Raw genomic sequence first — 119,043 nt, 5'->3', positions numbered from 1 at the left:
ACAAGGCCGACTCAATGTCGGTGTGTTTCAAGTTGCCATTTAGATCTAGAAATATTTGGATTTGTCACTCTATGCAGAGCCACCGGAACTCTACTGCCACCCGCTGTCTCAGTGCTGTCATTGCTGTCAACCATATTTCCAAAGTTAAAAATACATGATACATTAATAAATACAATAAAAATGCACGTTAAGGGGGAAAAAATGCATGCCTCAAATGGACTAGATTTTTAATATAAAACTTGATGGCAAATAAGAGGCAACTTGGTACCTTGTCAGAAGCCACTGCAGACCATTCCAACACAGTAGAAGTTTGAACTTTGGACTAAACACAATTTACAGATTGATATCACAATCAGAAAAACTTCATTAATTCCAAGGGAAATTGTGTTCGTAACATGCTTTGTACACAACATATCACAATAAATTAAAAAACTATTGAAGTGCAAAAAAAATGACACAAAACAGCTTAGAAAATAATGTGCGAGAAATGTAGTTCATGAACAGAAAGGAAAACTGCTGTATCAAAGTGTTGTGTTCAAGACGCGCAGCCGGACCCAACTGCAGTAATGGAAGACTCACAGGAGGCACACAGCGGCTCAAGTACAATAGTTTAATAAAAACATAAACATAAACATACATAAAACATAAAGTGTCACGGAACCGGGAGAAATAAACTAAAGTTTGAAATCCAAAATGTCACCAAACCAGGATGAGTCCACAACGAAATAAAAAAGCATCACCAAACTGGGAGAACGAATCAGAGCAGAGTCAGTAAATACAGAGAACAAACACATTGAACAATAATACACAAACTAACTACAGTGGTCGTCAAAATGAATGCATGAGGAGGGAAAAGCAACAATAAAGAAAAAAGCAGGAAGCAACACGGAGCAAATAGACAAAGGGAGGCAAAATACAAAACTTAGAAAGGGTTTTAGAAAGAGTGAACAAGAGATAAGTCAACGAACGGATAATTGAACGACAGAACAAGAGCGAGCGAGGAGAGCCAATTTAACAGGGATACAAATGAAGTCGATCTGGCACATGTTGCTGGAGTCCAGGAGCTTAAGAGATCTTGGCGCTGATGAGATTGACTCCAGCCACGAGCCCCAAAACAGCAAGCAAGGAAGGGAACACAAAACTTGAATGACAGAAACCAGAGCAAATCATGACAGTTGTTGCATTAAAACACTAAACTGAACTAAACTATTTATACAAGAAACAGAATCCAACGCCTTTCGATGGAAGGATGGAATGGAGGGAGATGGAGGGATTCATGTCAAAGTCACATTCCATTGCTAGTGAACTATAATTAAAAATACATGGGTTGTTCTCAAACACTTCATATTTCTACCTTCAACTCTAACATAGATTTAAAAACACATTTACATTAGAAAAAAAAACCCAAACCAATTAAAATGTGAGAAACCATTATGTAAAATGTTGCTAAATTTGGGGGTTGGGGGTTCTGCTTGACTATACAGGAGCTATTTACTGGATGGGTTTATGTTAAGTTACATTTGTTAGTTTTGCTCTGTTGGCTACTTCCAGTTTTATTTTGATAGGGCTTGTGGTTTTGTCCTGTGTGCACCTTGTCTCGTCTCCCCCAAATCCCTTCACCTGTGCTCTTGCTTCAAGTCTCCTCTTGTGTCGTCTGTGAGTGTGTACCATCTTGTCCGATCCACATGTCTTCAAGTCCGAGTCATATAGTTAAGGCAACGTAGGGTCTGTGAATTTTCCAGTTTGATTCCTTCCAAGTGAAATGCATTGTGTTTCAGTATTTTGTATCGCTCTCTTTTGGTCCCTGAGCTCTCGCCCGGTCTCCTGGTCCGCCTCCATGAATGAGTGGCACAGGACGTTCATCTTCATGACAGCATCCGTAGAAGTGCTGAGCTAATCTCGCGTACATTCCTCCTTAAACAAATCCCTTACAGCTGTGAGTAGAAACAGTGCGCCAGCAAATAGTGTTGCAGATAATGGATCAAATAACAAGTCTTGAATCCAATTCCCATGATAATGCTGTACGCCGCCCTCTGACACACACATACACACACACGCGCCAGGGAAGAGCAAGGCAGTAATTCATTATTGTATTTCTATAGAGATCAGAGAAATTGAATTGATAGAGAAAGAGCGTCTACAATAGGTGCGATCCATCTTCCTACTCCTCGTGGGAATAGAGGAGCATGCAGGAGCAGAGGTGAGGTGAAGTGTCACCTTCTGCAATATAAATGCTTTGGCCTGTAATTCCCTCAGCCATTGATCCCTCTTTGTAGGCATAAACGTTAAATTGGGTCTGACAGGGTAAAGAGACCAGGACGCAGGGATTACGATGGTTCCTGCTGTTTGAAAGCAGCTCCTTGGTTCTCACGTTTGAACGGTGTTCACTCCGTTGCAGTCAGATTTATCTCACCGGTCTGTGCTAAATTATACTGCAAATTGTTCTTTATGTCGTGGGACAATATTGTATGTCAGGCAAAAACGGTGCACTGAGGGCTTTAATGTAAATAAAATGTCTGTGTTTTCATTGGTCTGATATCTTGCCAGCAAGAAGCATGTTTGCATTTTAGCCAGGGGAAAAAAAGTGGCTGCTTTTAGTCTGGAAATCAGTGAAATTCTGGGATGGAACCCCCGGAGTAATGGAAGAATCACTGTGTTTACTGAGGAGTGCTTTGGCTGAAATCACCTTTTCCAGGTCAGCAGGAAGCAGATTCAGCCTTTTTACAACTGCACTTCCAGACAACCTCAATGTTAACCAATATAGTGCGTAAATGAAGCTGACAGCAGACATGTTCTTGCTTAATAGCTTCATTTAGAGGAAAAAACAACTGTGTTTTTCACCACGTGTTTTGTCCTTGAGCGCATTTAACCTGTCAGACAGCAAAACAAACTTTCCTCCCTTAAAATGTTTCACTGATTTCTCTTTCAGTTCCTCCCGGACGCCGAAAGCCTTCCGGCATGGATGGCGACGGTGGGGGGACTGACAATATGCCACGGCATTATTAACCGTCAGTTACAAATATTGAGATTCAACCGGTTCTAAAAGTAAAAGCTGGAAGGAACTGAATTCCTCGTCACTGAGCTGAGAGTAATTATGTTCGTGAGTCATCACATAAACAAGCTGAGACTCATTTTGGCATGAGGCACATGTCACACATGAACAAGGAAAATGAGACAAAAGTAAAGTTTCACTATCTCCACACTCATGTCTTCAAACTGCATCCACATTGGTGTGGACCTTCCCTCCCACTTAAGATGTGATTCTTCTCTAGATCTTCTCTGAGTCTTTGTTGGACTGTGAGCCAACAGCTTCTCATTTAGACTTGTGTTTTGTTCTTGTTCTTCTTGTTTGCCACAGAAGAGTTGATGTTTTAAGGACGCAACACCTCTCTACTCAAGTGCTGGATGCTAGTGATGGGTAGATGAGGTTTCATGACACAGTACTGAACTGTTCATAAGGTTTCATGAAACAGTGTCCTCATTTTCAGAGGCCAACACGTGCTGTCTAAAATGACTCACTTGAACAACTAATTCAAGAAAACCTCACACCATTTCTACACTAAGAGCGCCATCTAGTGGCCTCTGAAAATGAGGACACTGTTTCATCAACCCTGCAGTACAGTTTCCTGACACCTCAGCTACCTATCACCACTGGTTGCAAAAGATAACCGGACGCCTGCCCGGAATGAAGGACTCAGGAATCACTAGCCCCTGTAATGACAAGTGAGACGCTGGTCTGTACAGTGGGACAATGTTTTGTGCTGCCAGAACACAGCAGGAAAGTCCCCGGTTTGAGTCCAGCCTTGAGTCCATCAACACAATTTGTATGATCTACCATCATCAGTTTTGAAAGTTCAGAAATAAGAACCAAGCCGAATCTTTTAAAGGAAAGTTTGACGAATAAATGATGCTGTTTATTTACTGCATCCGTGCTCCGTGTAGTAACCTGTCATTACACTTGCTCGATGAAAATAACCATTGATTCATCATCCTGCATTCGTGCCACGCAGCTCCTCCTCTGTTGAAGGGAAGGACTAACCCAGAGAGAGTCGTAGCCAGAAGGAGTATGGAGCACAACTGCTGCTGGCTGAACACTGTCAGTCAGCATGTCCCTGTGAAGAACCTGCTGCATCTTAAAACACTCTCCACTGAGAACACTGGTGTCAGGGGCCTTGTGGCGAGACACACACTTGCACACTTCCCCCTACACACGCTGCTAATGAAGGGAGAGGAGGAAACATTGGATTTTTGTGGCGCTTCCAAAGTACCCCAGGATGCTACTGAACACACAGAGATTCATAACCCGGGTGTTTCTGCAATCACAAAAACATCATCATCCATCACCTTCTATTACTTCCCAGATCCCACAGGACACAAGGACATCAGCAGCATCACCTCAGTCGGCTTGCTGGCACCTAACACCTAGTAAATGTAGTTTCATTATTATGACCTGGTGGTCTCACACTTTCATTGCTGGCCCACTAGCCACCATTGGTGTTTACCCCCCAGGCTGTCCTGCAACTCCAGAAATTCTATGAGGTTGCGGTACTTATATATACAATATTGTGATTTAGTGCAACAGACTCTAGTGGACATGTCTCCTCTGTTTCCAGTAGCACCTTCATGCAAAAGTCTTACCTTATTTTTACAAGGTCAAAAACCTCGCCGGGAAAATTATCTTGTGCCACTTGAGTCTACCGTCTTGTTCTTGCTCCTGGCTGTTATCGAGATTCATTCTGAGTAATCCAACATTATTGCTCCACCCTTTTTAGCATTTGAAATATCGTTGCTAGGAGTGTGCTCTCCTGCTAGGCCAGCAGGTGGCAGCAGTGTTCCAGAACTTACTTGCATGGCACTCGCCAATGGTGAGCGCTGAAGATGCACCACAGAGAGCAAGAAACTTCTTCCTCCTCAACGCATTCAAGCAATTATTTATTGTTAAAGTCGACTTTTCGAAAGAAAAAAAAACCTTTGAACTCAGTGATGGATTCATGTGAAACTCCTTTCACCTTAATTCCACTCTTTCAGTTTTGCTGTCGGCTGCTATTAAGCTCATATACAGAGCACAAACATGAGAGCGGCAGACTGAAAGGCAGTCTGTGTCTTAAGCACTGAAGGCTAATGGGTAAATTGTTTTTGTGAGATGTTGCCAGAGCCGTGGGCAGATGATAAACATTTCCGAGTTTGTTGTGCTTTCGCAGCAAAAACAGATTTGTCGGGCTGAGAATGGACCAAAATGAGTATTGGAGGTTATGTCTGACTAATTCCTCTGGAGTGAATGTCAACCTGCGTCCATGCAGAAAACTCCTCTTTGAGATTATTATTTGTTTGAAATCTATTTATAGCGGCACTAAGATGTAAATGAGAGACGTTCAGTTGTCATCACATTTAGCTCCTCGGGTAAAAGGCCACAGACCTATCAATAAATTCAATAGCAACAATGACAGCTGTGGGGGGTCACTGCTTAAGATCTGAATTAGGATTCTGCGGTGACCCCCCTCTGTTTCACGCCAGAGGAGGTTTGATTGTTGGAACCTGCAGGCGAGAGCGCGCCAAGTCCCCTGCTTTGACAGACGCAGCCCCCTGCCGCCTCCCAGAGATGAAATGAGCACGAATGAAAGCTGGTGATGGAAGAAACCTGTTGTCGATCGAGGTGTGTTGCACGATAGTGTGATTTCATCCAGGTCACTGTGCTCCAATCAAGTTTAGATGTTGAAGTTGCTTCATCTTCATTCCAAATGAGGGAAGGGACACAAATCATTTGAATCTCTAGCTTTTTAACATACTTATGCAGGCCTTTATTTATAGACTGGTTGGTTCATGTTGGCAGGTTTATGAAGCCTAGATGGTCCGTGTGTGAAAAATCTTGCTGTTAAAGGGAAGACAATGGTTCACTGCAGAATGGGCAGCCTCCTGTGCGCTAATAAAAAAAACTTGAAGATCCACACCTTTTATTAAAAAAGCCAATTTTCACATCCATTCTGTGAAGAGATAAGAAACACTGTGGCTCCTGCATAAAATCTTATCTGCTGCCATGGCTTTTGAGTGTTATTAGGAAGTAATAAATCATGGAGGGAGTTGCTAACATGGAGGCACTATATTAGCACACAAATCATGACTCATATTTCTCTTTGAAATAACAATTCCGAAGAGAAATGAAATATTTTTTCTACAGGAACTTACTCACGCGAAGGTTGCCAAAAACACCAACAAACAGTCAAATAGGTTAGTTACTACAATGTCATTATGAGATTCTGATGCCAATTTCCGACTGTCGTGACGCCACAAATGTAAACTATTTATTACAGATTTAATTCAGAAATACTTCCATCATCCATCCCAAGCTGCTGGTTGCTGTGCACAGTGTTTGGCGGGACGTTCTCTTCCAGCAGATCAGAGGCCCTCCATTGACTGAGAAGTCGAGCCGCCTTCTAGCAGCCAAGTCACGAGTGAACATCTGCTGAAAGATTCTAGTGGAAAGTATTCTATTTTCTGTCAGGATTGTTTTTCTCTCAATAGACCCAGACTCTCTTCTTGCATCGTGGCTGGTTGCCATAGATACAGCAGGCAGTGGAAAAACACAGCTGAAAGTATTAATAAATGAACAAAATGAGTCTCCTGCTATGACTTGCCTGTGCAAAAGCTCAGCGAGTATTCCAGTAACATCCTGTATGAGAGAACAGAAAGTGGCTGTAAAAACAACAGGAAAGAGTTGGTTGTATTTCCAAAATTACTCCTTTGAAAGGGCAAATTGAGAGTTTAGCACAAAGAGTCTGCTCAACACAAAAGCAAAATTCAACTTGGAAGACGACACAATATTTGCTATATTATTTAAATGCGGGGAAAATTGAGGCATTTATTGTTAAAATAAAGGTCAAAAGCATCCAAACTATGTGTACAGAGGTGAGTAACTTTGTATCCAGCGGCAATGTCGCCATGGCTTTTGCAGACTGTGGCTGACTGCATGACTTTCAACAAGGCTGGGAGGGGAGCTATGAGCTGCCCCTGTACGAATGAGTGAGGCTAGCGTCCGCCTCACTAGCTGCCAGGCTCCTCCTGTGACTGGTTTTTCTGGGGGCCTGCAAAGTGCAGTACTGCAAAGAGGTATTGCAAATGAAGGAGTCAAAACCTTCTGGTGAGCCATTTCCAACTTGTTGTCTCAACCTGCAGGGTCAATACAAGGTGAGGCGACTGCTACCGTTGCTCCAGCTACCATGGACAGTTCCATTAAATAAGCACCGCCCAGAACCACGCAGGTGTGGGTTGCACCAGGCAGCTATCAGACCAGCAATGGTAGAGTATGATCTCAATGTGTCGTCTGCCGATCTGTCTGTTCTTCACCATGTGGCTCCCTCACACCTTTTGTCAAGACCAGGAAGTGAGTCCAAGGACATGACGTGAAGTGCATTGCGTCAACGGTGACACCTGATATTCAAAGGTAAAGCAAGTGAGGTTAGCTTACTGAAAAAATCTTCAGTCCATCACAAGGTGGCGATGAAGTGTTGGACAGAGCACACCTGTTGTTGAGAGCGCACCACATCCCTCCCTGAACAATGAAGGCAACACACTCTCCATGGAGATAGTCCCCTTGAATGTCACGCACCCATAGAGGTTGCTGCTTCTTCAGTTGTGTTATAAGGTCAGGTGAAGGTCAGGTGACGAATAATACCGGAGGTGGGCAGTTAAATTACAAACTGTGACTATTGTGAGGCGCCATCATGCCAAAGGAAAGGCGCCGATGACTACAAATATGACGGAAAAACCCAATAAGAACCCCCCCAAAAAATATTTTAATCGAAATCATAATAAAACTATGATGAAAAGGCAATTTATTTCAAATTATATTTTGAAATTTCTTTCTACGGATTTTGGGGAAAACACGAAAATGACAGAAACAAAAATGTAGTCATGAATGTGCTGTATTTACTGTTGGACTTGACTTGCTAAAACATAAACAGGATTTAAAGAAAATGACAACTTATCAGTTGTATAGTTTTAGTTTGACCCCACGAGGGCCTCAAAAACAGAGGCAAGGGGCTGCATATGAGCCCCAGGCCACACGTTGCCAGGTCTGCTTCATAGGTTCTAATAGGTTGAGCTGGGTTTCTTGGTTGGTGATCCTGCTGGGGGTTCATCAGCCTCTGGTGTAAACCTACTGATCGAGGGCAGGGCTCACATTGTTTTGGTCCTGATCTCTTCTGATAAAGACCTGCTTCTGTGCATGGTTATACCCGGTTCTAGCTGACGTCTGAAGCTCTCCATCGCATCTCACCATTCACTGGCTCAATGTCCACTCGGCCATTTATTTCGTCCACCACACCTGGAATGGCTGAAGCGGTTGCGTTGCAAGGTCATGTGAAGGTGAAGTGACGATGAGGTGCTATTTATCAGGAAATAGCTCTTTCTTTATGATAACCTCTTGACCCTCTTGACCTTATCTCCACCGCGCAGGGAATCAAGGAACGGTGTAGACCAATGACCGCATCTCTGCCAGTGTGCTGTCTGTGCAGTATGTGTGCGAGGAGTTAAGGGATGGTTTACAATTGTGCACGTGATGTTCAAGTGCTGCACAGTGATTCATGTGTTCTTCCCGTGATTAGATGGGTTTCCTCTGGACACTGCAGTTTCCTCCCAGGAGGTGTGATATGTAGGTTGGAGCCAACTGTCCAGGGTGTCCCTTGCCTCTCACTCTATGTTGCTGGGAGAGTCGTGAGCTCCGCCTGCAGCCTTCTTAAGGGCCAGAAAAAAATGATAATCATTTTATAGATCCAGAAATTACCGTGTGAATCCCCTGACAAAGCGTTTCAGTTCAGTTCAATCTTTTGGTTCCACACAATTTTACTGGCTGCACGTCACTAGAATCAAGAATGAGTGTTTTCATGCTTCCTTCCTCTAAAAACGCTGCTGAGGAAAACATCCTCATGGACCCAGAGTCGTGAACTAAAGTTTTGCTTTTAAAAACTATTTTATGATAAGTTAAAGCAGGCTTTAGTTTTATATTCATCTTTTCCACCTGGCGCAAAGTTAAGTTAAGACGCATAGGATAGCTAAATTTATAACCAGAGATATGTTGCAAGCCCTTAAAAAAACACCTTATTTCAACACTTAAGACTTTAATAGAGTCATGAACTATGCCCTGTGCAAAAATATGTTTATTCAAGTGTACTATGAGCATTCTGACTTTATACTAAAACTGAGGACATATACTTGAATTTAGCTTTTGACATACTTTGAAATACGTTCATATTCACCTTCACCTTCACCTTCTTCTACCGCTTATCCGGGGTCAGGTCGCGGAGGCAGCATTCGGAGCAGGGAAGCCCAAACTTCCCGGTCCGCACAAACCTCCTCCAGCTCCTCCCGGGGGATCCCGAGACGTTCCCAGGCCAGACCGGAGACATAATCTCTCCAGTTAGTCCTGGGTCTTCCCCGGGGTCTCCTCCCGGTAGGACATGCCCGGAACACCTCCCCAGGGAGGCGTCCAGGGGGCATCCGAATCAGATGCCCGAGCCACCTCAGCTGGTTCTTCTCGATGTGGAGGAGCAGCGGCTCCACCCCGAGCTCCTCCCAGATGACCGAACTCCTCACCCTATCTCTAAGGGTGCGCCCCTCTAAGGGTGCGGAGGAAACTCATCTCAGCCGCTTGTATCCGCGATCTCATCCTTTCGGTCATCACCCAAAGCTCGTGACCATAGGTTCATATAATATAAAAATATTTTTATATTTTTATATTTTTATATTTTTACTTTTAATAAGTTTCACACTGAAGTATACTTATATTTATATCCAAGTATACTTAATAAAGTTCACTTCAAATATCCTACTTTTTTCAAGTACATTATTGATCCCTAAGCAAACTGTGAAAAGGATTGCAGTCGTGGGTGACTCGGGGCATGAAACACACATTTGTTATTATTGTTAGATATTTTTGGTCTGATATTGTTTTGTTCTGATTTAACTGTGGTTGAATAGTATTTTCATTTTATTACTCAATAACTGTGTAACCGTAGATGGCATGTGTTGTACTGTATAGTCATTAGTTTCTGATGTACTAGCGCGATACTCACATTGCCAACTGTCCGCAGCTGGGAGGTGAATGTGTACTCCTTGGGATGGTGTACATGATTTACAGAGATTTTGACTATAAATAGCATAAGTGTAAAATATACACTGATTATTTGAAATGTGGAAGAGTACACTAGCAGTATACTTCTTGAATAGATAACGCATACTTGAAAGTATACTTTAGTGGACTAAATTGGAAACAGTGGATGACAGGTGTGTATACTTACTGTAGGACACTAGTAGTATAATTCTGTATACTTACTGAATTCTTGAAAGTATACTTAAGTGGACTAAATTGGAAATAGTGGATGAGAAGTGTGTACTTAGGACACTGATAGTATAATTCTATATGCTTACTGAATGTTACAGTAAGTATATACTGTAAGTATATAAGAATGTTATAATGTCGTCTGAAGAAGCATTAAACAAGTATTTTTTCAAGTATATGCTTTGGAGTATACTTGTGAACTTACCCAAGTACAGTTAGTAAAATGAACTCCAAGTATACTAGATTTTATACTAGGGTAGTGTGTTTTAAGGAAACTGTCGGCAGCTTGTGTCATGTCTTGTTATTATTATTTTAGAGCAGTGAAACACTGTTACATATTTTCAGGCAGAGATACGTGTTAGAAACTCGGTCTTGACTATTGATCATCATTAGGTTCACTCACGCAGGCGAGAGTTGCACCCATCCATGTTTTATTAACACACCTCACCACAGCCTTCTGTGTTACTTTCCGAAGGCTGACAGGCCGGTCTCTTGGAAAAAAAACAGCACACTCAGCGAACTCTAATTAAAGACTGGACAAGAGATAGCAATTACGCACGCATCTCCTCCAGTGTACGTCCCCGGGGAGGGTCCGGCGCAAACTCCCACTCACCTTTTAATGTTTAAAACTGCATGATTGAGTTGAATTATTCAGCGTTTTCCTGATCTGGTGGAGGTGCAGGTGACCCTGTTGGTCTCAGCTGGTGGGTTTGATAGTCTGCTCTTGATAAGGCTTCCTGCATCTTAACGGAAAAGAAGTGGTGCTTTGGGTCGTGGAGAGAGGACATGAGGGAAGATCTTGGTCAGATAGCACCTTCTTTATGTTGTTTAGAAAGCCACGTTATACCAATGATAGTCTTGTTGGTCGCCCGATCGGCCACAATATACAGTGGTACCTCCGTTTTCGAACGTCTCAGACTTCAAACAAATCGGAGTTCGAACAAAAATTTCTTTTTGCTTCGGATTTCAAGCGAAAATCCAGAACTCGAACACCCCCAAAAAAAGCCGCTGTGACCCACGACACGCTTTGTTATTGTGTATAACGCAGCCTCTGTATGCAGACGTGTCCCGTTAGCTACATTTACTGGCTGTTTTTTCTTCATATTGAGGTGTAAAACCTTTCCTGTCTCCGCACTGGACCATGTTAGAGTGGCCTATTTTAAGGCTTGGAACACATTCTTTCTTTTTCCATTCATTGTAATGGGAAAAATCAATTTAGATTTCGAACAAATTGCTTCTCGAACGGCCGTCTGGAACGGATTGTGGTCGAGAACCGAGGTGCCACTATATGATTTTGGTCAATCGCGATTTTTTTTTGCACTGTACCATGGATTCTGCACTTTCCATCACAATCACAATCGTCCGTTGGATACCAGAAGGAGGCTTGGCACCTCCACTGACGGCGATATCTCTTGCCAACATCAGTCACAACACTTTCTATCATACAGGTTTGGACACTGCTCACCATGTCTCCACAAATCTGGTGGCGACATCATGGGTGCACCTTCCCTTCACTCTGGGCTTCTTTGGCGCGTTCATGATCTCCATGGCAACAGCTGGGCCTGTGATGTCCACGGTGGACTCTGACGTTCAAGATGGCAAACAACAAGTGACAGGTCGGAAAGTATGTCACATTTCAAGACTCTCTCTCAGTCAATGTCATGCGCGACCTTTTGAATCTGATCCAATGATGCAAATGTATCAACAAACTCGGGGTGAAATCAGGGTGATGTGGTGTAATCTGACTGAGCCACAAGTTGGAGGAGGCCGACCTCTGATGGAAAATCACCAAAGCAGAAGTACTGTCATTAGTTGTGCAACTCAGAACAGCATGAAGACTTTTGCCCCTTTGACAAATGTATCACAATAAGTTCAAGTTCATGAAATAAACCACATCCATGTTGTTATTCAGTCAGATTCATGTGTATGTTTTGCTTCTTTACCACTTCTTTTTTTTTTAAGATGTTCACGCTTTGCAATCTACTTTCACGTCCAACTCACACATTCATCAGAATAATAGTGTTTTCTCACTGCTCCTAAGATGCGATAGTTTTACTTTTTCACATCAAACTGAAGACAAATGTTAGCACTATTTTGACGTCATGATGAAAAGAGTTTTGCTGACTGACAAACTGAACCCTCTGCAGTGGAAATATGAATGAGATTATACATGAGAGCTTTTATTTATGACGGGAAGTGCTTCCTCTCGTGTTGTCGAAGCCAATATTTGAAATTTGTCAGTACTGTGGCACCTCATGACCCACTAAAGCGTATCGCTTGTTCACATGAGCCTTTATTATTTAGCCTGGGGTTGCGCTTGTCCGCGTACAATATACAGAGCTGGATGCCTCACGCTGATGCTTATTCATAATTCACAACATCTCCTCTCCTCTCAGAAGCGTTTTGATCTGTTTTGAGCAAGAATTCCTTCAGAAGTCGACCGTTTCGCCCGCGTCTACTTACTATTACGCCGCTCTTCTCAATATAAACAGATCGTGTCTGCAGACGAGGTTTTTCTATAATGAACCGAATTCTGGCATCGCTGCTGGCGTCCTACACATTCTCATTGTGAAAACAGCTGTTACCTTGGTAACAAGTTCACCACAATAAGGGCATGATGGGAGACAAACAAAACCGTGCCGCACCGTGGAGGAGTGGAGCAGGTTTATGTAATCAAGGACATTTACTGTACAGCCACTCGCCGTCATCTCCTCTGTCTCACACGGAGAGAAGGGTCCGTTCATGTGTCTCGCAGTTTTACTCCTCTCACAGATGTACACTGTGAGTGAGTTACAGTAGATGATCATGACGGAGGGAGCTTGTATGCCTCAGTCAACATATGCTCATCTGGAACCACAGCTGTTCCCATTATTCATAAAGATTGTTCATGTGTGTGAACGTGCTTTGACTAAAATGTGAAACTGTGTATTTATAACAAGCAGAGAGGTGCAGTTAAATGTGCGAGCTGAGGATTGCAAGTGCTCCTGTGAGTGGCAGGAGTGTTGTGCCTAATGACAGAGTGAGAGAGAAATGAATTTGAGGAATGAAGGCTAGCCTCAGTAAGACGGAATACGTGTGTGGATGAGAGGGAGCCGAGTGGACAGTTACAGGATGCAGAGATAAAGAAGGTGGGGGGTTTGAAGTACTTAGGCTCAACTGTCCAGGGCGATGGAGAGTGTGAGAAAGAGGTGAAGAAGGCAGGATGGAATCATTGGAGAAAAGTGACAGGTGTGATGTGTGAGAAAAGGGTGTCAGCAAGGATGAAAGGGAAAGTGTCCAAAAGGGTGGTGAGGCCAGCAATGTTGGATGGTTTGGAAACAGTGGCACTGAGGAAAAGACGGGAGGCAGAGCTGGAGGTAGCAGAGATGAAGATGCTGAGCTTCTCTCTGGGAGTGAGCAGGATAGATAGGATCAGAGGGACAGCACATGTGCTCAGGTGTTTAGGAGACCAAGTCAGAGAGGCTAGATGGAGATGGTTTGGACATGTACAGAGGAGAGAGAGAGCCAGTACATTGGTAGATGAAGATGTTGAGGTTGGAACTGCCAGGCAGACGGTGGAGAGGAAGGCCAAAGAGGAGATTTATGGAGGTGGTGAAGGAGGACATGAGGTTTGTAGGTTTTAGAGAAGAGGAAGCAGAGGACAGGGTGAGATGGTGAGAGGTGTTTCCTGCTTCATGGGACCTGGAATGGTCTCTGGGATGGTGGGAAGATGACAGCCATGTCACCTGGCAATAATCCTATTTGATGTCCAACCTGAAACATGCCCAAGGCCTGTTCTCCAGGTGATGATCCTGGCATCACTGAGTACCATTATTTCAAAAATTGTGGTCCGCTTTGTGCAGGGCATCATTTATGGATTGTAATTTCTCATCCTTATAATGTCTTCATTCAACTGTTGGTATTGTCCTGCAATGTGATCCAAGATTTATTCTGTGACCAGCTGAATTTGGGAGCAACATTTCTGATGCCTTGAATGGCAATGCTGATGGTTTTCATCCACCCTGAACCGGGTCTCACCCAAACAGGGTCACTACACTGCCAGTTCTGAGGCCCTCCGATCAGACGCACACACGCACGTTTTATTTCTGCAACAAACCAGTTTCAAACCCAGACAATCCCAAAATTGTTTCCATTTCCAGAAGGAGCCACCGATGTTCATGAGCATTTTCTTCTTCAACAGTTTGGTTGCGTCTTCCTTTTACATCGCTTGCAACAGGTCACTGTCGTTGAAGTCATCGTGAGGCCTCTTGACCACGCCCCCTCATTGTGATTGGTTAAAAAATCCCGGACCAGATGAGGTTTTCAGACTTGGATGTGGGGAGAGGTCTATTTTTTTAACTCAATTAAAGTACTCTATAATTTAATGGAGATTATAAATCAATGGTACCAAAATAAAAATAGTTTTATGACACCATGCATAATTCTTAACGCAGCTACTTGTGAGGACATTTAGCTTTGTGGGCACATTTTTGTCAGTCAAGTTAAGCCTCCATTTGACCATGAAACCTTCAAAATGACCCTCTATAACTTCAAATAAATTGGTTTGTGTGAAGTACTGGTTAAGGTTAGTCGTTTATTTGGGATGGTTGGGTTTCGGGTGAGAGGCTGTGGAAAGCATTATTGCAATGAGAGGTCCCCACAAGGACAGAGAGTGTGCCAATAGTGTGAGCTACTGTATATCCGAATAATCATTTGAAAATACTAAAACTGGAGTATATAATGTGGACAAAAATCCAATAAAAATAGAATGTCTTAGATTCATTCTTGTTCCAGTCCATAAAGATCTCTGGATAAAAGCGGTGAGTTTGCATTTATTTTCCCCGTTATCCGAATTTTGACATCCACGGTCCGGTGATGTCAGAGGGTGAGCTGTGGCCCCCACAGGTCTGTTCTCAGGCTGCATACCAACAACTGAACTCACTTTCTCAAGAGTCCAGTCCTGTCTTCTTGTGGTTACTCTGGGTTTAGTGCTGTAGCAAAAGCTGCTAATATTTCCACAAGTTGTTTTTTAAATTTGTATCATGGGGATTAAGAGAAGAAAACAATGTGGTTGCATATTTGTTTCCGCCTGGCACCGGCAGTCACGCTTGAATCATTTTTACAACAGCGCGTCGTATCTCGGTAATCTCAACCTTCCAGCCGTAGAATGTGAAATGATTTTCGGTCTGAGCCACAGCCTCCGGAGACATCTCTGAATTGTTTTGTGACAGGGACAACATGTAGAATTACTCTGTCATAAAGCTGTCAGCCATCATGTTTTCCTCCTGCATGATTATGCTCAGGTCTCTTTGCTCTGCGAGGTTTTCATTATCGCATTTGTACAGTTTGCTCCGGCACAAATCTCCAGGGACACATTTTACTACGACCGTGTGACATATTCAGGGCACATTTGGTCCAAGAAAAAGATTTCACTGTTATTGTTCTCTTGCTTTCCTGTTTTTTGTTTTGCAGACCCAAAATATGCCACCGCAGTGATGGCTCAGTAAATATTGGTGCAGGATAATAACTTCTCTGAAGACAGTGAAGTAAAAGAGGCCGGTGAATGAAAAATATTGGTCATAGTTATCGCAGCTGTGTCCATGGGGAAGTTTAATATTCAATCTAAAAGCATCGTCGCTTTACTGACATCTTCATGACACACATGCTGGGAACTTGTCCAAATCTTTTGCCCAAACATTTGTATTCCAGTGAGTGAGCTTGTCAAACACAACTTCCCACAATCCCCATGTTTCCATTGCTCTGTTCCTTTTTCAAACGTCTCAATGCTGCGTTGTAGTACAAAGGCAGATAAACACATCAGCTGGTGCGTTCACTGACCTCATTGTCGTAGACGTTATTCTGAACTTCAAGCAACGATCAACTTTGAACGTCTCTTCTTATCTCAATATGAATAAAATATTGGAATATCTCTGGTTTGACACAATTTAAGTCAAAAATAAATTATTAAATTATTATTTGTTGCGTTTAAGAAACTATTGGGGTTACAGGATTTTATATGAATTCATTAACAGAACAGGAAGCACCCCCAAGGCCCCAGTGCAGAAGGTCCCGTAATGCACTGCAACAGCTCTATCCACCGAACTCAAGGCACAGATCCAAGGAATTTTCAGTGGCCCGCATGAGGTATTCAACTCAAAGTGCACCAAAAAAGTGGAATTTTATGTGATATGGGAAGGTTGGTGTTTGAGGAAATCAGATCGTGTTTTAAGTTTCAAAGCTAGCCAGAGAGAAGCCATACTGTTAGCCATAAATAACTATAGGGGGCCTATTATGCTTTTCCACATGTTTCACATGTTTATATTTATCTACAGTGTTAGTAAGATGAAAACCTGAACATATACTGAAGTGTGAAAGAATTAAGTAAATCCATTCCAGAGTTATTTCTTTTTAAAGTGCCAAATGTGGCACATTAAAAAAACGCTCCATTCAGGTGCAGCTTTCTGCCGACAGTTGCATATTGCACTTGCATATTAAGGACCGATGTTACTCATTTGTGCTACATGCAAAGGATCATGGGATTGATGATGCGGTGACCACTAACACCAAATACTCATTTATGCTCCCTTTATGAACGAAAATGTACCTGTCCTTTTCAAACAATGCAGTTTATATGGCAATATGGTTTATATTATTTATTTTATGACAACCACAAACTCCAAAACCAACATGGCAACCATGTAAGAAGTATTGTCAATGAACATCTTGGCCAAAAGAGGAAAAGACAGGCAGCGATGTAGCAGGCGGTGGTCGGTGAAAATGTTTCTGCCATTGTTATGTCTTCTTCATGACTCATTATATGTATATAAGTATTGGACAGTGACAGCGACACTGCCCCCGACAGTGACAGCGACACTGCCCCCGACAGTTTCCGGGGGAATTGCTCCGTTTGGTTCATGTCTGTAAGCTTTGTGGAAATATGCAGAAATACAGATGAAGTTAATGCAGAGCAGGGATCCAGATTTGTATTTGTATTTGAGCAGGAAACCCCTGCATGGATCAGTTTATTAGCCATGGCTAACTATTCCTGAAGGAAGGAAACAGAGAAACAGATTTAGTATTTTGTTGTTGTTTTTTTCCTATGGAAATTTATGCTGTGTGGAAGTCAGTTTGGAAAATTTCACCACAGCACACAGGGACTCATAGTCATTGTCGGAGACCAATCTGTTCACGTCCGGAAGTGGAAAGTGAAAATGCAAATTTAAAAGCAACCTCAGTTTGCTCCCTGCGTCACCACAGCAGCTTGTTAGCAGAAGCTGGAGATGAAGGAAGCGTTTTGTGTTTTAATTGGATCCCATGGAGGACATCAAGATTCTGTGAACACTGGGAAGCAGGTGGAGATGGAATACACAGCTGAGCTCATGTCCTCTTTTGTTATGTGTCCACGTCAAACTGTCTCCGGGAGGAAATAGTGAAGCAGAGTTTGTTCATTGTCACATTTAAAAGCTTTCAACTCATTTCAATTCATTCCCCTCTTGAGCGATGGCCGGCCACCTCTTGTCATGTGGAGATACTTTCTAATCCAAACATCGTGTCGACTGCACATGCAATGGAAGTGTGAGGCCTGAATATACCACAGCTCCACAGACTTGGGTCTGCACTGCTGCAGTGTGTTGCAGGTGGACAGCAGGTGCGTTGGTTGTCATCCCGGTAATAAAGGTGAGTCATATGCGTGTTACATGCTCTTGGCTTCAACAGGATGCAGCCAGTGAGCAAAGGAACAGCCTCATTGACTTTCAGTCTTCACTTAACTTTTATAATTTTTATCCTTCCTGATCTCCTCATGAAGAAAAAGGATTCTCATTGGCGTGTGTTTCACTTATCGCACCTGAGCATGCAGGGTAACAGCCCATCGATGCTCCCTTTACACATGAAAATGTACCTCTCCTTTTCAAGCGACACTTTCTTTACGTTGCTATCAGCAGTATATTGAAGCATTAACGTACAAAAGAGGAAACAGAGGCAGCGCTGTAGGAGGCGGTGGTCGGTGAGGCCCTTAAATATGTATTGTGGCTGGAGGACAGAGAATCTCTGCCATTGTTATGTCTATGTCTATGTCTATCGAGTAGTAACAGCAACACTGCCCCCCATGGTTTCCAGTGGTACTGCTCTGTTTGGTCCTTATCAGTAAGCTGAGTGGAAAAATGCAGAAAATTTCACCGAAAGAAAGATGAAGGTGCTATGAATAGTATTCATGAGAGAAAAGATCGTTCCACTGCAGCTGAAAGCCACAGCTCGTCCTCCCTCTTATCTGATCCAGTGTCCCTCATACAATCTAAATGACAATCCAGCGGGTGCATAAATGTACAGATAGCATTAACCCTTCATTGTGCCTAACACTGAGTCGTCTTTCCCATACTAGCTAATGGGCCAGTGCCATTTGCTCGCACCCAGCAGCTGCGTTTACAGTGATCATGAAAAGATTCAGGAGACATCAGAGTCGGAGAATTGCCTGTTCGATGAGATGCAAAGACCTTGAAATGAGATTCTGAGTGACACATTAACGCGAAACGGCTGTGGCAATGTTGAAGGACGGACATCATCATGGGCTCGGTGTACACATCCAATGACCCTCGATAAATAGAAAAAAGAAAAGAGTAGATTTTCACTGATCAGATATTACTAGAGAATGTGCTGCCTGATGATGATGTCATCGCATTTTTTTTTCAATAAAAGGTCATGTAACCACTTTAGTTGAAACATTCATTTCAATAAAAAAAATAATACATCAGAATGTTATTTCTCTGCTTTGCCTGTGTTACTTCCTGTTCATGAGAGGTTTGACTGCTTCCTGAAGTCAGCAAAATTTTTATATAAATATTTTACGTGTAAAAGAATGTTTTTTCGAGAGCGTTTTCCAATTCCTCTTCTCTCTCACGCATTCAGGATGAGACGAAACTTGCACACATTCACTTCCAAACCTGTTAAATGTTCATTTTCAGTTGTACTGTACTATTGAGTGCATCAATAACGATGAATTTCAGATTCATCTCTAAACTGACTTTTCAGACATATCAGGTGAACTGAGGTAAAAAATAACTTAAAGAAGAGAAAGCACTGATGTAATTCATAGCTGAGACAAAATGCATCAGTGAAGCCGGAACGTTGACATCCGAGCTGACGAAACAGCATCCAGAGGGAAACAGCTGGAGTGTCCAGCTGTGTGGTTGATTTTAGCGCGCATCAGTGTGAAACATTCTGGCTTCATCTGCGCGCTGGTGTTGATTCTTCATTTTCACAGCTGATGCTGGACTTGGGGGGGTAGGGTGGACCATGAGTTGCTTAATCCCTTTGTAACTCACTGTCGTGAGGTGTCATTCACGTGTTTTAGGGGAGGTGATGCATGTCAAGTGGAACGATGCCCTAAAACACAGGAATGGGGTGAAGGACACTGCCCCCTACTGCCAACTACATTAAGCACAACTAAAACTACCAGGTCAGGGGCAAACAAATCCCCTACAGCTGTTCAATTCTCTTTAACCCTTTTTCTTGGCCAGGGTCTTCTCATGGTGAACCACATATACTGTGAAGCCAGACCCACTACATTTAAGAAGGAAAATAGATTTTGTTCTTATATTGTTCTATAAGCTGAGGGTGCAGTGCTGCTGTCTATGTCGTAAAAAGGTCAGTGATATCCATGTACCTGACTTCAAAACACTTCACTTCTAAACTAGTTTTGAAACAGAGTCCAGCATCGGAGCGAAGCAACATCTGAGCTCAAACCATGCCGGAAATATAATTCAGATCTTTTGTTTACATTAAATCACAGTCCCAACACCACAGTCGCTGCATTGTTATATAAACCGCAAGGTTCAAAAAAAAAAGTAGCGGCTTATAATCTGGATTTTACGGTAGACTGATCGGGTCCTTCCATTCATTGTCCTCCTGTTGGACTGCGAGACAACTGATAGCTGTAACCCTTCCAGTATGTCTGGCCTCAACTCTGGTGCTTTCTTCCACTGAACAGACTCCGAACACCTCACCATGTACCGACATGATAACTCAAACACCACAACTGGCTCCTCTGTTCAGGAGCAGTGGATATGTTCTCGACCACCTTGGTTGGTTTGTCTGTCTATGTTCAAAGTCAGTTATGAACAGACAGAAAGGATTTGAAATGGGACGAGGAACAAATGATTCAATTTTGGGACTGATCCAGATATTTTTTATGGACTAATTCAAGTGTTAAATTCACTAAACAGCACAAGCAACATCCGAGTTACGACTGGGACCCGTTGGACCTAAGTCGAATGCCATTCAAAATAGCCGAGGCGAGGGTTATAGGTGCTACTGTAGTGGTAGATGGCTGTGTGAGAGTGAGATGCTGGGATACTGTGCTGCTGTAACTGTCGTACACGATGCCAGGCTGCTACGTGCTGCGATGCCAGACACTGAATAATAAAAAAAAAAGCATTTGCTGGCCGTGGTCGTAAGTACGGGTGGACGTAAGTCGAGCAGGTCGTAAGTCGGATGTTACTTGTATACACACTCTCGGGCTCCAAACTCCCTGGTGATCTAAGGGTTAGGATGTGGTGCTCTCTCTCCACCGTGGCCAGGGTTCGGGTCCGGCTGAGGGAATCAAGTTGTTGTTCTTTAAACGAGTCTCTAATGGCGGAGGTTTACGCTGTCCCAATGCTTTTCCAATGCAGCTGAGTGCAGTGACCTACACTCATTTGATTTGCATTGATTTATTCTTATAGAACTCAACGTAAATCCTTTCCAGAGTGTTGCTCCTGAGGAGCCTGGGAATAACATACTGACTAAATTCTGATCGCCAGCTTTGCTTAATACATCATCTCAAACTGATCTCATCAGAAGCCAGATGAAAGAAACAATACTTTTTTATGATTGTTATTATTCTCCAGATGCTCTTTCAGAGCGCATCACTGACTCATCTGAGAGTCTGGCTTGCATCATCTTCATCAGGCATCCAGGTCCAGATGACCTAAATCCTGTTCAGTGGAAGAGAAAGTGAGTCAGACTGTGCTTGGTATATTTTAGACTGAAGATTATACGACGTGACTTGATCAATAATGCATGCTACCCTGCAGTACGAGAGCTGGGTATTCAAATATGCTGTTGTCCAGATGATTATTATGGTCTGTTTGGTTACGCGGGCCATTTCTACCTCCACTGTGTGCTCCACTGCTGCAGGTGAGTTTGAGACCAGGGACGACTGAACGTCAGGACAGTAAGTCAGAAGCAGCCATCTAAAATTGGTGGACAGTAAAAGTTTAATGATGATGCTGAGTGGATGTTCTGATGCAAAGTAGTAAGTTCAGAATCTGTTCAGGGTGAAAGATTTATGGTTACATGAACTACTGGAATCTGGACGAGACTTAAAGAGGGGGGAAGATCTGTCGCTACGTGACGTCCACCGCTGCTCATGAGCTCTGCTGTTCCAGTGTTGTGCGCCTGTTTGACTCCCATGCAGGTAACTTGGTGCTCCCTTGTGTGTTTTTGCTCCCTTTTTGTCTTCATGCTGGCTTCCTTGAGCTCCACTAGTTAGTCAGCTCTGCTCTGCCACAGGCTCCCAGTTTCATATTTTTGTTTGTTCTTATTTCCTCCCTTTTTTCATGGATGAGTTTTTCACCACCACAAATCTTTCGTATTTTACTGGAAGTTGACTGGCAGTCAGGCCATCGTGTGTATCTTCTCTTTCCGGACTTCACTGCGCTGTACAAGCGAGTGATTGACTGCTGTGGGATTCAGTGTTTCCTTCTGTGTGCTCTGGTTGTTGTTTGTTCTCTCTGTTCCTGGTTCGGTGAAGCCCTCGGTTCCTCCTCTTATCTGCCTCTGTGTTCCCTCGTGAATTCATGGATTGTTACATTTCATCCTTGTCGTTGAGTCTCCGTGCTGCTGGTTACCGCTCGCACTTGGGTTCTGTGCACACGGAGTCTCTGTCAACCTTTTCTGCTGGCTTGTTACAGTGAGAGAACAGAGGGCAGCTCTGTAGAGCAGGACAACAGCGGCACAAGAAACATGCCAGAGTAGAATCATACAGCTGCGCCGGTGCGCCCCGTTGTTAACATGTTAAACATGAACAAAATAAATATCTCAAATGTTTGCACTCACCAAGTTTTAAGCCTGCTGTAGCCACTTGAACAGAGGTGGCGAACGTCCTCCACCTGGTTATCTCGTCGGTGATACGCACTGGAATGTCACCAAACTTCTGTGGTTTCATTGTTCTGAAGCTAGCTGCCCATAAAACTCCGTAGACGTTCCAAAGACGCAGGGTTCAGAGAGCGAGAAACAAGTAGCGGTTAGTCCAGAAATGAGTGTATGAGTATCCAATCACCGGACACGTTCAGGTTACGTTGAACGTGAAGCCAGCTAGAAGGCCTCGCCGCCCGCAACTCGCGATTTGAATGGCTCTCGCAAATATCCATCAACTATATGTGTTCACTCTGAGGGCACCTGCGCCTGCACTGTTGCTGCTGAAGGCCTTGGACATGACGCCAGCTGAATTCTGATTGGATAAATACTCTAACCTATAAAAACAACACTGAGATATACTACGACATGAATATGATTACTATATATATACTATATATAATATATTTTGGGAAAATACATTCAAAATGAAATTCACTTTTGTCATAAATATGCTCATGATTTCCGGTTATGTCACGCTCCGCCACTGCATCGGAGTTTGTTTTTCAATCTCCTCTATCAGTAGAAACTAACTACATTTCTGTTATATTACATTGCTTGTGGAACATGTAATGACATGTGACACATATGTACATTCCATAGGTTTCATTTTTGAGTTCAAGTATTTCACTAACTGGTTTAAATGAGTGTGATTTTAAGAAATACAAAAAAGACTGAACGACTGAAGCCTGGCAGAGGTGTGGAAGGCAGCCATGTTACTGTCAGTTTCGACTAAGCAGTGTTGTGCTTTAGCTTCAGACAATAATGTCGGTTGTGCATGTGTAATTGTACATGAGAGTCCAATTATGTCTCTCAAAGTTATACTGCTGCTGCTCCACACAGACCGATGACGCGTGGAGTGGATCAGGAAACATCCACGAGGAGAAGAGCCACTTCATTGGGCCGAAACTTTTTGAGTGCTTGAAGAGTTTCATCACAGCAACTGTTTGTTAGAAAAGCATTTTGAGCGGTTAATCTAAAGTTCTTAGAAGAGAAAGGGCTGTTTTGTGCTTAAAGTTGGATTTCCAAATCCAAAAAAACAGTTTTTAGAATCAGAGAATTGTACATGATGTAAAAACGAACCAGGATGTATTCATGTATTGTGCTGTTGGGTGCCAATAATAACAATAAATCAAGACAAATAAAACACGAATGTGCGAAGTAGCACATACGAGTCAGCAATAATCAAACAATGCAGCTGCATTAGTGCAATGATCATTGTCACTGGCATCAAAAAAGAATAAAATTGTCGTTTCAGAGGCGTGTCATGATTCAGACAGCAGACAGGTGAAAACAGTTGAGGTTGATCTGAAGGAGGGGCAGTTCAAACAGAAGGTCTCTCGACTTGAGAAGGGTCAGGGCTCACGCCTGCGACCTACAGGTCCGAGAGTGATGGTGATGGCAGCCGATGGTCTTCTCCTCATAATGGACCACTGTAGTCAGCTACCACACAGTAATAGAAGACTCCACAAAGGTCATGTAGAACTACATCTGCACCAGATGAGGGAAGAGTAGTTTTGTTTTGAGCACGTCCACTTCTGGGCCTCCTTCACGATGTGACCAATGCCCAGGACTGATGACGATGCAGCTCGCTGACAGATCAACTCCACAGGTTCAGCCATGGTGCCTCTGATTTTGAGTCAGTTGGGAGTGAGTGGAGCTCTGCAGTCCACGATCATCTCCACTGTCTTCAGAGCATTGATCTGCAGGTTGTCTGCACCACACTGACTTGAGGCGCAGTTGTTTGTGTATAGCTACAAGAGCAATGGTGAGTGAACACTGCCTTCAGCGATGGAGATGATCGGCGTCTGGTTGTTTCCCCTGTTTGACTTGTTGATTCCTGTCTGACAGGAAGTGGACGATCCATCTGCTAAGTGAGTTGTGTATGTAGAGTTTATCCTGGAGTATTGCAGCTCAGGAGAAGTCGACCTACAGGACACTGGTCCTCCTCTCCTGCGGACCTGGGAATAACTTGGTAGCTGATGGCGGTTCCTGTGGAAATGCAAGGCTGTGCCACTATACAGAGTCAAACTTTTTTCTGCAAAAACTTTTCAGTTGTTTTCAACAGAACTTTTCAGTGGGTAAAAAAGACACCGAGTGTAATGATAATGATGGGTAGAACAAGAGAGCAATGTAGCTTGGTAATTACATGTTGGTACATTGTGTCAGGCTGCTGTGAAAGTCTTATGTAACACCGCGCTGACACTCCACAGATGGACCAGGAGAGGTGGGCACTTCCAGGATCTATTTCCACAGTCGAGCATCTCTCATCCCGCCGCGCGAGCCCACACTCTGACTCTTGATGAGCAGCAGTGAGGCCCGACACCCCGATTAAAAATGGATGCTGATGTTTGCGGGCGTCAGCGTGATGGTGCCATAACACAGTCAGATTAAAAAAAGCCAGCGAGATTGCTGTCTGGATGTTATTGGCGGGATATTGATTATGTTGAGTGAGCGGAGAGTGCGGGGAGACGCGCTCATCCCGGCGCAGCATTTGCATGATTGATGGTTTCTTCAGGAGCCGCGTCTCAGGTGCTTGTCAACTCCTCAGCTCGGCAGGAAAAAAAAAACGAGGACGTTTGCAAATGATGATGAATGAGAACTTGTTGAAATCTCCTTAATGCTGAATCCCAGCAGACCCGCAGCTGATGTACAGCTGTCGGGATTGGAACCAGCCGCTCCTTATTAAATTCAACCACGTGTGAAGGTGGGGGATAGTTTGCATTCTGTTGAAATGCCGCTGACTCACGGCGTTTGTATCCACAGCTCGGCCTCCTCGAGCAAAGTTTCCTCGATTAGAAGGACAGATTTGAGTTTCTGGAGTGTATTGCTGACCCAGGGAAAATGTCAGGGGAGGCGCCTGAAAGTGCTCTACAGTGGTCAGTGGTTTTGTGTTTCACCTGTCAAGGGATCAAGAAAAAGGCACGATGGAACCAGACTGAACCAGACTGTTGAATGATCTTGAAGGCTGAGAGGGAGATGAGTGGAGGAAGTGGTGTCATAGGAGAGGTTGACTGAGAAGTCAGTGAGCAGCTGTATGGTTTCATGCCAAGACAGAGCACCACAGATCCTCTGTGTGCTCTGAGGATGCTCAGGAGGATGTCAGGAGTCTTGTGGCCCTGGAGGAAGCTTGGGACAAGCAACTGAGGAGGAGCTTCCTTGCGTTATTCTTGTTTATCCACCAGGGGGGAGCGTCCCATAGCCAAAAGTTAATGGCAATGACAAACTCCAAAAGAAGTTTACTACAATGTCACTGATGAAGAGAAAATGAAAAAAAGTATGTTTGGGAAATCACACAAAATGCCTGCCCTTAGTATAGAAAATAGTGCAGTACATATTGTACATTCATGTACATGTATACACATTATTGCTAATGTGGCGCAGTACTTCTATGGGCCCCGTGTGGCCCTGGGGCCTTGTCATGTTGAACTGTGGTTCACTGTCAACAACTCTAGTTCTTAAGTGTGAAGTGAGTCTATGAAGAAACCTCATCTAGCGGCTGGATCGGTGAGATTACGACACCTGACACACCGGTGAATAGGAGCTCATCACTGAATGGTTGGTATCCAAGTCAAGACTGAAGCAACCGTGAAGATTTTGAATAAAATCGTTGACAGGGCTGTTAGAAGAATCACAAAGAACCGACTGTGAGAGAAGACGAGCATTTGGTGGGCTGTTGTCAACAAGTCTGCAGCCCTTCTGTGAAACGCATCGCTGTGCAGCGAGTGACTGACGTCAGCGTGAGACGAGAGGCAGAGTCAGGTTAGCAGCTCTGTTTCACACAGCAGGAGGACGATTACATGCTTTACACCAGGGGTTCTAAACCACAGGGCCGAGGCCCATGGTTGGGTCACAAGTGGCACCCTGGAGGGCCGCTAGAAGTTTTTCGTTTTACACCTCTGGGCCGTGAGATGCTCAGTTTTAATACACTTGCCGCATATGGTGGCAGTAGTGAGCCATTGAATTGATAGTTACCAACTATGAAGACGTTCTTGGGGAAAAAAAATGATAAAGAAAGTGATGGAACAGTTGGAACAGTTTTGAAAATTACATTTTATGACGATACTTTCATTTACACTTTTCTTGTGTTCTTTAGAGTTTATTTTTGTAAAAGAAAATATTTAGATTTAGACATTACTAGATTTAATTACAGAAATGTATTCATGACATACAGTTTTTCCAATATTTCACCAAGTGTATTTTTTTCTTCTTTTTTTCTTTAGTATATTTGTCAACCTGACTTGCAGTTGGTTCTGCTGCTGGTTGGACTTTTCCATGACAAAATATCTTGGCACTGATCACATGGTTTTTATGTCATTTCACAAGGTTTGGGTTTGTTTAGGAAAGGAGATCAGAAAGGTTAAGAACCCCTGCACGAAACCTCACTGTCAAAACCTTCTCAGCTCCTTCAGTGAAGTCTTGATATGAGAGCAATGAATCCGTTTTATGATCGAAAACATGGCAGCTCTCTGGACAAGCGCCCCCTGTGGAATCCTTGAGGCAACACACCCATCCGAATCTGACTCCCAATAATTTCTTGTACTCAGCCGCAGCCAGTGTTTGAATCTCAGAGCTTTTCTCTTTTCAATAAGAGCAGAGCTGATTGTTTCCCAACAGCCCTCACATGGCAGATTAAGCTTCACGTATCCAAGAAGATGAATATGCTATGATAATATGATTACAGGGGGAAATTGGGCTCTTCATCACGAGGGCTGTTAAGCAGAGCAGAGATGGGTGAGTGGAAATAAATCTCTCCAAGTAAGTGAACTGCCACGACAACTATTATTAACAGTGGTAATCACACAGTCCAACCAGAGTTGCCACCCCCGACACTTCGTGCTGATCTGGCGCCCCCCGCCCCAGAAAATGGACGTATCATTAGTTCCACTGTTTTCAGGAGGAACACAATGAACCTCAAGAGCAAGACAAACAAAGACGGCTATAATTTACCTCAGACTGCGGCTGTCAGCGCCGGACTATTGTCCCACTTGTTCCTGGTGTATTGATGTTCGAACGATGAACTGCACACAGTTCGGATCGTGTCTCACTGGTGGGCCTGTCGATGGCTGAATGATTGATAAGAAGAAGAAATTGTTGTGTGCAGGATGTCGATTTTGGTTTTCGTGTGAGGAGAACAATAACCCTTCTGCAGGAGCTCGGTTGATATGTTGGCTGGAGTCAACTGGATTCTCAGGTTCGACTGGGAGTCAGCTTCAATAAATAGAAAATCCCATTTGCTTTTTATGCTCCTTTATCACAAAAAGTCAGGAGTTTTAGAATAAATACATGATTCCTTTCTCTAAAATGTTTCGGTTATTTATTCAACCTTTATTTACAAGCAGAGGATTGAGCTTCTTGAGATGTTAATAGATGTTAATATAGAAAATATACCGAATACATATTGTACATTAATGTACATGTTTACACATTATTGCTAATGTGGCGCAGTACTTCTATGGGCCCCGTGTGGCCCTGGGGCCTTGGGTTATTTATTCGACCTTTATTTACAAGCAGAGGATTGAGCTTCTTGAGACGTTGGGCGCCACATGTAGACAGACAACCACTGCTATGACACGTCTATGGACCAGTCCAACCACAGTGACACAGGTCTGCCATGATCAGACCTGTGCAATGTGTGACCCAGGGGACATATGTGTCCCCCACCTGCAGTTACAGCCCTCATGAGTGTCAACCGGTAGAAATGTTGCTTAGTTTGTGCTGCTTCCGTTTCAAGTTTCTCATGTTTAGCCAGTGATTTCTGATTGATATGCTCATGTCTTTTCCACAGAACTTTATTCATAATTACAAATAATAACTATAATAATAATTTTTAATAGTATTAAATTTTTCCTGGTTATTTTATTTTCTATTTTTATTTTTATTTATTTACATAAATCAGCTACTTTTTAATGGAGCTTTTCAAGGCTTGTTTTATTTATTTATTCATTCATTTATTTATTATTAATGTATTTGCATTTTCTCATTTGCATTATCTGTGTATACAGTTGAGATGATATAAATTCATATCACATTTTATTGGGTCCTTATATCTATTATATTCCTATAGTAAAATAAAAATAATAAACACCATTTTGACTTCCCACACCACACAACAGTGACACTAGTAATACGTCTCCACCGGAGATTTAATTGGTCACGTCTGCTCCAGATGGAGTCAAACCCTGGACCTTCTTTCTGCGCAGCTTTCGTCGCCTCCAACCTCACAGAACCAAATACTGGCAGCAAACCATGCCAAACCAGAGCAAACATTGTGGCTGCATGGTGTCGTTCAGACTCTCTCGCTCTCTCTTGCTCGAGCAGAAGCAGTTCGAGAATAGATTGGTGAAAGGTGGTCGATATTTCACACAACTTAGCATCATTAAGTCCAGCTTGCTCATGGGCAGGATGATGCTCAGCGAGGAAACACTGAATTATTAAAAACCCTGCTGGAATCCAAACACAGAGAATTGAAAGCATTCAGACATGATTCTCGTGTGACTGCTGCTGAATCTCTTTAACAACATGACAACTGCTGCAAATACCTTCCTCTCCCCCCACAGAGTGATGTGATCAGCTCCTATATGGCGACATCCACGTCCCCTTTTCCATTCTCCTTCAAGGCTTTCGTCAAAGTGAAGGACAGATGTAGTGGCTCTCTGAATATTACATGAAGTCGCTACGCAGACCAGATTTCTTTTCAACATAAATGCACTTGTGCAAATGGATGCCGCAACATGCGTTGGGTTATTGTGGCTGCGGTGGCTGCAGCAGATCATGTCAACAAGACGACACTTCAAATCACCCACTTTACCTCAGAAATGGACGCCTTTGTGGTCCAATAGCCAGGTTTTCATGGTCTGGCTGGCATGTGCTGGGTCTGCCCCGGGGGCTCCCCCCAACTTGCGGCACACCTCGCCTTGCATCACAACTTGCCATGCCACTTTTGGCTCCAACAGATTCTGACTGGCAGTTACGCAGAGGACGGTCACCTCAAGTCTCAACCAGATAAGAGCTAACTGCGGCTTTTGTTCTGTAAACTTCCTGTAAAGGGCTTTATGTTTCCATTTTACAGTTAAATTCCCATAATCCTTTGCTCCAACAGACGTCTCTATCGGAGATAATGCAGTGAAGTGCAGCAACGCTGCCATTACGCCACTTGGTTAGGCCACTCCCCGTGTGTCCCGTGTCCCTGTAAAGCGAAGGAGCTGCGGACAAATATGCCCATTATTTTGTCCTCAGTAACTGAAAGAGAAAAATACAATCATGAAGTTTGTGAAGAAACAGCAGCTGGAGTTTCACAACTGTTGCAAATAAAATGCAAATAAAACAGCTGTTTCCGAAAATTGAGATTTGAAAAAAAATGTTCCAGTGAATTCTGCCATTAGTATGAGCCGTTATGCCGGATCCAATCTTTGGTTGGAAGCAGCACAAAACGTTGTGGGTTTTGGCCAAATGTTCTCAGCTGAGAGAAGTCAAATGCTGCAAACCAGTTCGGCCGGAGAGTAAGAGAGCGAGCAGTGTCTGAACTGGTCAAATAGGAGCATGAGCGTTTGTCTGGCGGGTTAAGTGTATTCACACGCTGGTTTTCCTTTAATCCAAACTGTGTTGGAACAACAATCAACAAAGGTTAGAGAATTTACTGTTGCTGCGATGATGCCTTCACTGATAAGAGCAATATAATTATGATCATTTATATATCAAGAATTAATCAGCGAGCAGACGGTGAGAGACATTTACACCCATGATGAAACGCTTAGCTCCAAATGTTTGGAATGAAAGGAATGAAAATGGCACATTGTTATTTTAATATTTCATTAATTCATACATTTTTTTATTCTTTTTTACTCTTCATTTTTATCATCCGTCCATTTATGTTGTGTTCATCTTGTTATACATTCATTCATCTCCGTGTCCTGCATTCCATCCATTTGGTCATGGTTTTCTTTTCATCCATTCATCCAGCAAATTATCTGATGACTGCCTGATTCATTTCATCCCACCCCAGTAACTCTCTGCTCGACCTGCTGCCGTCAGGCAGACGGTACAGGTCACACAAAACCAGGACAAATAGACTCAGACATAGCTTCTCCCCGAAAGCTATCTCAGTAGTGAACAAAAACAACAAAAGCAGATAAAAGAGTCTACAAAACTCATCATTACTGACCATACTGATCATCGTGCAATAAGAAATAACTATGTGCAATAACAAATCATTCAAGTTTACATCCAGATAAGTGACACTTTCTGTTATTACGCTCTTTTTACTGCTGCTACTTGTGTATATATTATTTATTTGTTCCTACTTGTTGTTTTCTGCATGCATGATTGTTTTGATATATTCTTTTTACATTGTTTGCACCAAGGGAGTAGCGCTCAAATCTCGTTGTACACTGTACAAGGACAATAAAGACTATTCTATTCTGTTCTATTCTATCCAAACAATAAAATCAAAATCATCCAGTCTGTTTATTATGATTATGGCGCAGTCGGCAGTAAAACGTTTGGACCATGAAAACCTCACGTCATTTCTAAACCAAGAGCGCCATCTAGTGGCATCAGAAAATGAAGACACCGTTTCATCAATCCTGCAATACTGTTTCATGACGCCTCATCTGCCCATCACTATTGCATCTGTGCATCTATTCATTGAGACTTAAATGTATCCATCATAAGTTTTCAACATGTATTTATTAATTCTTTTATTCTGTATCTGTCAATCAACTGATCATTCATCGTCCATCCATCCTCATGTTCTCATTTAGAGATCTGTTCATCATTCATTCATTCATTTACTGACCCGTTTTTTTTCCATTCATCAATCAATCTAGTCATCATCCTGTCGTCGGTCTTTTTTCTGAATCACTCGCTCATCCAACTAGCGTCCGTTCATTCAGTCATCCAGCCATCATTCTGTTATATTTTTCCATTGTTCATTCATTCATTCACCGTCCAATCTGCCATGAGCTATTCAGAACTCAGTGACCGACTTCTCAGTATATTTTAATTCATTCATGATGCATCCACCATCACATTTATCCATTCACTCAGCCTTCCAGTTAAGAATTAATCATTCTTTCTTTCATCATTTCATTCATCCCACATTCATCAGCAGTGATTTATTTAACCAAAATCCACCCATCATCCATTGATCCATCCATCTATCCATGTTCATCTATTCATCCATCTGCAGATGTTGGCATGACAACCACAATCTCAAATTCACCAGGTTTTCCGTGATAGAAGGCCAAATAAACTTGGTTCTCGCTCTGCTTCTTAAAGCCACGTCCCGATCTCTGCTGTCCAAAACATCAGAGGGGAGTCTTGACCTGCTTCTGTGGTGAGCAGGTGAAGTTAGAGGAGAGTGATGCAGTAAAATCAATAGCTTTTAACATCTCTGTGTTTGAGAACTGAGGAGCTGCAGCACCGCGCCGCCGTGAGTCTCGGCCGGAGAGAAGAAACGGTTCTCTTCTTTGCACAAAAAAAGGAGAGTGAATTATTAAGCGCTGACATGAAAGTTGAAGGCTGGCGCTTCTCCTGGGATTCAGGTTCTGACCTCCTCAGGAAGAAGCTCTGAGGCCAGACGGATTAGATGGTGCTGAAGAAGTGTCATGAGTGAGGCAACAAAAGCAGCAGACTCATCAGCCGCTCGGTTCAAGTCAGAACTGTTCACCGGGACTTGACTTGACCCTCGTGATCTGTTGCTGCAGACTGGGACGATGAGGCCATGATGAAGATGAAGATGATGTTATTATTATTATTATTATTGTTATTATTATTAATGATACAGTCAGTCACTCCCCTCTTCATGCCCCCTTTATTACATCCATGATCCTTCATGTTTTCTCCCTCTTCTTCTTTACGTCCATCTCTAAAGGTCTTCCTCCAACATGTCTTCTGTCCATCCTCCCCACGAGTCTGGCCTGCTGGCTTTGTCGCCCAACTTCAGTGAGCTGTCCCTCTGATGCACCCATCAAACCTGAGCATCTTCAACTTATTTTCCAGTGACATTCTGACTTACTTGTGACTTGACATGCAGCAGTTCGGGTGCAGAAATTTGAAGGTTAGAAATCAGAGTGTGTTTCATCCAGATTAACTTCAGAAGTGAAATTGGGAAATTCATGTTTGAGTTTGAACTAGGTCTACAACTTTGGATCATATGAGATGAAAGTCTGTTCAAACTAGATGCTAATCGACTGGTACTGAAGATTTCACATGATGTAAATGAAGATGAGCTCTTCAGACTGACGCCTTTAGGAGCTGACTCACTTAATGTTTGTGTGAAAAACAGGATTTGTGCACCAGCTACGATAAGTAATATGCTTCGCTGCATGTAACAAAGGAGCCAAATCTGGTAGGAGAAGGTGAGAAGTCATTTATACAGCCCTCGCACTGTGATTTGTCATGACCCCTTGTGTACTTTTTTCCAAGTTTCTGATTATTATTATCATTATTATTGTATACCATCTTTGTCCCGAAACGACAGCAGTTGTTCTGGACCCTGCAGCGTCTGCAGCGAAATCATGTAGCAAGCAGAAGAAAGCTGCTGCCACGAGAAATATTTGGCTAAAGCTTTAAGGTGCTTCCATTATTTTTGTCCAACCCTGGTATTTTGAAAAAGAATACTTCCAAATAAAAACACTATACTGTTGGTGAAAGTACATATGGTCCATTATATTTAGATTTATGGCAGGAATGCAGAAGATTGGCTTGTTCAAACCGGTAAAAAAAATATTGATTTTTTTTTTCATATTCATATTTAATATTTCATTATCTCAGTATCAAAACATGTAAAATAAAAGACTGAGCGTCACCAATCATGCTTGACTCTCCGAAAACCACTTCTCTTAGTTTCGCGTAACGCAGATCCACATGTTATTGACATTGCGCAGTAACTGAAGGAGCGGCGCGTGACGCCTGGACTTTCCCACGCAGACCAACAGCTGCGCATTGACCTCGTCTCGCTGCTCTTCTAACGAAGGCTGCGCCGAGTGTGGTGGCGGGATCCGACTCAGAAATATTAGCAGAACAAGCTGGAGGCGCCAATTATATCAGACACTGCTCGAAACATATTGTCCTACTAGTTCCAAAGTCATCAAGTGCATCAATGGTGTGGAGTGAGGTCCGCTCTTTCAACTTGAAGGAGCCTGGAGCAGCACCGGGGCATTTTTGGCGACCGAGTCGATTCCACGGTGTCATTAAACTGAACACTAAAATGAAACGTATAACGCGGATGGAGTGGGAATGTTGTCGCTCCTTTTCCGTGGGTCGAGCTAATGGGAGATAAGGAAGCAAGGATGCTCTTCCGAGTGCGTTTTCTGTAATTAATAACCAAAATAAGGCTGGTCGCAAGAAGAAGGACGAGCTAACGCCTCGCTCGTGAACGGTGCCACACTGGAGTTTCCTTTCTTTGTGCAACGGCGCCATCCAGGGGCGAGTTGGTGGAGTTGCAGATTTAAAGAAAATAGTTTTCTATTTGGGGTCGTCACTTCTGTCAACAAACACAGTACTTAGAAGTGATTCGCCACTTTAAAGAAATTAGAGTTTTTAATGTTTTTATAATAATAACAACAACAACAACTATTATTATTATTAATATGACATTGTTTTCCAGAAAATGCAATATGCAAATAAAAAATGTAAATACATACAACTAATTTGTGGACAGTAAAGCTAAAATATTTATTTTAAAATAAATGATGAGATATGTCATGGAAATGGTGTCTCTTAGAAGACAATGTGTTGCTACAGAAGACAATGACACAATCTTTTCTAAATCCAACACTTAGTCCTATGAGTGGATTTTCACTTAAAAGAATCAATCAAGATAGTCTTCCATTTAAATTGTGAATTTTTTTTTTACTTTAATTCAGAGCATTAGAAAAAAATGGATGATAAAAATAATGATAATAATAATTACATTTTAATGTCAAATGAAGAGGGTATAAATAGCGTAAATTTAAAGATGAAATTGTGAAATAGCCGACAGGTGTTTCTAAAAATGCACAAGCAAACAGTCGAACATGTCTGTAAACAAATAAATACTTTAATTTGCGACACCATCTCAGAGACTTTGGTCCAGACAGCTAGCATGGTGACAGGCGACACTTCTTTCCAAACAAGGCAGGAACAGAGTCAAACCATGGCATGAGGATGAGATGCAGCTGCAGGTGTGTCAGTTTCGTCACACGACTGCTCTGCTACTGTAACAGGACGCTGGGTTGCAGGTAGTGATGTGTTTTATTTGCATTGTAGCTTCGCTTTTCTGTCCCTCCAGGATTTCCCGAATCACTTGCTTTAAAACAAAATGTTACAGTAGATTGTAGAGTGATGAAGTAATTAACATGAACATTCATTCAGCAACTTCTTTTCGTTCTGACAAAAAGTCACTGACATCTCAGATGCAACCAGTCCCTCTACACACCTGATGATTCTCTCTCTCACACGCGTTACATGGGTCCACACAAGGTAGAATGACTAACTTCTGCTGCCGAGTTTGGAAATAATTTGCTTGCTTTGAGCGGCGCCAGCACAACAGTAGATTTAAGGGGTAATGCAGTTCATGTTGCAGGAAATTAAAAGCTTAAATCACAAAATCCTGGAGGGATTGAGCTAACTGAGCTAGGTTCTCTCAATACTGAAGAAAATAAATAGTGCCTCAATAAACATAACTTTGGTAAGAGCTATAAATACGGCTGGCTGCTCCGTCCCTTCTTCACTTCCACGCTTGCCAGTGAGCAGGAGGCGTCTCAGTCTGAGGAGTCGTACTCGTCAGACTCGGTCAGAGCCGGGTACGGACGCGGCTGGTCCAGGTTAACGTAGGTGACGTTCAGGCTGATGTAGTGCTCTCCCTCCAGACTGGAGATGATGGAGGAGACGGCCGACACCAGTGTGGCAAAGCTGGGCCTGAGCTCGGGGTCGGGGTCCCAACACTGGAGCATGATGTTGTACCTGTGGAGGGGAACCAGTCAGGGGCCACTGAACAACCTGCATTTCCCCTGCCATAACTCTCTTCGCCCACTAGGTGACGTACTCCAGACACTGGTAGACGAGGTCTTCTGAAACAGTGTCCACTAGACGGCGCTCTTGGTTTAAAACTGATGTAAGGGTTCATTCATGTCTAAAACAGGTGGCACCTGCAAATCAGGACACTGTTTCATGAAACCTCATCAACCCTTCAATACTGCGTCATGAAACTTCATCGACCCGTCACTGCCCGACACTTTGACCTCAGTCGGGCGATTAATGAGGACAACGCTTTTTTTTTTCATAGATTTGATGAGAATAATTTGTAGCAAAGCTTGAATATTCAGACTTCATTCAGTGAAAACAACCCAGCCATGAAACAAAACGTCCCTCAAGGATCCACAATATTAACTTTGTTTGAGAACTGCTTTGAATGGTTCATCTATTTCCTATGACTAGTTCTCCTGTTTACACAGACACACACATTAACTTTGCTAAAAAAAAAAAACAGGTAGTGGACAAGTAACAGTGTGTGAGTTGCACAAGTCACCGGACTCACAGAGGGTGTGGGCAGTACTGCGGCTGTGGCAGCCTGCGGCCCTTCAGCAGGTAGTGAGTCACGTCGTAGGGGTCCACCTCTGGGTAAGGGCTCGCCCCTCGGGTCAGCATCTCCCACATCAACACACCGAAAGACCACTGCGGGAGATCGCCGTGTCAGCAGGTGGGAAGAGTGATGTGTGTAGAATGTCTGGTGGCTCACCACGTCTGACTTGGAGGTGAATTTCTGCGTTTGTAGGCTCTCGATAGCCATCCACTTGACCGGCAGCTTGGCCTTGCGGTGGTCCTGAACGCTGTAGTACTCTTTATCGAACACGTCCCTGGCCATCCCAAAGTCTGCGACCTTCACGGTGTAAGACTCGTCAAGCCTGCAGACACAGGAAGTCTTCAAACTGCACGCCTCAACTCCGCACTCACTGTGACTCACATGCAGTTACGGGCTGCCAGATCTCGATGGACAAACTTCTTCTGAGCCAGGTATTCCATTCCCTTGGCGACCTGCAGTCCGAAGCCGATCAGGTCTTTGACGGTGGGGTTCTGTGTGAATCACGCGATGAGTATTGGGGAGGGGTTCGAACTCGGCGTCGATGGTCAAAAGGCTCTCACCCTCTTCTCACAGCGGATGAAGTGCCTCAGGTCTCCGTGTTTCATGTAGGGCAGCACCACTAGGGGGAGCCCTTCCTGTGGCAGCAGGATGCCCAGCAGGGACAGAACATTGGTGTGATGGAAGCCCTTCATGATGATTCCTTCCTTCAGGAACTGCTCCACCTCCTCCACATCCGTGATCCCTAGAACGCATTCAACAGCATTGAAATGAACAGATATTTGGAAAAAAACGATACAACTTTGATTTTACGCTCATGAAATATATCACAAGTCACCTGTCTTTGATCCCATGTATGAACCATATTGGTTGTCTCGCACTTTTTCCTTTTTCTGTCCTATTCATCTGGGGCACTCCCTCTGACACTTCCTCCCTCAGAGTCTCAAACCAAAGGTCATGAAACAACCAAACTACCAGCTAGTCCAGGTCACTGACTGTCCAAGTGACTGCAGTGAATAAGGGAACTGGATGAGCCTGCTACTGTATAAACTGGTGAAGAAGCAAGCACTTCTTAGCCCTGCTTATGTTTGCTCTGAATATCTGGATTTTTGCACACACCTGGACGACTCTTGTTCAACAAGTCGAAAAGCACAGACATGGCAAACAAAGAATGTTTGCGTTAAGTCGAATTTCTTGTTTCAAACGGCTCATTAAATGATTCAGTAGTTCCTTTTAAGATGCGCCTCTCAAATGGAACTGTGACTCACTGTTCAAGGACTTGACTGCACAGTGTATTTCTCTGTCGTTGTGGTCCGTGAAGTAGCCGTGGTAGACTGTTCCGAAGTGACCTGGAAGAGACGGTTTATTGTCAGAGTTGCGGCAGGTTCATGTTGGAAAAGGCTGTCGCTCACCTTTTCCTATGATGCGATGGCGCTGCACGATCAGCATCTCAGCAGGAATCAGAACGTCCTTCACTTCTTCTAGAAGCTCCAGTCTGAAGCTGGAGATGGAGATCTTCTCTGTGGGCATGAGAGGGGTGAGCGTGGCGTCCCTGTGTGGGGCAGCGAAACCCCTCCCTGAAAACACCACGGGTCCCACGAGGGGTGTCGGAGGACTCAAGGAGACTACTGGTGGAGAGACTGAGATGAGTGTTGTTGTGGAGGCGTGGGGGGTTTGAATGGTGTCACCTCGTCTGTAGTCCCCGGTAGGCGACATCTCCACGTTATTGGTCCTGGAGCGGGCAACACTGCGGGACAAGCGTGTCTCCACCATGGAGGCTAGAAAAATATTTCACAACGTTTCTAAATCATCAACAAAGAACACATGTCACTAGCCTGAGGATGTTCTAGTTGAGGGACTGAGCAAACACACGACAGATCAAAGTCCACCTCCACTACCTTTCTTTTTCTTTCTCAAGTGTTTCATGACGACGAAGGCCAGCACGGCTCCAGCCACCAGCGCGGCCAGAATGCCCAGGATGATCCCCACCATGTAGTGGTTGCTCACCCGCACCACCGTGCCGACGTTGTGCACCTGCCCGTTGATGGAGATCTGTCCATCAATAAACACAACACATGAGGATGAGACGTGCTGAAAGGAAAAAACAATGGCCGGTCCTCTGACAAGCTCACCTTCACAGGCAGCCCCTCGCTGGGAATGGTCATGTTTTTGGGGATCCTGCAGGTGATCTCATTATCCAGGACTTTGGCATCACAGTCCACTCCTGCCACAGTCATGATGATGGTCATACAGGAGCTGACCAGGTTGAGTTTCTGGTGCTGCGAGCAGAAGGGCAGGTGAAACATGAATGATGCGCAGGATTTGAGTCTCTGTGGTTCACATCACTCACATGCAGCGAGACTTCATCAAAGCCGGGATACAGACTCAACACATGGCCCTCCGTCTCAAAGGGGATGGGCTCCCCGTACGGGTGGTAGGAGAACTCCTTGTTCCAGAGTCCCACAGCTCCGTCCATGTCGAAAGAGAGCTCACCCTCCTCCGTCTCGTCTCTGCTGAACACTGGAGTGACACACTCCATCCGCGTTGACGAGGACCTGCCGATGCACTCCTGAAACACAGTTTGTGGTGACATGAAATGTGCACCGACACAGTAACACAGCTCTCTACCTTGGTCACAGCTTTCAAGTGGCTCTCGTTGGGCTTGAAGCGCACAATGGTGCGGTAAACAGAATCCAAGTTCTCTCCTTCGATGACAATTTTGGACCCCCTGGACAGCAAACAGAACACTGTTGCGCAGCCTGTGACGGTGCCAGATCCCACCGACGTGATCCACCTACCTATCGAAGCTACAGTCGGGGTGCACCGCTGTGATTTTGGGGTTTTCTTTGTAGTAAAACACCTTTGTGGTCAGGACCGGAGACTTGTCGATGAAGACGCTGAGGGGGACGTCCCTCACCTCTGAGATGGCCTGTGACAGACAGATGATGGAGGACACGTTCCCTTTTGGCCTGGTGACTCTACAGAAGAGACATGACTTTTTTTAAGTTCAATAATGACTCCTTGAGACACGATGACTCATGACTTCCAGACCTACACATGAGGATGGCGCATACTTTCCAAAGCCATCATGAGTCTTGACTCACGTTTAAACATGTTAAAGTATCCTTGCTGTTAACTCATCATCTATTGATCATCCAGCCTCTAGGCAGGCGGCCAGCTACAGACACCTTCATTAAAACACAGAACTGCACTCCCGCACCTCTTTATTGGACAGGGCACATAATTGAGCGTGACTCTTCTTGTGCTGCCGGCATCCAGGTGACGCCCCGTCACGGTGATGAGGGTTCCCCCGTCACGAGGCCCGTAGTTGGGCTGGATCTCCGTGATGTTGGGGATCTGCGACGGACACCGTTGTCAGCAAGCGTTTTGAACAAAGACATGATGATGAGTGTGACCTTCACCAGGAATGTGAACCCGGGCATTTCTGCTTTGCCATCAATGGAGTAGCGTCCTTCCACTTTTCCCTCGTGCACCTCCACCGTGACGTTGACTGGCTTCATGAGGTCTGTGTCACCAGAGCGGATCTTACACACCAAACTGAAGAGAAAAAAAACATCAACAAAGATGTTCAAAATGACCTACGTGTTTGAATATTCTATATTATTTTGAGAGATGATACACAAAAATAAAAACAACTGAGAAGATGTTCGCATAACTTACTGCGTGCTGTTGCTCTTGGCCTGAAGCACAGTGCAGGCCGTCGAGCCAATTCGAACCTGGTGGGTTCTGGATGTGATTGCGGGTCGTATGGGTGACTGGAACTCGAATCCACACACTGTCAGCTCTGTTTGACCATCAGGGGGAGCAGTCCGGGGAAAAAACTGCGTCAATAGACCAGAGTGTGTTGCACCAACTTCAAATGAAATGCATCGCGACATATTGAGACTTTAGGTTGAGAACAAACCTCACCCCTGTGATTCCTGGTGGGCAGGACTCGTTCTTCCAGGGACGGTCGCACTCACTCTCCCAGGAACACACTCCAGAGCACCACCCGCACCCCATGAACTTCGGAGCGGTCAGACAGGAGGCGCAGGTCATGAAGTGTTGGCAGCCGGGACCTCGCTGAGGAACCTGGATCATCTGAAGAGGCACAGAGTTAGAACACTGCTGCTGTAGCAAACAGACCCCAAGCTAGGTCTCTATATGAGCGCAGTGAAATTCTGCGTCTTTACATTTACTTTACAGCCATTATTTTTTCTTTTTCCTTTCTCTTGTCTGTACTGACCTTCAAACGGCATCATAATTGTTCCCAATTTCCTTTCAGTGGAGTGAATTGTGATGCTGATCGAAGTGAAAAACATTTCAGCTTGTGACTCAAATTTAAATTGATGCAAATCCATATTAAGCCATGAATATTACTACATTTAATGATTAAAATTTGATCACATTGAGCTCAGCCTCTGATGTTACAGACACAGATTAGACGTGCTTTATAACTCTCACAGGTATTAAACCTACCAATAAATCACAGCCTCTTATTAAGTGTATTGATCTCTGTTTTTATTGACTGAGGGTTTTCAGGGTCAGATGGCCAGTGCTCAGTCCTCAGGCGAGAGTCACTGGGTTATCAGTCTCACTTTAATCATTACTTCTAACACCTCACCAGTAGTGTGTTTGACCTGATCCTGCCACCACATAACCATCTCAACCACTGAACCTCTGTGTACCTTGTCTCCAATCACAAAGAGGAGATACTCTGAGTAAACAGCAGCGATGGGCGACACCCTCTGGTTCTCCACTAAGGAATAGTTGGCAAAAATAACCGGGCTGGATCTTGTCAACACAAGCTGGAACAGAGACAGAGGCAGGAGGGTGAGCACCACAGGAGAACAAATAATCAGAGCCTGAGGAGGTGTTGTATACCTGCAGCAGACGCCCTGTGGATGTGCCGATGTGCGCCACTGTCTTGTTCTCGATGGTTGTGACCAGCAGAGAGGTGAGCAGCACGTTGGTCATCTGCCTGTTGAACAGGTCCACTCTGTAGTACGGCTTGGAAACCATGGTGGGATGGTCTCTGCAGGTCGCGTTGTTTTCCATGCTCTGGACACAAGACAGAGCAAGATGGAAGATGAAGACATGGCCAGAGACTTGTCAGACCCAAATTATCAGAAGGCCTATCAGAAGTTCTGGTTTCCAGCAGCACTCATCACACAGTTTCCTCCCATAGTTTAAAAACAAACAGAGGTCAATCTGGGACTCTAAATGTCTGGAGCGTGTGTGATAGAGATGGGCAGTTCTGGGCGTCCCTTCATATGTACGTAGCTGGGATCAGAATAAAGGAATAAGCAGATGACAACATAGGTGAATCCACAACAGTGAGGCGCTGTTAGACGTGTGGGCGGCACCGTAGAGCAATGGTTAGCACTGTTTCCTCTCAGCAAGAAGGTTCAGGGTTCAGCTCTGGACCTTTCTGCATAGAGTTTGCGCGCTCTGCCTGTGCCTTCAGGGCGTTTCTCTGAGTACTCCAGTTTCCTCCCACAGCCCAAAGACATGCTCACTAGGTTAATTGCCTCTATGTGTGTGTGTGTGAATGGTGTGTGTGCCCTGCGATAGACTGTCCAGGGTGAAATCCTGCCTCTTGCCCAATGACCACTGGGATCTACTCAAGCAGTTCCCGCAACCCTATCCAGGACTAAGCCGTGGGAAACTGAGGATGTATGTATGCTCAAGTTTTCATATGGAGTGATGAGGAAGGACAAGAAAGAAGTATATCAGCGTGACGGCTCATGTGGAGAAGTTTGAAGACTAAGTTAGTTGAAGCAGATGGCTTGCACACATGGTGAGGAAACACGTCGGTTGAGGAATGTGGAAATGGAGATAATGTCTCAAACTCTCCCAGCACGATTCATGTGCAAAGTAAAAGAAGACGTGAAGAGGACAGGTGTGTGCAGGGACGATGATCACACTGTCAACTGTTGGGTAACACAATTTGTGTGGTAACTAACACAACATATGCAGTTTATTATTGTGTAAGACCATTATTACATGAATATGAAAATGGTTCCGGGTATTTGCTTTAAAGCTCAATCTGATCTTCAGTTAAGAAACGTGAAGCACATCAGATGATGGCTCAACAGCGCTTGTGTACACGTCCGACTTGCCTGGCACTCGATCGTGCGACATGCCAAGGCAACACAGTTTATGGTGACCTGTCATTTATACACAGACTTTAGCAGCATTTTGCCGCGCCCACACCGTATGATAATCTTTATTGAGCGGTTGTAAATGTTGTTCCGCATTTCCAAAACAGCAAACACAATAGATGGATGCTTCTGAATGCAACATTTCTGTTGTGTAGTGCTTGAATAAAAATATATAATTTTAGCAAGAATAGAAAAATACATTTTACAATTTGAATGATATACAACATATCTTTCAGTGCATATATTCCACCTCAAATAAACAGTAATGACCAGAGAAATAAGGAAAGAGTTGGACTGGATCCCACACATTTCCTGAATGGAACAAAACATTTTTGTTGGAGTTTCTATGATTTCAAAATAAAATCCTCTTTCCTGTAATTATTGGTGCTAGTTTAGGTCACACCTGGATCACAAAGAAAAAAAAGTGACGCATCATTGCTTTTTATTGTTGCTGGGGGTTTTTTCAAAGGTTTAGCAAGAGGCACTTTCAGGGTCACAATTTCACTGTTAATAAAAGCCAACAGTCAGGACTTCATTAGGCATCCATTTTAAGTAAACTATTTTGGGAAAAGAGCACTGGATGTCCAGACAACATCCACATACACGGTTGTGAGAGATTTCTATCAGAAGAACATACGCTTCCCATGTGATTTATGGCTACTATCCACGAGTCTGTCATTGGAAGTGAAGTCATATCATTAGTGTCCTTATAAGGGAACAAGATAATATCAGATATGCAGGGTCAAATGCTTTTTAAATGGAAAAAACACCACAGAAAACACTACTACGTTACATACCCCTGTTGGAAAAGGGGAGAGGATGATATCTAAAGACAAAGAATAAATAAAGGGAATTATGAGAGTTCTTCATTTTCATACTTTTAATAGTAAAGTACATTCACTTATTCTCTCCTTCTGTCCAACTCTGCATTTACCATAGAAATGTTTTTGTATTTTTTTGTTTGTTTTTTGTGCCTGTTCTTTTTTCATCAATTTCATTTTGTCTCCATTACTTAATTTTTTAATTATTTATCAAGGTTTTTTTTTGTTTGTTTTTTTGTGGTTTTAACACTTCATTCTAGGTGAATCCTAGTGATGGCTAGATGGTATTATGAAACAGTATTGCAGCGCTGATACATATGAAACATGATGCAGTGCAACATGTGACATACAGTATTTTACCTCTGAAAGGGACACTGTTACATTTTGTGTTGTCTCCCTCCTTCTCTCATCCCTCCTCCAGTGTTCCTAAATGACTTGACATGGTCTCCATGTAAATATCCTGAGCAAAGACGTCAGTATCTTTGACATCTACTTCCTCGGCCCAAATTGGAAGGCCGACGACCCCCTCATATCTGTCAGCTAAATATAAAACTCTATCAAAACACAAACACAGGAAACATCTTTAGATTACAAGATATTGTCGAAGAATGAAGGATTTTTGCTGAGAAAGAAAAAGACAAACTAATACTTATGTGCAGCAGCCGAAAGGTTTTACTTTCATATTCACACTGACATCAAAGTTGTTCATTCTGCCCTCTCATGTGTTACTGCAGGAATGTACATGATTGCACAACCACATACTGGAACCTCACCGACCAACATTACATGGAACCACAAACATGCAATCCAGCTATTACATATTCTCCCTCACTCCACATTGTGAACTAAACTGTTTGTGTTTATAGATTATTGTGTTCTCATGTTCACACTGCGAGCTGGAGGATGTCACCTCACACACCTCAATATTATACTGTGCCAGAAAATATGGAGTTGATTTGTTGTGTAGGAATTAAATATGCACACACCTTGATCCACACCTTGTTATTCGCCACTATATAGTATATGTAGGAAATATAGTATAGTTCAGGCGCCACCCTTGACATCAACCGCTCCCTGTCTTGACAACGTCTCCCGCGAAGTACCATTTTTTTAATTGTTTTTTTAAAACAACTGCAACAGTTGTTGGTGCATGTCTTCCTCAGTAGCGTCCATTACCTGTGCGACAAACAACTTGCAGGACTCAGGTGCTCTCTCACTCACAATTCAACCGCAAAATCAAACTGACTAACACAATGTTCTACGGAGCAAAAAGCTGGATGAGTGCTCATTCTTCTTTGCCAGAAGATACAGCGCTACTAACAGGAGTGGCATGTGCACAACATTGGCACACTAGAAGTGCTCTAGAACGTCGTTATTGTGTTATTACTCTTTAATTTATTGCTGTATTTGTATGTTAGGTTACAGGGCTTACATTGGAACACTGTCCCCATCCTCACCCAAGTCTCCGCTCCACTCAAACCGATAGTCTACTCAGTCAAATAGTTTGAATCACAGTCTTCTTTTCATAACAAAAGACGACCATTTAAAAGTCAGTCATGGTTTTCGACGAACTCAACTCAATTGTTTTTGGACAACACACCATGAAACCAAACCATGGGCAGGTTCTTGGTAACATCATTATTGTGGCTCAAACTCACCTCATGTGGACAGCTCTCACAGGACTGGAAGTGGCAGAGTCCTCTGGACAGCTGCTCCGGGCCAGACTCGCAGCAGTCGTCCACGCCGTCACTGATCGCCTTGTTCACGTTGTTCATGGGGAAGGCACACATTGCAGAGTCATGCTCCGTCACCCCATCATCGCCGGTCACAGCGAATACACCGTAAAGAATGTCATCCTCTTCCTCAGCTCCCAACTCATCTGCCAGCTCCCGTCCTGCCTTGCCAAAGTGGGCTGCCTGGACCACGTTGTACACAACATCTTTATAGGGTTCACTGGCGACGTTCCTCTTCCTGCGTTTGGGTTCGAATCGACACTCAAGGATCACCTCTCGGTACCGCTTCATCTCCCATTCGTTGCGGGGAAGACGACCCAGACGAGTTTGAAACGGCGAAGAGTTCTGATCAGGACTTTCTCTTTGAACCGAAAGGAAGTAGACAAACTCCTGAGTGAAGAAGCTATAGACGTATTCTATATGGTATGTTCTTCGCAGGCTTGGACGGACCGTCAGGCCCCGAACATCGCTGTAGAACCCATCTTCTGTTGCCAGTGGGCGCCGGACAGATATGGACTTTCTACCGTACCGGTGAGTCACACTGTCATTCACTGTGGCGGCAACAAAGAAGTAGACAGTCTGCCCCTCTTCCACCATGGTGACCTTGGTACCGAGACCACTGGCCACACAGTCAGGACAGTAGGCAGCCGAGTTTGAATCCTTCCTGAATAAACACTTGGAGAGAGAAGGAGGCTCTCCATCGGGGTTGAGTTGGTGAAAATAGCACACACCATGCTGAGAACTCCCACATGAATATAAATACATAAAGAGATTATCCAGCAGCAGGACCTGATTGTTGGTGTCCTCCAGGAAGTTGGGATCCTTGTCAATTTGACACAAGTCGCATATTTCACACTCCGGACTTCCCACCGGCCCAGTTTTGAGCTCCCAAACCTTCTCCAAGCTCCTGTTGACGGCTTCAATCACATTTTGAGAGGCGACATACACCTCCTGGTACAACGTGTTGTTGACAATGTTTTGGATCGGGCCCCGCGCCTGGAAGAAGGGCATCGTGTAGACCACGGAGTAGTTGACGGGGTTGGGGGTGAGTGAGGGACAGTTGGCTGAGGCAAAGGCCAGTAAAGTCTGGAGCCAGACACATGTCCCCCACTGCCTGGTCCAGCAGACCATTTCCGCTCCGGGCTTCAGAGAGCGATGAGAGCAGTGACGTCTGGTTACCTTAAGGTTCGACGTCGAGATAAAAGCATCCTTAAAACAGCTGCAGACTCCTGAAAACCAAAGGGCAGGTTTAAGTTCTCATCTCCGTTTTACAAACGAAACAACTCGCTCGTGAATCCAGACTCAGTAGGTGGCACCTGCCTACATCCGAGGAGTAACCTTTCCTTAATGACATTTCTTTGAAGACACAAGCTTTCAGTGACTCACAGCAAACAGTGACAGGAAGTGTCGCGTTCATCGCCCGGGCCATCTCTGTCTGCAGCGTTCAGGATATTTGAAATGTGTCACAGCAGGTCAGTAATCTCTGGCTGGACATGTTTATTCTGTTAAATGTCTCATTTTCTCCTGGCCACACATGAGTCATACCTGTTGATGAATGACGACAGCCGGCGTCACGCAGGCTTAATGGAATATAATGCATGAAGTGTATCTAATAAAAAGCGGAAGGCGCCATCTTGATCCGTCTCTAAATAGCAGCTAACTGAATTAAGATTTGTTTGGATCGTGGAGGCTTGCTGGGTGGATCATTAACTTGGCACATCGCAGACAGGCTGTTGTCATGACCCCTGGTCCCTCTACTTTGCATTCCTGTCACAGCCACTACGTGCCTTGCAGGGGGAAAGGTGTCCACGGGCTGGTGGTCAAGAGGCCTGCACTGCCCCTGTGTGTCCCATGTGAGAGAGTGTCACTGAATTTCTTCATCTCTATTTCGCTATTATTTATCGACACTGGAGGATGACATTGGAACAACCACTGACTTCCCTTTCAATGGTCAGCCACATGGAATATTCAAGCTGGAACGATCAAGTGTCATGGGTCATTAATAATTCATAGAATTCCACTGATGTGTTACAATTTAACAGGCAGGTCCATGTGAAAGTGGCTCGGAGTTTAAATGCGAATCAGACATGGGTCTACATAGTAATGGCACAGATTAGCTGCTCATGGTTAATAAAACAAATGGTGGAAAATGTGTTTCCATCCATTACGCTATTTGGAGACCCACGCGTTGGTTGGAGTGGCCTTGCTTTGAGACAAGTTGAGTGAGTTTCATAACAGCTTTACACTGTGGCCGTGTGTCAAACGTGAAGTTTCATATCTTTTTGAGGAAATATATGAACAAACCAAAAGGCGCCATTCACTTTTAACAAGCTATTTGGCTCAAATCGGTTTTTGGTCAGCGGCATGAGCACCAGTCGATACTCATAGTCCCAAAGGGAAGTCAGAGGGTGGAACATCCCTTAATATTCCATGTGATTGTTCCCAAAGGATTCTGTATTGATTTAAGCACAGCGGAACATGAGTCTGCTCAGGAATAAGCAAATGGTTTGTCCCTTAAATTGTGCCTTTTTAGCTTATGAAAGATAAAAAAAAAATGTAAACATTTTGAAAAAAAAGACATGTACACAGAAAGCCACTGCAAACAAGAAAACAAAATGAGAATTGATAATGGCATTTAAATGAATTGTGATATTAAATGTTTCCAGATTTATATTTTTAGGACTGAGCTCACTATTCCATGATGGGAAATCATCATAAATCACACCTGTAAATAGGTATTTTTATGAGCGCGGCAGCACATTACAGGAGCAGTCATCATTCCAGTCAGGTGACACCATCATAAATCACACCAAATTAAACATTCTGCAATCCACAAACAAGCAGCTGCATCAAACCAGGGAAGCTAGAGGCTAGAAAAACACACGGAACTACAGAAACACCCGTTCAATGAGTGACTTTGTGGAAGTCATGGATGATGCTATTTTTATGAGTCAGAATCCTGTTTTAATAAATATTACAAAGACTTACTTAGTAGCAAAGAATTGGAGGCGGTTTTTAAAGCTGCTGTTACATTTCTCAGACGTGATCTTACCTGCGCAGGTGAGTCCGCGTCACTCTCTTTGTTTACAAGGGGTGTACCACTCAGTTTTAGAGGCGATTGAAATAAAGCAACACGGAGCCAATGGAGCGAACGGTGCCCACTGACTCCCCGCGCACGGAGCGTTATCTTCGGCTTGAAGGTGGAGAGAGAAGACTCTCGGTGTGGCGCGCGTGTGTCGCAGCAAGCTCCTCCCCTCGCCGACTTCAACGCACCACAGTTGTTATTACAGTTAGCGAAACTACAGGGCGAATATTAACGTGCCAAAATTCAGCATGTGTCGTTTCAGCGTCGGCTCCGCTGGCTGGCTACTGTTTGCGCAACAAGCCAGTGTTTAGGGCTCATTCATGCTGGTCACCTAAATATCACCCGGAGGTGTTTCATCAACACTGTAAACCAATGTACAGTCCAAATATTAAATGGTCAATAACTAGAACATTAACATGCTTATCGTTTTCCACTGAGTTGACTTCTGAACAAGCAAATGCACAAATGGTAGTAGTCGTTGGAGTAGTAGTATTAAATGTTACATTTATCATTTATCTCCTTTTGATCAAACTATGTCTTTTTCAACTTTCCTCTTTTGGAAAACATGGACATGAATTCAACTCTATAATACTACAAATACTTCCATATATATATATATATATATATATATATATATATATATATATATATATATATATATATATATATATATATATATATATAATTTTTATTTTTTTCTTTTTTTTTTTTTTTTTTTTAATGCTGTCATGGTTTTCCAGTTGTCTTGTTGAGTAATTTGGGCTTTAAAGGATTCACAGAGGAGGGAGCGCTACAGTTGGGAGGACTGACTCGAGTACAAGGTCTTTGTATGTGTAGTTTTACTTCAGGCACATGAATGTTTACATATGATCATGAGTCCTGAAACCACGGCACTTTGATCATTTTGAAATAAGAGGAAATCAACTCACTGAAATCCTTACTCTTTAAGTTAGATGTCAAAAATGGAACAAAGTTACTTGAATTTCTTTGGCCGTCCAGCTGATATGAGATAACAAAAAGGTTTATGGAATCACGCACCAATCCTTAAATGTTGATCATTATTAAATTACATTTTAAGGACTGGTATGAGAATTTATCAGACAAGAAGAACAGGTGTTATTGAAAACATTTTATTTCATTGCTTGACGCAGCAGTCATTAGAGGCACCATAGTTGTGCTCAGGCTCGATTTGGCTTTTGAAGCAATTTTCAGTATAAATTAACAGCTGTCTGGAGGCTGCAGGATCAAATATGATTGCACTTTTTGACATTTTGATAAACTAACTGAACAAATTACCTAGTGAAAATACTCTTATTCTTAATCTTAAAAATTAAACAAAGAAGAAGAAGAAGCGCTGAAACACAGTGGCATGTTACACTGTGCATATTTTGGTGAGAAAAACTTCTTTTCAGAAGTAAAAAATGCATTAAAGTTACGGCACATGATATTTATGAGTCACTTATTTGGTTGGCATTTCGAAACATGATAGCTCAAATGAAACTATTAAATTAAGAGATTGATATAGATTATATAATTAATAATAAAACAAATACAAATAACTGAAACATAAAGGTCATTCACAAGTTTAAAATGAGAATTGTGAATTCCTCCACTAGCACCATCAGACACTCCCAGAATTGTATAGCTGAGTTTTTATAACATGGAGTTTGTTTTATCAATGAAAATGTTCTATCTAAAAAGATAAAAGATCCAGTATGTATGAGCGTCTTTAAGTTATTAAAAAGCCTGCCGTGTGTTTGTTTTAGAAAATCCCATGTCTATTTTTGACTCATGCTGATGAACGATGATGCACTAGTTTTGCACTGATGATACATGCGCACTGATGTAACACCTGAACTCATCTTATTTCTATCAAATATTGATCGAGAAATCTTTGTTTTTGCTAGAAAACAAAACAAGGCACAATCAATAGCAATGATTTCAATTTGGTTGAAAATGAATTTCTATAAAAAGGTACTTGATAAGGGACCGATTCAAAGCAGTCTAAAAAAGATGATCTGCGACACCAGGCGGAGTGTGACATGGTTTAAAACGGCATATGCAGTCAGTTGTTTAGCAGCTCATTGATCCAGTGTTTGTTTGAGCTCAGCAGTTGTAGGAGCAGCAAAAACTCAGTAGGTCAGTGGGCTGAGGATGAAGAGACGATCTTCCTCTTTCCTGATCCACTTCAGCAGTTTGTTGACGGATGAAACTGCCAAAGCTTTTGTCCCCAGGGGGCTGAAGCAGAGGTACAGCTCAAAGCCACTCGTCATCTGCAAAAAGATCCAAGATTTGTAGTCAGTATATGATGTTTTCTCACTATGTTTTAATAGAGTATAAAGACAGTAAGAGCTCCCAGGTGTTGCTTACCCATGCCATCATGTTCTCTCGTTCTCCACAGCGATAGAAGGTGCGTAGTGGTCTGGTTGGATGATGGAGGCAGCTATGGAGGTTCTGGTACAAACCCAAGAGTCGTTCCTGCTCCTCATCTGACTCATACATCAAAGGAAACTCCGGGCTAAGTGAGGTGGGAAGAAGTTAAAGTCATGCAACAGAATCTGCTGAAGCAGAAGTGCTTCATTCGCCTACCTGGTGTACAAGCCAGAGCTCTTTGATTTGTAAAGAAAGTGCCGGAGCTCTGGAATCCCAACTTGATCTACAGAATAGCTGGGGCATTTTAGCGCCTCCTTCAGAGTCTGGTAGGCACTGCGCTTGCTCAGTCTCTCCAAGAACTTCTGTTTGCAGTCGGACATGTTAAAAAAGTCCTCTCGATCGGTGGAGACGAGGATCAGGCAGAGCTCTGACGCAGGCTCCAAGTAGGAAATGTGAGCATGGAAGAATCCTGCAGTGTTGAACTTGGGCAGACAGATGGGCGTCCAGCCTTCTCCTTCCCGGAATGATGATGAAGAACCAACAAGGTTGAAGACCAAATGCAAATCGATGTGATGCAAGAACTGGTCCTTTTTGCGCACCAGGGACACCAAACGGTCTCCGGCCAGCAGAATTGAGAACACCAAGTTTTTGGACTTGGCAGCTTGCAAGCTGGAGGAGACCACATCTCTGGCAGAGCTGGCCACAGGCAGGCAGGTGACAGCACTGAGCAACAAACCCGGATCTCGGTCCAGACGATGCAGGAGGTTATCTGTGAGGTACTCGGAGCCGGCCAGGAGACGCCGTAGGTCGTAGTTCTGTTTGTGCTGGAAGATGTGATTGAGCTGGGTGAGAGTGAGCAGGCTGACAATCTGGTAGTAGATGTACTGCAGCTCACGCAGGAGCTCCTTCTCTGACTGGCAAGTGTGAGACACGCCCACCAGAACCAGTGGGCTTCTGGTCAGGAACACCACTTTGCACCCGTCTAGAAAAACAAGAAGCACATTTCATTCATTTGACATTTACCTCAAACTATTCACATTTCAAATGCAAGGTACTCATTTCATGCAAATTCTAAACACAATTTAAGTGATGTCTGTTTCCAAAATGTACATTAATTTTACTGATAGATTTTCTTTACTTGTGCTGGACTTGATGTCAGAAAAACAAAGTACATAAATTAAATACATATTTGCCACTGTTTACAGCATTGTTTGAATTAGTACATGTTGAAGAAATTATTTTATGTAAATCTCTATCGGTGATAACAAAAAACGAATGTCAAATTATTGTGAGTTGGTCATACGCAGCTAAATTAAACTCTTTCTGCTGTAATAATTAAACTTTATTACCTGAAACACCAATAAAGAATTGTTTTATCTTATCATCTATGTCAAAGTGCATTTATTATAGAGTTTTTTCTATTCTAATCATCCGGTTGAACAACTGTTTTATTACCATTGGTCGTGTTAATATCTGATGAAGTTATACGTTGACTGCCATAATAATGCAATTCCTCCATATTTTTCAATAATTCATGCTCTCACTGTGCCTTTCGTATGGCGTAGAATAAATTTTTAATAAATTTAAAAATAACAAGCGCTCATGACATTTTTTTAAAAAGCTAATACTTTACTGCCACCGTGTGGACATATATGTATGTACAGCATCGCGTGTCCAGATGGAGATCTATTCTCACCTGCATGGATGGAGCGGATGATGTTCTTCTCAGCCTCCACAAAGGACACAAGAGCCATCATCACACCCATGGTGCTAGAAAGAGCCTCCTCTGTGCCATAGCGGGAATAGATGGGCTTCCCGGCCTCGCTCAGGACAAACATGTGCTTCTTATGACTCCTCCACGCCTCGCTGGAAATGTCTTCATCCTTAGCCTTGATGTCAGGTGAAATGTTGTTGGCATGCTGTTCTTCAACTTCTTGGTCCAGCACCAAAACTTGGAGCTTCTCCTCACACTCTTCAACCTGGCTTGACCCTGGTTCTTCGCGTACCTCCTCATCAGTCTCAGCAGTCAAATCCTCAAAGGACTGGGAATGGACAAAAATTGCACTCTGCTGTCCAGCGCCTGTGAGTTGGATAGTTATTGGGTTTTTAATTTCAAGGCATTAACGACAGCTTTATTTATTTTAAGATGTGAACAAACAAAACCTGCGATAGGGCCAATATATATAGGAGGTAAGGGGCATGACTTTTTCTCCTGCTACCTTCACATCACATCTGCTGGAGGTCAGCACAGTCATTAGACGAGTCAAAGTATTCATTCATGGTGTCTATTTAAAATGACCAGAGAGAAGGCTGCAACAAGCAGGAATGCAGTGAATATGCATGACCTTTCTAAAGGTCTGAGGCAAGACGAATCAATTGGCAGTCATCGATCCGCAGAGAAGCTTCACACAGCCATAAGATAAAAGTTCAACAATTCCAGAGCAACAATCGTTGCTAAGCTTGTCGTTGTTAAGCTATTCATTGGAGTGAAGGTGGTTCAAAACACAGGTTTCATTCAGCAGACTGGGCAAATGAAGTGCACGTGGATCCAGCTTATTTTATTAAGTCCCGCTGCAGATGAATGCCAACAATTTAAAATGATTTTCTGACTCCACATGACTGTTAATCATCAAACCTTTTTAGGTCTTCTTCTCTCACAGTTCTATCCTCTGCATGCTTCAACTCATCTGTCTAAAAGACAAGCCCAAACTCATTCGCTCACTTCTGCCTTACAGCAATCACACCCATCAAACGCACATCATTTAAAAAAAAAAAAAAAACAGGTTGTTTTACCTTAATCGAATAAACACACAGCACAAGTCAGTTCCCAAATATTGACAGTCTGTCCAACAGTAGAGAACCAGCCACGCAGGTCTTGTTTCACATTGCCATTGCTGGAGATTAATGTTTGCAAAGTCCCCTTGTTTTGACTTAATCCTGACTGGCGAACATTAAATGCCTTCTTTTACTAGCTCACCTGGTTCCGTTCCTTCCACGAGACCAGGCGTTGGACTCTCGGATCTCTCAGAGCGAAGTCGCTCCACGACAGAGAGAGACGCAGCGTCCCAGGCCACGGCGGCCCTCTGGGAGTCTCCCTCCATCCTGCTGCAGAAGGTTGGGGGTCACAGACCTGGCCAAAACGCAGACACAAGTCAGAGCTAGGACTCAACACAACACAAGCGAGTCGCGCTTGGAGCCAAACAGACAAACAACAAGCATTTCGTGGTACGCAAAGTCGCGTATCCAGAAGGTTATCCGACATTTGCCGCACAAAACAGGCCTCGCTTCGATTCGAGCTGGGGAAACAAACACACACACACACACACAACGCTGCTCGTGCTTCTCATCACAGAGGTCGGATCTGCTGATGCACAACTTGAAGTCGCCGGCACAACTTTGTCCGGCACAACTTTGTCAGACACACGCCGACACCGGTGATACGGACCTCATGCAAACAACACACACCTCTCACTTCACACTTTGTTTATTACCTTTCATCTCCGGGGAACGGGAAGCAAGCCCTCGATCATAATAGTTTAAGTGAGAAGAATAGCAAAAGAGGAAACACTTCTTCCTCCTGTCAAAGTGCAGCGCTCGCGAGCGGAAGTGTGTGTGGGACATAAGCTCTGTTTCCGGTGTTCGAAAATATCATATAAATGGGATAGGTTTTAATTAATATTTCTTTAAATAAAATACATAATGTTTACACCGACCGTGCTTAAGGTTTAAGGGAATATAGGCATTTAAAAGTTTATGCACTGGAACTGCTGTCGCAAGAAGTGACGCAACTAGCTTCGCTCTTAAAGGGACAGTGCTTTTTCTGTCGGCTTCTATATCACTAACAGCGTTGTTTAAAAAACATGATTACTGCCCTTATTTTAATATCCTTTCACTATACTACAATCTTAAGTATTTGTAACGGTATTTACCTTTTCTATATTGTCATTAGAATGTGGTCTTCGTGCATGATGATTACAGGAATTGTATGTTTTTCTCAAGCTGATAGTAGTCTCGCAACATATTTTCAAGTTTGTTTTTTTCCTTCACATTTTTATATTCAAAGATATTACAATCATATATCAAAGCATTAAAATCATGGTCCTGAAAATTCCATGGATTGACACACTCAATATCTACAGGTTGGAGGCACAATCAAATCGATTCAACTTAGTGGTGAAACAAATGCAAAGATGAATAGTTCAGTTCAGGGTTAAGTCTGCCTTGAATTCAGTCTTGTCCATATCATCAGACAGCCTCACAACTCCCTCTCGACAGAGCAAATATAGCAGAGCCAACCTTGTGTTTTATTTATTGTATTTCATTAGTCTGCCAGAGTTGAGCAGGGAACTCACTCCCCAACTGCCCAAAGGCAACACTGCCTTTGAAATATGCTGTTTTCTCAGCAGTGCCTGGAAGAGTTAATACAAATTCATAAGTTGTGCATGAGGATGGTTGAGGGATTATATAGTGGTTGGTGATAAAATAGCCTAGAGATGTTTATTATTGGCAATATGGCTCTTTCGGCTAATAGTAACGATTTCCGCATTGCAGTGAAAGTTTTAAAAAAAAGAAAACTGTTGATATGATTTCTCAGAACACACCCTGCACTTATTGCATTTCTGATGACATAGATCTTTCCACTCTCATATCTCACCAATACAAGCACCCAGAAAACCACAAGAGGACTATGTTAAAAGGAGGGAAGGGCCTCAGGCTATCAGACCATTTATTTTTGGGATTCTACAGTTTTATGTACAAAAAATAAATAACACAAATAAAATCAAACCAAGATCTAATTTATTTTCGGGTGAAACCTTGTACTTTCTATTGCCTTTCAAAGATGACAGAGCACTCAAAGAGTTCCTAACGCGTCCCTCGGACTCTTTTACGACCCTGATGTGGGGCCCTAAACGCACCAGCGTGGGCGGAGCTTACTTTCAAAGTACAACCGGTAAATTGCAGCTTTGTGAAGCTAAGCTAGTTAGCACAGTTGGTATTCTGACGAGAAAGTATGGATTTTTGATCAAGATTATTTGTTTTAGGTAACGAAAGCATGTTTGGCTTCGTTTTGAACAAGTGCACACTTGCATGATCCCATCTTTTGGTAAGAAACCCCCCCGATAAAAACGATACAGTATGTATGTTTAAACTACAATCGCTGATGACACTTCGTTTACCTGAAAACGAATCAGGTTCAAAATATTGTTCGCTTTTTTTTCAACAGGACCACTTTTTAGAAATTAAGATGCCTATCCGGGCATTATGTATTTTTTGTTCCGACTACTTCGACCACTCCAGAGACGTCGCTGCCATCCATTGTGGACATACTTTCCACCATGACTGGTAAAAAAGAACGAAAGTAATCTCGTGTAATTGAATGAAAAATCATATTCTGATGGATATTTACTCTGTATATCACAGTCTTCAGCAGTGGTTCCAGACAGCTCCCACCAAAACGTGCCCCCAATGTCGCAAGCAGGTACAGTAAACAGGTCTAGTGTCAATGTTTCCATAATGTAAGGACATTTACTGGTTAACTGAGACTTGGTGATGACAGCAGGATTACCACACTGGAAAAATGTCTCTTGACGTATACTGTTTTGTGATGAAATATATTTGAAAGTCTAATTTCTAAAACACTGTAAATCACTGCAAACATTGGCACGAAGTGCTGTTTGTTTCTGGTTAAGTGCTCAACTTACCCTGTTGCAATCGTTTGTTGATTCAGTTGTGGCTATTCATTTATATATATTCGATATATTAATTAACTAATTTCACTAAAACAACTTAATTACACTTTTTTTGTTTTACTTGATCGGATTTTTGATGTGATGTGACCTTCATTTGAGAGGTGTTGGCTACAGTGACAGATCTAGAAGCATTTCATTGAAATGTTTCAGTTGTGCTTCTGACATTTGAAGGCGTCACACTGAAATGCTTGAGGTGGTCACGGTTGAAAACTGCTGATCCCGCTGTGATGTTTGGGTTCGTAGGTCAGCACGAGACACATTATCAGCAAGCTCTTCTTTGACGTCGGTGGAGTGGAAGAGTCAGCAGCCGACCCAGACCACTTGCAGGTATCAACTTCATATCTGGTCATCTTCTCCAACTCCAACTCTCATCTCATGCTGCTTTTTTTTGTGCTTTTAGAATGAGCTTGATCGAGTGACGGCCCTCATGAGTTCTAAAGGTATTTAGACAAATTATTTGGGTTGTATTCTTTCATGATTGGCTATTGGCCCCCAATGATGTTGCTGCATTCAAGTGGTTTATCAAGTCTTGAGTGTTGTCTTAAGCAATCCTTAAACAATGTCAAGTGTGAACAGTAACACATTTTTGCTGATCCTAACAGGAAAAAAAATGCAATAAACTGTTAATCAAATCTTGTGAACCCTTCATCTGAGTTACTTTGCTAACAGACAGGGAGACAAATGCAGACAAAACATAATGCAGGCAGAGGTCAAGCAAAAAGACACTAAAGCAGCTTCTTCGAACAAATGTAGATATAGCTTTAAATTAAAACTATTTTGAGACCATGTTAAGTAGCACAGATAAAACAGAAAACTGAGCTACTGGTGTTGACAAAAAGAAAAATTGAGAAGCTTAACAAGTCTTTTTTATTGCTTTCTTTTATAATAGAGAGAGAATGGCGTGAGAAGGAAACGATGGTGGAAGGTTTGAGGAAGAGTGTGAGCAAACACAAGAAGGAGCTGGAATCTGCAAGGAAACAGATGAACCAGAAGGACATGTTGTGTTCTACACTGAGGGTAAAAGTTCTGTTCGTCATTGAGTTCAACCTTTTCACCTCAACATTCTCATTTGCTTCTTTGTGTGTCCCACAGAAACAGATGGACTACATGGAGACTCAGAACAGTGAAGCGCAAGCTGCCAAGGAGGAGGCTCGAAGACTAAGGACCCAGATGCAAACCTATGAAAGGTACGAGGGGATGTCGAAAAGTTTGGAGCCTCACTCAGAAAGAGTAAAAGATGTTCGCATTCATACTGCTTTATTTTTCAACATTGTCCCTTTCCAACTCCACACGCATGCACTGCCTTGTTTTTATATATGATCGTGTGTGTGTGCTTGTAGGCTTAATGTGTTGCTGGACGGTCAAAGGTCAGAGGTGGAGTCCATGGTAAAAGACATGGGAGTTGGTCACGCAGCCGTAGAGCAGCTCGCCATCTTCTGCATTTCCCTGAAAAAGTATGTTTCAAAAAGGATGAAGATGAAGTCAGACAACAACTTTTATTAATCTGTCCTCCCATGTTCCAGAGAGTACGAAGGTTTGAAGAAACACCTGAAGTACACCAGCGACATGTGTGACAAGCTGAAGGCTGAAGTTTTGACTTCAAACAGCAAGGTTCTGACTGGAGTCATATGGCATTCTTGGTGCTGAAACTAAAGGTGTGTTTTGGGTTTGTAGTTGCAGAAAGCCACTCTGGAGGTCAGTCAGACCAAAGAAGACATGAAGTCTCTTCAGAGTGAACTGACCAGTGCTGACAAAGAGATAACGGTAAACAAAATCATTTGATCGATGTTTTTAAAAAAAGGCATGTAGGCAAGTGTCCGGAGTCTCCATGCATCTGTCTGCGTGCAGAGCTTAAAGAAGAAGGTGGAGTTTCTCCAGAACACTCTGAGCACCCCCACACGGACAAATGCAGCCCTGAGTCGCCTGGTGTTCGAAAGGTGAGACCACACCGTCATGTTGATTCACCCGCGCGCTGTGGTTGATGAAAGTCCCTCTCCAGCCCAGCACCCCTGGAGCTGAAACATCCTCACCTGCACCAGCCCACAGACAGCCAGGACATTGACCTCAACATGACCTACGACATCACTACCCCAGAGGATGTGAACAGAAGGCCTGCGCAAAAGATGAAGCTGGACCCTCAAATGTGAGTCGGCCTTTGTTTATCGACTTGAATGTTGAAGGCTATTCATAACAGTGTGGTTCATGGTGAAAGCTTGGATTAGTTCAAGAAGAGGCTTTGCTGGGTTTATTTGGCCAAGTCTCAGCATCGTGGACTAATCGCTCTGAGTAATCGTGCTTCATGTTTTTAAATGAGGACATTTCTTTGTTTAGGCCGATGATGTCCAAACACAAGGAGAGAGCTTCAGCATCAAGCAAGGTGCTGCTTCTTTCCTTCTTCTTTGAAATGTGACGCTCTCTCAGACCAAACCTGAACGTGCTGCGTTCGTGGCTTCAGGTGCGAGATGAGGATTCCTCCATGGATCCGTTTCTGAGGAACTCCTTCCTGTTCCGAAAGAAAACCTTCGGCAGCATGCTGGACCCCCAGCAGAAGCCTGGAGTTGTGCGTACCTGAAGTGACACGGTGGTCTTATCGATTGATTGAGCTGGATAATACAGCCTTGTTTTCCAGGTGAGATCCGGTTACGATGGGTTAGGAGGACGAACCAAGTTCATCCAGCCCGTATCCTTTCTGTGACCACATCACCGTGCTGCATATCACTCCACTTTAGATTCCAGTCAATTTATCGATATAACTAGGGGGAGATGAGATGACAACACACAGACCTTTGACGTCTCACACCTGTGTGAGCATTGTTATGGTGTTAGAATCATGCCACCTGACGTCCAAAGATGATGCAGATGCTCTCCAGCTGGTTGTGACCTGTGTCCTTAACAGTCCTCCACAGTCTCCCCTGGCAGAGATTCGTCCACTGATGAAAGCCAAACGGAAAAAGGTGAGCCGGCCTCCCGCCAAGTCCACGTCCTGCATGACGTTAGACGGCTTCCTGGATGGCTCGCTCACCAGCTCATCTTCCAGCGTCATGTGACGCAGCCAAGCTGCCTCTCTGAACTGAACTGGACTCATTTCTGCTAAACTGAGTCTCACGCTGCTCTTTTTTTCACAAGCTGTGTATTTGTGTTGTCTCTCTCTGTGTGTGTGTGATCACATGACATATTTAAATACAAATATTGGTGATCACCGTATTTTTAGTTTTTTAAGGGCTTGTATAATAAACCATTTTTGTTTTATTTTTGTGGAGTTGACTAACATTTCCCTTCACAGAGGTGCGCCCACCAGCAGGGGGCAGTACAAACAGCGTTTTGACAGGTTCCAGAGCGAGAACAAGTTCATGAGTGTTGAGTAGCAAAAGTACAATGGAAGGTTTAGTTCATGGCACACAGTGATGTTTGATCCTCTGAACTCCAGAAAGCTGCTGGTGTTCTTGTCGTCTGGTGGTCGACAAACGATTCTCAAAAAACGGGAACGATTTGCATCAGAAATGCTTTTCAAGAGGCTAATTTCCAAAACAAAATCTGAATACAACATTCATGTACACACAAAAACACAATCCATGCAGTGAGATTTTTTTGGGGAGCCTCAAAAGTTCATGCCCCAGGAGCATCATTGCAGTCAAGTTGTAAACCTCACCACATGTGAGGGAGGCCTCGGAGCTAAAGGCTGCAGGTCTGTCTCAACCAAGTTTGTCTGTCTTTTTCCTTAGGTCAGAAACGTAGTTGGTCTGGGCTCTTAAAGTGTCAGAGGAAGAGCTGAATTTATCCTTTATATTAAACTCATCCACATCACCTCTATTGACCTTCACATTCCTGAATGAGCACCAGGTTCAAATGATGCTTTAGACTGCCGCATCAGTTCGTATCCACTCTGAGTTCAGAACATACTCCGTCCTCTCTGTGTGGCTCTGACTTGTGTGGGTTTCTCCATGCACTCTGGTTTCCTCCCACTGCCTCAACATGTGCAGATGATGTCTTTAGTGTCTCAGACTCACAGACTGTGTGCCAGTTTGAGACCAGCAGCTTTTCCAACACTTTGACAGGTGCCTGATTTGACCTGGACTTCGATGTATCTATCGCCTTTTACCATTCACTCTGACTCTCTCTCTCTTTAGATTGAATACCATTTCACAGAACTGCCTCCCTGGTCCTCTGGGTTCATGCAAGTCATGTCCATTTTTTGGATCATGTCTCTGGACTCCTTGATGCACCTAGTCCTGACCCTAATATATAGTGATAGTGGATGAGGTATCATGAAACAGTATTGCAGGGTTGATGAACCACTGTCCTAATCTTCAGAAGCCACTAGATGGCGCACTTGGTTTAGAAATTATGTGAGGTTTCATTGAATTAGTTTGTGCAAGCGCCAGAACCATCTGGTGGCTTCGGAAAACCGGGACACTGTTTCATGAAACCTCATCAACCCTTCAATACTGGGTCATGGAAGCTCCTTTATGCATCAGTACTGAGCTGAAATAAATGTGCTTTTTGACTGTTGAATAATCCTCAGGTGCTCGATAAGGTCAGACTTTAGACCGAAACGGAATAAATTCAAACCTAAAATCACTGCTAGGGAATGTATCCGGCCTGTTTTTCTTCCACGTGTTGTGTGTCTTTATTAAATCTAGCTTGAAAGAGACACCTTATGAAGTCAGGCTCATCGCGAACTGTGATTGTCTTTACAACTTAACTGCATGAGGAGTTTGATTCCCGCCACCATTTAGCTTTCTATCTACAGCCTCTTCGTCTGTAAATAAGTCAGTAGAAAACAACAAGGAGGGATCCTCGGATTCTCAGAGGGTGTGTAGCAAAAAGTCAGAATCCGTTGTTTCACATTGTGCGTCGTGCCCAACACGAGTAACAGAATCCTCCCGAAGGCAGCCGAATGATCCGGATCCACGGAACAAATTCATTGGCCACGGCTGACGGTCCGTGTCAGCGAGCTCACTGGGATCTGTCCGGTTCAATCTTGGACTCTCCGTTCTGCTTGTCGTTGGACTTCTGGGACAGACGAGTGGACACGGTGGCAGCCGTCACCACGGTCTTGAAGCTGCGCTTTCTCTTCTGGACGTTCTGCTCCGGGTGGAAGATGATGACGTAGACCTTCGGGATGTAGAGCATTCCTAGTGACACGGTGGCACTCAGGCTCATGGATACGGTCAGAGTGGTGGTCTGGATGAACATCTGAAACAAGACAGTCCATGTTTCATGTCCTGCTCTCACAGCCTCCGCTGTTTCTCCTTTACTGCATCTATGAGGAACTGGATATGCAAACAGACAGGGCGGCCATCACCTCGTCCACCTCCAGCATGACAGCCCTCTGACTCAAAAGTCTATATTTAAACCTCTTTTAAGTGATGATTTATTGAATAGGATGCAGGATTTTCCACGACCATCCGACCCACTTTCCTTTTCTTAAATCACTTCGTTCCCATTCAGAGGAGCTGAAAAGACTCTTGAAAGCACCTCAGGCTGCATCAATGGTTTCAACCTGACTGATTCATAATACACTTCTCTATTAGTCAAAGAGAGTCTCTGTTTCACATAATCCCTTCACTCTCCAGCCGCCTGGACGGCCTTTCATGCTCGAAATCTCACTTCAACCTCCTCCTCGATTCATCATTCATCTTCATGCAGGGAGCCGCAAGGGTTCGATTCATGAGCGAAACGCCTCAGACAAATATTTCATGTAAAACAAACGTCATCAGAAGATGTGTGAATCAGTGTTGTCTGAGTGTGAGGAAGTACAGTAATTCCTTTTATTACTCCTGACAAAAAGCCATCTGCAAAAAGAAGTCTATATAATCCTCAGTTAACCAGGGAAGCTAGTGACTGTCCTCTATTTATTTGTTTCCATTTTTCACTTTTTAAACTCATTCACTGATTCACAAGTGTAATGTAACTGGCAACATGTTTTTCATGGTTTGTTAGTTAGTTTGTTTTTCACTGCTGTCTTTTCATACTATCGCTTGCAAGACAATTTGTGAAAAAAAAAATTCCCCTGTAAAATATCTTCACTCGATCAAAAACTCACCAATAAAAGAGCTACATACAAATTTTAAAGAAGGCAAGCAAGTCGATCAACTAAAACGCAATCTCAGCTCCATAACCGATATTCGTGTACATGTATTTTCTTACATAATATATTTAAGGCTTAAAACAAAAAGAGTTGTGAAGTTGACAAGGAAAAGATCCAAAGAGGTTTGTTCCAACATACGTAAAACATAAATCTATTTAAAATTTCATACACAAAAAATGAACAAAATAAATATAAATAAATATATATATTTTTAAAAAGTATTAGCTCAGTAAATTAACCAGCTAATCAGTAAAATAAAATGCTTATTTAAAAAACAATTTTTAAAAATCATCTGAATTACCTCAACGTTTTATTAATAAAATAAAAAAATAACATTTTTGATATAAAACTTAAAGATCTTTTTTTTTCTATTTTGTTGGTAATATATACAGTATATATATATTTAAAAAGAAACCGAAACACACAAAACCAAGCAAAAAAATTGCACCCTTGACTCAATAATTCACACAAAAATATAGAGTGATGAAGGAAAACAAAACTACTCTGCTACGCATAACTTGTGAGTCAAGTTAAAAAGGACTGAAACACTCTGCAACTCTCTCTGTCCATAACTGTGGATGGCAAAATATACTCTATGAAAACAAACCCTTCAAAGGACTGATAACATCAATACTTGATTAAAAACATTGAGTTTCAGTAGTATTCTATCAAAGTAAGATTTGGGATCACAGATGCAAAAATCCAGGGAAGTGATGTCTTGTACCTTCTCTGTGGACTGAGCTGTCCCAAAGAAGATGGGCACGAAGGCCAGCCAGATGATGCAGGTGGTGTACATGGTGAAGCCGATGGGCTTGGCCTCGTTGAAGTTCTCCGGGACGCCCCGGCTCTTGATGGCGTACACCGTGCAGGTGATCATCAGCACGATACTGTAGCTCAGACACAAGATGAGGGACAGGTCGGACATGTCGCACTTCAGAACCCCTCGAGCAAACTCCGGGTTCGGGGGCTTCTGTTCCTCATAATCGATGATGGTGTGAGGGGGGATAACCCCGAACCAGATGAAGACGCCGAGCACCTGAGGAGACCAGGCACAAACACCTCGTGTTTGACTTGCTGTTCCACATTAGGAACTATACACTAGGAACTAACAATGCAACTAAAGCAACCACAAATGTTTGGTAGTCAACTAGCCATGGACTGTATACAGTATACAGTAGAATAAAAAATTTAAAATGTATGTATAGACTTGTTAGATTTCAAAATCAATTGCTTAAAATATGGAGCGGAAGGTACGGGTCCTTTGATGTGTCCTTCATGAAATCGTGCCATACTTTCAACATTTTGCGTCGCTGTTGTTCTGGAGGCTCAAGCATTTCTCTTTTTCCAAGCTAAGAGGGCGACGGCATCACAACTCGCAGACTAATGAATCTGTTGCCGACTGATTTTATAGCCGACTGTCCACTCAGTCCCAGCATTAAGATTAAAGGCAGCAACAGGTGGTAGTCGTACCTGCACTGAGTACAGTCATTATTTATTACCACTGACAAAAAGCCTATCTGCAGAAAGAAGTCTATATAATCCTTAGTAAACCAGTTAATGAAGGTTCTTTATTTATTTGTTTTTATTTTTCACTTTTTTGTAACTCACAATCCCCTAAAACATCCAAATAGTTAATTACTGACGCACAAGTCTAATTTAAATGGCTTTTTTTTTTTTTTTGAGGCCATTCTATCAATTGGATGATGATTTGTAAAAACCCCAAAAATATAAAATATTGGTAGGACTTTAACAAGTTCATTACGATTAATTAATTACAACATTATTACAATTGATTAATTACAACGTTATTATGATTAATTACAACCCAAAAACAATTTTAATTTATTTTAATTTAACAGTTTGATGTCCAGACAACAGGGAACCTTTGTCAGTGCAGGAGTTCCTGGTCCACTGATCCCACTGATGCACAAGACACGTGGCAGCTAGGATGAGAACAACAACAACAAACATGGAGGGATCCCTGAACAAAAGCAAAAAAAAAAGCATCTGTTTGCTTTTGTTCAGGGAGGTTTTTCACTACACAATGTCCAGAGTTTCCACTACTCTGAATTTACTTGAAATTCTTATAAAATTGAAATTCTTACACAAATATTTTCAAGACATTAAAAGAGCTTTAGTTTAAATAAGGTGAAATAAAAACTTGAATATAGTCACCATCGTTTAAAAGTATGTATGGGTCCATTATTTGATTCAGTAATATACCAAACTCATTCAAATTGAAAAATGTGGCAAATATTTTTATACCATTAAACTGTGATTAATTGAGATTAATTAATCACAAATCCTCGAATAAACTAGATTATTTGTTTTTAATGGAATCCCACCTCTAAAAAAATAAATAAAAGCTAACACAAAGACGTATTTTTCGATAGTTATCCACTCAATCCAAGCGTTAGCATCAAAGGCGGCTGCAGCAGCCTCTGCTGCTGGTGGTGGTACCTGCACTGAGATGAGAATGAAGGTGATGATGAGCTGGGACGTCGGGCTGATGAACTTCGGCGGCGTGACCGACTTCTTGCCCTGTTCAAAGATCCTGTATATCCTGTTGGTTTTCGTCAGCATGGCGGCGTTGCTGATGCACATGCCGAGGCCGAGGAGCAGCCTGCGGAAGGCACACACCCCCACGCTGGGCTCGGCGATCATCAGGAAGGTGATGAGGTAGATGAGGAAGATGCCGGTCAGCAAGACGTAGCTGAGCTCTCTGCCGGACGCTCGGACGATGGGGGTGTCGTTGAAGCGGACGAATATGACGATGACCCCTGTGGTGGCCAGGATGCCCAGGATGGCCAGGAAGACGGGGATGATGGCCCACGGGGAGCTCCACTCCAGCTTGATGATCGGGGTGGGTCGGCAGCCGGTTCGGTTCTTTAAGGGCCTCATGTCGAAGGGGCACATGTCACAGCTGAATTCGTCCAGCAGGTACTGGTAGCCGTCGCAGAGCTCGCAGTGCCAGCAGCAGGGGACGCCTTTCACCATCTTCTTCCTCTCGCCCGGCTCACAGGGGAAGCTGCACACTGAATCTGGGATGCTCCGGTCCCCGCCCGACCACTGCATCTCCTCGGACTGGAGAGTGAAAACATGAACTAGCGTCACTCGATATAGCCCCCGATATTTTATCCGCCACCACTATATAATGTGTCGGAATACGGCTGCTGTCCGAATGAAAGACTCTCTTATGTTTATAAGCAGTTTAAGGAGAAAGCCCTCGCCCCTGAAGTGGTTCATAGTGTAACCACATGCATGAAAAGGTGACTAAAAGGATCCAATGGCAAGATCAGCAGACCATAAAAAATATACTCCATTGACAATAAAAGTATGCATTCTAAGATCCATTCCTGTGGTTTGCTTTCTGTGTGAATTCACTACTGACATGATGGGTCAGTTAGATCTTTGTCCAGACAGCATAACTTATCCAGATCATTTACAAAAATATGACGTGGATTAATGATAACTAAATAGACAATTTACTTAAAATGGATGGAAAGGGACTTAACAGCAAGATTCACTGTTGGGGTGGTTTTGGAGGATTTGGTTTTTCATGTTTGAACATGGGTTAAGGGGGTTAAGGTCGGGGGAAGATGAGGACTAAGGTGAGAGGCTTTGGGGGTTTTAAGGTTTAAGGTTATGGCTTGGGGTTGTGGGGTGTTGATGTGGAACGGGGGTCTTCAACCGGTCCTCAAAGAGCCGGTGTGGTGCAGGTTTTTGGTCCAACCAGTCAGGTGCCTGCTTGACTCCTGAGTGGTTAAACTATATGTGTTTGACTGGTTACACCACCCTGGCCTTTTCGTGAAGAGATGTTGGGTTCTTGTAGGTTGAAGTAAATAGAGTATCGATACCTCACATTGGTAAGTTGATGTATAAATGTATTAAATATACATCTGATTAAACAATATCATTAATACTAGGTAAGATACTTTTAGACAAACAAATCTTGAATATCTGTTTTCTGGAGAAGCTAAACCTACAGTGAAATAACCAATGCCTCCTCACCATCTTGACGTTTGAAATTTAAACACAGATGCTTTTGAAGGTTTGCTAATCTTAGCCTTCACAAACCAACTTATTCCTGGGTTGAAGATAGTCCTTCAAAAACATTTCTGGCAGCGCACTGCTAAAGCACGATTGGTTCCAATATTTAATTTTCGTGTTTCAACGCAATGTGATTTTGCTTCCTGCTTCAGAACCCAGTATTCATCACCATGGTCACATGCAGTCAAATGAGACACGGTCTGGCTCAGTCGCACGCAAACAAAGTAAATAAACAAAAGAACGAAAGAAGCGCTGATATTTACATTGAGTCGAAGGTGATTGGTCCATTGCCCAATGACCTTGTATCCGGGGCTGCTGACGTTAGACATCTGGTACTGGAAGATGTCGTACCGACCAGGAGCGTCTCCGTTCTCATTGAACATCACTCCCGTGCCGGCGCTGCCTGTTGAACAGACACAGATTTTTTTTTTCTTTTTTTTACAACCTGCCTGCTTTGCTGCAGTTGAAAACGTGATTCGCTGGGGTACGGAGTCACAGTCTGCATGCAGACGCCACCCACACAGATCCACACAGAGTGATGTGAGAGCTGAGTGCAGGATGGCTTGCTGCTACACGAACGCTCCCTCACTGCACTCTGCTCTTTGGCCCCGCCATGATTGAATGATTGTTCCTCTCAGGTCCCTGCAGGCACTCAATCAGAAAACGTCTATACAAGACAAGGTCAGCAGCAGTAAACAGAATGCTTTCATGAAACACATTTCCTCCTCAGAAGTAGGAGCTTTTCTCCTCGCAAATGAAAGACCTGTATGAAAAGCAGGGATCGTGTATGCAGGAAAGAGTGCGGAGGGAGCCCTCGGGAGGAGATGTGTTTTGAAGCCCTCTGTTCTTCAGATACATTAGTCAAGAAAAATCTCAAGGCTTTTGTCTTCAAAAAGACCCCTCCTCCCCCCTGGTTTAATAAAAAACTCTTCTCATCCTGTCACTCAGTTATATTTTTTCAACCGCCAGAAAGGCAGAACAAAGAGCGCACCGTTGAAGTTGACTGAGCGGATGTACTGCAGGAGCATGCGACCTTCCACCGGGTCCATCTTCTCACAGACCCCCATGTAGCCGGGGCACAGGTCGAGGTGCATGCTGTGCAGCGCGTGGGCCATGGCGTAGACGGCGTCGATCACAAACTGCACCTTCCCCTCCTGTTCGTACTGAGAGTCACGACTGATCCGCTCTTCACCTGCCACACACACAACGCTCCCAGATTTCACTTCATGCATCAGTGACTATTACTATAGGATCTGTGGTGATACAGAAGACATGATAAGTATGTTTGCTCTCTCTATACTTTTTGCTTTAGTTTTGTGACCAACCAATTCATTTAAAATGGTTTCCTGGTTCCAGGATTGGACAGGAAACTGGAGACGACCAGAGAAATAGAAGAACATTTGAACTTTAAAATAAATTGAATAACAGAAAAGAGAAAACCCCAAAACTCAATAAAAAGAATAAAAGGATTAAATGATTGGCAGAGAGCAAAAATGTTGACTAGAAAAAAAAGTTATGGAAAAGTAAATGGGGGGAGTATCATTCCCTAAAATGACAAACCTGACAAAAACTAAATAGATAGCAAATAAAAAAAAAATAGAATCAGTCGTACATTGAACTTATTTTGGTGGCTAAATGTGAAAAAAAAAAAACATCACTTACTAGAAGAAACATAACATTTTTATTTAATCTTTCAATATGAATATCAATAGCTAGGGGGGTAGAAAAACAATAAAATGGCAAATTATAATATTTATTATTAAAAGAGTAAGGAAAGAGGGAAAGCAATGTCATTTAGTAACTTTGCTGAGCCCTACCGAGGGCAACATGGACCACATGTGGCCCCTGGGCCTCGCTTTGCCCAGATCCACTGTAAGCCATCGTAACCCTGGTTGTTTCAGTGGTACAAAAGATTCCCACACTCATGAATGCATCAAGGTCCACACAACCAAAATACGAAGCTTTCACCCAAGAATGAAAGAAACAAATAAAGAAAAGCTATGAGCACAAGTAGCCTGGTCTACGGTGGCCTGAAGTGGACAAAAGTAAGTCTCCACTAAAGGGGCAATATTTACAGAGTTTTTAAAGTAATATTTATAATAAGGTTGTGTTTCTGACACTTTTATAGTCATCTAATCTAAAGTTTTCTAATCTTCATCTCTCCCTCTTTTCAATAGTCACTTTTGCTAATAGCGTTTGTCAAAGCAAACTGCAGCCCTCGATCAACAACCCCACAAAAATAAGTGCAAATAAATTAAGATGTTCATTAACATGAACAGACAAACTGACGCAAAGAAAAACCCACCATCAGGAGCAATCAAAAAGTTAGAAGAACGAACAAGGCTTGAGCATTAAATGATTTCAAAAAAATATCAAACATTTTAGGGCAAAAACAAATGTCAAACTGAGAAAAAAAAGATACCGCTACCATCTACAAAGCAAAACATAGCAGTTTGATGTCACAAAAAATAAGAAAAATCACAGATTGTTAAATGTTCAAGTTGAATTTGGAGAGAAAAACTGAAGACAGTGCAGGAAGAAATGTAACAATAAGCGAAGAAGCTGAAAATAAAACAATATTACTGGTCACAAAAACTGAAAAAAACGTCTTATTCTGACACTTTTACCTGTACATTTTCTCCTGCCGACATCATACTTGATTCCAGGGCGGGTCAGCTTGCACTTAAAATCGTCTTCCCAGTATTCGGCAAACCAGATGTTTCTTCTGTTGTTTTCCAAAGATCTTGTGGTGAAATACTCATCAAATCCTGGCAGATTTAAAGAGCAAAATCACATTTCGTCAGAAATGATTCTATTATGAGTGTTAACGTAGATTCTTGGGCCCTTCGTGGGCAGATTTGGGGCGAGAGGCAGAGGACTCCATGGTCAGGTCACCAGTCAGTTGCACCACTGACTGACACAACCGATCACAGACAAGCCCCCTCAGTGTAGAGTGAGCGATTATGCTGTTTGCTCATGGGCTGTGGAAGGAAACCAAACAGAGGTTTCTTAACCTACAACCTTCAAACTTCAAGCATCAAATAATCACCATTTTCCATAAAAAGCTGGCAAAAGCAACACATATTTCACTACAGAATCACTTTGTATCACAAGATAAAGACTGCACCGCACTTTTGAAAGGTCAGTACACAGCTGTGGCATTTAGGTTTGCGACGCTTGCAAAAAACTGAAATGATCCTGAGGTCTTTCCTGCTTCGGTCAGCCATCATGTGCCTGATACTGAAGCGGCGCGTCACAGATCAGTATCCATCAAAAGTTGAAGAGCGTCGTGGGTGGACAAGAGTAATTTATGCATCACGGTGGCTCCTCCGCAGCAAGAGAGGTCGGATGAGGTGGCTCGGGTTTGCTTGTAAGGATGAGCGGACGATGGAGGTCTAGGCGTCTTTGCTGTAGCTGCTGCCCCCGTGATCTGACCTGGGCTAAGGGAATGAATAAATGTGACCTTTGTCAGGTGGTTTCTAACCCTGACCAGCCTGTGGCCACAGAGTCTCAGTGAAGAAGACAATCACAGTAGCCAGCGTACTGCTGCCACACGCGTCTCAGCTGCGCTTAAAATGACAAGGAACCGACAGGGATGTTCTCATTTTCCATAAATTATGAATGATATCAGCTCAGAAATCATTATCATTAAAGCTTTTTTTGGTTGACTATTAAAGTCATCCATCAATGTCACACACACATATTGCCCGATCGTTCACGCTGGCCTACCATCGATGGAGGCTCTTTTGGGCAGAATGGTGACGGCGCCCTCGGCCACTTCTTCGTAGTCCTCGATAGCAGAGTTTTTGGCTCCCCAGCTGTCAGAACCAACAAACAGGAAGTGACCCGTCAGGTTGGCCTTTTTCGCAGCCTGCAGCACTCGTCTGGAAATAAAAAAACAAGATCAATTCTCGTGCATTTCTTAACTCTCACGTAACTTCCGGCTACTTCCAGCCTACTTGATGTCGTCCTCGCTGGCAAAGATGATGACCCCGCGAGCGTTCGAGGTCTCCATCAGCCTCTTGATGATCTTTTCAAACTCCCCCGGCCGTGGTTCTCTGGGAATCTTGATAGATTGTGCAATACACAACCCTCCTGCGACACGACAAAAGAACATTTACATGCTGCTCTGTAGTTCAACAAGGACCTCTGCACTACTGCCATCTCAAACCAGGCTGAATCCTAGTGACGGGTGCACGAGGTTTCATGAAACAGTGTCTGAATTTTCAGACTCCACAACTAGTTCAATGAAACTGCTCATCTTTTTCAAAGCAAGGGCGCCACCTCCTGAACTCTGAACATTATGACACTGTTTCATGAAGCTGCATCAACCCATCACCACTAAACCCAGTTTTATGGTGGAGGCAAAACACCTCAGAAAAATGACAAAAATAACATAAGCACACCTGAATAAGCGGACCACTCATTGTTTGGATTAATATAAACATTTTAAATGACATCGAGCAAAACTTTATTAATGGTGTCTCTTTTTCATCTGATGTGATTATTATTTACATGCAAAGACTTATCCTGGTTTGCAGGCCGCTGCACTTCGCGGCTAATCCAGGGAAGCAAACTATTACACTAAAATATTTTTGGCATCGTTTTAGTTAATCTGTTCAAAATTGGATCTACATTCCTGATACAAAGCGTTTTGTTTTATGAAGCTGCATTTCATTTCCCGATAACAAGTCAAGGCCGGGTCAAAAGGTCTGACTAGGTCAACATGAGTTTCATTTTTGGAGTTTTAGGAGATTTGTTTATACTGGACAAATCTATTTATTGGAGAAACTGACCAAGATAAAGCTCTCACTTATCATCGGGGCCGAAGAAGCAACGTAAATACCTCAGAGTATTTTATTTTTTTACTCAGTCTGTGAATGCTCAGCTGACCAGTGACTCCCAGTCTACTGCCTTACCCAGCCAAATCATCTCTTTAGCGGACAAACCTGGTTTGTCCTGTGGTCCGTTTGGACAGGTCTCCTGTGAGAGCGCAGCGCGCTGCAGATTTCTCTAGTATTAACAAGATTTAAAAACTTATACCAGATTAGTAATCCTATTTTTAGATTCAATATCGGCTTGCCAGTTTTGACTTGACGGTAAAATGTCAAACAGAAATCGGGTTTAGGGAAGTTATTTCCCCTTCAGGGTCTTTGGTTTTAAATTTGGATTTAGGAACTTGTTCTTAGGCCACAAATAGTGTTAGTGCTCCTTTATTTTAAGATTAGTTTTCAATGGTTTTGAACACTTTTCTGGCGGATTTATCATTAGTGTTTGTGTCTTAGATGGCGCCCAAGCATTTTTTCCCCCGAGCAGACTTCAACAAACCATAAAACCAATAGGAATACATCATCTACAGAAACAGCAGTTCAACCTTTTGCCCATGAAACTGAAAGCAGAATTATGGACTGTTTTATGATGGGAAAAATGTGTTTGAAAATGTAACACAGTGCCTAAACTAGTGTAACCCGCAGGTTTAATTTAACCAAAACTTTTTGGACAAAAAGGGGTTTGGTGTCATTCCAAATTCAGCTCACTCCAACAGTTAGTGCTCACATTGGTTTTAGCTAGCAGTCGGTTCTGTCGTTCTCATTTGCTTCTTCCATGTGTGTTTTCGTTTTTGATCACGAGGGTCAAACTCAAAATCTCGGGAACAACCTCGCATAATATCTAAACCAAGAGCGCCAACTAGCGTCCTCTGAGAATTAGGGCACTGTTTCATCAACGACGCAATACTGTTTCATGATACTGTTTCACCTACCCATGACTGGTAGCTGCAATCTAAAATTCTGAAAAGCCACTTCTACTTCAAATATGGAAGCTGGCTCCGTTTAAGCTGAGTGTGAGGGACAGTTGTAGTTGCCTCTCCAGTGTCGTGGGAATAAAACAGAACCGTTTTAAGAGCAAACACACAACCTGCTTCTCTGGAGATCTGGAGGAAAGCGTCGACGCCGCTCTCGCCATAGTTTCCCTCGGAGGCCAACGTGGACACATAATTCCAGCCCATTGCTTTGACAATGTCCACCATGGCCTGGGCCTGGTAGGAGTCGGGCGGCACCACTCGGGAGAAGAACTCGTAGCGGCTGTTGTCGCTGAGCTCCGGGGCAGTGGAGGCATAGCTGATCTGGGGGATCTGAGACAGTCGTATGGGTCAGTGGCAACAAAAGGGTGAAGCCAAGTGTGAAACATCTGCACTGATTCAAATATTAGAACAATACGGAGCGAGTCAGGTAATGAGAGTAGTGGACCAGCGAGTCATGCCCCTGGTTAAAGCAGTGCTTTTAAGGTTGTATAACATTAAAAAAAAAAAAAAAAAGCCAAATTGGGCTATCACAGAGTTTATCCCTCCAGCAGGCTGTGATGTCACCTAGTGTCCCGTATGATCTACTAAGAGATGGTTTGTGTGGAGGATGCCGTCGACATCACGCTCCACTACAGATGGTCTGAGCCGCGGCAGTGCAAGCATTTGTTTGGGAGGAAAAATGGATGAGAAGATTAATTTACTGGCGCACTACTTCTTTAGTGACATAGTTTATGTGGACAGTGTCACCCCTGACCGTGCTAATGCCAAGCGCAGCGCGTGGCTTAGCGCTGGGCCCTCAGGACGGACGTGGAGAGAAAGGTAGACACAGTGAAGGGAGAAGGAAAGAGGCGCGAGAGAACCATTTCACAGATTATCAGGAAGGATTAAAGAGGTTTTTAGTCAAATTACGTTAAGCACAGAGGGAGAGACAGAGATCAAGAGACTAGAAAACGGTAGGCATTTCTCAGCTGTAAGCCATACAATATATTTAATTCTGATGGCGGCATGCAGCTTTATTTGCCGCTGTGTGTCAGCTGATCATTGAAGATCAGTGGTGTCACAAGACCTGGACCCATCTTCAGTCCCTGAAAATGACTGAAAAGTTGCGTCCCACCTCGCAGTCCTCATTAGGGGGATCAAACAGTTGCTTGGAGAATTTTGACAAATATAATCCTGAGCAAATTAATCCCAGCGAAAGCATCTGCACCAGTTTAAAAAAAAAAAAAAAGCTATATTTGTAACGTTCCCACGCTTCTGTGCTCCTCCTCACTGGCAAACCGAATGGGAAACGCTTTGGTGTGGTTCAGAGGAAACAAGATCTGGGAGCATCAAAGACGTCTTCGGTCATGTGTCAAGCGGAAACAGTGGAAACATTGGAAGAAGAGAAGACATTTTGGAAGAAGAGGAAGACAATGAGGGTCATGGATGTGGTGAATGAGGTCACAAAAAGGATTGGTGTGAGGGAGGAGGATAAAGATGGAGGAAGCTGATGGGAAATGCCCACTGAAGAATTTAATTTAACATTCATCGGATCGTAATGTCAACTCAGGAGAAGCAGAAGTTGCTCGCTGTTTAAGTGACCAGCGTAAAGGATTCATTCTTAACAACCATCCACCATCATATAAGCTTCGCAAACTCTTATGCTTTATCCTTCCTCTCACAGCTGAAGCTTTTACATCATGATGAAGACTCCACTGCTATAATGGTTAGTCTGTGACCCATTCATTCATTCCATGTGACTAGTTCCTACAAGGTCTTGGGTCTATCAAGCCACTGGGGGCAGGTATAGGCTGAGAGCAGTCACCACTTGACCCGGACATGTGCTTGCACTGAGGGAGGAAACTGCGGATGCCAGGCTCAGTCGTCTGCATATGGAGGAAGACAACATTTAAGAGCACTTGAAGCTGATTTATTTGCGAACAAGGAAGTGTTTAGAGACATGAAGAAATCCCTCATCGAGTTATGACAAACAGTGACTGTTGACTGTTGTGTCAGAACTTATCAGAACTTAACAAGTCAGTTTACCAACAAGTGCTTCATATATCATCATCATCAGTTTTCAGAAGAAACATAAGGCTTCCCTCTCATTTCCCAAGATGGTTCTACACACAAAGTACTGACAGTACAGCCATGAGCATTGTCTATATGTGTATAATTGCACATTCAGCGTTTGCTCCTGTGTGTATGTACAAAAGCCAGACACAATATCTACCTGTAAAATTACTCTCAAGTGTGATGACCCAGTTGTGCATGGTAAATACATGAATTTATATTTTCTTCTCGCGGACCATGTTAATCTGAGCCCAAAGTACATGAATTCTCAGTATTAAGGAACATTTAGGGCCATAAACAAATGACTTGTTCATGTGTGTACTCGAGGTATACAAGCCAGTAATGAGCCATTATAAATACTGAGTTGTGTCTGGTTAAGACAGACTGTATTTCACCGTCCACTGTGAACAACACAATCATTTTTGATTATTAACAGTAATTACACAAGTCATTTGTTTATTCATGTTGAATATGTATTTCACTATCCATGTCAGAAAAGCATGTCTGTGCTGAGATATTTAAACAATGAGGGCCAAGACAGGAAGATGATCTTCAGGGGGAGAAAATAAATTGAAATAAATTTAAATCACTGAACTGAAGCCAAAACATAAACAAGACAGCCAAAGGCTCAGGCGACAGCTTGTGGCTTCTGTCATTCATTCATGGATGTCTGGATTCCCAGTTGCATCCTGCCAATCATTGTCATTTCATGACGCTGACCTCGGCACACTTCAGCCCACGTTTCATTTGACGGACTCCAGAACATCTCTGGCGACAAGCAGATGTTCAACCTGCAGCAAAGTGAGCCTCGTTCCAGAAGCCTCCGCAGAGCAGCACATATGGACGGTCGGAGGAAACGCAGCATTTAGTTAAATCGACTCGGCGGGGCCACAAGTCGCTGTTATCCTGGAGCCGGTGCCATCCGCTGCCTTGATGCTCTATTTTGAGCCCAGGGTCCTGATCTGCTGAGAGGGGCTTAGCTTAGGTTTCAATCTATAATTCTGTAGTTAACATCTGCGCTGTACACAAGCTGCCACTCCTTGGCTCTTATCTGCCGTCCTCATCATAAAGAATGCAGGTGGCATCCAGGCGAGGAGAATGTCGCCTTTCATTTTTCATGTCCGCCAAACGCGGCTAATTCGGCCCTTGCCGGCCTTTTATTTTTAGATGTTTCGAGGTTTCTGACTGACCGCGCCGCTAAGTCTCCCTGAACATGGCATAATGTGATGCGGGATTTACACGGGCGCGGCTCCTGTAGCTCTATAAGCAGTGTAATCAATTATCAAAGGTCAATGACTGTATCGGAGAGAAAGACGGAGCACATATTAGCCGATGGTTGTAACCCTGACATTAGTTTCCCGATCCATCGAAGCGTTATTGAAGATGTGAGCAGCTAAACAGGTCAAGACACCTGTGCATTAGTGATTGTGTGGTGTGGACGCACAGCTGGAGCTCTCTGCCTCAGACACGCTGAGAGTAGGATCATAGTTTAAATATAACAAAACAGCCTACACCTCCTAAGCTTTTAAACACATGCAGGTTTGTTCAAATGTGTCCTAAATATTGTGAAATACATCACAATTTTCTCATAAAATCGTACATCTACATGAAGCAATAGTGTAATGTGAGTGGTAAAAAAACGACAGCGTTCAAAGTGCTATTTACATATATGAATATTGTATTGCATTTTGAAAGTGCAAGTGAAAGCTGGGAGTGATTTTACTGTCCATGGCTGTCGTCAGATGAAGTGATACAGTGCATGAACGGGAGCCGGACTAGCTGTGACTGAAAATGTGCCCACAGTTTTAGATAGACAGTTTTATACGTGATATAAAATCTGCAGTTTCCATACAACACCTGAAAGGTGTAGGTGTTGTTGCATGGCTCATTACCTGCTCATATTGAGCGGGAAGATTTGGAGCTTCCATTTAGAGCAATGACTTGGCAATGTGCGTTATGGTGCTTTTCGAATTTTCACTTCGTCGCAGTCAGAAGATAAAAAGTTCTGTGCAACCTTTGTATCAATATTCTTTTTCCACTGGCCGGAAATGTCTAGCTAGTGTGCTTCCTCCTGATATCTGAATATGCTTGGAATTTCTATCAATATGAAAGTGTCAATTTGGGGGTCAATACTATGGTCTCAGTGTTTACATGAGTGAGGTTGAAGCACAGCTGGAGCTAAAGACCCATTTATGCTCAACATTACATACGGATCCGGACACAGACGGAGCCTCTGTCCGTGCTCTGCATGGTTCCACAAAGCTTGTGGATACAGAGCAAGCAGAGCAGTACCACCAGAAACCATGGGGGGCAGTGTTGCAGTCGCTACCTTTCATGTCTCAAAGAAGACATAACAATGACGGAAGTTCTCCGTCCTCTCGACCACACTCTCCTACCACACTCCGTCCACTTCATATTTTTTAGGTACATTGTAAATACTTGTTCCGCAGTCGCGATGTTGGTTTTGAAGTTTGTCGTTGTCATAAACGTTTGACAGTGGGCTGTGCCCCCTGGTGGATATATTGGTGAACAGCAATACCAACGCTTGGAAGCCCGTGATCAGTGATGGTAACGGACGGATACAATTTCGCACATAATTGAGGACGGCTGGTTCTGAAGCGTGGGGGGAGTTAACTTACCGCGAATAATCTCAACACGTTGGCCACCATGATGGACACAGAACTGCTGGACGCTCCAATCACCCCAACCACCCTCTCTGGTTTGGGGATGATTGGTGGCTCTCCATTCGAGCAGCGCACATCCGAAGTGTCCTTCTGAATGAGAGCCTGGACAAAGGTCAGCGACTGCTCCAGGGCGTAGGTGTCTCTGGAGCAGGTGTCCAGTATCCGGGCTCCCAAAGTGATGTTGGGCAGCAGCTCTGGGTCACTGTTTATCTGGTCTAGGGCGTACAGCATGGCCTCCAGTCGATGGATCCCCTTCTCCCGCTTGACCTCCCCACATGGCACTCCCACCGGCCCTCTCGAGTGCACGGGAAAGAGCCCTCCCAGGGTTATGTCCCCCTCGATTTTGATGGACTGAGGCTGGGTGCCCTGCTGGGCCCTCAAGCCCGGAGCGACACCCACCAGTAGCACCCACAGCAGTCCGTGCCATGTCCTGTATCCAGATAGTGTCACCAACCAGACGAAGTGATCAGATGCGCAGGACCCTGAGGTCATGATGATGCCCAGCAGAGGCAGTGAAAGCACCAGGCCGCTCCCTCTACCTGCGACACCTGAGGACAGACACAACAGAGCATGGAATTCATGCTTTCGACAGATACTCAAGATTGAGCTGATCAACGTCACAATGTTAGAGTCTGAGAGTGAAGGCGAGCAGACAGACTTGACTTGAGTTATGAAAAGATGTGTCACCTTGGCAAAGCCTATTTACTAAAAACACTTCTGTAGCAGGGGGAGGATGTAAAGAATGGACTTATGAATGTGGAAGAAAGCCAACTATCCCCTGTTGTGACAGAGCAAGATCCAACTCTAGATCTAAAGACCACGCTTGGCTGATAATGTATATTTCACACTAGCAAAGGGGAGATACACATCACCAACAAATCATAACGCACTGCAACAGTTGAAGCATTTATTAATTTGATGTTATAAAGCACAAATTCATTGTATTCGGTGTGATTTCTGAGGACCATGGCATTGACAAATTCCTTTGCAAACTGAAAGCAAAGGTGCGACGGTGAGTCGGATTCTTTTGGCATGACTCTCGCAGAAACTGTGATATTTGCTTGATCTAGAAGTTTCAAAACTTAAAAAGAGGGGGAAACGCTGCGCAACAGCACGCTTGTCACATCAAGTTCTAAACCAATAAAAACTCACTCGAGTGAGTGCTAAAACAATACAGGTGAGTCAGCGGAATGGAGTCATGCATATGCTGAGTTTAAGGGGAAACATTGATGTCATCCATCCATGTGGGTTTTGAACAGAGCAATGTCAATAACACGATGAGGGAGGCACAAACTCCAGAGAACGGAACAGGTATTTCCATGACTAATAGGGGGAGAGAAGAGGAAGAAGCAAAGACACATTCTGTACAAGCGCATTATCTGTTGCAGTGCATTATGGATGAGGCTCCTACCATCCGAAATGCTTTTGCCCAATTCCCTAGCCTGCTCTTTTCAGGGGCTTTTAAAATGATATTGGATGCCAGCAAGGCTCCATAGTGAGCTTTTTTTTAAAATATAAAATTCTCAATAGGTTGTATAAAGGCCAGAGTTAGGTCAGATTCACTGACCTTCTCACCCACTCAGATCCGTACTGAGACACGCCCCACTCAAGGGGTCATGTAATGGTTAAGGATCTGGTTTACACCTTCAGCAAAGAGGACATAAGAATGTGGAGGGTATCTGACCCTCAACATGGAGACAATCAGCATGGACCAGCAGCAAAAGCCAAGACGCCCCTCGGTGGTGTGTTAGATTTGACGGCATCCGCCTGTTTACAGTCTTGTCATGCAGTCATACAGGCTTGTATGAGAATGACTCATGTAGTACAGGGGTCTCAAACTTGTGGCCTGAGTGCCATTTGCAGTCCTTAGGATGTCGTTTTGTGGCCCGCGAGTGGGCCCCTACAGGCCACCCACTCTTTCCAAAGACAGATCCACGGAAAACACTGTATAAGGAATTCCAATGGATGAAATTCAGGCTTTACCTTGGAATCCTGTACTTAAATTCAGGGTGCAGATGCCCCAAGAATTAGAATTTGGTTGCGAGTATGTAGCTTTAGCTCAAGGTTCCACTGTTATGGCTACCCCACCTTTAGTACAATGGGCATCAAACACAATCCGATTTACTTCTTCCTAGATCTGAAGTCATTGCCTAGTCATTCCGGTTTGAGACCACCAAAGTAGGACATGAGTTCAATGCTGAAATCAAATACAGCAACTGAGAAGTCGGGTGCACGCAATAGCCAACCTTTATGAATCAACATTACGAAATAATAAGTCGTGGGACACATTTAATTATGATGTGGCCCAGATGTGGGCCCCGGACCTTGAGTTGGACACACGCCTGCTTCAGATGCATGCATCAGTTGCAGGTACTTCTGAGAGGATTGGGTGGGAAAAAAAGAGGATTTATCTGGGGTCTTATTAATAGGCTTCACCTCACTGGTTAAAGAAGAAAACACACTGCATGTCAAGATAAAGTTAGTTTCTGAAGTTGCATTTGGAATGTAGTGAATTGGAATTCCTCTTGTCCGCCATGCCCTCATAAAGGGGCAGCACATCCATACGAAACACAGCCGCTTGTTTGTGCGTGGAGAAAGTGTGTAGGCAACTTTAGAGGGAGAAGAATCAGCTACAAGACAATGAGAGTGGAAGGATTTAAGGATTAAAGAAACATAAAGAGAGGAAATTCAGGTGATTAGTAGCCACAATAAAAATGACTCCAGATATCAGGAGAATGATGTGATAAGCAGGAGCGGGCTCGGAACGAATTTTCAATATATGCAGTTTCAGACAATAGTGGAGGGATCGCAGGCAAGACGCGGGCGGGTTTTTGAAGAAGCTGCCTGGGAAAGCAGATTAAGGAGATCGTGAGTCGCTATCAGGTGCGCGGCAGATGATCTCATTGCTATTTTATTCTGCAAATCCTTGAGGATTTATGTAGAATCCTGCACACTTGTCGGTTAGTCTGCACTGAATATACAGTGTAGGAAGGAGGGCGACGTCTCAGTGTACATGAAATTCTGAGGCCGGTGGAGTGATGGATGTAGGAATCCAGAGATTGGGAAACTGCTGCATGGAGACATCTTATGATAAGCTGTGTTCTTTTATAGGTTTCTTACTCCAAAAATGAAGGATGAGGCATGACAAATGAGAATTTAAATGTATTGAAAAGGTGTTTTTATGCTCCAAGTCTCCGGAATATGATCTGACTTCATTTCTATGTGGAAAGTTTAAACATGCACGAGGTGGAAGTGGAGGTTTCAGGAGGAATAAGTGAAAGCTTTCATCGTGAAGAGCAGAGAGCATGCGATGGAAAACACTATGAATTTTGCAGAAGAACATTAAGTCCATCACAGCAATTGGTGCTTCAAAAGCAGCAGCAGGTTAATTACACCACCAGACACCGCAGCAGGAATCACAACACACTTAGAAAAAAAAAAAAACACTGAGTCGTTCATATTTGTACAGTCTAATAGTGAAAGAATGGAGCTTGTCAGTAGTTTCCCATTGTGCATGTGCATCAGCTCAAAGTTGGATTTGTGGAGCTCAGTTGAAAAGAGGTGCCGGTTCTTACCTGCCCATTCTTCCGTCAACCAGTCTTGCCTTCATCCATCACATGGCCTTCCTCCACCGTCCAATATGTGATTACATCTGGAGTCAACGCTCTTCTCTCCTCACCAAAACCAAATCCTCTATCATCTCAATCAGGCTGCACTCTAGAAAATAAGCAGAACACTAAAAACAATTGGAGAAAAACAGCCAGTTGAGCCTCGATACGAATAGAACCAGTCACTTCCCAAACTTCAGTAGCTGCGGCAAGTGGAGAAAAAGCTGCAACATTACGACAGTGAGATTTGACAAATCACTGCCAAATCCCTTAAAAGCTCCCACTCTCTCTCTCTGGTCGTGTGTGTGTGTGTGTGTGTGCGCATCTCTGTCCAGGCACTCCCCCTCCTCACTCTCTCTTTCTCTCCGCTGAACTCTCTCCTCGCTCGCTCCCTCGGAGCACTAATGGCCACAGATTGGGATTATCATGCAGGCGTCTGTGAAGAAAGCACTAGGTGGACCAGCCGCTGGAGCAAATGCCGGACCCTCCCCCTCGCACTGCCATGGAACTATGTCACTTTCAGAGATTAGATGAGCAGCCATTTGATTCATACTGGATCTCTCTGTCACACACGCACACACACACACACCTGCGAACAGTAGCACGATGAAAGGAGGCTGTGGACAACCCACACAAACACACATTTTTATTGAAAATCCCATCCTTCAGTTCCACACCTGAACACAGAAGCTGACTGCAGAAATCACACACAGAGATTTGATCACAGAAGGTGGTGCTACGTAACTTGGCTACCCTAAGAAGACCGACTTCTCCAGTCCGTCTTCCACTTTGGTATACTCCAGGTGGGATTTGAAGTACTGGCTCTTGTACTTTGGGCTGCTGCGGACATACTCCAGGTAATCAGGGGTCCCGGGACAGATGACGTTGTCGGCCAGCAGGATGCTTCCCTTTCGGAGGAGGCCACACTCCTGTGGAGATGGTCTCATGTCAGGTACACGGGGCAAACGATGAGATCGAGCCGGAGGTTCAAACGTCAAATAGTGATGAGCAAAATGAGTCATTTCTGTGACTCAGTTCTGGAATCTTGTTCATCAGCTTGAACGAATCGTTCAAATTTTGTTCTTTTGCAGTTCCCTAGTGGCGCCATATGAGGGCGATGTTAATATTTCAACTGAATGGTTACGAATAAACGCTACTTTTCATTGACTTAACTGACTTTTTTTTTAAATAAAAGCATGTGAAATACAGAATGTTATTGAATGACATTGAACTCAGTTGTAATTTATCTGGATGTAGATGTTATTTACAGCCAATCATGTTGCATACAGTTTTTGCCCGCTTGTTTGTGAACAAAACAGACCAAAAATAATTCAAATGAAACTTTAAGGACTGGTTGGAAAGTTCTAACTTGGAAGTGATATGATTTTGGATCAGTAAGTCTGCTTGACTTGACAAAGTTTATATCGATTTTTTATTCATTCCTCGCTTTAATGCGCAGAAGCGGATATAATCATGTCATAAAACAGTGCCTCACTGTAAAAATCACATTTTGCTAAAAACCTGGATTCATGACGTCTCTCGCGTCTTAAAACAACTGCGTAGCGTTACTGCCATCTTCTGTCTATTTAGGTTCATTGCACTCGGAATTGCACTCGGAATATTCAACGGGGATTTAAAAAAAGATAAAGAAGCGAAAGAAATCGGAGTGTCTGCAAATGAGGGGCTTGGCAGAGGCATTTTCAATATAAGCAGGTGTAGTTTAAAAGAGGGTTTATGATGTGGTCAAGTTCTGATACACGTGTCTAAGTGAAAAGTAGAGAATTATGAAGTCACTTTTCTGCAGAGTCTGAACCTCGTGCATGACATATGTTCATCGATTTAGTATCTTCATCATGACACCCTCAAAAGTGATGGATGAAGCCTACAACAGTTGTTATACAGACTCACAGGACCCTGCTTTGTTCTACACCTTATTGTTTTTCTGTCAAGTGTTAATGTCGATTTAGCCTCATGACTAAGTATAACTGTCTGTCAAAGGCTCCTCACATTGACATACAAGGAAGCGTGTTGGACTTTGGATTCATAGAAGGTTGGGAAAGAATTCAATTCACTCACTCACCACTACATTTCCCCCTATAGACAAAGCTCTAGGGGGAAATATAGCTGCAGGTCCCTTTGCTTTTATGACCAGAGTCTGGCACTGTGTGGACCTGTGGTGGGACAAGGGTCATTAATAGCCCTTATGCACATTTGCCACTCCACCATGGAAGGAATCTTCATTGACTGGATCTAATTCAAGTCTAAAGAAAGGTGAAAGGTCCATTTAACTGCTGCAGGGAAAACAAAGATACAAGCTGATACCAGATTGAAAATGTGGTCGTCACATGTCATCGCTAATTTCAAAACAAAAAAGGTTTACAAATCGGTTGAGCTCAGCATAAACTCTGATCTTTGGAAGCACGTGTTGCTTCATCTCCAGCTTCTTTTCTGGAGCCTCACAGAGCCTGGACTCTGCGCATCATTCCTTCATCATCAACACTTACAGAAGAGCCCAGCTGATATTCAGGATTACCTCAATCTGTCTGGTGTCAGGAAGGTACCGATCCTTCCAGTGATCCAAGAAAACCAGGTCAAATGTTTCCACCCCAAACCTCTCTTTCATTTTTGGGATCAGGTCACCAGACGCTCCTTCCACTAAGTGCACCTGAGGAGTGGACAAAAACACTTTGTACCAGTCTATTATTATGTTATGTAGGAGCGTTGTTAACCTTGTCCTCCAGTCCGGCCCAGGCAATGACTTGTCGAGCGATGGCGGCAACCTCGGGGTTAAACTCAAGCGTGATCATTGTGGCATTCGGCTGAAGCAGTCGGGCAATTCTGATCGCTGAATATCCACAGTAAGTCCCCAGCTCAAGCACTGTTCTGGGATTGGCCTCTGACACCACGGAATCCATTATACAGCCTTGTGGCACAGGAGCAAGACATATACAAGATGTGATGTGGAATGTTCTGCACAGGACCAGAAGCAGTGTCAGTGGTGAGCTACCTTTTTCATCTCCCACGTTCATGGCCCACTCCTTGTGTCTGCAGAAGTCGTCGATGGCTTTGACTACGCTAAGAGGGTCCCCTCTAGTGCCGTTCTTCTGTACTGCTTTCAACAGCCTCTGAAACAAACAAACACACGTCTTTAAAAAGGATCAGAGATGAATCGACAGAATTGTTAGTTTCACTTTCAAAATTCAAATGACAGTGGATGATGTGCAGGACACTAAGCATTTAGTATTTATTAGACAAAAATACACTTTAAAAATACACCATTCAGTACAAAGTAAAAAGTAAAAAAAAAAGGTCAGCAAGGAAACATGTTTTAAGTTTTGAACTGCAACATTTTGTTTTCCACCTGATAAAAGAAATTATTAGTAACGACAAAGGGGAAAAAAAGACAGTGAAAAGTAACTATTTTGCATCATGACTTTGTAGCACATTAACATGTTAAGTAGCTGCTTAATAGTGTTGTCATTTTACACTATATATTACTTCTTAATTTTTCATATATTTATAATTTTATAGAACCTCTTTTTAAGATATATTGTCCCTGTTTAACATGGCCGCAGGTATGTTGTACTGCTATTGTGTTGCTCCATCATGCTGAGTGAGCCCGGAAAGTCCTACCATCCTCGTCGCCAGTTTGTTACATTCTCCTCTCTAACTTGACCAGTCACTGCAATATGAGTGATAATAGACCGGGAGCTTGAGACACGTCCGTCAGCAAGGCTTTTGTTAATTCAACTCACATCACAACATTGATACACATAGAAGGGATGTTAGGTACGACGACTCAACGCACCAGGACAGAAGCTATACTTAGTGAATGAAACAAACTTTACATAATCCATCTTCCATCTTCACTGGTTTCTCAGCATGAGGTTTAAACCCATGTCCTGCTTAAACGCTGACTTACAGAGAGGAGGTGATAAAACTGCTAAGCTCAGATGGTTTAACAGTCCGTAGGATTTTTTTTTCCATGTTCCCCACCACAGCAAAGGAAGTGTAAATCACATTTAATTTCACGATAAGCTCCTGTCCAAGAACGCAACAGATGCACTCTGCGTATTGCGAGGTGACATTCACTGGATGTGCCTTGTTTTTGAAGAATCCTAGTTATCACTGTCTTATCTCCAGCGACAGAGAGACTTCACACGGGAGGAAATGAAAACACAAGGTTTAATATCCAGGTCTGTAGACAGGAAGAATAAACTGATGAGATATCTGTAGTAATAAATGCAACACACATTTTGCGTGGCATCATATCAAGACAGAGGGTCCAGTCAATGACAGATGTCCTAGCTACTCTGCATCCTTGGTGGTCAGGCGAAATTTTGAGGTCAACTGAGAGATTTAAGTTTCTGCGGTGTTGGAGGTTAACTGACTAAGGTTATCTTAGAGCTCAGAGCACATTGCAAAGGTCCTCACAGACAGAAAGAAATATTGACGTCCCATTTGAGAGTTCGCTTCCTACACTTTGACACGCAACTGGAACGGAACTGAACACTTTCAGCAAAGCAAAAGTATGGATCGTCTACACATGCCCAATTTTGTCAACTTAAATTCATAAATGAGTAAAATTTTACTATTTAAAATATTCATTTCGTTTTTATTCATGTTAAAGAAATGGTAAATTGCACTTTTACTACTCATTTTCAGGAGGGCACTGTAGAAATACGGCTCAGTATTGCACCACTAACTGTCACACATCAGAAACAAGTTCAGGAAACCATCAACTCAATATTCTGAATTTAACCAGTAAAAGTTGGATCAACTGCTGTTTCCAATGAGGCAGCAGTGCCAGCGTCTGGTGTGGCTCACCTGAGGTCGTGTGGAGCGGGTCAGCGTGTCCAGCATCCACTCCACAAACACATCGTGCCAGAGCAGCGCCAGTGTTGCGTGATGCTGCACGGCCGCCGGGATCAGCCATCGGTAGAGAGCGTAGAGCAGAGCAGCTCCACCGGCGCAGCTGTAAACAAGAGTCAGCCACATCCTGCAGCGGAGAGACGGCGAGTGGTGAGTGGATCAGAACCCTGCGCCGCATGTGCTTGAGATGAATGGGTCCTTGCATCTCCCCTTTGTCCATCTGCTGTGGACCCTAATGAGATGGGTGCTTACAATTCAGTGGAGCTGCTGCTCTGCCAGCTCTTGATATCAACAAAGCAAGGCTCGCGTCACCGTCTCATCACCTCATCCTGGACATTCATGAGGAGCTAATGAAGCGCTCCATGCATGAGCAGGAAATGAAAACGGGAAAGAGCCGGTCTACCTCCAATAATGCAACTAACGTGGAAGAGCAGTGGTGGTTGAGGTAATGCCTTTTGATTTGGGGTTTGAGTTGCATGGCAACTGGCCGGGGGTTAAGAGCCGTGTCACCCACCGGAATATTAACCTTTACATTGGCATCCCCAGAGCACATCCAGCTGAAGGAAGCCTCTACAGACACACAGCACTGACAACCACATGGCAGGGAAGAAAAGCAACGCTTGCTAGAGTACATCAAATACTGATGTGATCATTCTTATCACCAAACGCACAAATATACTGCAAGACGTAAAGTCAAGCCGGATTAAACTTTTACAAAATTAAAAAACATGTTTAAGTGTTGGTTTCTATTGAAACTCAGTCAATCTGGTCAAAAGAACAACGGTCTGAGCAAAGAAGCAAGCAGGTCTCTGTAACACCTGAAATCAGTACTCACATGTGTGGTGAGGCAGCAGTCTTCAGGCAACAACCACAAATGCTCTCTCTGTGGACAAACAACTGGGAGGTATTCTAACTCCTCCCTCTTCTGCCTTTCAACCCCCCGTCTGAGCTTTACACGCTGGAAATCCTAGGAATGCACGACACTGCGTCCCTCTGGCCATTTGAGAGGTGACTTCCCTTCATGTTTTGACACAGGTGATTCATAACATCCTTAAATTAATAATAAATTGAATAATATTGTAGAATAAATAGGCGTAGGTTTTTCATTTTAGGTCGACAAAGGACAGCAATAAGAGAAAACGTACAAATCAGTTAGGAAAATATAAGCATGTTGACATCAAAATTGAGAATAATATAATTGTTGTCGGCACGAAGCAGTACTACATAATACATAATAACATAAGAATAAGTAGCTTATTCAAGATAGAATATATTTCTGGTAATATTTATGGAGACAGTTCCCTAATCATACATGCAGCCAACAGAATCTATTATGCTTAAACAATAACTGCAAGGTAGTGGTGGGTAGATGAGGCTTCATGAAACAGTGTCCTGATTTTCAGAGGCCACCTGATGGCGCTGTCTACTGTAAAATGTTTGTACTCCAACAACTAAGTTGCCATTTCCATATATGCTAGTTGTGCCTACACAGAAAAATTCTGAGAAGTTTCATCATCAAGTCCATGTATGGTTAAGGGTGCAACAAAGTTCGAGTTAAAAGCACTGATTACACTTTTCAGAGGACAGGGGCCCCTCACCTTATAAACACATCAGCAACGACACACTATAGTCTTCTGCACTCAGTCAAAACCACTTGCTCTCCTTCAAGACAATGCTGAGACCAAGAAACAGAATTAATGCAAACGTGTAAATATTTAACAAAGCTGCACACATAGTGTAACACGACACCAGCTACAATTGATTTCCCCATGTGAAATGCACAGGCTTCAGAGGGCTCTGGTTTCTGGTACTGAGTATTAGCAAGACTGAACTTTGCAGGAAAACAGCCACAACATTGTGCTAAAATGAGTGATGCTTCAAGTGAATAAGCATCTTTGTTTTCAGTACCTTGTAAGTCCAGTGAGTGGCTCTTCCTTGTCCAAGTCCCCTTGGCTGGTGTAGCGCAAGCAGGTCAATTGAGTAACAAAGGGAGGGGCACTTCCACCGTCTCAACAATACCACCTCATCTCCTGGGAAACAGAAGAAGGGAATCTCAGGGACAATACAATTCACGTTAAAACATGTGTCAGGCCGTGTCCAGGGTGACCTCCGTGTGGTGTAGGGTCGCCATCATGTGACACTTCTGAAAAGGAGTCACACAACAGAAATGTTCAGGTCACCTCAGACAAAAAAGCAAGCTAAAAGTAGAACATTTCACTCAAGCAGAGACAGAATCGAACACATGATACAAGTGATTCGTTTCCAGCAAAGTATTTCAAAAGCACTTTATTAATAGTGGCCTGTTTCTGTCCAAACAAAAGACTCACAGGTGACAACAGTCTTTTAAGAAATAAACATGCATGGTAAAAAGTGCACTGAATAAAAAATACACATCGATGAAAAGACAACACAGTGCTCCGGGTCGAACAATGAAGTATCACATTCACTGTCTGCAAATCTTTAAGAAACACAACAGATTATGTTCCGAGGCTCTCAGATCCTCATTTGCATAAGTGTTCTTTTGGTATGGATTTAAGCTTATTCACAGGAAATCATTGTGGCTGAGTTTCATACAAAAAAATTGCACCAAGTACCTTCAGTATATTCGTCAGTATTATTTCTTTTCAACATGAGGGTGATTAATAACGCAACTCTGTGAAAATGCCACCAAAATAATGAAGTGAAAGAGTGATTTAAGAAGTGACACAGGAGCGGAAGTGTTCAGTGGGAAACCTCTCCAGGATCTAGGAGCTGATCCAGGGATGCTTCAGACACTGCGCAGCGGTGGCTCTCCTCTCCGGCTGCAGCTCCAACATGGTGAGGAGGAAGGAGCTGAACCCCTCAGCTTGGTCCAGAGACCACTCGTATTTGTCCAGCAAGATCTCAAGCAGGCTCCAGGGCTTGAGCTTTGTGATGTGCCTCAGGTGTCCTGGGAGACGCGAGAGACACGCAGAGCATGTGTGAAACAGCAGCAGCAGACACCGAATGAGTCGTGGTGGATCACCTTTACGATTGAAGTACTGTTTGGACTTCTTCCCTGAGACAGCAAACTGGGACGGGAGGGGTCCGAGCAGCTCGATGATGTGAGCGATGTGATCTTAACAAGACAACACACAATGAGCTGACGCAGTGGATTATAAAAGGAGCCGCAGACACGTCTGACCTTCCTCACGGGTGAACGATCCTCCTGATTGGGGGTCAAAAAGATAGTCCCCTGTAGCCAGCTCGAAGGCCTTTGGTTAGAGAACAAATGACTAAGACTTCTGTTAGCATTACCACACTGGTCTTTCCATCTCACCATGCAGGCTGTGCTCCAGATGTCTGCCGGTGTGCTGTACTCTGCACCTATAAGAACCTCCACAGAACGATACTGGCACGTTTGAATGTCTTCGGTGAAGTGTTTGTGCTACAAAGGGATGGAATGAAAGCATTAAATCATTTCCAAATTTCATCAGCAGGGATGCTCCCAGACAGGGTGGAGAGATTAAGCTTTATAGACCTCAAGTAAGTCAGATTTCTGAGCTGTACAAAATACGTCAAGTCCCGCAGCGTTCGACAAAATCAAAGCATAAAACTGGTGACGAGTGAGAGAACGTTGCCATGTTAAATGGCACATTCTTTCATGTAGTTTGGGTTACTCTGCAGGCAACTGTGACAGTTTGAGACCCTGCACATGAGGAATATGTGGTACGTCATGCAGACTGTTTATTACTTTGAGTCGTTCACACAATTGTTTTGTATTCGCAATATTTAAATGTGGAAATGTAGTTACTATTTTTAAAGCTATTTTTATAATCTTAAGCAGATACTAAAGTTATTTAGATGAATTTAGCTTTGCATTCATTTTGTGATTTAGTCCATTACATGCTCGATGTTTAACGTCCATTTTAGCTATCCTTTGATGTGTCACAGCATGACATCAAAGGACAGAATATTTTTTTGTTTTACGGCACTTTTTTCTTTTGATTATTGTTATGCTTATATTTTTCAAGTATTCTTTAGTCAAATTATTATTATTTCCATTTGCCAGATATTCTTATTTTAATGCTATTAATTTGTGTTTGTTAATCTTTAACTGATGTTACTTTATCTACGTGTAGAATTTAGTGTATGTCTTTAATCTTGCTTCTGTGACAAGTCATGACTGACAAAAATCTGCAGCACAAAGTCCAGTTTGTTCACCATCCATGAAGTCAATATGAACAGCCAGGTTATTTACGGCGGTATTATGCTGTTACACCTATGTATCGGGAGAGGGCAGTAAAGGAGAGGAGGTGAATGAGCAACGATGCCTAGCACTGGCACTCGTTTACTGCCTGGATATTAAGTGATAAAATGAAACCATCCACAGTATGCTTTAATTTTTTCTACTTTCTCCCCTTTTATGCAGCAAATTTCCACATTGATTAGAAAAGCAGTGCATTTGCTACCGCGAGATGCAGGTGCAATACAAAACGCATTTTGCGTGAATTGGGCATCGATTTTGTGTTGTTATTTGCGGACATGTGACTCATATTGTTTGACCTCAGATTTCCAAATAACTTCAAATACACAACGACAACTCATCAAAACAAGTGTGCACGAGATCTCACAGAGCTGGTGTCACACAACATGCCATGAGTACAAAAATATAGATTTTTTGAAGTCATGCATTTGAAGTGTATTTGAGCAGCAAGTGAAAACCTAAAAAAATCCATATTATTCCACATTATCAGACCATTTTGACAGTGTCTGTAAAATGTGTGCATAATGGACAAAGACTTCCTCCTGAGAAGAGAGCTTTTTAAGTGACCAGCCACATAAGTCCATTCAAAACGTCTTCAGAACACACGATTTAAACGCGAAGTCACGTCGTCGACGTGTTGATCCAGTGGAACAAGTGTGAACGTGTGTTGCTATAGAGACCGCACACCACACCAGCTGCTCTTCCATACTCTCAAGATGCAAATCTAAAACTGTCAAAGGGTTTTGTTTTACTGAGTGGGTTGATCGACAGCTTCCGAGTGTTGTGTTGCTCTTCAGCTTATCACTCACCACCCAGCAGGCATTCCCCAGGTCAGCGATCTTGATGAGTATTTGATCAGCATTTCGGGACTCAAGTAGGTCCAGGGGTGAATCCCATTCATTCACACCTGAGATCAATAGAACATAAAACTCAGGTTATGGTTTTCTCGGGATTGACGGTTAGAGGCAACAACATGACGAGTAATGACCGTTAAAAGATGGTGAGGATGGAGGCGACTGCTTTTCAGCATGCTGATTCAAAAATGTCGATCTGGAGACAGGAAAAGGGGAATATTTGCTGAAATCTGGCAACGAACAAATGGAGTCTCTGTGACCACGCGTCTCATGATCCACGGTGTCCTCCAGCAGCATTGTCTGTCTCCTTAAATCAAAGCCAGGAGCCCGGAGATTGGAGGGGCGTGTTGGGGTTTGGGTGCTACAGGGAGTGGATACACCCGATAAGGACACTGGCGGTTGATCTCTTTGTTTGGGACCACTCCCCTGACCGCGACGTTTTTTCTCCCTCCTGGTCAGTCGTTTGATTTGGGTCCTTGAAACCTTGCTGGACTGTGAGAACAAGTTCATCTTTAAGTGAAGTTAAGAGCTTGAGAACATATATTGGCAATACATTTAACAAACACATGACGATTTGGATGAGATGGAATGTAAAGGAGGATGCACTATGTTCGGACCTGCGTACCAGTTTGCTCGACCCGGTATCGGGACATATTTACTATCAAACAACCACATTTGTAGGCCTGTCACATTAACAGTAAGTCAATGAAACAAACAAGAATAAAAACAATAAAATAGTAAAAACAGAACTGTCATTCTGCCTGTCTCAATTAATTGGCATGTGCATGTTTGCAATTTGATATTATCTAAATTTTATAAGCACAAAATTAAGTATGCAAAAAAAGCAAAATTTTTCCATTAAAAAATGACTTTCATGATATTATTCATAGACTAATTTATTTAAAAAAGGAAAATCCTAGACTCAAGACTTTTTTCAGCTCTTGTAAAAAATAATTTGTAAGCCTCTTACAATTAATATTGTCTTTTTGTTTATCTATTTTTTCTTTCCCATGTCATTTAATTTCATTTTTGAAGTTGTATTCATACATTGGATATAGCAGTGTGTATATGTATTTGATATTTTTGTCATAGATTGATGACAAATGAAAACAATCCAAAAAATAAATAAATAAAAATGTTCACGCGTTTGAGTTCCTTGTCTCCTGCTGCTGCTGCAGCCTATCTTCGACCGCTGACAGGAATGTTCACGCTGCATCGGTATTGGACGTTTCTGCGTCCGCATTTCTAACACCGCGGAATGAACAGTGTAAACCCTCTTGTCGGACGGTCGTCTCGCGATGAAAACAACGTTCAGGCAGCAGTCAGTTCGGTAGTGAGACTCAAGAGGAGAGACACATGCCAATGTTGATGAAAAAAAGGGAAGAAGAAAAGATCATCACAAAGCCAAAAGCCACAGACCCGGTGAGGGAATATTTTGGCTTCAAACCTACTGAGCAAGGTGAGCAAAACGGCATGGATGAGCAGGTATATCGAATTTGTTGTCACATGTAACATATAAGTGCAAGGCTTGTTTACAAACACTGTGTATGCAATTTTAAAATTTTAGTTTAATTATTATCATTATTTTAAGAAATATTTCAGAGTAATCCAAAATACATTTTTTTTATGGTAAAAATACTGCTCACAAATAAAAGAAATACATTTAAAGAGTGTGATTGTGTTATTACTGAAACATTACCATTATATTAGTGTTCACTTTAGTCAAAAAATATTTTTGTCAATAATATTATTTATTAGCAATAATTTGTGACAATTTATTGACTAGCAAAATTTGTTATTGTGACAGGCCTAATTATTGTTGATAAAAAAGTTATTAATAATACAATGACTTTACTTCCTTATGTGCCAAATTGTCGGTGTTGAGGTGCGAGTCAAAGGGAACATTGATAATCGATCTTACCCATTCACCAAGACTGTGAAAGACGCCGGCCAGCTTCCCGAGTAAATTGGGTGAACTCTTTAAAAATATTTAAAAATAGTTCATGAACTGGTCATGAAAAGGCAGTTATTAAAAATACAAAAATGCATTGGAGTTCAGACCTGTTTCTCCCTGGATCTTGTTTTAGCTGTTGAAACAGGAGAGAAGAACGTCAGAGACAAGTGGGCACTGGAAAAAAAAACACTTTTTCCACTTACCTGATGAGTTTGGGAAAGACGGCAGCTTCCATAGTTTAGTATTCGCAGCCATCTTTTGAATATAGACCTCATCCACCCGCAGCAGGATGTTCTCCGGCTTGATGTCTGTGTGTATGATCTTGCATTTGGAGTGTAGGTAATCCAGGCCCTGCAGAACCTGCAGTACTATTGTTAATACCGGAGGCAAAGGTGGGAAGAAGAAACCAAATCGGGACCTGTCTGAGGATGCTCTTCACACATGGCAGTGGGAGGCCTGTGTAGTTGGATTTGATGATCCACCTCAGCAGTTGGTGGCCCAGAACCTCCAGAACCATGCAGACATCTGATGGGCAGCTAAGGCAAGCGCCTGTCAAGACTGAAGAGGCCATAACGGAAGGTGAAGGATACGCTCTCCACTTGTCCCGGTGATCCTGAAATCATCAATGAGGTGCACCACTTTGTCACGCTTGGAGTCCTTGGGATCACTGTCTCGCACCTGTGGGACGCACAGTATTTTAGTCACATGACGAGGGAGAATGATATCATTATAAATGATTATCATTCATCATTATAAAATATTTATTAATATATATATTATTATATCATATATTGATTGTTGTGATAAATACAAATAAAGCTCCCACTTACAGACTTCAGAAGTTTGATCTCATCCACAGCTGTCTCCGTGAAGAGTTGGGCACTTTTCACCACCTTTAATGCCACAAAATGCCCATTCCTTCGCAGAAAAAAAAAGCATCAGCTGTGGTTCACAGTGGAGCTGTTGAATATCTGGTCTGTACTTACACCATGTCCCAACAGAGCCACACTGTGGAGAAGTGACCCCATCCTAATTTATTAACCACTTGGTAACGGTCAGCAAAGATCTCGCCGATTTCAACTGGATAATAACCTCCTGCAAAACAACATTCACTCAAACAGAGTTGAGTAAAATCCCAGAGTCGTGTTACGCACCGATCCCATAATCCTCAGGGTTCTCGTCTTCATCACACAAGTCCTGCGGTGGAGGTTGTACCTTCTCAGGTGGGGGGCTGTGATGTACTGTGCTGGGTGAAGCAGCAGGTTTTGGCTTGCCTGCCGGGCGACGACTGCGGGGAGGGCTGACCGGGGTGTTCAGATTAAAAGAGCTGGTTGTGTAAAGAGCTGATATAGCAGCTGCATATGCTGATGACATGATCAGGTGATGGATCCAAAATCAAGGCGACAGCTGGAACAGAAACACAGTTTGTAAACAACATCTCATTTCATCTGATATTTTTCTGATAGTTTTGCCTTCTGTGAGGATTTGATTTGAGTTATGGATCTGAAATGGACCTGTTTTTGTTTGTGACATTCATTTCGGAGGACAAAGTAACATCATTCCACTAACTTCCTGGTATATGAATGTGACATATGTATTTATTTAAGACATGGACATACAGGCTAATAGATATTCAAGATTACTACTATGCTTTTACAAATATTTCTGGCATTTCCACTTTGTTTGCAATTTAAATCTGCATAAAAAAGGAATCTTTGGATTAAAAGGCTGCAAAATGTCTTTCATATTTTTGTTACTAGAATATTTTATATTACCGTATAGATATATATATGATATGCATATTCCGATTATCTTCGTGTGTTGTTATTTCGATGAGACAACATGTGGCACCACCAACCAAACAAATGTTTACTCTAGCGAGTATATTTTAATACATTTTATATCATACTTGGTCCAGAACTAGCTGAAATAGCTATGACCATGTGATATGAGGCCGGTGTGGCAGAGGTCATGTTGAGGCTTTGAATTTGTGTCATGCTGAACTAGTCTTTGCTACCGCTGACACTGCTGTGATCCACCATGTGAGTTGGTTCCAAAGGTTTCAGGTAAAGAGCCACAAAATATTTCTAATACAGTGGTACCTCGGTTTTCGAATTCGAACAAATCGGAGTTCAAACAAAAAAATTGAGATTTTTTTGCCTCGGATTTCGAACGAAAATCCAGAACTCGAACGTCCCCCGAAAAACATAACATGCGCGGACGGATCAGCTGACCCACGACGCGCTTTGTTACTGCGTATAACGCAGCCTCTGTATGCAGACGTGTCCCGTTAGCTCCATTTACTGACTGTTTTTTCTTCATATTGAGGTGTAAAACCTTTCCTGTCTCCGCACTGGACCGTGGTAGAGTGTCACAGGGGAGGTGCTCGCTCTCCACACCTCCACTCCAGGGTTTGATGTCCTGTTGTGGGCTGGAGCTGGGACAGGGATGAGGCCAGTCTGGGACAGAGCGTGACTCGGTTTATGACTTTGTCACAGCCAAACTGCACAGAAGCGCACATTCAGAGCTGGACACGCACCGGGCACCTCTTCACTTCTGGAGAGACCTCACTCACTCGGCAACCCCTCCCACATGCAGCGGCCACACACATAGAGGAACAGCCACCTGCAGCAGACACTCTACATTCACTCCTACAAAAGACTAGTTTAAGGCTTGGAACGCATTAGTTCTTTTTCCATTCATTGTAATGGGAAAAAATCGAGTCAGATTTCGAACAAAACTCGCTTCTCGAACGGCCGTCTGGAACGGATTGTGGTCCAGAACCGAGGTACCACTGTATTCCTGATTAAAAAAAAAAAAAAGAAATCATTTTAATAGCTAATTTAGAGCAGCCATATCTAACACAATAAAATTAGGGGAAAGCTTCAGATAATATACACAACTATACATTACATTTTCCCCATTTATGGATTTCTATTTTTGTCTCCAACACGAGACTTAATATGTTTTTTTAGATGCAATACCATTCCAGCTGTATTTTAAAGACAATTTAAATGGTAATAAAACAAAATGAGACATACGAGTCGTGAGAATACATCACAGCCCAGGGAACACACTGTTCAACAATCATTCTTGGCGAAGTGAACATCCATCCATGTACCAGGCTGTTCGCTGTGTCACTTGTCTTCAGTGGCATGTCACACAGGCCGCTGAGTGTGTGAGTGTATTTATAGTCAGATGAATGGCATGTCAACACAAATAGCTTCCAACTGACACTGAACCCTGTACCAGAAAAACACTGTCTTTAGCACCCGAATGAGATTCGTTTCACCATATTCTGTAAAAATGGAGGCCACTAAGTACATTTAAATGCCCTAGTTTTATTGGACAAACTTTTAACCACGGGTTGAGGGCGTTAACATTACCTTAGAAGTTGGAGGTTTCATTGGTTTCTTGGTGATTCTAACCGTGTCTCCTGCGTCATGAGACGGACCGTGAGCGTCCGCACCCGCGAGCCTCCTGCCGTTCTCTTGCCGTCTTCTGAAGTCAGCGACCATCAACAGGTGAAGCGTCCAGCTGCTTGTCAAACTTTTATTCGCGCTACTGTCTCTTCATTGTCACTTGTTCCCGCTGCTAAAACGCTAGCACGACTTTCTCCATGCCCGTTATGGACATCGGCGCGCACGCGACTGTAAACAGTGACGTCAGGTCCGGCTGACATCATCCGCGTTTCCAGAGGCCTTAAAAGGAATGTTTCAGAAGGAAAATGAAATTCTGCAAACTTATATCAATACATACGCTCTCAGCCACAAAAGCTTTGAATTACTGCACACACAAAAAAGTCACTAACTTGCCTCAATACTTCCCAGAGTTCTTAGTCAAGTAGTATTTATTTCAATCCAATGCAAATAATTGTCGTGGAAAACGACTTTTAATTTAATAATATAAATTAGTGTTGTCAGTCGATTAAAAAATAATCGGATTTTGTAATTAATTAATCGAATTAATCGCATTTTGTGTCATATCTGCTAAAGGTCTCCTGATAAAGAATTTGCGTTTTAGGATATTAAAAAATATAGTGTACGACTGATCAATTGAATACAGTAAGAAGAGAAGATTTAAAATCCATTTTTTTAATTGGTGAATTGTGCTTGATAAATGAAATCCAAAAGTAAAGGTCAAGCACATCCGCAAACCAGTGAGGCCAGGTGCATTATTCAAAAATTTATAACAAATACAGCAATACAGTAAAATAAATAAAATAAAGCTGTCTTCAGAAATGTGAAACAAACAGCAATACAGTTAAATAAATAAAATAAGGCTGTTTTCAAAAATGTAAAACAAATACAGTGATTCAGTTAAATAAATAAAAGTATGAAATGGCTGTCTCAAATAGGCAGTTAAGCTCAATATAGCGATTCAAAAATGAATAATAGAAGTATAACACGCCTCTAAATGAGGCATAATTACTTGCGTTAAATTTTGTAACGCGTTAAATTGCGGCGTAATTAATTAATCGAATTAATGCGTTAAAATGACAGCACTAATATAAATACATAATATATAATATCAATATAACTATGTCAGTGGCAGATTTTCTTTTATTTATTTATTTTGTTTTTGTCTGAAGATGGTGGTGTTTCACTATTTTTTTAGAAAGTGAGTTAGAACGCCAAACTAAAAATATTTTTACTCTACATTCTTTTTACTAACATACTGTTGCTTAACCATTCGTAATGGCTACTGCACTGCACCACTTGTACACACTTGATCTCTGCAAGCTCGGGGATGGAGGATGGAGTACAGCTCAATAGCTCTTTTGACTTTGCACAGATTCTACTGTTGATTTTTGTGTTCAGGATTTTGAAGAGCAGGATTAAGGATTAGGGATGAATTAGTCATTTGGATGATGGTGGGACTCTGGAGTATACATCGCAGAGTTAATGCGGCTGAGGAGCCAATAGTAGTGTGGTGTTGATATAAGTGTAGCGAATGATTCCTTCTTAAAATTAAGGTGGATATAAAAATCAAAAATAATGGTCACGTGTGTGGATGATGACGTACAGAGTGCATCAATCAAACTGTTCCAATTCATTATATAACTAAATATTTAAGACCTTTATCTTCATTCATTTGCCTAAATGAATTATTATGATGCTTTTTTTTTACTAAAAAGATTTCTTCTCTACTCATGATCAACTCTGAAACTTATTCTTTGTCTCCAATTTTTTCTAGTTTTTGGAAACCAGAGGCGTCAGACCAAAATTTCGTTGCCATAATTTAGTGATATGTTTTTGTGCAATGACAATAAAGAAAGTCTAAGTTTAAGTCTAAACTAAACATCATGGCAGGCCTCACTACAGTCCACATAGAGCTTAGAGATCAGTCCTGTCAGTAACTTAAGCTCCATTGCTTTGTCTTGTATTTTTATTGATACATTAACAGAATTGTCAGGTAATTTTAGCATCAACATAAGCCTGAAACATTCAAAAATAACGTGAGCAGTGCAAGAAAAACACAGCGACGTCTTGGTTAATTGATCACAACATGAAACTTTATTTAGTAGAATGAGTAGGCAGTCTCATATGCACAGTATAGTGGAGGCCTATTGGATTCTTATTTTAACAATCTAGTAAAGGAGAAAAGACACACGTCTTTAAATAGCTTTTTTTTAAAAAGGCTTCAGAAAATAAAAGGTAAAAGTATTTACATGTTTTAGTTAGCAACACTGCTGAAGGAAACATTTTAAACACGTTTTGAATTCCCATACAGGTGAGAATAAGCTACAGTCATTACAAAAATGTCCATAAATATAATATAGTTTGAATAAATTTGCTTCATAGCTAAATTTATATCCTTTATTTTCATCATACAGGGTAGAGTTTATGAAAAATACATTTATGACCCCCAGTGCACAGCAGTTTGGTCATGGGTTCAACTCAAGAAATGAGAGACTGAGAGAATGGTTTGAACCTTGGTGAAACTCGGGCAACATCCCACCGTGGACTGGAGGTTCTTGATTTGAAAGTAGAAAATGCAATCATCAGCATACAACATGACGCTTCAGGACACATTACATTCAAATGAATACAAAACTCAACTGAGCATGGAAACAAATCTAAAAATAGTTTTGTTCACGTCACAACAAATACAAGTTCTGATCTGGCAGTATTTTTTTTAAATTGCAAAATGATTTTTCAACAAAAAAGATGACAGGCATTTATTTTCTGGCGACAGATTTACAAACACGATCATGATAATGCTCCAAATACAAAAGTCATCAGTCTGGTGTGAGACCTGCTCACTCCGTCATTCAGAACCGCCTCTGTTCACACTCTTTTACAACCTTATATAGCGCCACATCAGGGGAAAAGTAGCAGGAGGCTGCTCAGGTTATACTGTTTGATGTGGTTAGTTTAAAGAATGTACATTGTTAGTACAGGAATCAGCACTATTTACACACTCAGGGCATGACCTCACTTCCCCGTTTGTTCCACTGTCTTGGCGAATGCTCAGGGAATTAAGGCTCAAGATGTTTATAAAGTGCTCTGCATGACAGTGTACATTCCCACTGCTCCACTGGGACACTCCATCTGGTGGAAGGTGTCAGCCAGAGTCAAAACAGAGTAGGCTACCTAGTTATCCAGCACAAAAAGATAAAGAACATGACATCTTACCAAACGCTCTAATTTAGTGACATCAATATTTTTGGATTATTTCCGCTCAGATTTGAAGTAGTTTCCAACATAAGCACATTTAAACGGAGGCACTCCTGACTGCTACTTGAGTTTGCTACAGTTCACGGCCCAATTCGTCTGTCCACATTTGAAGGCGATCACAACATAAGATGGGGGTTGACTGAAGGAACACCAGACAGCTATCGGATAGAAAAAAAGGTAATAAATTATTTGAATATATCTGCTGTTATACTCGGAAGATAGAAAATAGGATTTTAGCTGAATACATTCTGTAGAAAAGTAAATGATCTCAGAGCTAATGGGGGATATCACTATACAGTAAGACGTACAGCATGACCAGAATATTCGATGTCCTGTAAGTCACCTCAGAGGTTCACAACGAACATCTCACCCTGTACAGCTACAATTCGACATTTTTTTTTTCTGCTGAGGTCGTCCAGTTTTGTTTCAGTGTTGAGGTCACATTGTTTCAGCATGCTCGGTTCGCTGGGCTCCATCAGACCAGGGTGCCAGGGTCTGCGCTGGTTTCCTTTGGGGTCACCTCGTTCATTTGCGGATGAGAGGTGTCCTGATAGAGGGACAACTCCACCGACCTGTCAGAGACACAACGTGTTACGTACGTCCTTTGGGGAGATGATTCAAAGCACAACAACAATGTCAATATCGAGGGGTTTTCGACATGGCGGCCACCTAGAGGACGTGGTTGTGTCTGCTCCCATTTTGTTTAATGAATATCAGCTACAATAGTCTCTTTTACGACAAGACTTTCCCCCAAAGTGGCAACATAACCTAACAGATTGCCAACTGACCAGCAGAGAGGCAGTAAAAGGCATGGCGCCATATTGGCTGCTTCGACCGCTATGAAAAGCGATTTTTCTTCAAGATTCAACAGCATAATGTTAGCCATTGATGGTATAATAAAGAAGGTAAATGACTGTGTGGAACGTGTCAACACCACAGGGGCCCAAATGTCCAGCACCGAAGGTAAACAATGTCAGTATCACACCCATGAAGATTACAACGTTCAAGCTTTGCCCTTTAACTAGTTGGATTTTCAAGTAAGTAAGGATTATAAACATGTGATCCAACCAGATTGAATGGAGGTGGGATAACGGATGTATGTTTGTCCCTCAAGGAGAAAACCCAGAGTGCCTCTGGTGTTATGAGGTGGAGTCAGTAGGGAACCACAGAGTTGCTTCACACTAAAATTAGCCCCCAGTCTCTGTAAGGGAGACTGATATGGCATTCTGTTTCAGCTCTTACTCGGCCCCATACACCTGACTGACGTAATGTCGGGAAGAATTAGACACAGAAAGATGGCGCTCTGACAAATCAGTTTCTTGCTAGCCTCAAGTACTATTTATTGCCAGGGATGTAGTGTTTTTATCCGTCTGTCTCTCTTTTGGCTAACAGCATTTCCCATCAGGGGCTACCACAGCAAGTCAGCCTCCACCTTAACCTGTCTTGATCATCCTCCCTGGTCACAACTACCCTCTTCATCACATCCAAAAACCTCAATGGTCGTCCCCCTCTTCCTCCTTTTGCTTTTTTCCGTTACTCCCAATAATAACCTAAGCATCTTCATCTCTGTCACTTCCAACTTCCACCTTCTTGTCTTTATGTCAACTATTTAAACACATTTTAAGGCACTTTATCTGAAAATAAATTTGTTTTAACAGATAACCAAAAAGGACAAACAGATATTAAGATCTTAAACAAGTAAAATTACATTTAAAATTGAACTAGTAATGATCAGCCAAAAAAATGAACAAACAAAATTTTAAAAAATGGTGATATGAAAGAGAAAATGTTTGCTCCAGACACATAAAGTGGCATCATCTGTATTATTAATAGCCTGTGACAGCTTGCACTACTCAAATACACTGCAACGTCTGAACCTCCTCTAGCATCATACTGTAGCTCAAGGGTTGATTGGGAACGAGCCCAACACCTCAGGTCTGACTGTTACATTTCTTCCTTGCGGGCTACACTAAATAATTCACGATACATAAATGAAAGCATTAACCGAAATTAAATTCAAAATCCACTTTCTAAATCCCTTTTGCTACAAAGCCTCACCCAGAGCTGTTTCTGATCAGTCGACTACAGAGGGCGGATTCTGCCACAAGGCTGCTCACAGCGAGAGATAATGCTGACCATGCAGAAAACACACAAATGTTTAACAAGCCAGAGAGTCCCGGGATGATAGATAGATTTGTTCAGGACAAAGTGGGAGCATCGCATCCACTCTGAGGCTAAAACATGAACGTCGCTCGGCTAATAGATGGAAATGGAAGCGTTAGACAAATCAATCATTTCTTCTGTTGAATCCTGGCCAGCAAAACTAAGATACATTATTTTAATCCTGAAGTCTGCAGCAGGGAGCTTAAGCCAATTTAATCGAAATATTACTGCCGTTTAATCCGCGTCTCTTTTACAGAAATTGGTTTCTCTCTCAAAGTCATTGTGGTTTGTTATTTTCCTGTTATTTAATATTTGTCCCTTTGACCCCATTTGATGAATGGATGACAACACAAACTGGCTCAAAGACAGCACCGACTGGTTGGAGTCCTAGAAACTCCACGAGTGAGCCAAGACCATCACTCTAGTCAAGACAGGAATGACCACAAAAACGTACCTCCCATGCAGCGGGTGTCCGTGGAAGCTGACTGACTGCGGCATCTGGGCCCGGTGCATGTTCGCTGCATCACCTTGAACGTGTTGGTTCTGGTGCATCAGAGGGTGCGGGTGTGAGAGGCGGGAGATTCCTGCCTCGTGACTCTTGGAGGCAGTGGGATACCCCAGTGCGTTTCGTAGATACCAATCCCTTAGTCCCTCCAACGCCAGAGCTTTATGCAAGCTTCGCGTCGAGTCCTCCGGTGTCGGAAGGGAGAACTGTGGGGGTCTGCGTCCGAAACCGGGGCCGGACAGCTCTGTCTGGTAGGGGAGTAGGTTGGGGATGGAAGATGTGGTAGAAGTTGGGAGAGGGGTCTCATACGGTGACAGCAAAATGGCATCCTGGGGGTGTTGTTGTAAAGGAATAAAGGGGCCACAGGATTTGGTTCTGGTAACTTTGACTCGCCGCAGCTCAGCCTGGGACCCCCGTAGCACCATGGGGCTGAACGGCGGAGCAGCGGTGGGGAGGTGAACCTGGGAATGGGAGAATCCATTGGCATGAGGAGGAACTGCAGCCGTGGAAGAGCGTGGTGAAGGCCCGTCCTGCCAGATCCTGCCGGTGGACTGGTACAGCTGCTGCTGCACCTGCATCCTCTGCTGTTTCCCCCAGATGTAGTCCATCAGCAGCTCATTATAGCCCCCTCCAGCAGCCCTGCCTCCCATAGACAGACGCATTTTGGCTTGCTCGACCGATCCATCCACCAGGTCCCCCGGGCTGCCCAGGTGGATCTGCTGGAGCTTACCATCGGTAAGTGTCTCTGAACTCTTATAGGGACCTCCTTTTGGGTGCATCCCATTTCTTGGTGTTGGATCGTCGGGAATGCTTGATCGGTCCAGCAAGGCTTCAGAGCTGTTGCTGCGTCTGGCCCTGGAGGTGTACGGACAGCTGCGGCGGTCAGAGGAGGAGCCTTCCTGAGCCAGCGGAACCATGTATGGTACATCCAGACTGCCAGACCACTGCTTTATCCCGTTCCCAGCCGAGGCATCTGACCTGAAACAATTGATGCACAAGTCGCGTGAGAAGGAATCAAATGTTCTGAATGTGCAACGGGATCACTTGTTACCTGACATGGACACTGATGGGGGCAGTCCGGGCCAGGAGGGGCGTGGCCGGGACACTTCTACCTTCAACATTCGACGTACTTCTGGGCAAGGAGTGAGTTGGGCTGTAAGAAGCGGCACCACGATAAGGGATGTGAACAATGGCTGATGTTAGCGACGGTCAACAGGATTTGACTCTACCTGACAGAGTTAGTGGCTGAATTGCGACGCGTCCTCATCTCGTAATAGATCTCCACCGGAGAGAGTTTCCTGCTGATCCTGTGGTCCGGGCTGCCCACTGTGAGTCGGGGCTGCGACTGAGAGCGCTGGTCTGCTGCCACACTGGGAGAGGACTCTGTAAAGAGTGACAACACACGGATGCTTTTTTTGCTGCGTCTATATTTCAGTCACCTTTAAGACTCTTTAACAGGCCGAGAGGTGCAATGTGGAAAGTGCTATGTGGAGGTGATGCAATTTTGATGTGTCAAATCTGAGCTTCCGTGTGACGCACAGGAGCTATAAATAGCTGTAGCAAATTAATGATCATCCGTTGATCATCTGTTGGATAGTTGACGCATTTAGAGTCTAGCCACAGAAATCCAACTGTTTAATCTCTTATTTCCTGCTAAACAAGTCTATGAATAGTACTAAAGCCGAAGCAAAATTAGGATGTTTAAAACGTAGGAGTGGGACACGACTTAAAAAATAATAAGTCAAGCTTTTATTATCAATTAATCTAATTTAATCGCATTTTTGATGTTTAAGCTTATGTGTCTGCATCCAGTGCTCCAGTGATGAGTGACCTCTTTGTTGCATAGTGGGCACATGCTTCTACATGTTTTTTTAAACTTACATTTTCTGTCCCTAACTGCAAAGTCATTTAGCCTTCTTCACCATGGATGCTAAGGCTATGACATCACAATGTATAAATGGAATTAGTGAACTGATATTTCTGGTTTTTAAGCAATGTAATGAAAACGGACCTCTTAAAGACCCAGCCCTACCAAAATGACTTGCTCTTACAGATCAGCCCTAAACTATAACATCCGTCTCACTGTGCTATGTCATGACTCAACTGAGTTATTGAGCTATAACACAGGATCGTCAGCAGAGCCTAAAGCGCAGGGTTTTGAGGTGAAATCACACCTTAAATGATCTCATAGGAGGCTTTAGCCCCTCATAGTTCACCTCCTGTCACCCTTAGACACATCCATCATCTGCAACTACAAAGCTCTATCGCAGGGCAGCATGACGAAAGAAGACACAGTGTGCAGCGAGTCTGCTCACCGTTGTCGTGGGATGTTGAATCTGACATGGAGCTTGTGCTCTCTGACATGACAGCGTCCTCTGGAAGACAAAGAAACATTGAGGACAAAGAGGACGCGGCCCGACACATTCCTGAGCAGATGATCCGTCTGTGTCAGGAGTGTGAAGGACAGAAGATTAAGGTGTTGTGACGTTCCACCTGTATGGCAACCACGATGAACCGTCCTCTTGTTACTGGGGATGCCAGACTCTGAGTGTCGGTACAGCGTCCCGCTGAAGATGGCTTTCATTTGCTTTCTTTGGGTGTCATCCTACATACACAATCCCTCATGTTAGGACACAACACGCACAGCTACTCGGCAAACAAGGTTGAGGTTCTTCAAGGTGCTGTCTTACCTCTGCTTTGCTGTCAGGCAGCAGGCCAGCTCTGCGCTGCACAACTGGGGGTTTATCACCCGTCTCCAAGGGGAAAGCACGCGGCAGCTTCCCAGTCAGCTCCTGTAAGGGACATGTATTAGCCTCCACCAACTAAAATCCATCTCAGACCAAGGGGGCTCCATTAAAGGATGTCAATTACCAGATTAGTTGAACTCTCAAAAGACTCTCTAAATAGCCTGCAGCGCTCAGCGACAGATATGAGGGAAATCATCTGGTCCAATTATTCAAGTTGCTGGATCTTTAGAAAAATACTTTACTGTAATACCTAGTAATTATTGGAAAAGAGTATTTAGTAGAGCTAATTTGGTCAGACAAACAATCTTCCTGGAAATTGCAGAGTCATCTGAAGCTATGGAAAAACTGTGTGCTGTGTTTTACAGGATTGGATTGTAGAGGCTTGAGAATTTCGGACCTCGGACTGGGCTCGTCTTCTGTCAAGCCAGGTTGAGTAGAGCGTTCATGCAGAACTATCTCTCATCCAAGACCGCTTTTTGAGGTCATAGCGCTACAGTCTAAGGTCAACCATGAGCTGCAATGTCTGCCTTGTGTGCTGTGATCCCCTTAGGCCTCATCTCAGAGGGACACACTCAGATCAATGGCTTGTCCAGGAGTAGTTGCTGGAAAAAAAATTCCACATTGTTCTATCTAGACTATTCTCAAATTTTTGAAAGCTTATTTTCTAAATGCTCATTTTTGAAACATCTGTAATGAAAACTATGAAAATTTATTTTTAAAAAATATAGTAACATCACAAAGAACATCTGCACTCTACAAGTGAAAAAAAATCACTATTTAACAAGAAAAAGCGAAGAAAATCAAATGAATATAGCAACATGAGAACGAACTCCACTTGTCTTGCCTGCCGTCCCTTTAGTGGTCAAGGAGTAGAAGTGTTTCCAAGTTAGCCAGCAAGTTCAATCGCGACACAAGGTGATGGCCAATGATCAAGAGCGACTGAAAAAAGTTCCACAATGTCATGAGATTGTGGTCATATTAATGCTCCGCCTTATCCAGGAAACATCCCGACCAGATCGATGGCAGACCTCAGTAGCAGGCAGTGCATCTTTTTTTCAAACCAGTCTATACAACTGGTTAACAATCTGAGACCACCAAACCAAACATTCTCCTCACCTTGGCTGCGATGAGAAATTCAAATATAGTCATTTTTGTTCTAACTGTATTAAGAATTGCCATTTCACTTAAGAAAGATTGATCATAAGATGCAACGGACAACAGCTCCAAGAACAGACTGGGTGAAGAAAAGTGAGTCTTCTTTGAGAAACCGGAAAGTGCTGAGCAGCTGTTAATGAAAGAGCGCGGCAGCTGCGACTTCATCAACACCTGCTGACAAATTCTCCGCAGCAATGAAGCAAACGCTGATAGCCGCCTTTTTAATTAGACATCCTTGACAAAGTCTCTCGAGCTTTGCTTTTTCACACACATTTGCAGTGACGAAAACACTTGTTGAGGTGAAAAAAAATGATGTGGGGAACATGTGTGGTGAGGGCTTCAAAGGCAGATGGAGGGGAGGTGCTCACCGCTTCCTGCAGGCAGATTTGTTTGAGCTCTCCCACTCTGCTGTGGAGCAGAGCCTCCAGGGCCTGCTTCCTCTCCTGCAGAGCCGAGATCCTCTCCGCCTGCAGCTTGTTGTCCTGACAGCCTGGAACATCTGACGCAAAGCAGAGCAGATCGTCACAAGAAACACTTTAACATTGTAAAGTCAATTAGTCGAAACAACAAAATCCCACTTCAAGACAAACAGCGTCGTGGAAGGTCCTGTTGACGGATTCAAGGGATTTTTCATATCCACAGGAGCCACAGTTGACGTGAGATTTTTATTGAATCATCGCAATTCCAACTGTCAAAGCAGAGAGGGCGTACGCCCAGCGAGCCGTTCCCTCACGCCCATTTTATTTTGTCTGTATATTTCAAAACCATTTTTGGCACTTTAGCATTTTTTGCTTGATAGCAATAAACCCCTTGGGACAGCAGGTGGCAGCAGTGTTACCAAACACGAGGGGTGGACAAAAATATGGACAAAAATGTATTATAATTTATTATTATTTATTAAAGTTATTACGACAAATGTATGAAATTTCTGCGATAATTATCGCGATAAATACATTTCATGATACATCACAGTCTATCTTGAAAATTGTTTTATGATGAAACTTATTAGTGGAGTTTGTCTCCAACATTAGTCTATGTTTAAATATAATAGTTAACTAAGTGTAGAGATGAGAAATTCAATGTTTCATGTCTCTGGTAGAACCCACTCCTGTCTGACAGACTGCTCTGCCAGCTTTATTTAGGGGATAAATTGAGTCATCCGTCTGCTGTATCTCATGTCTCTTAAGAGTTGACTTTAACTATGGACCAGTCTGGTCACATTCCCTAGATGCTATTGAAGAAACAATAGAAATAATGTGAATATATGATCATTTAGTCATATTCTATGGTCGAAATTATTATACAAACTGTCAGTCCTTTGTCCTGTGTGATGAAACCTTTTCACAATTCTCTCTCCTAAAATGGTTGCTTTTCTTTCTTATTTAATATTCCACAAATACTTTGAACGTTTTAGAATTTGTTGATGGTCCCTAACTGATGCTGGGTCGTAGCATTAGCGCTGCCTGTGAGAGTGTGTCTGGGATCAGTGAAGCCTAATGGGGACGCAGGAGAGGACGCTGCCTCCAATACCGGAGCGGAGCTCCGTCCAAAACCCAACTATTTTCACCAGGGTGTTTCGCCAAGGCGCCAGCGCTGCGACAGACCTGCATGTGTTGATGTGAACCAAGGCATACGACCGCGTCAGAGAACCTGTGAGGACCACTCCATCTAATAAAATAAACACGGATCCAGAGACTCAAGAGTCGACCAGTGTCATTATCAAAGGTTCCTTGTATTAAAAATAAGTACTACAATCGTGAACCAAAGTCCCCCACACTCTCCACAACTGTCACAGCAGTCAAACACCGCGGAGCTGGAGAGTGGTCACAGTCTCGCCATGTTCATGTATGCAAGTCCAATGCAGCGAGTGAGCCGTGTGTTTATCGAATTTATCCTGAGATGCAGAAATGTCATCGTGGAGATTGTGTTTGGGTGGTATATCGTGTACGATAAGTTTCATGAAACAGTGTCCTGATTTTCAGAGGCCACCAGATGGTGCCGTCTGCTGTAATCCGTTTGGACTTGAAGAACAAATTTAATGAAAACTCACATCATTTTTAAACCAAGAGCGCCATCTAGTTTGCCTCTGGAAATTAGGACACTGTTCCATCTGCCCATCACAAACTGCACCTTCTAAAGCTTCATGGATCCAGATGGTAATTCCGTACCAAAATAAATGTAATTGTCATATTACCTTTCTGTTTTATATATAACCAAAACAGATTCCATAGATCATTGCATCAATACATTTAAGACATTACAGAATCAGTGAAGAATAGTTGCACTGTTTTCGCTGCCTGTTCAAGCACTTACACCTCTGACATGAGCAGCTCATGTTTTGCAAACAAAACTGGCTCACCAAGTAGAAACTACCACCTCAGGACTGAACACATAAGCCCACGCAAAAGCTCAGACGCAAAATAATCTGCCTTGCACTTAGCTAAGGTCAACGCAGGCACAGAAAAGCAGCGATGCTCCAGCCAGAGGCAGAACGCAGATGCAGTGATCGCTGTTGCATTTTTCATATCAATGTTTGTTACAGCAGTGGGGCGCCCCAGGCTCTGCCCAGATTATGTGGCAATGATATGTGAAGAGAAGCCCTTCACACGTACAGCTGTTTTCCAGCTGGCTGCCTGCGAGGAAAACAATCGTGTTTTCATTCTGTCGGGGAAAAAAAAACCCACCAGCTGGAGAATCTGCCGGGCCGTCCCAGACGCGCCCAGACGTGAAAGCACATGTCGTTCAAGCGTCACTCACCTGGAGCCCCCAAACCCATGGATGTGATCAGATGACTTTTGACCTCCATGTGATGTAACGATAGGGTCGAGTCACTTCACTCTTCTGGCCACACCTTCACCTGAAACCAAACCGAGATGTATATAACGGCGGCTCGGACGTCGCTGGGATTCACATTGCGACTTTATTTCACCTCGCAGTAGCAGCCACGTGTCAGTGTTTGCATTTCTGTCCAGTCAGCAGCAGATCAGCATGAGGGTCTTTGCAGAGATGTCAGATAGCATCAGTGGGAGCCGCAGCACATCTGCTCACTTATCTACAGCGGAGTCCTGGAGGGAAAACAGGAGGAACTTCAATGCCACAACAGTAGAAAAAGAACAGAACACAAGGTGTATGAGTCTCTTTCAATTTAAAAATCACAATTTATTCTGCATTTATGACGTGATAATCGAGCATCACTCTCACAGAAAAAATACTTTGAGTTTATGTAGAGTATTCTAGCTTGGGTTGAGCCCTTAAATCAACTCATATTCACCTCACAGCTTCCATCTAAAATTAGCACAGAGAGGAAATTAGCAACCTATTAATTAGTGAAAAAGGAAAGCTGAGACTGAATATGAAACATTAATGATGTATTCTGAGAAGCAAGAGGGAGAAACTTCAATCCTGTGTGTTTTAACTCCAGTGGCTTCTGGGACAGCGAGGAGGGTACGAGAGAGAAAACAGGGCAGTTGAGAGAGGAAATAAACCAGAGGCAAACAAAGGACAGATGGGTTTTGTTTTCTGTTTTTTAAAATCAAAAATGAATTGCTCTTTTTAAATATTCAAGTCGAATGAAACTGAGACATGCCCCATTTTAGCGCAGCAAAATGGCATTTGGGCTAAATATTAGGTTATTTACAGCTCAGTCTGGACACATAGCTTTTGAGTTTTTAATAGGAAATGTGGGCTACTGTTTTACTAAAACCACAACACACAGCTTCGAGACTCTTACTTACATCATGATCCATGCACAGTAAAAAAAAAAGCAGGTTCAGCAGTCTCTGTTCTTCACAACAACAGTAGTGTCTTCCATGAATCTAATTTTAAAGGCCACAACAATTGACTTGGGCAGTCAGATTTGGCCTCGGGGACTTGAGTTCGATCCGTGCAAATGCAAAGAAAGCCTCTCAAAAACCCAACTGAGGTATCTAATAATGTATTCCGCCAAATAGCTCTCACTCCGCCTGCCATAAACTGTCACCATCGCTCATGAATAAAACTCCATTTAACCAACAAGCTTCAATAAAAACCACAAGGGTCCCATTAAAGTCATCTTTGGTCAGCACATTTCATCCACATGTCCATTCATCAGGATAAAAGGCGACGGAGAAGCCATTTCACTTGCTTAGCAGAAGCAATAAAGGCCCATAACAAAACAAGTCGGACCTCTGTCCACCTTCTGGACGTGGTTTGGTTTCCTCCACTTGTTCGCTCCTGTACATGTGAAATCCTGCGGCATGCTTGGCCTCCCACTGACAGGCTAACAGGCTCCTTTCACGCAGAACAAGTGGCAGATATACGACTAGAACAAACCCTGCCATGAATACGGAGCCATGATGTTTTATTTACTCACAGGACTTTCACCGGGGGGAGCAGCGTTGTGTCTGCGAGCCCGGCAACAGGCGAGTGAAAACCTCAGCAGTGGAGAGGCTAAAACATTTGCCGTGTCTCAGGCCGGTTGCTCAGCAGCTGAACGCATAAGCCAAAAGGTTGTCGTGCCTCTTAAGTCTTTGACTTTATGCCACAGTTTGCTTAAAAGCAGCGAGTGGCGCCCTCTAATCTAATGAAAGCTGGCCTTCATTAATACTCTCAAGCAAATCAATAAAGCATTTAGCCTTATCCTGTTGCTTCACAGTCTAACAGTGTGTTGGTCATGTTGCAGTTTCAAACACAACATAACACACATGTTGGGACAACCTATTCCGTCCTTCTCCCTTGCTTCATTTAAAAAAACAGCCGGGTATCGACCCAACAGCGGCGAGTCACCTTCCCTTCCTTTGGGACTAAAAAACAGAAACATCTAATCCATGGCTCAGCACCTTTCAGAACATGACAATTCCTGTCTATACTAACACAATTGTGACCTCCAAGCATCACCGTAAACTACTACAGGAGACAGAGGGCCACGACTCTTCTCGATAACACTTGCACCAGACTGATCACAGGTCTGCAGGGGGCTGAACCCTACTGGAGCGTGAGAGGCAGACACTTTAGCGGTCATAGACAGATGACCACCGAGATAACGTGTTGAAAGGTCAAACTCGAAAGTTCCCACAAGTTTCATCTGGCTGTGAGGTTGCAGGTTGATATTCATGAATTCAGTGAGTCAAACTCAAGGCCCCAGATGTAGGGGCACTGCAATAGTTGTGAGGTGACACACACACACAGCCAAATGTATCTGGGTCGGACGTGTGAACACTGGGAACAATGGGCCAAATCCGGTGCAGAGCTGCATATCTGTCTGGCAGATCTGGCCACGATGTGGTGCAGAGGTAATGAGCCCTTCTGACTCTCATGCAGAGCTGACCACTTGCAGTGGGAATCGGTGGCTATCTGGGCAGCTTTGTCAGCTGGACGAAAGTGAATAGACACTAACTCAAACCAATTGTTTCTATCCTCCTCTGACCGTGTCTTTCAGCACTTCCCGCTCAATTCCCAACGTCGTGGCTCGCCCCCTAGAGGATTGAATTAGTCTAATTCTAAATTTGGGCGAGATTAAAACAGGCATGGTTGAAGGTTACCTTCCCCATAGAACAGCTCTTCAACTTGTTCTTAAATCAGTAAAAAAATGTACTCTTTATCTTTTGTGATGACGGCGAACCCGGCGTGCAGACATGCAAGCAGCCACACAATATCGGCAAAGTGTCCAAATGCCAGTATAGTGGATCAGTAAAAACAGGATCATTCAAACTCTGATGCAGCTGTCTGTCTCGACTCAGGCCTCACGCCTTTGTGCTACCAGCCTTGTGGTTTTATACATACATATATAAAAAATAAAAAATAAATAATAGAAAAATAAATAATAAAATAAAATAAAATAAATATATATATATATATATAGTCATACCATGGCGAAACACTGACTTTTCCCCTTGTCTAAGTTCGTATTACAGTCACAGACCAGCAGGTGACAGATGGCAGCATGAGTCCTCACAAGCTTAAAAAGCAGATCGCCGATAGCAGATCAGGATGTCCTACAGACTTGACTTTTCTACCTCAACTTTACTTTCATCCTAACAGCCCTACAGGTTTGCATGTGCTTTGCATTTAGCTTCATGTGATCAGAATGGAGAGTGGTACTTCTACCCGATAACAAGCAGCAGGATGGATCTTTAGAACCCAGAATTTGGAGTCCAAATACCATGTGCTTACAATGAAAGGGAAATATTGCCTGGAGAGTGACAACCAGAGTGGTGTCAAGTGTCTTCAACAGAGCGGAGTTCAGCTCCTCAAGCACCGGTCAGAAGGTGACCACAAAGGTGGCGTCGCTACGATGACTAAACTCTCTGAAGTCGAGAGACGACCACAGTGTAATGACATACTTTGGAAAATCAAACCCTCTCTCAAGACAAGCGGAGACTTCTTTATGGCTGCTGGTGCTGCTGTGAGATATCCATTAACCCAGTTGGATAAACACACTCATACTGTACTTTAACTGGAGCATGTTTGCTTCACTGACAATCTTCCAACAGCAGCTGCACCACCCGCTGCAGAGACGATAAAGGCTTAGCATACAATTCCAGCGATGCTCCCCTGACACACATTTCCTCCGTCAGGCATGGCGTCCAAGCATACAATAGAGGAGCAATAACGCTGCCATTCTAGCACATGAGAAATGATCCTTTTTCACTCAGTGAAAAAATGTACTTAGAGTAATCCAGTTCAAATGTTTGACCCAGAAAATTAAAGAATAATGCCTGAGGAAATATATTTTCCCTCATGCATGTCAGAGGGAGCAGCCAGCTTCTCTGGGCGGCTGATTTCGATCAGCGACGCCTCTAAGCTCCGCAGCTTTGGACCAGTAAGAGTTTAATCTTAACCAAACATCTTGAGGAGAGATGACCTGATCCTACCCTGAGCTAGAGTCACACACACACACACACACACACAGCAAAGCAGGGGCCACCGAAGTTGTATTTGCTGAGGTAACCGGACCAGGTGTGTGGATGAAGTGGAGGGTGTGGAGTTGTAGTTTTTTCAGGGATGAGTCGTCATAAAAAAAAAGATATTTAAATGAGCAGAAAAGATCGCACTGCATGGAGTTAGGGAGGTGGGAGAAAAAGGCACATTGATGTGTTAAATGAGGACATGGAGAGACGAGATTTGACTGGGGGATGGGAAGAAGAAGATGACAAAGACAGTGAGGATGAGGATGGAGCAACAAGCCCAACGCAGGACACGTGTAGACAGACGCCAAATGCTGCGTTCTAGTTCCCCCCAGATAACATTACCCAATGTTGGATTTCACGAATGGAAGGTGGGAGAATTCTCACAATCCAAGATGGCTGCTCAGAGTGACACAACAGCGATGAGACCTCCTGTAATATTGTGTATTTTCAACGCAAGAAAGACAGAAACGTTTTTTGTGGCGTGACTTTAAATGTTCTATACGTGAACTACATTGCAGAGCAACGCTAGCCTGTTCGATGCCAGCAACACTGTTTATGGAGTGTCTTCCTTTGGTGACTGGAACGCGTTGAACTCAGCTGTAACGTTCCCAGCTCTGACTTCCCACTTCCGAGGTGACCACAACGCAGCACAACAAACATCTATCAACAACTTGGAGACACCGATCTGTGGGAGGTAACCTACACAAGAACGGGTAGAATGTAGACCGTCAGGAGCCCCACGGTACCAGACTACCAGTCTCACATGGACCAAGATCAACTGTGCTGCAGACATTTTAACAGCGGGAATCGACCAGCAAAAGCAACAAAGAAGTAAAAGCTTGTGAAGACACCAGGCACAAGAACAGTTTCTTCCCCTCCGCCATAACCCTCACAAACTCTGAGCCCCATTGACTGTACATGACAGTTCTGCGCTGCAGTCTTTTCCCTCTTTGCACTTTAGAATACAGACTTTGTCCTGTATATTGCATACAGGTGTGAGTAAATATCCATTGCTGCATGCTATTCTTCATGTGTGATACTTCACTGCAATTACTGAGAGTCACCATCAGCCAGTAAGGACCATCATGCATTGTTATACTGGCCATTGAAGCTGTTTCTCCTCTGTTTCCTAACTTTTAAGTCGCGGTGCAGATGGGTCCAGGGAGGCAGTGGAGTCAATGGAAACGCCCGCAGGAGTGAAGGCAGCACAAAAGGGAATCAGATAAACATGATCACTGGAGGAGCATGAAAGGGGGATCGGGAGAGATACCGACCTGAACCCACCATGAGACGCAGGCGAGCTTCTGCATGTCTAAAGGGGACGAGGGTGGGCTCCGGATGGCGGCTCAGATAGCAGCGTGGGAGACGTGTTGGTTAAAACATGAGCTCGGTCAGATGAGCGGGAGCAACCCTTTTGCAACTCGCATCACACGAATGCAAATTGACAAGCAGCTTAATATGCAAGTCAGTTGGCCCAAACGGTGGCGCTGCAAGGTCCTGCCGAGGAAACAGCCCGGCATTTTACGTGGCAACAGTCAACACGCAGATAAATGTGCTACAGTTTTATCGCCCCCTGCGATACACGCGATGCCTTCCAGCTTTCATCTTGCCCCAAAGTCCCAGAAAACAGGCGCGAGCTGTCAACTGCATTTAGAACACACCATATTCAGGAATTACAAAGCATGCGGCTTAATTTGTTACAGTAGTCGGGACTGTTGCCAAAAGAAGCCAACGTGTTTGTTGCCGCTGTCAAGAGGGAACTGGAGCAGCTGACGTGTCATAGAGCAGCTGAAATATCATGGCGCACAGGTGAGCCCTCATGTTGACTGTTGCTGTTGACACAGCTGCTGCTGTTTTCAACACTAAACACTGACCAGAGCAGGCGTCCGTCTGAAAGAGATCCCACTGGACAATGGCGGGTGTGAACGCCACCAACTACAGAGCAACAGATGTAAAACCTCAGAGGTTTTTCTTGACCTCGAGTAAGACCTCTGAGCCGGCTTTGTTTGTTTGTGTACAGGCTGCTAATAGTTGTTGATGGGTTAAGTTGAGGAGGAACACTATCAACATCCTTCTTCATTGTATTGAAACTGCGGTTGAGCCTGACTTTAATAATAAAGTTTATTTGTGTGGAACAGCTTTTTTGCAAAATAGAATTTAAAAAATGGCTGCCTACCTCTTGATGACCCCTCAAAAATGTAAAAAAAAAAAGAAGTGAAATGGATATAGAAGGGTCATAATAAGTGGACACATCTATTTCTCAATGTCATTGTACATTTCTTGGTTGTCAATTTCCAACATGGAACATTCAAAATCCTGTTTCACCATTAAAGTAGTGCCACTGATATTGTACTACTCCTTTTTGAATAAAGTATAATTTATAATTTTTTAAAAATAACACGGTTTATGACTCACCCTTGTTCCTAAAAGTGACATCACAGTCACTCAAACCTTTTCAGGTGCTGAGGCTTCAAGCAGGTTCCGACACAATATCATCTACTTTATTTGCCATTTTGGGGAGCTAGATAGGGACTATTACGCGAAACCCCGCCAATGTATAATAAATAGGGAAACTATTCTGTTTTTCAAATATAATTTAAAGTGAAGGAAGATTTAACCCTATCATTTCAGTTAATGGCCCTTTATCTGACACATAACATTCATAACAACACACTGAATGTTATGAAATAAATGTCTCAAATGATGTGTCCAATAATACACGATATTTTTGCTGCATATATGCTTCCTACATATTATTACATATTATTATTTTCTGTGAAAAAAAGGCGATGAAAAGGATGCCATCACGCAGCATTGAAGATGATTGTCAGACATTTATTTTTAAGGTGCCATTTTTTCCAAAAGAGCAATCTGTTGTTGCCATAGTGATCCCTGCATGCCTCTAATGTCACTATATAATGTCAGCATTGAGCTAAAATTTCACTCCAGATGAAAAGCAGAGTGATCAACATTCTGGTCGAAACACACCACAGAAGACTGAGTCAGACTGGCTATTACAGCACGGCCAGTTGGGACCGATGAACCTCCGGAACTATCATTCCAGGATCCACCACGGCGATTCACAGCTCGGTAAAGGTCATGTGACCCCAGCTCCTCCGCCCCACCCCCTACACTAATATCATCTCTTCTTGCGCTCTCTATATCTATAAAATACTGATTTATAACCTGCTTATCGGAAGGCAGCTGGGCAGCTTAGCTCCGAGCGGGAGGGGAGCGTCTCCTCTCTCCGGCCTTGACGCTCACCTTTTACGCCGCTGACAAGTGAGTCAAAGCAATCTTGGCGATGGCGATCCACCTGGATTTTGGCTAAGCTGAGGTGGGGGGAGTAATAAAGAATGGAATGTGCCTCAGACATGGCAGGAGATTATTCCTATAGATTTTGCCCCAACACCTGAGGGGATTTTCGTGAGTCCAGTGAGATTTTCATATTCCACTGTGACTGTAATCTGCCCTGTTGACGTTGGAGGGAGTTCAGGGTTGCTTATTACATCCCTCCAAGCCGGAGACTTACATGTATTACAACACGGCCGTCTGATCTCTCCTCCCATGTCTGAAAGAAACATGCTTTGGTTCCCTTTCAGGCGCTTCTCATCACTTTACAAGGAGGATCGGCGACTCAGGAGCAACAGGACCAGCCCGGATTCATCTTTAAATCCTTGACAAAGGACGGATGTTCTGAGATGTGGTGACGTGGATCGGACAGAAGCTCCAGTACTGCTGCTGCTGCTGGATGTTTGATGTCACTTCAGCACTTTGGCTGAAGAGCAAATGGGTGTCATTGTGAAACCTGGGTCTGTTTCATGGAATTGTAAAAGACAAGGTGGTGTGATAAACCGCAGGGAGCTGAGTGGAAAACAAACACCACAGAGGGGATCAAACCTCTGTCGCATCTTCTACATTAGATGGAATAAATCACACGGTAATGTCTCATTATTGATCGTCCTCCGTGACACGTCTAAAAATGCCAACCTTCCTCAGGAAGCTCCACTCGTATATCATCTCCAGCACAGACGTTTCCTGCCTTTGGAGCAACCAGCCTCACAAACAATGCCACAATAGACGCCCAGATTAAAAATACCCGCGTTGCCTTTCATGTCACGGGATTCACGTATGTCGCAAGGTTCGGACGTGTTTTCCTCGGGTTGAACCGGCGTCACATGCAGACGAAGGATGGCGCGCGTAGCCTCCAGAAACACACGGTAATAAGGCACGAACCAGGTGCAACACGCGTCGTCGCAGCGGACGAGGGGAGAGCGAGGACATGATGGATCTCACCCGCGAGCCTGAGCGACGTCTCCGGTGGTGTCCATGGCGGAGGAAGGCGAGAGATCCGCGGGGTGACAGTCATCCGCGGCTGAGGCTCGTCCTCATGTCTGCAGCCTCAATTGTAATTCAGCAGCAGCAGCAGCAGCGTCGGAGCACTGCGCATCTCCGCTGCTCACACTGAAGAGAAAGGTTTCCTTCTGCACCGGATGAAGTCCCCAGTTGGATCACACACCACCACCACACCACCCCCCTCCCCACCTCTGACTCGGACTCCGCCGTGTCACAGGAGCGACGCCCCTCCCAGATGTTGCTTCAGTGTGAGAACATGATTCCACCAAACTCTTGAGTCCAAAATCCTCTTAAACGACACTCGTGATGTTTTTTTTTTTTGCCTCCAAACCCATCAGGCTAATTGAAGGAGAAGGGGCTTTGAGGGACCAATAGATCTACATGGAGGTGATATAAAGCCTTAATATGGTAGGAACACAGCCATTTCAGACTCTGAAATATCGTTCCTCTGTTGACAGATTCTTGGAACATTACTATTAGAGGATTCTATTGATTCTTTTTTCCATTTTTTCTTCGGATTATTCCCTTTACAGGACGACACAAGGCTGGGGCCTAAACCAACTTTCAGTTGGTGGGAGGAATCCGGAGTGTCCAGACTCAGAAAGCGTCTTTTAACTGTTCAGCTTCAATCTCAGAACGTTCCATCCATCCATCTCCCAGGGATCAAGGTTGCAGTGGGGGGGCGGAGCCGCGCTTCATTGAGTTTGAGGCGAAGGACGCCAGGAACAGGCCGCCTTCACCAATCTGCAATTCATTTCCACTGATAAACCAGGTTGTGTGTTTTGGTCGGTGAGAGGAGACGCCGGTGCTCAGAGGGGAAAACACACACAATGGGACTGGACAAGGGATCTTTGTCATGAGAGGCTGTGGCTCAGGCTTCCACACAGCAGTGTTACCTGGGTGACCCAGTTTTGCATCTTGACATGTAGGAAACATTTCACTGTCCAGGGTTTCCCCTGCCTGTCGCCCTGAGCAGCTGGAAGAGCTCAAACTTGTGGCCAGTACTCTGGCTGTACTGTGGTAATTATTACTTGACAGCAATCTGTGGGGATAATATTGGACACTACCCAGTCTGATAAACAATGGTCAGCGTTTCATCTATTTAACAAGATGCAAAAATTGTATAGGAAAATTATCGAATTCATAACTTCCTTGCTGCCCAAAAATTGTTATGGATTCATGTAGAAAACGGTTGTGTGTGTGTGTGTGTGTATATATATATATATATATATATATATATATATATATATATATATATATATATATATATATATATATATATATATATATATATATACACCACCCTTAGACAATGGTGTACTGAAGGGGCATTTCCAACTGTTTCAGTCTCATCATAATAATAATGGCAGGTTAGTGTAAGACACACAAATTGCTTTCTCATCGACGGGTCATTGTGTATTGAATGTGTAGTGAGGTTCTCCTTCCTTCCCATCCCCCAGTCAAAAGGCTCCTTCTCGACAATGGAAAACAGCCAACACCCCTTTGGTTTGAAATGTATGGAGGAGCACCGGTGTGAGGGTCTGGAGGAGGTGGGTCATGAATTTACAGTGGTGAGACCAGCGGGGCTCCACGAACAAAAGAATCCCAAATGAAGGTTTTAACCGCAACCAGGACCTGAGCCGGTAGCCAGGGCCTAAGAATAGAGAATTAAAGGCGAGACAATGGGGATTATATACTTCTGTTTCTGAGCATGATGGTTGTGTTTCCCACCTCACTTGGACCAAAATGCTTGGTAAAAAAAAAACCCAATATGATCAAATAGAGTCTGAAATGTTCTGGCAGCAGTTCAAGTATATTGTGCTCTTGTGGGATGAGAGTTGAGCATTGCTGACTTCTGTGGTCACAAGGCGACCGGAAGAACACAACCTCAGATACAAGCAGCCACACTGACCTTTTACCCCACAGAGTGTCTGAACTTTAAAGATTGGAGATCCAGTAGAGGCTCAAATTAGAAATGCAGATCCTGCCTATGGCTCAGGCATTTTATCTGGATGATGTTCCTTCCGTATTCAGTTAGGAGGAGGCCCGGGGGCAGACCCAAGACAAGCTGGAGAGACAGACTCTAGCGGTCCTAAACTAGAGGTGGGAGTCAATTTAAAAAATTAAAATTAAAAATCGCCAGAACCATGAAATATAAGAAATTGAATCGACACATATAAGTTTAAACATCAGGGGGTCCAGCAGTGAGCAAGCCCTTTAAACTGAAATCTTGATGTGTGTGGTTGGAAATGTGAGGCCCTTGAGTCCTTATAGAAAATGAATAAAGGCGTATTTGTGCTCTGGACATTCCATCTTCAGGTGCAACATTTAGCAGGGCCATCATTCATATCACGGGTGTTCCAAAAAAAAGGGATGCTTTATTT

The 119,043-nt window shown here is 43.3% G+C and overlaps 7 protein-coding genes across 11 annotated transcripts; 1 reads left to right on the top strand and 6 right to left on the bottom strand.

The window, feature by feature from the left end:
• Window positions 1–34,582: 34,582 nt before the first annotated feature.
• Window positions 34,583–47,958, bottom strand: mst1rb (macrophage stimulating 1 receptor b). Of its 2 annotated transcripts, XM_053868154.1 has the most exons (21): window positions 47,818–47,958; window positions 44,691–45,994; window positions 40,932–41,108; window positions 40,736–40,855; window positions 39,978–40,148; window positions 39,729–39,889; window positions 39,470–39,605; window positions 39,268–39,404; window positions 38,846–39,025; window positions 38,676–38,775; window positions 38,398–38,616; window positions 38,180–38,326; window positions 37,946–38,099; window positions 37,736–37,825; window positions 37,460–37,675; window positions 37,316–37,396; window positions 36,611–36,792; window positions 36,432–36,541; window positions 36,207–36,372; window positions 36,006–36,142; window positions 34,583–35,431 (listed from the first exon to the last, which is right to left on the bottom strand). In XM_053868154.1, the coding sequence occupies exons 2-21, from the start codon at window positions 45,894–45,896 to the stop codon at window positions 35,230–35,232; spliced, it is 4,092 nt and encodes a 1,363-aa protein (XP_053724129.1). In that variant the 5' UTR covers window positions 45,897–45,994; window positions 47,818–47,958; the 3' UTR covers window positions 34,583–35,229. The 2 variants fall into 2 exon arrangements, with proteins under 2 accessions (XP_053724129.1, XP_053724128.1); XM_053868153.1 differs by having other exon boundaries at window positions 37,460–37,825.
• A 1,054-nt stretch (window positions 47,959–49,012) lies between these two features.
• Window positions 49,013–53,828, bottom strand: mon1a (MON1 secretory trafficking family member A). The gene is made up of 6 exons (XM_053868475.1): window positions 53,715–53,828; window positions 53,201–53,353; window positions 51,920–52,303; window positions 50,440–51,205; window positions 50,221–50,368; window positions 49,013–50,123 (listed from the first exon to the last, which is right to left on the bottom strand). The coding sequence occupies exons 2-6, from the start codon at window positions 53,322–53,324 to the stop codon at window positions 49,983–49,985; spliced, it is 1,563 nt and encodes a 520-aa protein (XP_053724450.1). The 5' UTR covers window positions 53,325–53,353; window positions 53,715–53,828; the 3' UTR covers window positions 49,013–49,982.
• A 1,348-nt stretch (window positions 53,829–55,176) lies between these two features.
• Window positions 55,177–59,344, top strand: traip (TRAF-interacting protein). Its single transcript, XM_053867539.1, has 16 exons — window positions 55,177–55,327; window positions 55,448–55,566; window positions 55,645–55,702; window positions 56,217–56,300; window positions 56,374–56,413; window positions 56,863–56,990; window positions 57,066–57,160; window positions 57,314–57,427; window positions 57,497–57,584; window positions 57,648–57,737; window positions 57,822–57,910; window positions 57,973–58,116; window positions 58,305–58,350; window positions 58,429–58,533; window positions 58,603–58,653; window positions 58,880–59,344. The coding sequence occupies exons 2-16, from the start codon at window positions 55,469–55,471 to the stop codon at window positions 59,018–59,020; spliced, it is 1,371 nt and encodes a 456-aa protein (XP_053723514.1). The 5' UTR covers window positions 55,177–55,327; window positions 55,448–55,468; the 3' UTR covers window positions 59,021–59,344.
• Window positions 59,197–80,726, bottom strand: grm6b (glutamate receptor, metabotropic 6b). Of its 3 annotated transcripts, none has more exons than XM_053867535.1 (11): window positions 80,229–80,726; window positions 76,609–77,201; window positions 72,031–72,247; window positions 70,074–70,209; window positions 69,844–69,998; window positions 68,742–68,882; window positions 67,106–67,306; window positions 66,378–66,517; window positions 64,525–65,148; window positions 62,789–63,100; window positions 59,197–61,169 (listed from the first exon to the last, which is right to left on the bottom strand). In XM_053867535.1, the coding sequence occupies exons 2-11, from the start codon at window positions 77,143–77,145 to the stop codon at window positions 60,930–60,932; spliced, it is 2,703 nt and encodes a 900-aa protein (XP_053723510.1). In that variant the 5' UTR covers window positions 77,146–77,201; window positions 80,229–80,726; the 3' UTR covers window positions 59,197–60,929. The 3 variants fall into 3 exon arrangements, with proteins under 3 accessions (XP_053723510.1, XP_053723512.1, XP_053723513.1); XM_053867537.1 differs by having other exon boundaries at window positions 77,053–77,201; window positions 80,229–80,666; XM_053867538.1 differs by lacking the exon at window positions 76,609–77,201 and having other exon boundaries at window positions 80,229–80,665.
• A 55-nt stretch (window positions 80,727–80,781) lies between these two features.
• comtb (catechol-O-methyltransferase b) lies at window positions 80,782–86,002 on the bottom strand. Its single transcript, XM_053867540.1, has 6 exons — window positions 85,969–86,002; window positions 85,089–85,260; window positions 83,269–83,386; window positions 82,991–83,184; window positions 82,795–82,926; window positions 80,782–81,190 (listed from the first exon to the last, which is right to left on the bottom strand). Coding segments are annotated over exons 1-6 (798 nt in total). The 5' UTR covers window positions 85,971–86,002; the 3' UTR covers window positions 80,782–81,010.
• A 1,160-nt stretch (window positions 86,003–87,162) lies between these two features.
• LOC128761080 (SRSF protein kinase 2-like) lies at window positions 87,163–95,823 on the bottom strand. Of its 2 annotated transcripts, XM_053868980.1 has the most exons (15): window positions 95,553–95,823; window positions 93,321–93,573; window positions 93,153–93,261; window positions 92,997–93,084; window positions 92,757–92,844; window positions 92,585–92,691; window positions 92,370–92,526; window positions 92,274–92,299; window positions 92,134–92,190; window positions 90,347–90,704; window positions 90,168–90,265; window positions 88,432–88,539; window positions 88,297–88,366; window positions 88,138–88,230; window positions 87,198–88,062 (listed from the first exon to the last, which is right to left on the bottom strand). In XM_053868980.1, exons 2-15 carry the CDS (start codon window positions 93,538–93,540, stop codon window positions 87,878–87,880), a joined length of 1,764 nt encoding a protein of 587 aa, XP_053724955.1. In that variant the 5' UTR covers window positions 93,541–93,573; window positions 95,553–95,823; the 3' UTR covers window positions 87,198–87,877. The 2 variants fall into 2 exon arrangements, with proteins under 2 accessions (XP_053724954.1, XP_053724955.1); XM_053868979.1 differs by having other exon boundaries at window positions 87,163–88,230.
• A 1,851-nt stretch (window positions 95,824–97,674) lies between these two features.
• ccdc120b (coiled-coil domain containing 120b) lies at window positions 97,675–116,796 on the bottom strand. Its single transcript, XM_053868693.1, has 11 exons — window positions 116,600–116,796; window positions 108,346–108,481; window positions 108,174–108,273; window positions 105,785–105,915; window positions 104,205–104,306; window positions 104,008–104,119; window positions 103,830–103,889; window positions 102,744–102,897; window positions 102,566–102,667; window positions 101,464–102,492; window positions 97,675–99,418 (listed from the first exon to the last, which is right to left on the bottom strand). Exons 3-11 carry the CDS (start codon window positions 108,220–108,222, stop codon window positions 99,322–99,324), a joined length of 1,836 nt encoding a protein of 611 aa, XP_053724668.1. The 5' UTR covers window positions 108,223–108,273; window positions 108,346–108,481; window positions 116,600–116,796; the 3' UTR covers window positions 97,675–99,321.
• Window positions 116,797–119,043: the final 2,247 nt, after the last annotated feature.

Source organism: Synchiropus splendidus, chromosome 6 (assembly GCF_027744825.2).
Source record: "Synchiropus splendidus isolate RoL2022-P1 chromosome 6, RoL_Sspl_1.0, whole genome shotgun sequence".
Lineage (NCBI taxonomy): Eukaryota > Metazoa > Chordata > Actinopteri > Syngnathiformes > Callionymidae > Synchiropus > Synchiropus splendidus.
The sequence above is the reverse complement of the archived record's forward strand: the minus strand, read 5'-3'. Positions and strand labels throughout refer to the sequence as shown.

What these genes read in the sequence shown, in the direction of transcription:
- comtb (XM_053867540.1), bottom strand. An exon ending in GGGCCGGACTGGAGGACAAG is followed by an intron (nt 82,927 to 82,990) that starts GTTAACAACGCT and finishes TCCACTCCTCAG; the next exon opens with GTGCACTTAGTGGAAGGAGC. An exon ending in CTGACACCAGACAGATTGAG is followed by an intron (nt 81,191 to 82,794) that starts GTAATCCTGAAT and finishes CCATCTCCACAG; the next exon opens with GAGTGTGGCCTCCTCCGAAA.
- traip (XM_053867539.1), top strand. Translation starts at nt 55,469, where the DNA reads ATGCCTATCCGGGCATTATGTATTTTTTGTTCCGACTACTTCGACCAC. An exon ending in TTTTGACTTCAAACAGCAAG is followed by an intron (nt 57,585 to 57,647) that starts GTTCTGACTGGA and finishes TTGGGTTTGTAG; the next exon opens with TTGCAGAAAGCCACTCTGGA. An exon ending in CCCAGCAGAAGCCTGGAGTT is followed by an intron (nt 58,534 to 58,602) that starts GTGCGTACCTGA and finishes CTTGTTTTCCAG; the next exon opens with GTGAGATCCGGTTACGATGG.
- LOC128761080 (XM_053868979.1), bottom strand. Translation starts at nt 93,540, where the DNA reads ATGTCATCAGCATATGCAGCTGCTATATCAGCTCTTTACACAACCAGC. An exon ending in CCCTGAGGATTATGGGATCG is followed by an intron (nt 93,262 to 93,320) that starts GTGCGTAACACG and finishes GTTGTTTTGCAG; the next exon opens with GAGGTTATTATCCAGTTGAA. An exon ending in CAAGATCCAGGGAGAAACAG is followed by an intron (nt 92,191 to 92,273) that starts GTCTGAACTCCA and finishes ATATTTTTAAAG; the next exon opens with AGTTCACCCAATTTACTCGG.
- mst1rb (XM_053868153.1), bottom strand. Translation starts at nt 45,896, where the DNA reads ATGGTCTGCTGGACCAGGCAGTGGGGGACATGTGTCTGGCTCCAGACT. An exon ending in TTGATGAAGTCTCGCTGCAT is followed by an intron (nt 38,327 to 38,397) that starts GTGAGTGATGTG and finishes TTCTGCTCGCAG; the next exon opens with CACCAGAAACTCAACCTGGT. An exon ending in CTTGAGAAAGAAAAAGAAAG is followed by an intron (nt 37,826 to 37,945) that starts GTAGTGGAGGTG and finishes ATATTTTTCTAG; the next exon opens with CCTCCATGGTGGAGACACGC.
- ccdc120b (XM_053868693.1), bottom strand. Translation starts at nt 108,222, where the DNA reads ATGGAGGTCAAAAGTCATCTGATCACATCCATGGGTTTGGGGGCTCCA. An exon ending in CATGGGTTTGGGGGCTCCAG is followed by an intron (nt 105,916 to 108,173) that starts GTGAGTGACGCT and finishes GCTTTGCGTCAG; the next exon opens with ATGTTCCAGGCTGTCAGGAC. An exon ending in GGACACCCGCTGCATGGGAG is followed by an intron (nt 99,419 to 101,463) that starts GTACGTTTTTGT and finishes TGTCTCTGACAG; the next exon opens with GTCGGTGGAGTTGTCCCTCT.
- mon1a (XM_053868475.1), bottom strand. Translation starts at nt 53,324, where the DNA reads ATGGAGGGAGACTCCCAGAGGGCCGCCGTGGCCTGGGACGCTGCGTCT. An exon ending in CGTGGAAGGAACGGAACCAG is followed by an intron (nt 52,304 to 53,200) that starts GTGAGCTAGTAA and finishes TCCAACTCACAG; the next exon opens with GCGCTGGACAGCAGAGTGCA. An exon ending in GAGAGAACATGATGGCATGG is followed by an intron (nt 50,124 to 50,220) that starts GTAAGCAACACC and finishes ATCTTTTTGCAG; the next exon opens with ATGACGAGTGGCTTTGAGCT.
- grm6b (XM_053867535.1), bottom strand. Translation starts at nt 77,145, where the DNA reads ATGACCTCAGGGTCCTGCGCATCTGATCACTTCGTCTGGTTGGTGACA. An exon ending in CAAAAGAGCCTCCATCGATG is followed by an intron (nt 68,883 to 69,843) that starts GTAGGCCAGCGT and finishes TAAATCTGCCAG; the next exon opens with GATTTGATGAGTATTTCACC. An exon ending in CCGCTCAGTCAACTTCAACG is followed by an intron (nt 66,518 to 67,105) that starts GTGCGCTCTTTG and finishes TCTGTTCAACAG; the next exon opens with GCAGCGCCGGCACGGGAGTG.